At 42.9% G+C, this 133526-nt stretch overlaps 2 protein-coding genes and 1 long non-coding RNA gene across 9 annotated transcripts; all 3 read left to right on the top strand.

Annotated features, from left to right (window-relative positions):
• Nucleotides 1–3875: 3875 nt before the first annotated feature.
• On the top strand, nt 3876–34026 carry LOC148003919 (uncharacterized). Of its 6 annotated transcripts, XR_015629920.1 has the most exons (5): nt 3876–4095; nt 7937–8231; nt 18855–19032; nt 31491–31551; nt 32807–34026. It is a non-coding gene; the product is annotated as an uncharacterized LOC148003919 (long non-coding RNA). The 6 variants fall into 6 exon arrangements; XR_015629916.1 differs by lacking the exon at nt 18855–19032; XR_015629919.1 differs by lacking the exons at nt 18855–19032; nt 31491–31551; nt 32807–34026 and adding exons at nt 13120–14169; nt 15702–15951.
• Nucleotides 34027–36698: 2672 nt separating this feature from the next.
• LOC120094817 (zinc finger protein 431-like) lies at nt 36699–78093 on the top strand. 2 transcript variants are annotated; one of them, XM_087569076.1, is made up of 4 exons: nt 36699–36847; nt 75195–75321; nt 75513–75573; nt 76702–78093. In XM_087569076.1, the coding sequence occupies exons 1-4, from the start codon at nt 36788–36790 to the stop codon at nt 77621–77623; spliced, it is 1170 nt and encodes a 389-aa protein (XP_087425202.1). In that variant the 5' UTR covers nt 36699–36787; the 3' UTR covers nt 77624–78093. The 2 variants fall into 2 exon arrangements, with proteins under 2 accessions (XP_087425202.1, XP_087425203.1); XM_087569077.1 differs by having other exon boundaries at nt 36699–36818.
• A 15927-nt stretch (nt 78094–94020) lies between these two features.
• On the top strand, nt 94021–112945 carry Zfp709l2 (zinc finger protein 709 like 2). The gene is made up of 4 exons (XM_087569075.1): nt 94021–94323; nt 109452–109578; nt 109770–109830; nt 110966–112945. Exons 1-4 carry the CDS (start codon nt 94321–94323, stop codon nt 112437–112439), a joined length of 1665 nt encoding a protein of 554 aa, XP_087425201.1. The 5' UTR covers nt 94021–94320; the 3' UTR covers nt 112440–112945.
• Nucleotides 112946–133526: the final 20581 nt, after the last annotated feature.

Here is a 133526-nt window from a genome sequence, read left to right on the forward strand (position 1 = left end):
CCATGATGATAATGGACTAAACCTGTGAACTGTAAGCCAGCCCTAACTAAATGTATTCTTTTATAAGAGTTGCTATGGCCATGGTGTCTCTTCACAACAGAAGAAACCCCAACTAAGACACTACCCATTTGATTTGGGGGACCTTCTTAGTTAGGTTTTCCTGGGATCCCAACTGAGGGCTTAGGAAAATTCTCAGGGCAGGTGGGCCTCTTACCTTTTCCTTTATTTTATTTTTTGCGACAGAGTATCACTATGTACCTCAGGCTAGCCTCAAGCTTGCAGTCCTCCTGCCTCAGCCTCTTGATTGCTGTTATTGTAGGTATGTTGCATCGAACCAGAATAGACTCACAGACTCCACTCTGGAAACTTCAGTGTTTCTGAACAATCAGGAAATAGGTTCAGGTAGGTTAGATAGACCAGTCCTTGTTTGTATGGATTTACAATATTTAATGTCTCAGCTTAATGTCTCAGCTCAAAGATGTTTAGTGGTAGGAAACTTTGAGAAATAGTCAGTGCGGGCACTCTGACAGCCATGAGAACTGACAGCTTGATAGAGTTAGTGGTAGCTGGCTGACTGCCAGTCCCACCATTAGCCAGACCTCACATTGGAGCTGTGCAGGAACCAACAACCCCAGAATTCCTGGTAACTTCCAAGCTGTCCTTGTGCTCGTAGCCTCATTAAGTATTTAATATTTATTAGGATGCCCTTGGGCCATCAAGAGGAGTAAGTATACTCTGTTCATTCTGAATCCTAAGGCAAGCACTTACATAATACACTTAATTAACATTAAAAATTACTAACACTTACTGAACGCTGTGTGCCAGGACTCATGTTCCTTGCTTTATTGGGATTATCTCATTGTAGAAATATTCCCATATAAAACAACTTTAACCAAAAATATTTAGGTACTTAAACTTTAGTTGGCTGAAAATTGTACATATGTGGAAAACACATTTACTAAGAAGGCTTTGGTTAAATGATGGCTTCCATAGTCTCCTTTTGGACTGTGTGTTTGCATTAATCCTGGAAAGTGCATTCAGTATGTATTTATGTACTGTTCTCTGTCCTTCAGTAGTAGTAGTAGTCCCTTAACCATGGCAAATGCATGGCAAGACTCCAGTGGAATAAGATCGAGCCTTATGCATGCTGTTTTTCTGTACATGAATGTTGTTGATAAACTTTATCCTATAAATTAAACACAATAACAGGTTAGCAGCCATGTTTAACTGTATGCTACAGTAAAAGTAACACAAACCAGCTGTTTTGCCCTTAAAATATTTTGTGTACTGTTCTTCCTGTGATGATGAGAGATGGCAATGCCACTCTATAGTAAGATAAAGGTAGTGAGAAAACAAAAGCACTGTGGTAGCAATGGGCTTCTATGGAAGGGTTATCTGAACCCAGAGCTGCAGTGACAGTAGATTTGAGACAGAGATGGTGGTGGAGCAACACATGAGTGGGTGATATATACAGACTGTATACAGACAAAGAAATGGTTTACATTGTAGGTGTGAAACCAAGAACGACAGAACAAAACTGTGCTGAGGGCTTTTCTGTTCCTAACCTAGTCATGGCACAGAACTCATACAGCTTTTCAGGGGACACCTGCACTGATCATGTTGCCTTCCACCTCCACCTTGGTCCCTCCTCTCTGAGCTTCTGCAGCCCTCACTTCCAGTGCATTGGGTGCCAACTAACTCTTCTACTCATCTCTCATGTTGATAACCCCCTCTTCTCTGGACCACAAGGAGGTGGAACTCAGGCTCTTCTGTCGGCTCCTCGGATGCTGGCATGTCACTCCTCCATTGTCTTCTGAGAGCATCACTTTTCTCATACGAACAACAGGGATTATATTACTCACATCATTTTGGCCAATATGTACATTACTCTAAAGAACATGCAAAGCAATTGCCACACTAATATTTGTTATCTGTAGTGCAATTTGTATAAGATCCCATGTACTAAAATATGGTATTCATATCACATTTATTTTTAATGTTTTTGACAAAATTATGAATTTGTATTGTGTGTATAGTGTATGATGAATGTGTGTGCACATACATATTATGGCATATGTTTGAAGATCAAGAAAATTTTGTGGAATTGGATCTTTTTACCTTTGTATGAGCTCAGGGACTTGGACTCAGGTCTTTAGGTTTATGTGCTAAGTGCTTTTGTGTGTGTGTGTGTGTGTGTGTCTGAGCCATGTTGCCAGCCCTCACATAGCTTTCTAGAAGTATAGTTTTAGGAATAAACATGGAACAATCTGCCCAGCCTAAGGCTTGACCAGGGACCCATCTGCTGCTTCTACATTGTCATCATTAGCCCCTAAGCCAACCTTCTCCAAAGACCTAGACACTCAGATTTCTTTCACAATGATTGAGCCACTGAAATACTAGATAAGCTGTGCTGTAGAGTGAATGTTTACGTCCTCCTGAAATATGTGTGTGGTAACGGGGACCACATGGTGATGTGATTATGAGCCTTTGGCAGATAACCAAGTCACAGGTATGCTTCCCTCATGGAGTGTTCATGAGTGCGGCTCTGTCCTCAGAAAAGAGACCAGAGAGCTCCGCTGTTCCTTCTGCCATGGGAACACAGCAAGAAGATTGTAGTCTGGGAATGGACATCTGTGGACCTCAGCAAACACCTAACCTGGCACCCTGACTTAGTATTTCCAGTGTTTCTGTGCTGGAAATTTATGTGACTTTTTTTTATAATGACAGACAATCTATGTTGGGTTCCTGAGGTGGAAACATGCATGTGCCATGCACCATCTGCACAACAGTGTATAATGATGTGTAGACGGCAGCTTTATGAGAGCAAAGAACAATGCCCACATGGTCTTGTAGAAGTGGGGCAATACCCTTTGTATCCAATTTCTTATTTCTAGTTCTATTCCTTCTCGTAGCTTTCCTGATAAAGTGGAAGACGCTATGTCTCTGTAATTATATTTTTCTTACTACTATCTTCTGTCAGCTATCTTCTATTTAAATTAAAAGAGCATTCTATCTTCAACCATATATTCTGAACTCAAAAAGAAAAATAAATTTAAGATACTAGCATGAGACAAATACATTTTCATTACAAAGAACACCTTCCCCAATAAGGAACTAATAGAACACTCAAATTATGTGTTCCCTTGAATTATGTTATGAGTCGGAAGCATTAAAGAGCAGCATTTTGTTTTCCAAAGCATATTCTGTATTTTACAAGCACTAGTTAGTGGCACTTATAAAATACAACACAGCCAGCCTGTTACAAGAAGTTCATGATGTCAAAGAGAAGTCAAATCACTTTTTTTTAATGTTCAAATCCACAGTCTTTATTTAGCATTCATGTTCTTTCCCTTTCTGTAGACTTTGGCACTGTTTACAATTAATTTCAATCATTAATTTATAAGTGCTACTGAGAGATAGGGTTTTAAACTAGCTCAAAACTCAGCAATAGGATCTGACTCAGGAAGACAGATGGCTAAAATTGCAGGAGGGCTGGTGCAGACTCACTGACCCTCCGGATGTCACTGGAAGTGAGTAAATGAGTAATGAGTTCTGTTCTGCCCCTGTGATGTTTGTTCAAGCCCCCATTGTGTCCTGCAGATAGTATTCCAGGAAACCGGGGCTGAAGCCTAGCCAGATGTGTATCAGATGCAGATGCTTTCTCAACTCTGACAAACATTTACCCTAAAGGACAGGAATCAAGATCTGTTCTCAGGAGAATGAGGGCTTGATATTTCCCCTGATTTAAACCCTAGAGTCTTAAGAACAATCCTGTGACTTTGAGAGTTCCCCTTGTGACATTTTTGGTATTTCCTTTTGATGTCCCCTCATCTCCTGGGGCTTGTGACTTCTTCCTTTAAATAGCCCTTCTCCCAGCCACTCAGGGTCAACGCCTCTGTCTCCTGCGTGGCATACATGTAGACTGGGAGCTCCATATTAAACCTTGCCTCTGCTTATTGCATCAAGATTGGTCTCTCATGTGTCTGGGTTCTGCGACTTCCGGAGACTTGAGTGGGTGTATCCTTTCCAGGATGTTTCATTTGGGGGTTCGTCCGGGATTTCTCGACCACCCCAGACCCCAAAGACCCCTTGGAGGTGAATTGGATGTTTTTCTGAGTGTTTCTGAGTGAGTGGCGCCGCATCTGTCAGTCTGTCTGTTCCTTACTTTCGTTTTCAGTCGTCTCCTGGCAGGAGGGTTGCGGATCTGCTTTTAGGGCAGCTGTCCAGGAGGGCCATGAGGACCCTGCAGCTGCAGGGTACAGACATGTCCGGCACTGCAGGCTGCAAACCTGGGGGAAGCCTCGAGGGTGGAGGGGGCCCAGAAGGAACTGGTTGCCTGGTTTTAGGTTCACAATGAGGAGTTTAGATTCCTGGAGGTAGAGTCACGGAGGACTTTGCCTAGTGATCTGGCTTTTAGTTTCTTCTGAAAGAGTCGCACGGGGCAAGTAGTTTTAGACATCCTTGTCTCTCTTGTCATTTTGTTAGACTTATATTTGGGTATTTGTGCTACTTTGTAGACAGAATGGGACAGACTGTGACGAGCCCCTTTTCCCTAACTCTCGGCCACTGGACTGTTGAAGGAAGAAAAAAGAAATTGCAGACTTTCTGTTCCGCTGAGTGGCCGATGTTGGATGGCCGCCAATAGGGACTTTTAATTTAGATGTTATTTGTGCCATTAAAGACATTATTTTTTCCGAGAGAACCAGAGTCCCATCCAGTCCAGCAGGTGTACATCACTGACTGGCAAGATGTGGCTCAGGAACACTGTCGTTGGGTCCAAACCTGGATTCCACTGAAGTCAGGCCCCAGAGCCCTGACTCTGCAATAATCTAAAACAGAGCAAAAGCTGGGGAAGGCGCAGCCCGAATTGCCTTCCTAGAAACTGCCCTCCCCTCAGATCTATCCCAAGATTGAGGAACCCCCAGAGTGGCAAGCTCCCCTCAGGAGCCAGTTCCTACCCCTGTGCTCTAAATGCCCCTGGTTGGGGGGCAGGGAAGTTCCTAAAATAGTTCAAAAAGAATCAACAACAATCTGTGAAGAACTTTTTTTTGCCACTCAAAATTTAGAATTCAGGCTGTGGCTGTGGACAAGGTCAGGATTAATGTTTTCTTTTCCATGGGCCTTTAACCCATTGATACAGCTTGGTTAAGGGCTGCTACTGAGGTCCTGAAAGTCCCAGGTGAAATGGTTACAATTCTTACCTCAGCCACTTGTTTTCTAGCACCCAGGTCCTAACCATCTCTTCATCCTTTTGTTATTAATTCTTACTAGAATCCTAGTGTCATTTAGAGGTTGGTTCTCTTGAGAGGTAAAGCCACCAAGCTGACACAAAAAGAGATATTCATTAAGAAAAAAAAATCTAAGTCCAGAGAGAGAGTCGTTATCAGATCAGCTGACTCTCTGCTCACCTTTCTGTTTCACAGGCACTTTGTGCTTGGGCTTATTTTTACAATGGCCTCTTTGTCCCAAAAAGGCCTCCTGGTTTAGCTGTGTGACTAAATGCTATTTGTCCTCTTCAGTGGATCTCTATTTTCTGGACTCTCTTCTTGTTTTCTCACCATCCCACTTGGGAGGCTTGTTAGTAGCTGTTACCGGTCCTCTTTACTAATGAGGAAATACAGAATCCTACTAGAGGCCAGAAAAAATGTTCCACACATGGAAGGAAGGCCCTCACTTCTGCCTGTTGACTTCAATATGCCTGAAGGTAGGGAGTGCCATGTCTACCGCCAGACACCAATGGTGGGTCTCTGAGGGGCTGGAAAAGGCCACACCATCTGGCGAAGGTAAGAAAAATTTACAGAAAGTTGAGGTGTTAAGATAAGTTGCTGAGAGAGTTAGTGTAAGTTGCAGAAAAAGTAAGGTTATATAACTGAGAGCCTGAGGAAGAGAAAGGAAAAAGAAGATAAAAAGAGCAGGAAGCTAGGGAAGAAAAGAAACAAAAAGAAGAGGAAGCTAGAGAGCTAAAGAGAGATAAAAGACAAGAGAGAAACATATACTAGCCACAGTAGTTAGGGAACCTAGGAAGAAGTATATGGCAACAGAAGATAATTCCTGGCTAAAGGTCAGAGTGCCTATTGTAAGAAAAATGACACTGGGTCAAGGACTGCCCCAGGATAGGGGTAAGCCCATCCAGTTGTTTTGTGAATACGGGGGGGGGGGGGGAGTGGCAACACTCTGTGCTCCTACGCCCAAATGGGCTAGTGTCCAGCAAAAGACCTTGAATACAGGGGGTTACTGGCAACAAACAACACTTGTGGACTGCCTGAAGAACAGTGGACCTTGGCGTGGGCCGGGTAACCCACCAGTTCATGGTCATCCCTGACTGCCCCTATTCCTTGCTCATGAGAAATTTGCTCTCCAAAATGGCTACCGTGGGCTGAAATGGTGGGTGAGGCGATGTGTATACATATCTATAGACTATGTATGTGGAGCTTAAGACCTGTCTAAGTGCACCAGTACCTGATGCTGGGAGATGTGTGGCTTACTGCCGTTCTGCCTGGAACATACCATTCCTGCCAGCTGGGCAATAACAATTATCACCCAATCCAGGACATAAAACTGTGGTAGAGTGGCTGATGTTTTTACCTTTGAATGGAATATCCCAGAGGATGGGACCACTGGTCAGCTGACATGGACTAGATTCTCCACTGGTTGGGGGCAATGTGGTCACCTTGCTGCCCAATCCTGACCTGGAGCCACCACAGCACATGTGTCAAGCGCTGGCAGAAGACCATGAGTGGAGGAAAGACCTCTGCGACAGACTGATTGACCCCTGCTGAAAGCCGAGGCTACCTTCTCTACAGACAGGAGCAGTTCTCTTCATGAAGGTCAGAGATGAGTGGGTGCTGCCATGGTAGACAAACAAATGTCATCTGGGATGGACAAACCTCTACCCCCCCCCAGCACATCAGCACCACAGATGCCTTTGCCATCTCTTGGATGCCCTGATGAAGCCAGCAACTGTGAGTATTATTCATTGCCCAGGACATCAGGAGTGAAGCGATTCAGTGGCATGGGGCAATAACAAAGTAGATTGAGTGGCTCGAAAAATGGCTATGCAAGAGCCTATCCTGGTTACAGGCCTGCAAGAGACAGTCGCTGGGAACTGGGATCGGACTAAAGGATGGCCTCACTTAGAATGTACAACAGAAGAAAATCCCAAATTGCTTAAAAGAAAAAGCACAATGGCACACTTGCGGGGAAAGCTATACTCCCCAGAGAACAAACAAAAGACTCACTTTGCCAAATACACAAATGGACTCATTTAGGAGATAAGAAGCTTGTCCAAGTAGTTAAGGCATATGTAATAGACTTTAAGATTTGAGCCAGAGAGGCAGTAAAAAAGTATAAGGTATGCCAGTAAGTAAATGCTTAACAAGCAAACAGGGCAAAGAGACCTAGAGAGTTTACTGAAAAGTCAAAGTGAACCTCACTGAGATAAAACCAGAAAAATATGGTTACAAGTATCTCCTAGTGCTTGCAGATACCTTTTTAGGAATAAATAGAAGCTTTCCTCACCAAACAAGAGACAGCCTCGGTAGTCATCAAGGAGATATTGGAAGAAATCTTCCCCTGATCTGGAGTGCCCAAGTTAATCTGGTCAGACAATGACCCTACTTTCATTGCCAAGGTAAGCCAGGGTGTGGCCAAGTATTTAGAGGTCGATTGGAAATTACATTGTATCTACAGACCTCAAAGTTCAAGACAGGTAGAGAAAACAAATAAAACTCTAAACAGACCCTGACCAAATTGACCATGGAGGCTGGCGCAGACTGGGTGGCACTCCTTCCCTCTTGCACTCTTCAGAGCAAGAAATATCCCTTCCCGATTCAGCCTTACCCCCTTTTGAGATCTTATATGTGGCCTTGGCTCCTCTGACTGTATTAGATGATGTTACTGAACCAACATATCATAGTAATAATGATTTGTATGCCAGGCTAAAAAACCTACAAGTGATACAGAAAAAAAATCTGGTCACAACGGGCAGCAGCCTATGCCCCAGAGACCCCTGAGACATCTCATCAGTTCCAGGTCGGAAACTCAGCTACATATGATGACACTGAGCCCAGACACTTGAGCATCGCTGGAAAGGACCATACTTGGTGCTGCTGACCACCCTGACAGCTGCCAATTCTCAGCCCTCACCAGCAGCATACTAGCTGTTGGGGCTGAGAGCTGGGACCTAGAGGGACACTCAGATCTTCAAAAAGCTCCCTAGACTTGCACATCAGGTAAGTAGATACATCCGAGATGTATCTGAGAGGTTGCTCTAAGTGTGTTTTAGAAACAAGAAATTCATGTTTGCCCTGGGTTCCATCAAAATAGGTCCCCCAATCGTAGGTGTGGGGGTAGGACATATGTTAGTACTCCTAACACTTCTTGGGACTGTGCCGCAGGGATCACAATCTGTATAAGTTTAAAAGTTCTAAAAGACAGTCATGACCTTGGTGTGTAGGTCCAGATAGTGTCCTGATTGACAGGTACAAGGACATCTATCGGGACTCTGTTTGGAAATACCACCAGCCTCCCATAAGCATTTGTGTAACCAAACAGTAATTAGTTCTAGGACAGCTGCCACTCATTACTCTCTGCTCTAGCTGGGCTGTTACTGATAATTTGCTTGGTTTTAGTTTTTGGCCCATGCATGGCAAATAGGCTAATTGTTTTGTTAAACTTCAGGTGAATTATGTTCAGTTGATGGTTCTGAGACAACAGTACCAAACAGGACTACTGGTGAAGCCGAATATGAGACTTGATACCAATATTCTAAGATTAGAATTACTTAGTAGAAGAAGAGGGGAATGAGAGAGTTTTAAACTAGCTCAAAACTCAGAACAGGATCTGACTCAGGAAGACGGATGGTTGAAAATGCAGGAGGACTGGTGCAGACTCACATACCCTCTGGATGTCACCAGACATGAGTAAATGAGTAACGGGTTCTGTTCTGCCCCTGTGATGCTTATTCAAGCCCCCATTTGCCCTACAGATAATGTTCCAGCCATAGTGTCCTGCAGATAGTATTCCAGGAAACCAGGGCCGAAGCCTAACCAGATGTGTATCAGATGCAGATGCTTCGTCAACTCTGACAAACATTTACACTAAAAGACAGGAATCAAGATCTGTTTTCAGGAGAATGAGGGCTTGACCTTTCCCCTGATTTAAACCCTAGAGTCTTAAGAACAATCCTATGACTTTGAGAGTTTCCCCTTGTGACATATTTGGTATTTCATTTTGATGTCCTCTCATCTCCTGGGGCTTGTGATTTCTTCCTTTAAAGAGCCCTTCTCCCAGCCACTGAGGTTCAACTCCTCTGTCTCCTGCATGGGATACGTGTCGACCGGGAGCTCCGAACGGAATAAACTTCGCCTCTGCTAATTGGATCAAGATTGGTCTCTCGTGTGTCGGGGTCCTAGACTTCCCGAGACTTGAGTGAGAGTCTCCCTTCGGGGATCTTTCAACATACATGAATGACAGAAAAAGCCACTCTTAAAAAGACTTTAGGAAATAACCTGTGGTGGTTTGTTACCACCCCATAGGTGTTGAAAGACCATAAAGGCACAGAATTAAGATTTGGGGAAAAAAGAGCTCTTTTTCTCCTCTGCTCTCTCAGTGCCCCTTCCTCTCTCCTACTGACCCCCTTTTCCCATGGCAATTTCCCTGGCCTTGGTCCTTGGGGCCAGTAAACTTGCCCACAAGAAAGCATCTTCCCAATAACCTGTCTTTGATATAAAAAAAGAAGTATTTGAAGAAGCAATTGCTAATAAATTTTAGAAATTGATTGATACCAGCAACATAACTGAAAAATTCATAAAATATTAAAAATATAAATAGGTCTGGAAATTAAAAATATAAAGCCTTACACATCATATCTCCAACCAGCTACATCTATACCCAAAACAATAAGCCTGTCAAAAATCTATACACATTATTGTGTCACACTTGAATTTCTGAGAAGAAAAGATTTTGAAGGCAACCAGAGAAACAATAGCAACATTAATGCATCAAGTGTAGATAAAAATTATAGTCATTGTCATACCAGAACTTGTAGTAGCTTGAAGGTATCTTTACCATGGCCTATGGGAAGAAAGAAACTACTAATCCATAATTGGACATAAACAGTAAACTAAACAGAATAAAGACTTGTGCAGGCAAACAAATGTTGAGTACACATCTTCTGTGTACTCAATTCAATCAGTGGATCAATTTCATGATAAAATGTTTTTCAGGCAGGAAAGACTATGACACCAGAGAGGAACCGGGACCTATACTGTACAGAAAACATACTAAGAATCAAATAAATAACTTCTATTTTAACATTCTCTAAAAGAATATTGGCAGTGGTAAAAATAGTATCAGTAGTCTATTTGTTTACAGAACACACAGAGGTAAAATATGTGGTAATGCTGATAACAACACCACAAAGTTAGGAAGGAAAATTGAGAGTTTAGTATGATAAGTTCTTCATAGTGCAGATAATTTGAATCTAGGCTCTGATTCATTAAAAGCGTACCCTGTAAACACTGGGATAACTACAATATTGCACATAATTGTGATGCTCTTTTATGTGAATACAACATGCCCTCCAGATCAAGGAAGACCTGAGATTTTAGAACCATGAGGTCCTTTACTGCAGGGACAGCACTGGAGCCTCCTGGGAAGTCAGAGTAGAGCTGCCTTGGGATGAAGGTCTGGACTTGTTGGAGGACGTGAATCACTGTAGAGCTGAGCTGTGACGTCTTATGCTTAAGCTCCACCCAGGGTGGAAGACGTCCCTTCCTGGCTGCCTTCGGATCAAGGACTCTCAGCTCTTTCTCCAGCACCGTGTCTGCCTGCGGCTGCCATGTTTTCTGCTAATATGATGATGGACTTAACATTAACTGAGACTGAAGGCAGCCCCAGTTAAATGTTCACCTTTGTAAGAATTTCCTTGGTCATGGATCGCTTCACAGCAATGAAACCCTAAGACAATGGTTCTTGGATGCTTGAAGTCTAATGCAGGGAAATTCATTAAATGTTACCAAAATGCTTTTCAAAGAGAATAATGAGGAATGAGTAATAATTCAACCATAACGATGAAGTGAATAATAAAAATGTGCAATTTATAACTAGAAATGCCACAGATTTTAACATTCAACACATAAAAATACATTAATCATGAATTGTTTAAACACACCAATTAAAAGACAGTGAGTATTCAACTGGTTAAAAAGCAATATTAAACTCTGTACTGTCTACAAGAATGTTTATGGTGGATACCTTAACTAATAGAATTCTGAAGTCGCTATACTAATGTCGGACCAAGTCGAACTCAGAAGATAAAATTATGAAGAATGGTGTTGCTTGGGAGGAAAAGGCTAATTACTGAGAGTATATAGCAATGCAAAAAGTATGTGCATGGAATGTGAGAGTTTCTAAGGAGGTGGAGTAAAGCCTCGAAAAGAGTCGAGGTGGTAGTGGCTTATGCCTTTAATCCTAGCACTTGGGAGGCAGCGGGAAGAGGATCTCTGTGAATTCTAGGCAAGCCTGGTCTACAGAGAGAGTTCCAGGACAGCAAGGACTACACAGAGAAACCATGTCTCAACAAACAAACAACAAACAAACAAACAAGCTTAAAACAAAAAACAGAAGAAAACATGGAAAGGCACAAATGTAAATTCAGGAATCCAGTTTTGAGCTGTGCATGGTGGTTTTTCATGTCTGTAATCCCAGAATTCATGAGTCAGAGGCAAGATGATTAGATGTTTGACCCCAGGCTACCCTCATTCCCAACTGTATAGCCCTAGGCTTATATGCAGCTGAGCCTTCGGGTTCCAGCTAAGACTAGAAAATGGACACTTTTGGGTCTAAACCTCGATTGCCAGGTTACATTTATCCAATTGGGTTTGTCTCAGACTTTGCATGGACAGCTACGTCCAGGCTGGTAGGAGGAATGGTTTAAACAACACATGGCTGGTTGCCATCTTGACTATGGGGTAAAGAAGGAGGAGTCATAGCTTCACCACTGACTTAAGGCAGCCACATGGCTGGCAGCCATCCCTGTTCTGGGTCGGAAAAAAAGAAAGGAACGCTTGGTGGCCCTGACAGCCAAACCTTGTCCTGTAATAGTTACCCACTTGGTATTGTGAAGGAGTTACATAGTTTTCTCTTGTTAAAACTTAGTTTTTGTCTTCCTAAAATTATGGTTATGCTCTGTCTGTACTCTTTAAAAGGTATTTATTTTTAACATACAGGGACAATTTAGAGCAGGTAACTAAAAACAGACAAAGTTTGTTTAGCTCAGACATGCGTGGTAGGTAGCAGACCTCAAAGCTGTCGGAGAACCTGCTGAGAATTGCATTTGAAATGCTTTAACTCACCATGACAGAGGCTCCCTAATCCTAGCAGTGACCCCTTCAAGGCCTCCAAGAGGATGTGGGCATCGTGACCAAGGACTCCACCTGGACTGGGGTGCACTGATGACTGGGCATTACTGCCCCAATGCCTCATACACTGCCAGGACCTTGCCCAAACCGTGGACAAATGGGGCAGAGGACAGGCCTTCTGTTGCTTATGATAGAGTCAGGTCGTTCTCCCGAGTTTCTCCAGGAAGAGCAGGGTTGCCAGGCCTGGCAGTCAACGCTGACCTTGTGGTGGGACCTTGGTCTCCAGTGAAGCCATCGACACCACAGCATCCCAGTCGGGCAGGCATCAGGGTAACCGGTCACTCTCTTCCATTAATTGATACGTAGGCCTGTGAATTATCCTCTTGCTCAGTCAGGTAAAATCCACTCTTCTCAGGTCTGAAGGGTTTAAGGACAGATGAGTGAAAGAAACAACTTTCTTCTATTCCTTTACCTAAAGACACTCACTTTCCCATAACGGACCCCGGTTATCCACCATCCGCGTCTCACGGTGAACAGCCAGATAGGAGGAAAGGGTACAGTTTAAATTTCATCCAAGGTCTGAGGATACGAAAGCTCTGAGGAAGTGTTTTTGGCTCTAAGGTGTTTTAAGGTTGGTAAACGCACGTTACAAGTGTTAGAGGATGGAATAAAAAGTGTGGAAAAGACTGAAAAACCCTACCTGTTCCTTCCCCGCACTGTGGTCCGGGTGCAGTGAAGCTCTCTGTGTTCGCTCCAGTGCAGCCCTTCAGACTCCAGTACACCTGCTCAGTCTCCAGTGCGTCCCCTCAGTTTCCAGTGCAGCGGCTCAGGCTCCACTACAGCTCCTCTTCCCCATCAGGCCTGGAACTTTCCTCATTGAGGTTAAGTAGGAGGATTGCAGATGGAGGAAGGCACTGTCTCTGGCGGATCCGGTCCTGCTTTTCTCTGTTTCTAAGGACATTTCACAGACTTTCATACACTGCCTTCGAGGGCACTGCATTCAGTTTGTCAAAAACCTAAAACCCTGACAGCCCGACCTCTCCTACTAACAAAGGGTTGACTACAAATCACTGAATGTAAATTATTGGGCCTCATGGACATCAGCATGGGACCCACACAAAGAAACGACCACGTAACTGTACCGTGGCTACACCACCCCTGAGTCTATTATAGACCCAAAGGCTAAGTCGGGGCACCACAGAGACGTTTGCACATCTGTGTTTATTTCCACAATAGTCAGAAAGTGGAATCAGCCCAGATGCTCGACAGATGCACAGATAAAGAAACTATGCTTCATATGTAATGGAAGTTTATTCAGCCATAAAAAGAGCGAAATTGTGAAAGATCTATGCAGGAAAATGGTGCCAAATTGAGATCATGTTAAATGAAATTAAGTCAGACTCAGAAATACAAATATTGCATTTTTCTTTTCTATGCATAATCTACATTTCAACCGAAAGACATGGAAGAGGTGGGCAATTACTGTTAGTGTATGTAATGGCTATTCCTGGATGTCAACTTGACTATATCTGAATTAACGACAATCTAGACTTGCAGGGCTCACCTGTGATCCAGACCTTGCGGCTTGAAAACACACCTTTAATCAGGTTATACCTTCTCCTGGAGAGAGACACAGGATATTGGGAGAAGAAAGATTCCCTTTTCACCTGCTTGAACATTATAACAGCACATCCGCTCCTTCTACTGAATACCCCGGAAACAACGAGCCTCCTGGGACTGAGACAAGTACAAGATTCTTGGATTTCCAACTCACAGCTGACCAACATTTAGAGCTGGGCAACAGACTGTAAGTCATCATGTCAAATTCCTTAGGGTCAGGGTCGGGGTGGGGGTTGGGGGTGACGGTTGGGGGTTAAAGGGTGAGGGTTAGGGTTTGGGGGGTCATGGTTTGGGGGTCAGGGTTTAGGGTTAGGGGGTCAGGGGTAGAGGGTTAGGGTCAGGTTCAGGCTCAGGGTGAAGTATATGGTTAGAAGGGGTCAGGGTCAGTGTCAGGGTCATGGTTAGGGTTAGGGGGATTTACGGATAGGGTCAAGGTTATGGTTATGGTCAGGGTCGTGGTCGGGGTCAGGGACGGAGTCAGGGTTTAGCGATAGGGGTTATGGATTAGGGTTAGGGTTAAGGGTTAGGGTTAGGGGTTAGGGTTAAGCTTAAAGGTTAGGGTTAGGGTAGGGTCAGGATCAGGGTCAGGTTCAGAGTCAGTGTCAGTTTCTGTTTCTGATGACTTCATAGAAGCCTCCCATTTCTTTCCATTTTCTCCTTGTAACTAATATTCTTTTTTTTCTTTCTTTTTCTTTTTTTCTTTTTTTTTAATTTAGAGAATACTTTATTAGTTTTTGTAATCAAACCCACGTAGATAAGACCTTACATATTTAATACAGTGTGTTACCCCTGTACAAATGGAAAAAACTTAAGTTCAACATTTCTAGACCAATATGGCTGTTAGTTTCTGTACAGTGCCAACTCAACACAGTAAACGGGGATACTTTTTTCCAAAGTTGACAGCACAGCTAAAGTTTCAAAAAATTCAAATTATATATCTGTATATATATATTTATATTTATATAAAAAGACCAATAATAGCAGTGTGTTATGCATCAACAGCAGCAACAGCTTTTACAGGTTCTGCAGTCATCTGAACAAAACTGTAGAGACATCCAGCACACTCCATTAAAAAAAAAAGTAAAAAAACAAAACCCGGGGTTGGGGATTTAGCTCAGTGGTAGAGCGCTTGCCTAGGAAGCGCAAGGCCCTGGGTTCGGTCCCCAGCTCCGAAAAAAAGAACCAAAAAAAAAAAAAAAAAACCCGAGAAAACAGCACAGTTCTGTTACTCTTGTGGTACCTGGCACCATTTTTTTTTAAATTAGCTTCTCAATCATCATCTGGAAAAAAAACAATCTGAGCAACATCATTAAAAACAGCTCCGATAAAGCACGGTCACTACTACGTATCATGAAGCAGGTACAAGCTATTTTACATCCACAGAGGTATGATACAGTACTGTCCTACATCTATAATACTAGAGGATACAATTTAAAAGGCATTATTTGAGACTTGATTCTACTTTTCCAGCAGAGGGCCCAAAGGATGGTGTGACACAGCTTTGTAAAGAAACATACTCTAGACAGGATTTCCTTTCACTAGTGGCACAGTTCTAAGGATTCATTCTCTCCATGAATGTCAGCTAAAACCGTTATTAAAAAAATGAAATATCCCTAAAACAAAACCGTATAACCACCGGATTCACATGAAGATGACCTAGTGGAGACAAGCTGGACCTCACCTTACCAACAAGCTATCAAATCTGTTATGTTTAAACAGTGAGACCTCCAAGGAAGGAGATGCCAAGTAGTGCTTCAAAGCTTCGGACCACAATCAAACACAGCATCCTTTTCAACAGAAGCAGAAGCTCATCTGAATATGCTCAAGGATGCTGACATCAACATTTAATCATCTCCTCACTCATCCAGGAAGAAGCGGAGATCAGTTACTACTGTACTTTATTGTGTTCAACCAAATCACCATGTTACAAAAATAGCAAGCTGCCATAATAAAAAATAAGGCTCCTCTATCCAGCACCAGATAGCATCATTTTACTTTCAAGCCTAGAAATTGCATACTTGTATATAAACCAACCGAAGATGAGGATTGAGAGTTCATCTTGGTGGATTTTTCCTTTGATGAATATGAAGTGTCCTTCCTTATCTTTTTTGATGACTTTTAATTGAAAATTGATTTTATTTGATATTAGAATGGCTACTCCAGCTTGCTTCTTCTGACCATTTGCTTGGAAAGTTGTTTTCCAGCCTTTCACTCTGAGGTAGTGTCTGTCTTTGTCTCTGAGGTGTGTTTCCTGTAGGCAGCAGAATGCAGGGTCCTCATTGCGTATCCAGTTTGTTAATCTATGTCTTTTTATTGGGGAGTTGAGACCATTGATGTTGAGAGATATTAAGGAATAGTGATTATTGCTTCCCGTTATATTCATATTTGGATGTGAGGTTATGTTTGTGTGCTTTTCTTCTCTTTGTTTTGTTGCCAAGATGATTAGTTTCTTGCTTCTTCTAGGGTATAGCTTGCCTCCTTATGTTGGGCTTTACCCTTTATTATCCTTTGTAGCGCTGGATTTGTAGAAAGATATTGTGTAAATTTGGTTTTGTCATGGAATATCTTGGTTTCTCCATCTATGTTAATTGAGAGTTTTGCAGGATACAATAACCTGGGCTGGCATTTGTGTTCTCTTAGGGTCTGTATGACATCTGTCCAGGATCTTCTGGCCTTCATAGTTTCTGGCGAAAAGTCTGGTGTGATTCTGATAGGTCTCCCTTTATATGTTACTTGACATTTTTCCCTTACTGCTTTTAATATTCTTTCTTTATTTTGTGCGTTTGGTGTTTTGACTATTATGTGACGGGAGGTGTTTCTTTTCTGGTCCAATCTATTTGGAATTCTGTAGGCTTCTTGTATGCCTATGGGTATCTCTTTTTTTAGGTTAGGGAAGTTTTCTTCTATGATTTTGTTGAAGATTTACTGGTCCTTTGAGCTGGGAGTCTTCACTCTCTTCTATACCTATTATCCTTAGGTTTGATCTTCTCATTGAGTCCTGGATTTCCTGTATGTTTTGGACCAGTAGCTTTTTCTGCTTTACATTATCTTTGACAGTTGAGTCAATGATTTCTATGGAATCTTCTGCTCCCGAGATTCTCTCTTCCATCTCTTGTATTCTGTTGGTGAAGCTTGTATCTATAGCTCCTTGTTTTTCTTTTGATTTTTCTATGTCCAGGGTTGTTTCCATGTGTTCTTTATGATTGCTTCTATTTCCATTTTTAATTCCTTCAACTGTTTGATTGTGTTTTCCTGGAATTCTTTCAGGGATTTTTGTGTCTCCTCTCTATGGGTTTCTACTTGTCTATTTATGTTTTCCTGGAATTCTTTCAGGCATTTTTGCAATTCCTCTCTGTAGGCTTCTACTTGTTCTCTAAGGGAGTTCTCCACGTCTTTCTTGAAGTCCTCCAGCATCATGGTCAAATACGATTTTGAAACTAGATCTTCCTTTTCTGGTGTGTTTGGATATTCCATGTTTATTTTGGTGGGAGAATTGGGCTCCGATGATGCCATGTAGTCTTGGTTTCTGTTGCTTGGGTTCCTGCGCTTGCCTCTCGCCATCAGATTATCTCTAGTGTTACTTTGTTCTGCTATTTCTGACCGTGGCTAGACTGTCCTATAAGCCTGTGTGTCAGGAGTGCTGTAGACCTGTTTTCCTGTTTTCTTTCAGCCAGTTATGGGGACATAGTGTTCTGTGTTCGGGAGTGTAGTTTTTCTTCTCTACAGGTCTTCAGCTGTTCCTGTGGGCCTGTGTCTTGAGTTCACCAGGCAGGTTTCTTGCAGGGGAAAAGTTGGTCCTACCTGTGGTTCCAAGGCTCAAGTTTGCTCGTGGGGTACTGCCTAAGTCCTCTCCGCTGTGGCAGCAACCGGGAAGATCTGTGCCACTCTTTCCGGGAGCCTCGGTGCACCAGGGTTCCAGATGACGTTTGGTGTTTTCCTCTGGCATCTGGATGTGCACAGAGTGCAGTCTCTTCTGGTTTCGCAGGCGTGTCCGCCTCTCTGAAGGTTTAGCTCTCCCTCCCACGGGATTTGGGTGCAGAGAACTGTTTATCCGGTCTGTTTCCTTCAGGTTCCGGCAGTGTCTAAGGCGCAGGGGTCCTGCCGCTCCTGGGCCCTCCCCTACGGGAACCCAGAGGCCTTATACAGTTGCCTCTTGGGCCAGGGATGTGGGCGGGGTGGGCAGTGTTGGTGGTCTCCTCCGCTCTGCAGCCTCAGGAGTGCCCACCTGACCAGGCGGTGAGGTCTCAGTAACTAATATTCTGAAGAGGTTTACTTAGCATAAGACACAGCTTCTGCAAGGCCTCCTCACTCCAACATTTATACTTTCTACCTTTTACTTTTCCTGTCTTTTTCATTCTCTGGGACCTTCTACTTAGTAACCTGTCACTGATGTTTCAAGGCACTGGTGTACTTAAGAAATAATTCTGGGAATATCTTTGCTGTATAAATGTCTAAGTGGATAGACTTGCACTATACTTGCAGTCCATATTTAAATTGTTTAAAACTTAACCTGGGACTTAAGGGTGACAGCATAGGTGGAAAATAAAATCTATTCTCAGCCAGCTCTTCTTTGAGCATTAGCCAGAGTTGAATGTATGCTGTCATTAAAGAGATTTTCTCAAGTAGTCTTTTGTGTGTGCAGTGCTTTCTCCCTGGGAAGGCATATTCATTCTAGGAGAGCTGCATCTTTGGCCTTTTATAAAAATGTTTCTGAGAAAAGCTGTTTACTCAGGCACCTTGACCCCAGTCTGTTGTTCCCCAGGGCAGTGACCTTGCTTTCTTCCTGATTAAACATCTTAAATTCTTTAGTTAAAGACTGTATCACAACAGACTTTTAAAATTACTCATTTGTGTGTGAACTGTTCATTGCAGTAACAGAAAAAAGATTTGCACGTGAAGCATGGTTTCTGCCTTCAGACTAGAACGGGAGGAACAGTTTACTGTGTAGCCTGCACAGTGAAACAGGATAGGCAATAACTAGACCACAGACTAAATGTAAGGGAGTCAGCTGCAGAACCACCACTATGAAGAAAGACTTGATTCAAGCAGGGTAAGTAATTTTGTAATTTCCCAGCATGTATTAATTCATGTATGTGAAGGAAAACAGACTAGACTCAGGGATGGGTGTATAATTTGGGTAGATTAGGTAAGTCAGTGACTATTGACTTACCAATGAGGAGACTGTCCTATGAAGAGATATGCAATCTTTGTTGACATAGTTAAGTCAGCTCAGAAATGTGAGACACAAACCATTGACTATAGCTGTGTTTGTCAGATTACAGATCTTTGAAGCTAGCATTGCATACAGGGACAAGGTCGAACACTATCTTATTAATACCATCCCCTCTACCAGGGAGTGGTGTACTCTTTTTCAAAGTCAGTATACCTATGTGTTTTTCAATTTTGTTTATCTTTCTAAAAAGTCAGTTGATGGTATTACTTTTTTTAAAAAGATGTATTTATTTATTTATTTATTATACATATATATATATACATACACACACACACACACACACACACACACACACACTGTGGCTGTCTTCAGACACATGAAAAGAGGGCATCAGGTCTTATTACTGATGGTTGCAAGCCACAAAGTGGTTGCTGATTTGAACTCAGGACCTCTTGGAGAGCAGTCAATGCTCTTAACCACTGAGCCATCTCTCCAGGCCCCTGGTATTACTTTATTTATTTATGGTTTTTTTTATTAACTTGAGTATTTCTTATTTACATTTCAAATGTTTTTCCCTTTCCCGGATTCCGGGCCAACATCCCCCTAACCCCTCCTCCTCCACTTCTATATGGGTGTTCCCCTCCCCATCCTCCCCCCATTACTGCCCTCCCCCAACAATTACGTTCACTCGGGGTTCAGTCTTGGCAGGACCAAAGGCTTCCCCCTCCACTGGTGATCTTAGTAGGTCATTCATTGCTACCTATGAGGTTGGAGCCCAGGGTCAGTCCATGTAGTCTTTGGGTAGTGGCTTAGTCCCTGGAAGCTCTGGTTGCTTGGCATTGTTGTTCATATGGGGTCTTGAACCCCTTCACACTCTTTCAGTCCCTTCTCTGATTCCTTCAACGGTGGTCCTGTTCTCAGTTCAGTGGTTTACTGCTGGCATTCACCTCTGTATTTGCTGTATTCTTGCTGTGTCTCTCAGGAGAGATCTACATCCAGTTCCTGTTGGCCTGCACTTCTTTGCTTCATCCATCTTGTCTAATTGGGTGTCTGTATATGTATGGGCCACATGTGGGACAGGTCCTGAATGGGTGTTCCTTCTGCCACTGTTTTAATCTTTGCCTCCCTATTCTCTGCCAAGGGTATTCTTGTTCCCCTTCTAAAGAAGGAGTGAAGCATTCGCATTTTGATCATCCGTCTTGAGTTTCATGTGTTCTGTGCATCTAGTGCAATTCAAGCATTTGGGCTAATAGCCACTTATCAATGAGTGCATGCCATGTGTGTTTTTCTGTGATTGGGTTACGTCACTCAGGATGATATTTTCCAGATCCATCCATTCGCCTATGAATTTCATAAAGTCATTGTTTTTGATAGCTGAGTAATATTCCATTGTGTAGATGTACCACATTTTCTGTATCCATTCCTCTGTTAAAGGGCATCTGGGTTCTTTCCAGCTTCGGGCTATTATAAATAAGGCTGCAATGAACATAGTGGAGCACGTGTCTTTTTTATATGTTGGGGCATCTTTTGGGTATATGCCAAAGAGAGGTATAGCTGGATCCTCAGACAGTTCAATGTCCAATTTTCTGAGGAACCTCCAGACTGATTTCCAGAATGGTTGTACCAGTCTGCAACCCCACCAACAATGGAGGAGTGTTCCTCTTTCTCCACATCCTCGCCAGCATTTGCTGTCACCTGAGGTTTTGATATTAGCCATTCTCACTGGTGTGAGGTGAAATCTCAGGGTTGTTCTGATTTGCATTTCCCTTATGACTAAAGATGTTGAACATTTCTTTAGGTGTTTCTCAGCCATTCGACATTCCTCAGCTGTGAATTCTTTGTTTAGCTCTGAACCCCATTTTTTAATAGAGATATTTGATTCCCTGTGGTCTAACTTCTTGAGTTCTTTGAAAATTTTGGATATGAGCCCTCTATCTGTTGTAGGATTGATAAAGATCTTTTCCCAATCTGTTGGTTGCCGTTTTGTCCTAACCACAGTGTCCTTTGCCTTACAGAAGCTTTGCAGTTTTATGAGATCCCATTTGTCGATTCTTGATCTTAGAGCATAAACCAATTGTGTTTTGTTCAGGAAATTTTCTCCAGTGCCCATGTGTTCGAGGTGCTTCCCCACTTTTTCTTCTATTAGTTTGATTGTATCTAGTTTGATGTGGAGGTCCCTGATCCACTTGGACTTAAGCTTTGTACAGGGTGATAAGCATGGATCGATCTGCATTCTTCTACATGTTGACCTCCAGTTGAACCAGCACAATTTGCTGAAAATGTTATCTTTTTTCCATTGGATGGTTTTGGCTCCTTTGTCAAAAAACAAGTGACCATAGGTGTGTGGGTTCATTTCTGGGTGTTCAGTTCTTTTCCATTGGTCTATCTGTCTGCCTCTGTACCAATACCAGGCAGTTTTTATCACTATTGCTGTGTAATACCGCTTGAGTTCAGGGATAGTGATTCCCCCTGAATTCTTTTTATTGTTGAGGATAGTTTTAGCTATCCTGGGTTTTTTGTTATTCCAGATGAATTTGTAAATTGTTCTGTCTAACTCTTTGAAGAATTGGATTGGTATTTTGATGGAGATTGCATTGAATCTGTAGATCGCTTTTGGTAAACTGGACATTTTTACTGTATTAATCCTGCCAATCCATGAGCATGGGAGATCTTTCCATCTTCTGAGGTCTTCTTCAATTTCTTTCTTCAGAGGCTTGAAGTTCTTATTGTAGAGATCTTTTACTTGCTTGGTTAAAGTCACTCTGAGGTACTTTATATTATTTGGGACTATTATGAAGGGTGTCGTTTCCCTAATTTCTTTCTCGGCTTGTTTCTCTTTTGTGTAAAGGAAGGCTACTGATTTATATGAGTTAATTTTATACCCAGCCACTTTGCTGAAGTTGTTTATCAGCTTTAGTAGTTCTCTGGTGGAACTTTTGGGATCACTTAAATATACTATCATATCATCTGCAAATAGTGATATTTTGACTTCTTCTTTTCTAATCTGTATCCCCTTGACCTCCTTTTGTTGTCTGATTGCTCTGGCTAGAACTTCAAGAACTATATTGAATAAGTAGGGGGAGAGTGGGCAGCCTTGTCTAGTCCCTGATTTTAGTGGGATTGCTTCAAGTTTTTCTCCATTTAGTTTAATGTTAGCGACTGGTTTGCTATATATGGCTTTTGCTATGTTTAGGTATGGGCCTTGAATTCCTATTCTTTCCAGGACTTTTATCATGAAGGGGTGTTGAATTTTGTCAAATGCTTTCTCAGCATCTAATGAAATGATCATGTGGTTTTGTTCTTTCAGTTTGTTTATATAATGGATCACGTTGATGGTTTTTCTTTTATTAAACCATCCCTGCATGCCTGGGATGAATTCTACTTGATCATGGTGGATGATTGTTTTCATGTGTTCTTGGATTCAGTTTGCCAGAATTTTATTGAGTATTTTTGCGTCAATATTCATAAGGGAAATTGGTCTGAAGTTCTCTTTCTTTGTTGGGTCTTTGTGTGGTTTAGGTATAAGAGTAATTGTGGCTTCATAGAAGGTATTCGGTAGTGATCCATCTGTTTCAATTTTGTGGAATAGTTTGCATAGTATTGGTATGAGGTCTTCTATGAAGGTCTGATAGAATTCTGCACTAAACCCGTCTGGACCTGGGCTCTTTTTGGTTGGGAGACCTTTAATGACTGCTTCTATTTCGTTAGGAGTTATGGGGTTGTTTAAATGGTGTATCTGTTCCTGATTTAGCTTCGGTACCTGGTATCTGTCCAGGAAATTGTCCATTTCCTGCAGATTTTCCAGTTTTATTGAATATACGTTTTTGTAATAGGATCTGATGATTTTTTGAATTTCCTCTGAATCTGTAGTTATGTATCCCTTTTCATTTCTGATTTTGTTAATTTGGACACACTCTCTGTGTCCTCTCATTAGTCTGGCTAAGGGTTTGTCTATCTTGTTGATTTTCACAAAGAACCGACTTTCGGTTCTGTTGATTCATTCTATAGTCCTTTTTGTTTCTACTTGGTTGATTTCAGCTCTGAGTTTGATTATTTCTTGCCTTCTACTCCTCCTGGGTGTATTTGCTTCTTTTTGTTCTAGAGCTTTTAGGTGTGCTGTCAAGCTGTTGACATATGCTCTCTCCTGTTTCTTTCTGCAGGTACTCAGAGCTATGAGTTTTCCTCTTAGCACAGCTTTCATTGTGTGCCATATGTTTGGGTATGTTGTACCTTCATTTTCATTAAATTCTAAGAAGTCTTTAATTTCTTTCTTTATTTCTTCCTTGACCAGGTTATCGTTGATTAGAGCATTGTTCAGCTTCCACGTATAAGTGGGCGTTCTTCCCTTATTGTTATTGAAGACCAGTTTTAGGCCGTGGTGGTGTGATAGGACGCATTGGATTATTTCTATCTTTCTATATCTGTTGAGGCCTTTTTTTGACCAATTATATAGTCAATTTTGGAGAAAGTACCATGAGGTGGTGAGAAGAATGTGTATCGTTTTGCTTTAGGATAGAATGTTCTATAAGTATCTGTTAAGTCCATTTGGTTTATGACTTCTCTTAGTCTGTCTACGTCTCTGTTTAATTTCTGTTTCCATGACCTGTCCATTGATGAGAGTGGGGTGTTGAAATCTCCTACTATTATTGTGTGAGGAGCAGTGTGTGCTTTGAGCTTTAGTAAGGTTTCTTTTACGTATGTAGGTGCCCTTGTATTTGGAGCATAGATATTTAGGAGTGAGAGTTCATCTTAGTAGATTTTTCCTTTGATGAATATGAAGTGTCCTTCCTTATCTTTTTTCATGACTTTTAGTTGAAAATTGATTTTATTTGATATTAGAATGGCTACTGCAGCTTGCTTCTTCCGACCATTTGCTTGGAGAGTTGTATTCCAACCTTTCACTCTGAGGTAGTGTCTGTCTTTGTCTCTGAGGTGTGTTTCCTGTAGGCAGCAGGGTCCTCATTGCGTATTCAGTTTGTTAATCTATGTCTTTTTATTGGGGAGTTGAGACCATTGATGTTGAGAGATATTAAGGAATAGTGTTTATTGCTTCCTGTTACATTCATATTTGGATGTGAGGCTGTTTGTGTGCTTTTCTTCTCCTTGTTTTGTTGCCAAGACAATTAGTTTCTTGCTTTTTCTAGGGTGTAGCTTGCCTCATTATGTTGGGCTTTACCATTTATTATCCTTTGTAGCGCTGGATTTGTAGAAAGATATTGTGTAAATTTGGTTTTGTCATGGAATATCTTGGTTTCTCCATCTATGGTAATTGAGAGTTTTGCAGGATACAATAACCTGGGCTGGCATTTGTGTTCTCTTAGGGTCTGTATGACATCTGTCCAGGATCTTCTGGCTTTCATAGTCTCTGGAGAGAAGCCTGGTGTGGTTCTGATAGGTCTGCCTTTATATGTTACTTGACCTTTTTCCCTTACTGCTTTTAATATTCTTTCTTTATTTTGTGCATTTGGTGTTTTGACTATTATGTGATGGGAGGAGTTTCTTTTCTGGTCCAATCTATTCGGAGTTCTGTAGGCTTCTTGTATGCTTATGGGCATCTCTTCCTTTAGGTTAGAGAAGTTTTCTTCTATGATTTTGTTGAAGATATTTACTGATCCTTTGAGCTGGGGGTCTTCACTCTCTTCTATACCTATTATCCTTAGGTTTGATCTTCTCATTGAGTCCTGGATTTCGTATATGTTTTGATATATACCAGTAGCCTTTTCTGTTTTAAATTATCTTTGACAGTTGTGTTGATGATTTCTATGGAACCTTCTGCTCCTGAGATTCTCTCTTCTATCTCTTGTATTCTGTTGGTGATGCTTGTATCTAAGGCTCCTTGTCTCTTCCTTTGGTTTTCTATATCCAGGGTTGTTTCTCTGTGTTCTTTCTTGATTGCTTCTATTTCCATTTTTAATTCCTTCAATTGTTTGATTGTGTTTTCCTGGAATTCTTTCAGGGATTTTTGTGATTCCTCTCTATAGGCTTCTACTTGTTTCTTTATGTTTTCCTGGAATTCTTTCAGGGATTTTTTTGATTCTTCTCTATAGGCTTCTACTTGTTTATTTATGTTTTCCTGCATTTCTCTAAGGGAGTTCTTCATGTCTTTCTTGAAGTCCTCCAGCATCATGATCAAATATGATTTTAAATCTAGATCTTGCTTTTCTGGTGTGTTTGGATATTCAGTGTTTGCTTTGGTGGGAGAATTGGACTCCGATGATGCCGTGTAGTCTTGGATTCTGTTGCTTGGGTTCCTGCACTTGCCCCTCGCCATCAGATTATCTGTGGTGTTACTTTGTTCTGCTATTTCTGATAGTGGCTAGACTGTCCTATAAGCCTGTGTGACAGGAGTGTTGTAGACCTGTTTTCCTGTTTTCTTTCAGCCAGTTATGGGAACAGAGTGTTCTGCTTTCGGGTGTGTAGTTTTTCCTGTCTACAGGTCTTCAGCTGTTCCTGTGGGCCTGAAGAGTTCCTGTGTGTTCCTGTGAGTCAGGAATGTGGGCCGAGTATAATCTCTTCTGGCTTCTCAGGCTTGTCTGCCTCTCTGAAGGTTTAGCTCTCCCTACTACGGGATTTGGGTGCAGAGAGCTGTTAATCTAGTCCTTTTAAGTTCCAGCAGTGTCCCGGGTACAAGGGGTCTGCAGCTCCAGTGCACCTCTCTACCGTTTCCCAGAGGGTGTATACAGTTTCCTCTTGGGCCAGGAATGTGAGCACGGGTGGGCAGTATTGGTGGTCTCTCCCGCTCTGCAGTCTCAGGAGTGCCCACCTGTCTGGGCGATGAGCTCTGTCTCCCCCGGGGTTCGGGAGCAGTGAACTGCGGGCAGGGCTCAGCGAAATTTTGAATCCAGCTAAAAACTGAAAGTGTCTGGGCCTAGTGGAATTTTGCCTTTGTGTGTCCTGACACAACCAGTCAGGTCGTTTGGAGCAGAAAAGTTGGTCTTACCTGGGGTCCCAAGGCTCAAGTTTGCTCGTGGGGTGTTGCTTGTGAGCTCTCTGTGAGGGCAGCAACCAGGAGGGCCTGCACCGCCCTTTCCGGGAGCCCCCGTGCACTGAGGTCCCAGATGGCGTTTGGTGTTTTCCTCTGGCATCAGAAATGTGGGCAGAGTGTAGTCTCTTCTGGCTTCCAGGCTTGTCTGCCTTTTTGAAGGTTTACCTCTCCCTCCCACGGGATTTGGGTGCAGAGAGCTGTTAATCCAGTCCCTTTAGGTTCCAGCGGTGTCTCGGGCACAGGGGGTCTGCAGCTCCAGTGCAACTCTCTACCGTTTCGCAGAGGCCGTATACAGTTTCTTCTTGGGCCAGGGATGTGGGCAGGGGTGGGCAGTATTGGTGGTCTCTCCCGCTCTGCAGTCTCAGGAGTGCCTACCTGTCAGCGCAGTGAGCTCTCTCTCCCCCGTGGTTCTGGAGCAGTGAGCTGCAGGCAGGGCTCAGCAAAGTTTGGAATCCAGCTGGTATTACTTTTTTAACTTCAAATTTCTTTATTTATCACTGCTCTAATCTCTTTTTTCTACTCTCCAGTGTTTCCCAGTCATTAAGAATTCCATTCCTTTTGCTCAAGTGCTTTCATATTTGTTTCTGATTAGAGCAACATCTCCTATAGCTTAGCTTTTCTGGGAAGGGAAAGATGGGGGAACGAAGAGCCTGTACAAAGCTCCTCCTTGGCAGTGGAAAGCTGTGTTGCTTATCACTCTCCAGTGTGCACACACAGGTATTGGCTTTGGAGTACAGTAGGAAGACAGATTGGAAAACTAAAACTTTGGTTCTAGAAATTCTGAACCTTACATTCCATATTCAGGGTTTTTTTATGACAAATTTTATAAATAGTTTTGGAAGTGGAAGAAAGGAGGTGATGGGATCATCCTTCAGCTGTGCTTGATTAGAATCTTTTTACCTTTCTACTACCACCATCCACCCTGGCATGATTCAGGGAAATTCAGTTTCAGAGCACAAAAGGAGTTTGTGAGATGCAGACTTTTCCTAGGTAGGGATGGGATGCATAGAACAGCGTCCCCTTCTTGTGCCTTAATCCATGTGGCTGGAAGCAGACATTAAATTATTCTCCAACACTGTTTTGTATGTATGCTTCAGTGGGGATGGGTTTGCCTGAAACCACACGGGAGCAGTGGGAACTGCAGAGCCATAACCTACCTTTCTAATCATTCTCTAAAGCATGGGGTCTCTCGGTTTGGAAGAGAGATCAGTACGAGCTGGTAGGGGGGGTCAGAAATATAACAGTTTAGGGGTCCCTTTGAGTTGTTTCTGCAGGGGTTGTGAAATCTGTGTATTAAATTTGTATACTTTACAAGAAAGTTGTATCTGCTAGTACTAGCCAGGGTGTCCTTGTTCTTGCTCCCTGACTTCAAAAAATCCCTGGCTCAACTATCAAGAGTGTACTTTTCTGATAAATTATTCCTGAATATTTTCTACATCAAAGTGGCAAGCAAAAACATCTTAACCTAACTTTACTTACAATCTGCATTTGCAAACACTCCATAAATATAGTGATTATTAGTAACAATCTACACCCCTAAGTTCTTTCTGAGGGTGGTAGTTGAATCATTAATTTATTCTCATAGCAATACTTGAAAAAGATCAATGACTATTAATGCGAATGTCAAGGACATTGCCCACTGAGGGGTTGGAAACCCCTTAGAGTTGTCATATAACTCATAGATTAGGAGGGACGTGATGACCACCAAGACAACAAGCAGAACAAAACTTCATAACAGCATGAAATCCTTCAGACGCAATCCTATGCATCATGTGTCTAAGGCACACCCATCATGGTTGTGCTAACCAATGGGCCATACTCCGTGAGTTCTAAACCTGTTTGCTATTCCTCTCACATGGGCCTTGACAGGAGATAGCCTCAGAACTCCTGAACTTGGAATGATGGGTAGTCGTGAGCCCCATGTAAGTAACTGCAAGACCAGCAAGTGCTCTTCACTGCTGAGTCATCTTTCCTGCCCTGTGTTCCCTATTCACGCTCAACATTCACATTGCTAATATCTTCATCTGTCCATTTGTAACTGTTTAGACATGCATTCCCTTTTAGTAAGATCTTATTACTATTATAGTTTAAACTGGGGTACTTCAGGTTTCTGCAAGATGACACAGAACTAAAGTGAATGTATAATTCTTTGTATAACTGAGATCTTTTCCCTACCTTCCCTTCTCTGAGAGGGTAGGACCTACCAGAGTATCTCCCTACCCTGGCTAATCAAATCAACACCAGAATAGGCACATCCTCTCCCACAAAACAGCCTGTTGCAGAACCGAGAGCCCCTGTTTCAGTTGTTGGGGTGCCACATGGAGACTGAGATTCACCTGTGCTATATATGTGCCGGGGGCCTTATTCCAGCCCATGTGGGTCTTTGGTTGGTGGCTCAGTCTCTGTGAGTTCCCAGAGGTCCAAGTTAGGTGACTCTGTTGGTCCTCCTGTGGGGTTCCGATCTGCATCCAGGCCCTTCAATTCTAACCCCCAACTCTTTCTTAAGACTCCCCTACCTCCACCCAATGTTTAGCTGTGGATATCCGCATCTGTTTCAGTCAGCTGCTGAGTTTAGCAATTATCTTAAGGTTCTGCCCCAAGCATAGCAGAATATCATTAATAAGGTCAGGGATCGGTGTTTGCCCATGGGATAGGTTTCAACTTAGCCTGGTTATTGGTGGGTTATTCCTTCAGTCTCTGCTCCTTTTTTGTCCCTACATTTCTTTTAGAAAGGACACATTTTGGGGTTAAACGTTTTGTAGGTGGGTTGGTGTCCTTATCCTTCAGGCATCCTTCCTGGCTATAGGAGGTGGCCTCTTCATATTCCTTGTCCCCACTATTAAGGCATTTCAGCCACCTGCATTGGCTCCTGGGATTCTCCCCATTTTTAGGTCTCTGGGACTTCCTAAAGATTCCCCCAACTCTCCCACTCCCTGCAGCTGCAGATTTCTATTCATTCTCCTGGCCCTCTGTGCCCCTTTCCACCTATAAACACACCTGATCCTGCCCCCATTCCCCTCCTCCTCCTTTCTTCCACCCACTTCCCTCTCTTTCTCTGCCTCCTATGACGATTTCATTCTCCCTTCTAAGTGAGAATCAAGCATCCTCACTTTGACCCTCCTTCTTGTTTAACTTCTTTGTGTCAGAGGGTATATCTTGTGTATCCTGTACTTTATAGCTAGTATCTACCTATCAGTCAGTACATTTTTGGATCTAGGTTACCTCATTCAGGATGATATTTTCTAGTTTCATCCATTTGCCTGCAAATTTCATGATGTCCTCTTTTTTTTAAAAGATGAGTAGTATTCTATTGTGTAAATGAACCACATTTTCTGTATCCATTCTTTGGCCAAGGGGCATCTAGGTTGCTTTCAGGTTTGGGCAATTACAAATAAAACTGCTATGAACATAGTTGAGCAAGTGTCCTTGTGGTATGGTACAGCATCTTTTGGGAGTGGTATAGCTGGGTCTTCAGGTAGAACCATTTCCAATTTTTCCAACCTGCCAGATTGATTTCCCACCAGCAATGGAGGGTTGTTCCCCTTGCTCTATATCCTTGCAGCATGTGCTGTCGCTTGAGTTTTTGATCTTAGCCATTCTGAGGGGTGTGAGGTGGAATGTAAGGTTTGTTTTGATTTGCCTTTCCCTGATGACTGTGGATGTTGAGCATTTCTTTAAGTGCTTCTTGGCCATTTGAGATTCCTTTGTTGAGAATTCTGTTTAACTCTGTACCCAATTTTTTAATTGTGTTATTTGGTTTGTTGATGTTTTTAGTTCTTTCTATATTTTGGATATATTTTTTATATTTTTGACCCTCTGTCAAATGTACAGTTAGTGAAGATCTTTTCCAAATCTGTAGGCCATTTTGTCTTACTGATAGTGTCTTCTGCTTTGCAGAAACTTTCAGTTTCATTAAGTCCTCTGATCTTAGAGCCTGAGCCTCTGGTGTTCTCTTTAAGAATTTGTCTCCTGTACCAAGGCATTCAATTGTATTTCCCATTTTTCTTTTTCTGGGATTTGGTGTATCTACTTTTATGTTGAGATCCTTGATCCACTTGGACTTGAGTTTTATGCAGGGTGATAATTATGGATCTATTTGCATTCTTCTACCTGCAGATATCCAGTTAGACCAGCACCATTTGTTGAAGATGTTCTCCCTTTACCATTATATGGTTTGGCTTTCTTGTCAAAGTGTCCATAGGTGTAGGGGTTTATTTCTTGGTCTTCAATTTGACTCCACTGATCAATCTGTTTGTTTCTGTACCAATATCATGCAGTTTTTATGACTGTTGCTCTATAGTACAGCTTGAAGTCAAGGATGATGATTCCCTCTTTTTTGTTTAGGATTTAGAAGGAGGATGGAGCTCCCATAGGGCAGGGCAGAGCCCATGACTAGTGGGCTTGCTAGGGTTCCAGCAGGTGGAGGTTGGGGGATGTCCTATGTGTGTGTCTCAGGTTAGAGAAGACCTCTTAGGAGACAGGTGGTATTGTGTGATGGGTCACAGTGCACCAATCCACAACTGCTGAGTCATTGCACAGACCATGCTGGCATCCAAATCAATGAGGTACACCTGCTTCTGCCTCCTGAATGTTGGAATTAAAGTCATGAGCCAATACACCCAGATTACCCATCATTTTTTGCAATTAGTATTTGTTCATACAATTTCCCTAATGTGTACGTAGTACTGTTGATCTGTTTGCCTTTCTCTCTCTCTCTCTCTCTCTCTCTCTCTCTCTCTCTCTCTCTCTCTGTGTGTGTGTGTGTGTGTGTGTGTGTGTGTGTGTGTGTGTGTGCATGTATTAATTGGCATTTCTTTTGCAAGGATATATCTTACTCAAAGAGCAAGGAAATGACAGAGATGAACCTCATTTAGTTTTCTTCTAAAATGACCTGGCAATTTCATAAGACTTCTGCTTAGGAAATAAGTGGGGGATACATCAGAAGTAAATTGACTATATTGTTATTGAAGTATACATTTATTGTGTTGTCAGTATCATGCTTTTTCTTGTACACTTGGATGGGATATTTTAGAATGCAATGACCTATGAGGATGTGCATATGAACTTCACTTAGGAAGAGTAGGCTTTGCTGGATCCTTTTCAGAAGAGTCTCTACAAAGATGTAATGTTAGGAACCTCACTGCTATAGGTAAGACAGTGAATTTTCTTTCACTCTTTAAAATGAGGGCACTACTGTTTCTTTGTTATTGATGTTTTTCTGTAATATCAATTGAGAATGAAGAATAATGTGAGTAAGTTAGACATTGATCTAAGGTTCACTGAAGATAGTAACTTAAATTTTGCCTAATTTCCAATAATATATCGTACATTTTCTGGCACTATATTTTAGGTTACATTTGGGAAGACTATACTATTGAAGAACATTGTCAATGTTCCAGAAGACGTGGAAGGTAATTTTCATGTGCAAGTTGATATGAATATGCCTCTGAAGAAATTTTAATGTGTTCTGGAAGATTAAAAAGAAAAGCAACAGTGTAAAAAAGTACTGTTTTAAGTATATCAGTGATTATTAAGTTCTCACAAAACCATGTACCTCAATGTCAGGTATCTGACTTTCTTTTGCAAGGCATTCTTTTAAGAAAGAAACAGTGTCTTAACAGATATCCCCTTTTGTTTTTTTTTTTTTTTTTTTCTTTTTTTCGGAGCTGGGGACCGAACCCAGGGCCTTGCGCTTGCTAGGCAAGCGCTCTACCACTGAGCTAAATCCCCAACCCCCCCCTTTTGTATCATAGTCCCATTAGAGCTATGCTGAAGAACTGCCAATTTGTTTAGTCTCTTACCACTCAGATCGCAAAAGGTTAGTCACACTGAGTAGATGATAAATATATGTCCAAATCTTATACTATCTGAATAGTATGGTAAAGTCCATGGTAAAGCTAGGGTTCCTCATATACTTGTAGTAACATTGCTAAGTTTAGTGAGAGGGGCAGTTTATGAGAATCAAGAATGTTGATGTCGAGAAACCTTAATCCCTATACCACATGTCTATGAGGAACATAGTCTGAACGCAATATGTTTTCCCATTTGTTATTTTATTTGTTACTCTTTTTTTTAGACAGATATATCTTATGTCACAATGGATTCAAGCCATATGAGTATAGGGATATTGAAAGAAACAAAGTACTTCTCTTTCTCTCCCAGAACAATTAGAAGATATATAGTAGCCCCCACTTTTAGTAGATTTTCTGAGTATGATACAAGTTTACAATTGGTTAGTTTTCAACTTAATTGGGAATTCACCCATAAATTCACAGTGCAGAAAATCCCTTTGGGTACTAGGAATTTGGAAATTCTTCTATTTGTCCTGGTCCACTTTCTGAATGCAGTATGGTTCATACTAAAGGAAAATTTATGAATGTAATTAGTGTGGCAAAACTCTGAGTTATTCCTGTTTGCAAATATGTGATGAACTTTATAGAAAAAGGATGCTATCAATGTAAGCTATGTAATAAATGCTTTTACCTTCACAGGGATCTTCAAAGACACAAAACCACCCGAAATGTGGGAACCATGAATGTAAATAAAGTGATAAACATTAAGATATGATTCCTCTTCACCAAATTGTAAAATTAATTCATACAGATAAAACGATTCATCAGTGTAATGATGTGGTAAAGCTTTTACATGTTCCAATTATCTTTGCAGGCATAAAAGAAGTCATACTGGAGAGAAAAACCTCTGAATATACTCCATGTCATAAAGCCTTTGCATATCAGAGTCACCCTCAAAGGAATCAAAAAGTTCATACTGGAGAGAAACCCTCTCAATGTAATCAATGTGACGAAGCCTTTTCACATTACAGTCATCTCTGAATACATGAAAGAACACATACCGGAGAGAAACCCTTTGAATGTAACCAGTGTGATAAAGCCTTTGCACGTCATAGTCATCTCCAAATACATAAAAGAACACACACTGGAGAGAAACCTATGAATGTAACCAATGTGGTAAAGCCTTTGTACGTCAAAGTCATCTTCAAAGGCATGAAAGAATTCATACTGCAGAGAAACCTCATGAATGTATTTAATATGGTGAAGACTTTGCACATTTATATAGTCTTCATCATCATAAAAATATTCATACTGGAGAGATTCTACGCATGTAAGCAATGTGGTACAGCCTGTGTCTTATGAGTCCACTTAGAACCAATACAACTCCAATACCAAGTCAATGCAGATGACAAGAATTTATTGTAATCAATCTGATCAATCAGGACTGTGGAATATACTCAGGAGCTCAACTGCAACCCATGTCATGAAGCTCTTAATTTTGAAAACCACAAACATCTGTGACAAGTGACAGATACATTTTTCCACCACTCTGCATTTAGGGATAGGGGCTTTCTTTATGTGACTGTACAGTGTCAATGGATATAGAATATAGGTGTTACCATCTAACCAATCATATCCATTTGTTCTTTTGCCATTGAGAATAGTCATGTTTTATGAAAGAAAAGATGAATAACAGAAGCTGTTCAGCTATTGGTAATTCTCCAGCTCCCCTAGAACCTAGGAACTTTAACATAGTTTCATTCCATGATTAAATAGAGTCCAGCAACAAAAAGGCTGTACTTAAAACACGTTTCTTTCGCTTGTTCCCAAAATTTGTATATCATAGTTCTCTACAAATACATGAAAGAACACATCCTGGAGAGAAACCCTATGAATATAGCAGTGTGATAAAGCCTTTTCTGGCAGGGGCCATGCAGGGACCAGAGTATGAGTGTTTCAGTGATAGGATTCTCCTGTGTCAAAGCCCATGGTAATCTCTTCCCACTTAACAAAGACCTGGGGTGAATTCAGTAGCCTCTTTGCTTTTCAAATGTGTGGTGTGTTGTTGTAAAATTATAAACATAATGGAGTATAGTTGTCTTTTTACCCACTACGTCCGCACCTCGGTGCCCCAAGACATCTGCTAGATATCTTGGCAGAGACACAAATCAGCCACATGCTTTCCTACACTCAAACCCTCACATAAAAGAACACACAACACAATAATCTTTTGACTCAAATGGTAAGATATAATTGCCCAGTTAAACATACAAAGCCTGGTACCATCCATCCCTTAGGAACATTGATAACAACCTGTAAATACACAGAGCAGAATCTTAACATCACCTGCCATGGCTTCTCCCCTCTCTCAGTCTCCTCTCTCTCTTAGTCTCCTCCTCCTCCTTCAAGCTTCTCTCCTGCCCATCCTTCCTTCTCCTCCAATGACAGGCCTCCTTATATTGTTTACCTGCCCCTCACCAGTGACATCATCCTACAGTGGTGCCCCTCTCACCAGATTGCGTCTTATAGGATTCGTGAAGGGCATATCTTCTGGGCCTTCCCATTGTGGAGGATTAGGTTTTACACAACCTATCTACTCTGGCATTGCAATTTCCCTGAGCCTTGTGACTTCATTCTGGGTTCAGGTAAATTGCAGCTACTTCACACCTGGTAGGTCTGAGACAAGCCTGTGAGAAAAGCAGGAAACAGAGGACAAACACTGTGGAGCACAGTTGTTAGCTGGCACATCTTCCTCAGTGGAACGGTGGAAAAACAAAACAAAAACCACGCATGTACACACGGCTATATTACTAAAGATTCTATTAATGAACAGAACTGATAGAATGAATCTCTGTATGCATGTTGAAAGCGGATTTACTAGAATGTCTCACTAACAGTGGCTGTCTACCAACGGAAAGTTGAAGAATCCAATGTGGTTCAGTCTATGTGGCTGGATGTCTGTCTGTCTTCAGTATATACCAGAGTTTCAAAGAAGTAGGCTTTTTAATGCCAGAAAAGAAAAGAAAAGAGAGAAAGAAAGAAAGAAGAAAAGGCAAGAAAGAACTTGCTAGCCAGAGGTAAGGTAAGTAGACAAAGAGAATGAGCTAACATCTTCAGTGTTCTTTATATATGTGGGCTGTCACCAAAAGCTGTGGCCTAGAGTAAAGGTGGATCTTAACAACTCAAAAAATCTAGATTGAAGAAGGGTTTTCACATTTCAAAAGCTATAATTAAGAGAAATCCCCACACTGTACCCAATCTCTTTCAGTTTTAGTTAATTCCACATGTAGTCAGTTTGAATACAAGGTATAGCCAATGTTTAAGACAAGACAGAAGAACTGAGAAAGACATCCCCCGCCCCCTCCATTGCAGTCAAGGAGAGAACAGGAGTCATTTCCAAAGGAATGATATCCTTCAAGAAAATAAGCCCTGGGATTTTACTGAAGGAGTCTGGCTATGTTCACATATAGGTTTCCCTACCCCTATACATGCCACGTTAGCCATCGTTGGACTAACGATGTGAAAATTCTAATAAATCTGCTTTCAACATGCAGAGATTCATCCTATCAGGTCTGTTCATCTAGAGAACCTTTACTAAAACAGTTCTGTGTGTGAATGTGTGCTTATCTTCCCACTGAAGAGGATGTGCTGGCTAACACTAGTGTTCCTCAAGGTTTGTCTCCCAGGGTTCTAGTACCTACCAGTGAAAAGTAGCTGCAGTTTACCTAAGCCCAGCGCGAAGGATTCAACCCATGCCAAATTAGAGTGTTTATTGGGGGCAATTCTCTAGTGGGCTCACTGATCCCAAGGATAAGAGTTCACTAGTCCCAAAGCGGTCAGAAAAGTCGATATGGGGAGTAAGGATAACGAAGGGTGGGGAGAAAGAGAGAAAGAGTGAGCAAGGCAAGCAGGGAGAGAAAAATGCAGTAGGCAGGGAGGGGGGGGTGAGAGGGAAGGTGGAGGGAAGAGAGGGAAGGATGGAAAGGGGAGGGGGAGGGAGAGAGAGGCAGAGAAACAGAAAGACAAAGAGTACAAAATTTCTGGATTTTATAAGAAGAGCTTCTGGGGAAGGGAAAACTCGGTCCCTGCACTGGAAAGTTCAAGGTACAAGGTGGGGTATGCCAGACAGGCCCTGTTACAGGTGGGGACTGAGGAGTGCTGGGAGAACCTGGAGGCCCAGACAGCTTTGGTGTGTTAAATATATGAAGGTCAGCTGATTGTAGGGACTGAATCCCAACAGCCACAAAACAAAACTCTTGTTTCCTCAAATCTCCCTTTAATTGTTAATATCTTGGGCACCCTTCCACTTGTGGGACAGATTAATAACCCCACTGCAAGTTGAGTATGGGGGTTATGCAAGCTGTATACCTTGATGCCAGGAGGAGGAAAGGAAAGAGACTATTGAATGTTGTGAGCTGAGTTCAGGTTGAAGTGAGGACCTGGTGAGCACAGGGTCACTGCCCGCAAAAGGGAGGAGTAATAGGCTGAGCCGTGGTAGGTGGCCTGGTGGGTACTTCCTGGGAATGGGCGGGGAGACAGATGAGAACGCTATTGGAGGACAGGCACAAGTGCTACTGAAATGCAAATCTGTAGATCTGGAAATGGTCTGGCCCTGGGCTTGAAGCTTAGGCCGAGAACTGTGTATCCTTAGTGTATCTTCAGCTCACTCTAACCCTTATGGAGGTTCTCAAGTCACTCAAGACGACTGGCCAATCAGATCCTTCAATGGACCTGCCAATCAGAAGAGAAGGCGGGCTTTTCCGGGTGTCTTGTTGCAGGATTCGCTTTGCCGCTAAGCCTTCTTAAATGGTCCTGGCTGCTGTGCTTTGTGTCCTGCGGTTGGATTCTGTGCGGCATGCTCAGGCAAGCTCCACAGTTGCGACATGGTGAGCACATTGTCACGGCAAACAAAGGGGTAAGAGACCGGGCGGGCCCGGTCAGCGGGCGGCGCGGCGGGCGGGGGGCGGGGACTGAGCTGTGGAAGCTGGCCTGGTGGGTCTTACCCCAGGCTGAGTGGGAATTGGCCACTACCTGTGAGGTCTTAGCCACTCACTGGACCCAGAGGCAGTTTCTGAATAACTTCCCTGTAGGGGTGCAACTGTGCAGAGCATTTGGCTTGTGTATGGAAAGATCCTTGGCGTGATCCCAAACTCAGAAGCCTAGTTTCTACAAGTTCTGTTCTTAGCATTTAACATTAAGGTGTAAGATCAATTTGGAGTTATTTTGTGGAGGTTGTGGAAGGCATCTCATGTGCTGGGTAGCAATCCAATATCAAGCTGTAATGAAAGAGTAGAATTGATGATGTAAAGGATTTGCTAAAGGTTAGGAGATAGCAAGGCACACTAAGTAGAATTTAGCTGAGAGAGGACTGCCTGCAAAACACCCCACGTGTAAGTAGTAAGCTAACCAGGCCTGTTAGAGATTAGGATGCTAGGATACACAAGTTTGTTCACCAGGATTGTCCAGAAATATGGCACCAGACCCTGATTTGCCACCAGCCACTAGGCCCATCTCCATATTAAAGAGCAGGCCTCTAACAAGCTGATCAATGGGGCATTACAGGATCACAATCAACAGTAAGGCCTGGTGTGCCAGAAAGGTTTAGTTTTCTTCTTGAGAAAAGTATAGTTCTGCCACATGGTCAAGATGACACCCAGTGACAACCATTAGAAAAGTTAAAACAACAACAAACACTGTTTATTGAGTGCTGGCCTGATCAAGCTATGCTTTCCCTCCTTTTCCTGAGGTCCCCTTGTTTGAGCTCCTTCTGAGACTCAGGGACATGCTTGGCAGAGCCAGTAACCATCTAGGGCCTAGTCCTTGGGAGCTTTCCCTGGGGCCCTGGTTATAGAGATCGAACAGCTCCCCTAAAATTAGGAATATGCTTGGGGCCAGGGCATTTGGGAGGGGTTGCTTAAGATTCTGAGAAAACAACTCTTGCCTGTTGTGGTTTGCCCTGAAGTTTTGTGTATTTTGATGCAAATTCCACTGCCCCAAGGACAGCTGCCTAGGCACACACTCAGAACTCAGGTGACTTCACCTGAACCACCTCCCCATTGAATCTGTAAAGTACAGGTGAGGGGCAAGTACAGGATAGAAGGAGGCCTGTCATTGGAGGAGAAGGAAGGATGGGCAGGAGAGAAGTTTGAAGGAAGAGGAGGAGACCAGGACAGAAAGGAAGAGAGAGGAGAGAGGAGAGGGGGAGAAGCCATGGCAGGTGATGTTAAGAGTCTGCTCTGTGTATTTACAGGTTTTTATCAATGTTCCTAAGGGATGGATGGTACCGGGTTGTGTATGTTTAAGTCGGCATTTATATCTTACCAATTGGATCTAAGATTATTGTGTTGTGTGTTCTGTATATGGGGTTTTGAGTGTAGGAACGTGTGTGGCTGGGATGTGTTTCTGCCAAGATACCTAGCGGGATAAAAGACCAACAATACCCTCTTTTATTTTTACATTTTTACAACAACACTTCCCACCATGTGGGACTATGGGTGCCAAGGCCACTACAGACTTGGTAAGGAATATTTTTGAAATACACTGAGTTCCTTGTGCAGCACTGTTTGATTAGACTTTTCCTGAGTGTGTCCCATTATATGATGTTTCTGCTAACTTTGTAATTTAATCTTTCTGCTGACTTCATAGATGTCTCCCGTTTCTTTCCATTTCCCTCATGTAAACCATATACAAGGTGACATTCTTCTTAATGTCTTAGCTTAAGACACCCCCACCCCCACCCCAGATTTTATACTTTCTAGCTTCTCCTTTTCCTATGTTTTTCTTCATCTGAGACCTTCCACTTAGGACACTGTCACTAACCTACTGTTTTAGGGCACTGGTGTACTTAAGAAATATCCCGGAAATGTTTGCTGTGTAAATGGCCTATCTAAGTGGCCAGCCTTGTAGCCTCCAGTTTATATTTAAATTGTTCAAAACTTAACCTGGAGAAAAAATGGGCTGGGGAGATGGCTCAGCTGTTGAGAGCACTGACTGCTCTTCCACAGATCCTATTCTCAGCAACCACTTGGTGGCTCACAACCATCTTTAATGGGATGCTCTCTTCTGAAGTGTCTGAAGGGAACCACGGTGTACTAACATATAAATAAAATAAATAAATCTTAAGAAAAAAAAAACTTGGGGGTTGGGGATTTAGCTCAGTGGTAGAGCGCTTGCCTAGGAAGCACAAGGCCCTGGGTTCGGTCCCCAGCTCCGGAAAAAAGAAAAAGAAAAAAAAAATTAACCTGGAAACTAAACCTAAAACAAACTTAAGGGTGACAGCATACATGGACTGTAAAATCTACCTAGGCTAGATCCTCTTTTAGCATTTTAGACCCAACTAACTGGATCTTTGCTGGTCTTTGCTACTTTGTGGTTTCTTTTTCCCCACTCTTAATCCCCTCCTCAGCCCCCCTCCCCCCAACCTCGTTTCACCCCCTAACACCAGATAGGAGAGAAACAAGGATGGAGGAGAAAAAGATCCTTGAATCTAGTTCCTTGTACTCGACCCAGCATCGTGAGTTGAACAGTCTCTGCTGGGGGTAGTGAAGATGCAAAGCCAAGAGTTAGATTTGGGGGGACTGCTGGTTAATACAGCTGCCTCGAGTTTGTTTTTCAAAATTTTTATGCCCCACAGTGCCAGAGAAAGCAAAGCCACAAGTTAACAAACAATTCTCCAAAATATACACAGAATATAGGGATGAGGTTATGAGAATCATCCTTTGGCAATACTTGGTTAAAATCCTTTTACCTTTCCACTATCAGCAGTCACAGTGAATGGAGTGATTCAGGGAAATTCAGTTCCAGAGTCCAAAAGGAGTTTCTGAGATGCAGAGGTTTCTCAGGTGTGCAGGGTGGGGTGTAGGTGGGCAGGGCAGATTCTACATCATTACTAAAATACATATGGCATCATGTGGAAGCAGACATTAAGTTATTCTTCAACCTTCGTTTGTGTGTGGGTTCAGGGGGGCTGGGTTTGTGTGAGATCACACGGGGGCATTGGGAGCCGCAGAGCCATAACCCTCCTTTCTTACCACCTCCACACAGAGAGCTCTAGAGTGTGGGGCCAGTAGTGGCCCGAGGGTCAGAAATATAGCAGTTTAGTGGTCAGTTTGAGTTATTCTTGTGGGAGTTGGGACGTCTATGTTTTTTCCATTTGAATACACATGCAATCATAGGTAATATTGGTCAAATTCACATTTTTCCTGACTGAGTTTCCTTAGGTCTTTTGATTAAAACTTGACTATAATTTGGGGCTTATGTTCTTGCCTTTTTTTCTCTACATCTCCTTTTTTCACAAATGTGCTAAAACTTTTGATCCTTGTAGCTCTTTGGTAAGTATAGATGGAATCTATACTGTGCCAAAATGTGTACTATTTCTTCATAATCCTGTTGATGATTCTGACGTTTTTTTCACATGGCAAATAGCTTTGAAATCAGCTGTCCTGTTACATATTATTATACGTTTTCTTTAAATTTTGAATTTTGCTGCAAATTGAACATACCCAACATTCCTTTTTTAACATCACTATAATGGTGTTGTTTACAGTTATATAACTTGGTAAAAGATATTCTACATAATAATTCATTTAGCAAGCTATATAGTATGTGTGCGAAACTGAAACTGATGTGAAATAATGTCCAAAGCCATAGAAAGAGGACTTTAGTGTAGACTTTAGTGACACAGAATTCATCCTTAGGCTCACGTAGACAAGATCTTTATAAGTATGACTTAATTGAGAAAGAAAAAAGAGTGAAAATAAAGCATGGTCCAGAATTGGACAATAAATCTGGATGTGACACAGGATTGTGTCTTAGCACTAAAGTCTGATAGCAGTACGTTGGGATTTTCCATAGATACCTACTAAAACTAGTTAAGACTGTGTTTCTATAGTTGATATAAAATTGTGCATGTTTAACATGTGTATTCTGATACATGTGTACGTAATACCTACACCCAAGCAATCCCCATCCTATGGAGTGTTGTATGGGAATCGAGGCTCGTGCCCAGACAGACCACACCTGGCCAGTACAGTTCCATGTGAGAGACTTTCATTGGTGCTGGGGATGGGGGATGCACAAAGGAGGGGAGGAGACAAAGGAGGAAAAGAGAAAGAAGGGGTGAAGGTCAGGAAGGGTTGGCTTTTTATTTGGGTAGGGACATAACTTCTTGCAGACGAGGGTGGGAGATGGAGGACACTGGAAATATATGACAACAGATGCACAGGTCCCTTTCACCTCTGGGTGACGTCACTGCTATCGCTGGGTTTGGAGACAACCTGCAACCATAAAGCCGGTTCCTCATACCAACACTAACTTCTCATGAGAATGACAGAATTGCCATGGATCCCAGCAGTCTTCTCAGTATAGTTTCCATGCACTTGAAATTAGTTTTAAAAAGTACCAGAATGCTCATGTTTCTTGCAGTTGTATTCATACTTGCCTAAATATGAAAATAACATCAATGCTCATTTGTTGAGGACAAGCTAGGTACCTCTAGGCGACCTAGGATGCCTTGGGTTAAAGGAGTGGATAAAGGATTATGCACTTGTAAAGACTCTCACAGTCAGTGCTTTATTGGTCATAAAACAGCATGTAATTATAGCTTAAGCATTATCAACCCATTTCTTTGTCCCATATAATTTTAACCTTTAATGCACTCTTATTATCAGATGGATATGGGAGCTTGAACCATGTTGTCAACATTGTAGGTAGCACTTGAAAATGAAGGGTGACCAAGTCAACTCAGTCAGTCAACAGGGTCTCAAGGGAGGGAGTGAGGATTGAAAGGAAAAAGAAAATTGGACAATATATAGCATGATTCTAGCCAGTGCTGAGGCTGAAGCGGGTTTATTTTTCCCAGTCTGCTTTTCTACCATTTTTAGTACAAGCAAATAATAAGGTCAATTCTAGGTCAAGGAACAAACAAGGCAGAAAGTCCTGTGATCATTGTTTCTAGGGGCTCATCAGTTTGATAAGAGAAAAGGAAGGTTACTAGCCCAAATGAAAATATTCTTACCTGAACCTATTTCCTAAGTACTAGTCCATGGTCAAATTCCCCCCAAATTCGTATAGAAGGGGAAAAAGCAGAGAATCCAGCTGAAACAATCTCCTTCAAAGGTTTTTTTTTTCCTAATGTTTATTTAGAACATTATGTGGAGAAGAGAAATGAAATATCAAGCTTTCTGTAGCAAGAGTTGTTATAGATGAGAAGCAAATGTGCTATTGTAGTATGCTATAAAAATGCAGAAAGTGGCTTTATTTGGATGTCATGAGAGCCCTCTGCCAATGAGTCATACTGCATGAAGAAGTAAAAACGAGGTTAAGAAACAGATTGAAGGGGTTGGGGATTTAGCTCAGTGGTAGAGTGCTTGCCTAGCAAGCGCAAGGCCCTGGGTTTGGTCCCCAGCTCCGAAAAAATGAAAAGAAAAAAAGAACCACATTGACTGTTTTGTTTGAGTTTAAATACTAACGATAAATTAGAGTTGAACAAACATGTAAAAGTCTTAGATAACTGACTCGGCTCTTTGTTTTCTCTGCCTTCAGTAACTTAGATGGTAACACTTTCATTTTTGCTTTGGAGAAAGCGTTTAAACATTTAATATTTTTATACATTGGTTTATTTAGGCTTAATGCATAATATAGTTCATGTAGCGATTTTGTGCAACATCTCATTTATTTCTGTTTGAATAGTTATTGAAACATTATTTTTTCTTAAGAACAATTATGAGTATTCCTTTGGAATGAAATGAAAAGCATTGTAATTCCACACTCCAAACTAGTGAAAGTGAAATACCCCCAGATTCTGGGGAGACTCTCGCTCCAGTCACGGGTTGGGGTACCCCCAGGAAACACGAGAAGCCAGTCTTGATGTAATCAGCAAGAGGCAGTTTTATTTACGAGATCTCGGGCTGACACATATCTCACACAGGAGATTGAGTCCAGCCCCGAGCCTCTCTAGGCCGGAGCTTATATAGGGAAAACAGATTGGTTAGTACAAAGGGTGTACAGTTATTTTTTTTTTTTCTGTGCGGAATTGTATTAACAAAGCATTCTAGCATCTTGGCAGTATGGGCAAGGTGTCTTATCTCGCTCAGCTAAGGGATGACTCGTATCAGGGAGTGAAGGAAGGGAAGGGAGGTAGCTCCAGGGGTAGCTCCAGATGGCCAGTGTCCTTGGAGCCCTATCTCAAATTCTTTTAGGCATAGTCAGACTTTGTTCAGGACTAACTTTTAGAAATTTTAACCCTTCATTCCCCTCTGCTCTTAGTAAGTAGTCCTAATCCTAGGACTCTATGATGAATCTAGCGTCTAGTGGCTCTTCACTCCATATAGCCCGATACTGTTGTCTCAACATAAGGACTTGTATAGCACTAATCCGTTCTCTAATAAAAGCAAAAAGGCGGTTAATGATGTAGGGCCCAACAGTGAGCAAAAGGAGGAGGATAATCAAGGGACCAGCTAAAGCTGACAACAGGGTGGTAAGCCATGGGGAACTATTGTACCAGCTTTGAAACCAGTTATCAGTGGTTTCTCGTTCTCGTCGTCTCTTATCTAACCTTTCTCTAAGTTTAGCCATAGAATCTTTAATGGTCCCGGAGTGGTCAAGATAAAAACAGCACTCTTCTCTTAAAGCAGCACACAGCCCTCCTTCTTTAAGGAATAGTAAATCTAACCCTCTTCTATTTTGAAGCACCACCTCTGACAAGGAAGTCAGGGATTCTTCTAGATGACTGATGGATTTTTCTAACGCCTCTATATCTTCAGAAATGGCAGTGTTTAAAGCTGTTAGCCCCTGATGTAATTGTTGTGGTCCTGTAATTAAAGCGGCTGATCCGGTACCTACCCCAGCGGCTACTCCCAAGGCCAGGAGTATGGCTACCGTTAGGGAGATGGGCTCTCTTTTGGTCCTGGGGTTCTGACCATATAGAGACAAGAGTTCTTCAGAATGAAGGTAATAGATTCTTGGGACCAACTGTACCATTACACAGTAATCTGAAAGCCTATTGACCACCGAGTCAGCCAAGCAGGGGGTGAGGCCAGAGGCACAGGCCCACCAAAACCCAGAAGGAGGAATTAAGTAAGAAGCAATATCGGAGGGGGTGGTGTCAACCGGGACAACATAGCGACATAAGTGTCTGTGAGACTGGGGAACCTTTCCCACACATGTTCCTTCTCCCGATACCTCAGTTAAAGTTAGCCGGGGCTTGTTGGTGTAAAGGCAAACTTCAGGGTTAGAGTCTATGGTGAAGTTGGCCGAGATTGCTATCCCCTCGTAATAAGGGGGGCTCGAGGAAAGACAAAACCAACATTCTGATGTCAGATCGGGATTGGAGTAATTAAGGGCCTGGAAAGCACCTTGGACCAGCCTAAACATGCGTTCCTGGGCACCGGGCAAGTGAGGGGCCAGGTAATTTCCCGTGGTCATGTCCCCGGCAAGTGTAGAAACCTCAGGTTTTAAAGTAGTAGTAGTCGTAGTAGTAGTAGTTTTGGGCCTAGGTTTGGTGAGGGGTCGTCTATTCCTAAGAACAGCGCTTGGGTCTATAATTTTGGGGCTAATAGATTCTACCTTAAGTCTAATATCTAGGAGAATTCCAGGATCTGTTCCAGGTACGTAGAGGCACAGTCCCCATCGTCGGGTCTGGAACCAGTCTTTGGTGTATTTTTTTCCCATTTGAGTAAAGGTGATGTTGAGGGTGGCAACTCTACCCTTGGCCCATTTGACGTCTATAGAACCCCAAGTGGACGAGGGATTCCAGCTTGTCTGCCCTGTAGTCTCACAGCCCCAATAATAACAGAAAAAGTGTGATTCTCCTCCACATTTCCACATATCAGACCTGAGGGGCCTGTTCTTCGGGCAGACATAGAAGGGGGTCTTAGTGAGTTCTGTCCTAGCCCCAGGAGTCCGGCAGCCGGCATCGGGTTTCGGGGGTGGAGCACGTACAGCTCCAGGTCCTCCGAACCGGGGGGAAGTGTATAAGTGTGGTGAGAAATCTAGCATGTCATTCACCTCGTCAGGGGCCATATGTTCTAAGCCCCACCCTGGTGCTCCCGCAGCCAGCTTACACCAGGACGGGTACAGCGGTGGCCACCAGGTCCAGAGGGGATGTTTACCAGTGACGGACCACACTAGGTCTCCTGTTGAAGAGAAAACCTGCCAAGTTAGTTGTTGGGGGGAATGTGGATCCTTATTCGATGTCATCTCCCGGGGTGAGGCGGCGGCGGAGGCGAAGCTTAAGAGGGTGAGGAGTCCTTTCCACCGTCCATTCATCTTCAGGGGTCTTGGGAGCCTTCTTAGCGTGTGAAGCGTGGATCCAGGCAGCTATTCCGTCGACCTTTATAGCTGTCGGGGTGGTGAGTAGGACTGAATAAGGTCCTTTCCAGCGAGGTTCAAGGTTACTGGCTCGGTGTCGTCTGACCAGAACCAGATCTCCGACCTGAAATCCGTGTGGGATGTTGGGGCTTTCTGTCCGGTAGGTCTCCTTCAGCAAGTCCCACACCTGGCGTCTGACAATCTCAAGAGCCCTAAGGCGGGTGAGGAGGGGTTGAGAAAGAGGAGGGTCAGGATCATGTATTCCCCCGGCTTCACCTATAGGTGGCGGACTGCCCCGTAGAATCTCATACGGTGTCAGCTTAAACCTTCCCGGAGTGTTCCGAGCACGGAACAGAGCGAAGGGAAGGAGGGCTGTCCAATCTTTCCCGCCGGTCTCTAAGGCCAATTTAGTCAAGGTCTCTTTAAGGGTTCTATTCATTCTTTCTACCTGTCCTGAGCTCTGGGGTCTGTAAGCACAATGTAATTTCCAATTAATCCCCAGCTGACTGGCCAGCCCCTGACTTACCTGGGCAACTTACCTTAGCAGGTCCATTGTCAGACCCGATTACCTTGGGGAGTCCAAACCGTGGAAAGATCTCTTCCAGTATCTTCTTAGCCACCACTTGAGCTGTTTCTGAGTGGGTAGGAAATGCTTCTACCCAACCTGAGAAGGTGTCTACGAACACTAGTAGATATTCATTACCATACCTGGCTGGAGTTATTTCTGTAAAGTCAATTTCCCAATGAGCCCACGGCCTATCTCCCCTAAGTCTCTTGCCATGGAGAGACGGGGGTCTATTAGAGTTGACGAGAGCACAGGCTTGACAACTCTGTACAACCTCTTGGGCTAAGTCTGGTAATCTCTGAACATAGTATCCAGAGGATTTCACAAGTTCTGTTAACTTCCGTGTACCCAGGTGGGTCAGACGATGGAGGTTGGTAATGAAGTCGCGTCCTTCCTTGTTTGGGAGGACTTGTTTGCCATCTGCTGTCTCAGCCGCACCGCAGGGAGAAAACCCTTGTACCCAATCAGACCGATGAAATTCCTCTAGCTCTTCTTGGGTGTATTGGAAGCTGGAGTCTTTTAGGTTTGGGGGAAGCTCTTTATTTACCACTGTCAGAATTACAGCCCCGAGTGTGGCCTGTTTGGCAGTGGCATCTGCCATACGGTTGCCTTTTGCCACAGCATCCTGTCCCCCCTGATGTCCGGGGCAGTGGATGACGGCTACCTTTCTTGGGAGGTGTATAGCTTCTAGGAGGCTGAGAATCTCATCTTTATTTTTAATTTCTTTTCCCATGGACGTCAAGAGTCCTCTCTGCCTGTAGATGGCCCCAAGGACATGTGCAGTGGCAAAAGCATAGCGACTGTCAGTGTAAATGTTAATGTTTTTTCCTTCAGCCAGCCTCAAAGCCTGAGTGAGGGCTATTAATTCAGCCTTCTGGGCTGAGGTACCCTCTGGCAGTCCACTGGACCAAATGGTCCTTCTCCCATCCACCACTGCCGCTCCCGCCTTCCTCTTTCCTTCTACCAGGAAACTGCTGCCGTGTGTAAACCAGGAGGGGCAGCCAGGTAGGGGGACATCTGTCAGCTCTTCTCTGGTACTAGAGGCCTCGGCCAAGATGTCTGTACACACATGTATTGGGTTCTGACCTGTTGTCTCTGGGAGCAGCGTGGCTGGATTTAGAATGACAGGAGCGCCAAAAGAAACTCTATCATTCAGTAGCAGGCTCTGGTAGTGAGTCAGGCGGGCATTAGTTATCCACCTGTCTGGGGGCTGCCGGATAACACTTTCTAGAGCGTGTGGGGCTATAATCGTTACTGGCTGACCTAGGGTTAGTTTATCAGAGTCTTTTATCAGAGTAGCTACTGCTGCAATGATCTTGAGGCAGGACGGCCAACCGCTAGCCACTGGGTCTAGCTTCTTGGAGAGGTACGCTACAGGCCGCTTCCAGGGACCCAGGGTCTGTGTCAGCACTCCCTTTGCTACCCCCGCTCTCTCATCTACAAACAGCGTAAAAGGTTTGGTTAGGTCAGGCAGGACTAGAGCAGGTGCAGTCAATAAGGCCCGTTTGATGGCATCAAAGGCCATTTGATGTTCAGGCTTCCACTGGAACTCAGTCTCTAACCTGGTCAAGGTGTGGAGGGGGGCAGCCAGTGCAGCGAACCCAGGAATCCACAGCCGGCAGAACCCGGCGGAGCCTAGGAATTCTCTCACCTGTCGAGGCGTCTGAGGTACAGGTATCTGAAGCACAGTCTTTTTCCGGGCTTCTGTGAGCCATTGCTTACCATCCCTAAGGATGTAGCCCAGGTAAGTCACCTCTGTGTGGCATAACTGCGCTTTCTTCGCTGATGCCCGGTATCCTAGGCGACCTAATTCAGATAGTAATTGTTCAGTCCCTTTTTGGCACTCATCCTGGGTTTCAGCACCTAAAAGTAAATCATCAACATATTGAAGAAGAGTCAGCTGTGGGTTATTGGTTCTGAAAATCGTCAGGTCCCGATGTAGAGCCTCATCAAAGAGGGTGGGTGAATTCTTGAACCCCTGTGGTAGTCTGGTCCAAGTCAATTGTCCAGAATGTCCGGTTTCCGGGTCCTTCCACTCAAAGGCAAACAGATGTTGGCTGGTGGGGTGTAATCTCAGGCTAAAGAAAGCATCTTTGAGGTCTAAGACAGTGTACCATATCCTCTCTGGCGGCAGAGTGCTGAGGAGGGTGTAGGGATTAGGTACTATGGGATGTACATCTTCTACCCTTTTGTTGACCTTTCTCAAGTCCTGAACGGGTCGATAGTCTCGTGTCCCAGGCTTCTTTACTGGTAATAGTGGGGTGTTCCAGGAGGACCGGCATGGGGTTAGGATGCCCAGTTGTAAAAATTTGTTTATATGAGGCCGAATGCCTTCTTTCGCTTCCTTGCCCATAGGGTACTGGCGCACACTGATGGGAGTAGCACCTGACTTGACTGCAATCACTATAGGGGGAACTTGGGAGGCCATTCCAACTCCCCCAGTCTCCGCCCAGGCTTCGGGGAACCTGGAAAGCCACCACTGCGGGTTGTCCATCTTCTTACCTTTTTCATGTATGCGATACTCGTCAGCCAAATTGAAAGTCAAAGTCCATACTGGCCTGGGGGGGTGCCACTTTATTCGGGGTCCTTCCGGTGAAAACTGTATTTCGGCATTCATTTTAGTCAGCAGGTCTCGACCGAGCAAGGGAGTGGGACACTCAGGCACTACTAAGAAAGAATGGGATACCCGGCCAGCCCCTAAATTGACACGGTGAGCTGTTGTCCACTTGTGTATTTTCATGCCGGTTGCCCCCACCACCAAACTGGTCTTGTCAGTAAGCTTCCCCAGAGGGTGTTGTAAAACTGAAAACTCTGCCCCCGTATCTACTAGGAAGTCCACGGGGGTTCCCTCCACATCTAAAATTACCCTAGGCTCGGGGAGGGAGTACGAGCCCTGACTGTCCTAATCATCTTCGTTCCTCAGGACAAGGGTCCTGGGACTCCGCATCTTTTCCCTCTTGTTCGGACAATCCCTGGCCCAATGTCCTTTATTCATGCAATAACGGCACTGGTCTTTATCTACCTGTGAACGTCCTTTATCCATCTGTGAAAGTCTCCGATCTTGTGAAGCCCAGTTGTTCCGGTGGCGTGGGTTGCCCAGATTCTCTATCTTTCTCCCTACATTCCTGTTTCCTTCAGGTACTACTGCGGCCAGTATTCGTGTTAAATTCTGGTCCCTACGTCTATCTCTCTCATCTTCTCTTTCTTCTCTTTCCTTTTTCTCCCTCTCCTTCTCTTCTTCTGTCTCTCTCTTATGTATACTTTCTCTGCTTCCTTAACTAAGTCTTTTTTTTTCTCTTTTTTTTGGGGGGCTGGGGATCGAACCCAGGACCTTGCGCTTCCTTAACTAAGTCTTTTACTGTAAGATCTTGTAGGCCTTCTAGTCTTTGTAACTTGCGCTTGATGTCCGGGTAGGACTGACCTATAAAGGACATGGCTACTGCTGCCTGCTGTCCCTCAGACAAAGGGTCAAAGGGAGTGTACCTTCGATACGCCTCCAGAAGCCTCTCTAAGAACACGGAGGGGACCTCCGTGGGTCCCTGAAGTACCTCTCTTACCTTGGCCAAATTAGTGGGGCGACGAGGTGCCCCCTTGAGACCTGCCACGAGAGCCCGGCGGTAAGTGGTCAACCTCTCCCTACCTTCAGTCGTGTTATAATCCCAGGGGGGGCGATCAAGGGGGAAGGCAGCGTCAATGAGGTTGGGCATCCTGGTCGGAGTTCCGTCTGGTCCTGGAACATGCTTCCGAGCCTCTAGGAGAATCGGCTCCTTCTCCTCAGTGGTAAAAAGAACCTGTAAAAGCTGCTGACAATCATCCCAAGTGGGCTGATGGGAGAACATCAGGGACTCTATGAGATTAGTTAAACTGGAAGGATTTTCAGAGAAAGAATCATGGTTAGTTTTCCAGTTATAAAGGTCAGCTGAGGAGAAAGGCCAATACTGTAAGGGTTGGAGTTCAGGAGGATCTACAGGGGGGCCATAGGCCCTAAGTGGGAAGGTGGGAGCTGAAGGAGGACCCTCTGGACCGGTCCCGCGCCGGCTTCTGGTACCGGCTGCAGGACCCTCAGGTTTGCCATGCTGATAAGGGGGAGGAGGAGGACTGGGTGCCGACGGTGTGGGCTCATTTTCATCTGGAGGCCCCTCGATGTCAGGATAAATCCGGGGGGTTGTCTTCTTCTCCGTCTGTAGCTCCTGTGCTACCAATACGTGTGAAGCCGGGGATGGGGATGGTCGGGACCAGGCCTTCAGCCACGGGGGGGGGGGGGGGTCAGAGGCGAGGTTTTCCCATACTACGATGTAAGGGACCTGATCCGGGTGAGATCCAGGCCCAGGCTGAAAGACAATCTTTTTGACTGATGAAATAATAGCTTGGTCTAGAGTGCCCTCTTGTGGCCAACCTACTCCAAATGTTGGCCATTCAGAAGTGCAGTAAGTTTGCCAACGTCCCTTTCTTACTTCCACGAGCAAATTTGGGGCTCTAGTTTTAACCTCTGACCAATGATTCAAAGTTTGACTCAACGGGGTGGACACAGACTGTCCCATGGTGAAGAAAAAAAGGACTAGACAAAAAAATGAAACCCCAAAAAGAAAAAGCAGTGCGTCTACACACACTCGTCCGCGCCTGGACTGATATATCCAGCCAAACGCAACCTCGGACGGCGTTGGGTCTCGAATCCACCGCCCAGGTAGGAGAAGTTCTCCGTCTCCTTGGTTACGAAAAGTCACAGTCTGATCTCTTTGACTGTCACCTGCCGGGTCTTCCCGACAAAAGTCGGCTCGTGGGACGTCTCCCAGAGCTGGGGCGTCCTCACTTCCGCTATCTAAAAAAAGAACAAAAAGAAAACAGCTATTCGAAGTAGAAACCCAGTACCTACTCACAGGCGTCTGTCCGGGGTGGGAAGCCCTTCCATCCAAGCACACTTAAATACGGGGTAGGAAGCCCATCTACCCAAGTGTACTCAAAAACAACAGGGTGGGAAGCCCATCCACCCGAGTGCGCTCAAAAACAACGGGGTGGGAAGCCCATCCACCCGAGTGTACTCAAAAACAACAGGGTGGGAAGCCCATCCACCCGAGTGCGCTCAAAAACAACACAGAGTGGGAAGCCCATCCACTCGAGTGCACTCAAAAACAACACAGAGTGGGAAGCCCATCCACTCGAGTGCACTCAAAAACAACGGGGTGGGAAGCCCATCCACCTGAGTGCACTCAACAACAACAGGGTGGGAAGCCCATCCACCCGAGTACACTCAAAAACAACAGAGTGGGAAGCCCATCCACTCGAGTGCACTCAAAAACAACACAGAGTGGGAAGCCCATCCACTCGAGTGCACTCAAAAACAACGGGGTGGGAAGCCCATCCACCTGAGTGCACTCAACAACAACAGGGTGGGAAGCCCATCCACCCGAGTACACTCAAAAACAACAGAGTGGGAAGCCCATCCACTCGAGTGCACTCAAAAACAATGGAGTGGGGAATCTTCTTCTGCCCAGACAGTGCACCAAGACCTTAAACCGGTACTGAAAAACACAGACTACAGGACTTAATTCACACACACACTAGTCTCACACTCACACAGCGGCCGCTTTCCAGCACTCACACTAACGTACCTCCAAGAGGCATTCGGATCTCCGGGGGTTACGCTCCTATCCCAGACGAGCCCCCAATGAAAGATTCCCAGATTCTGGGGAGACTCTCGCTCCAGTCACGGGTTGGGGTACCCCCAGGAAACACGAGAAGCCAGTCTTGATGTAATCAGCAAGAGGCAGTTTTATTTACGAGATCTCAGGCTGACACATATCTCACACAGGAGATTGAGTCCAGCCCAGAGCCTCTCTAGGCCGGAGCTTATATAGGGAAAACAGATTGGTTAGTACAAAGGGTGTACAGTTATTTTTTTTTTTTCTGTGCGGAATTGTATTAACAAAGCATTCTAGCATCTTGGCAGTATGGGCAAGGTGTCTTATCTCGCTCAGCTAAGGGATGACTCGTATCAGGGAGTGAAGGAAGGGAAGGGAGGTAGCTCCAGGGGTAGCTCCAGATGGCCAGTGTCCTTGGAGCCCTATCTCAAATTCTTTTAGGCATAGTCAGACTTTGTTCAGGACTAACTTTTAGAAATTTTAACCCTTCATTCCCCTCTGCTCTTAGTAAGTAGTCCTAATCCTAGGACTCTATGATGAATCTAGCGTCTAGTGGCTCTTCACTCCATATAGCCCGATACTGTTGTCTCAACATAAGGACTTGTATAGCACTAATCCGTTCTCTAATAAAAGCAAAAAGGCGGTTAATGATGTAGGGCCCAACAGTGAGCAAAAGGAGGAGGATAATCAAGGGACCAGCTAAAGCTGACAACAGGGTGGTAAGCCATGGGGAACTATTGTACCAGCTTTGAAACCAGTTATCAGTGGTTTCTCGTTCTCGTCGTCTCTTATCTAACCTTTCTCTAAGTTTAGCCATAGAATCTTTAATGGTCCCGGAGTGGTCAAGATAAAAACAGCACTCTTCTCTTAAAGCAGCACACAGCCCTCCTTCTTTAAGGAATAGTAAATCTAACCCTCTTCTATTTTGAAGCACCACCTCTGACAAGGAAGTCAGGGATTCTTCTAGATGACTGATGGATTTTTCTAACGCCTCTATATCTTCAGAAATGGCAGTGTTTAAAGCTGTTAGCCCCTGATGTAATTGTTGTGGTCCTGTAATTAAAGCGGCTGATCCGGTACCTACCCCAGCGGCTACTCCCAAGGCCAGGAGTATGGCTACCGTTAGGGAGATGGGCTCTCTTTTGGTCCTGGGGTTCTGACCATATAGAGACAAGAGTTCTTCAGAATGAAGGTAATAGATTCTTGGGACCAACTGTACCATTACACAGTAATCTGAAAGCCTATTGACCACCGAGTCAGCCAAGCAGGGGGTGAGGCCAGAGGCACAGGCCCACCAAAACCCAGAAGGAGGAATTAAGTAAGAAGCAATATCGGAGGGGGTGGTGTCAACCGGGACAACATAGCGACATAAGTGTCTGTGAGACTGGGGAACCTTTCCCACACATGTTCCTTCTCCCGATACCTCAGTTAAAGTTAGCCGGGGCTTGTTGGTGTAAAGGCAAACTTCAGGGTTAGAGTCTATGGTGAAGTTGGCCGAGATTGCTATCCCCTCGTAATAAGGGGGGCTCGAGGAAAGACAAAACCAACATTCTGATGTCAGATCGGGATTGGAGTAATTAAGGGCCTGGAAAGCACCTTGGACCAGCCTAAACATGCGTTCCTGGGCACCGGGCAAGTGAGGGGCCAGGTAATTTCCCGTGGTCATGTCCCCGGCAAGTGTAGAAACCTCAGGTTTTAAAGTAGTAGTAGTCGTAGTAGTAGTAGTTTTGGGCCTAGGTTTGGTGAGGGGTCGTCTATTCCTAAGAACAGCGCTTGGGTCTATAATTTTGGGGCTAATAGATTCTACCTTAAGTCTAATATCTAGGAGAATTCCAGGATCTGTTCCAGGTACGTAGAGGCACAGTCCCCATCGTCGGGTCTGGAACCAGTCTTTGGTGTATTTTTTTCCCATTTGAGTAAAGGTGATGTTGAGGGTGGCAACTCTACCCTTGGCCCATTTGACGTCTATAGAACCCCAAGTGGACGAGGGATTCCAGCTTGTCTGCCCTGTAGTCTCACAGCCCCAATAATAACAGAAAAAGTGTGATTCTCCTCCACATTTCCACATATCAGACCTGAGGGGCCTGTTCTTCGGGCAGACATAGAAGGGGGTCTTAGTGAGTTCTGTCCTAGCCCCAGGAGTCCGGCAGCCGGCATCGGGTTTCGGGGGTGGAGCACGTACAGCTCCAGGTCCTCCGAACCGGGGGGAAGTGTATAAGTGTGGTGAGAAATCTAGCATGTCATTCACCTCGTCAGGGGCCATATGTTCTAAGCCCCACCCTGGTGCTCCCGCAGCCAGCTTACACCAGGACGGGTACAGCGGTGGCCACCAGGTCCAGAGGGGATGTTTACCAGTGACGGACCACACTAGGTCTCCTGTTGAAGAGAAAACCTGCCAAGTTAGTTGTTGGGGGGAATGTGGATCCTTATTCGATGTCATCTCCCGGGGTGAGGCGGCGGCGGAGGCGAAGCTTAAGAGGGTGAGGAGTCCTTTCCACCGTCCATTCATCTTCAGGGGTCTTGGGAGCCTTCTTAGCGTGTGAAGCGTGGATCCAGGCAGCTATTCCGTCGACCTTTATAGCTGTCGGGGTGGTGAGTAGGACTGAATAAGGTCCTTTCCAGCGAGGTTCAAGGTTACTGGCTCGGTGTCGTCTGACCAGAACCAGATCTCCGACCTGAAATCCGTGTGGGATGTTGGGGCTTTCTGTCCGGTAGGTCTCCTTCAGCAAGTCCCACACCTGGCGTCTGACAATCTCAAGAGCCCTAAGGCGGGTGAGGAGGGGTTGAGAAAGAGGAGGGTCAGGATCATGTATTCCCCCGGCTTCACCTATAGGTGGCGGACTGCCCCGTAGAATCTCATACGGTGTCAGCTTAAACCTTCCCGGAGTGTTCCGAGCACGGAACAGAGCGAAGGGAAGGAGGGCTGTCCAATCTTTCCCGCCGGTCTCTAAGGCCAATTTAGTCAAGGTCTCTTTAAGGGTTCTATTCATTCTTTCTACCTGTCCTGAGCTCTGGGGTCTGTAAGCACAATGTAATTTCCAATTAATCCCCAGCTGACTGGCCAGCCCCTGACTTACCTGGGCAACTTACCTTAGCAGGTCCATTGTCAGACCCGATTACCTTGGGGAGTCCAAACCGTGGAAAGATCTCTTCCAGTATCTTCTTAGCCACCACTTGAGCTGTTTCTGAGTGGGTAGGAAATGCTTCTACCCAACCTGAGAAGGTGTCTACGAACACTAGTAGATATTCATTACCATACCTGGCTGGAGTTATTTCTGTAAAGTCAATTTCCCAATGAGCCCACGGCCTATCTCCCCTAAGTCTCTTGCCATGGAGAGACGGGGGTCTATTAGAGTTGACGAGAGCACAGGCTTGACAACTCTGTACAACCTCTTGGGCTAAGTCTGGTAATCTCTGAACATAGTATCCAGAGGATTTCACAAGTTCTGTTAACTTCCGTGTACCCAGGTGGGTCAGACGATGGAGGTTGGTAATGAAGTCGCGTCCTTCCTTGTTTGGGAGGACTTGTTTGCCATCTGCTGTCTCAGCCGCACCGCAGGGAGAAAACCCTTGTACCCAATCAGACCGATGAAATTCCTCTAGCTCTTCTTGGGTGTATTGGAAGCTGGAGTCTTTTAGGTTTGGGGGAAGCTCTTTATTTACCACTGTCAGAATTACAGCCCCGAGTGTGGCCTGTTTGGCAGTGGCATCTGCCATACGGTTGCCTTTTGCCACAGCATCCTGTCCCCCCTGATGTCCGGGGCAGTGGATGACGGCTACCTTTCTTGGGAGGTGTATAGCTTCTAGGAGGCTGAGAATCTCATCTTTATTTTTAATTTCTTTTCCCATGGACGTCAAGAGTCCTCTCTGCCTGTAGATGGCCCCAAGGACATGTGCAGTGGCAAAAGCATAGCGACTGTCAGTGTAAATGTTAATGTTTTTTCCTTCAGCCAGCCTCAAAGCCTGAGTGAGGGCTATTAATTCAGCCTTCTGGGCTGAGGTACCCTCTGGCAGTCCACTGGACCAAATGGTCCTTCTCCCATCCACCACTGCCGCTCCCGCCTTCCTCTTTCCTTCTACCAGGAAACTGCTGCCGTGTGTAAACCAGGAGGGGCAGCCAGGTAGGGGGACATCTGTCAGCTCTTCTCTGGTACTAGAGGCCTCGGCCAAGATGTCTGTACACACATGTATTGGGTTCTGACCTGTTGTCTCTGGGAGCAGCGTGGCTGGATTTAGAATGACAGGAGCGCCAAAAGAAACTCTATCATTCAGTAGCAGGCTCTGGTAGTGAGTCAGGCGGGCATTAGTTATCCACCTGTCTGGGGGCTGCCGGATAACACTTTCTAGAGCGTGTGGGGCTATAATCGTTACTGGCTGACCTAGGGTTAGTTTATCAGAGTCTTTTATCAGAGTAGCTACTGCTGCAATGATCTTGAGGCAGGACGGCCAACCGCTAGCCACTGGGTCTAGCTTCTTGGAGAGGTACGCTACAGGCCGCTTCCAGGGACCCAGGGTCTGTGTCAGCACTCCCTTTGCTACCCCCGCTCTCTCATCTACAAACAGCGTAAAAGGTTTGGTTAGGTCAGGCAGGACTAGAGCAGGTGCAGTCAATAAGGCCCGTTTGATGGCATCAAAGGCCATTTGATGTTCAGGCTTCCACTGGAACTCAGTCTCTAACCTGGTCAAGGTGTGGAGGGGGGCAGCCAGTGCAGCGAACCCAGGAATCCACAGCCGGCAGAACCCGGCGGAGCCTAGGAATTCTCTCACCTGTCGAGGCGTCTGAGGTACAGGTATCTGAAGCACAGTCTTTTTCCGGGCTTCTGTGAGCCATTGCTTACCATCCCTAAGGATGTAGCCCAGGTAAGTCACCTCTGTGTGGCATAACTGCGCTTTCTTCGCTGATGCCCGGTATCCTAGGCGACCTAATTCAGATAGTAATTGTTCAGTCCCTTTTTGGCACTCATCCTGGGTTTCAGCACCTAAAAGTAAATCATCAACATATTGAAGAAGAGTCAGCTGTGGGTTATTGGTTCTGAAAATCGTCAGGTCCCGATGTAGAGCCTCATCAAAGAGGGTGGGTGAATTCTTGAACCCCTGTGGTAGTCTGGTCCAAGTCAATTGTCCAGAATGTCCGGTTTCCGGGTCCTTCCACTCAAAGGCAAACAGATGTTGGCTGGTGGGGTGTAATCTCAGGCTAAAGAAAGCATCTTTGAGGTCTAAGACAGTGTACCATATCCTCTCTGGCGGCAGAGTGCTGAGGAGGGTGTAGGGATTAGGTACTATGGGATGTACATCTTCTACCCTTTTGTTGACCTTTCTCAAGTCCTGAACGGGTCGATAGTCTCGTGTCCCAGGCTTCTTTACTGGTAATAGTGGGGTGTTCCAGGAGGACCGGCATGGGGTTAGGATGCCCAGTTGTAAAAATTTGTTTATATGAGGCCGAATGCCTTCTTTCGCTTCCTTGCCCATAGGGTACTGGCGCACACTGATGGGAGTAGCACCTGACTTGACTGCAATCACTATAGGGGGAACTTGGGAGGCCATTCCAACTCCCCCAGTCTCCGCCCAGGCTTCGGGGAACCTGGAAAGCCACCACTGCGGGTTGTCCATCTTCTTACCTTTTTCATGTATGCGATACTCGTCAGCCAAATTGAAAGTCAAAGTCCATACTGGCCTGGGGGGGTGCCACTTTATTCGGGGTCCTTCCGGTGAAAACTGTATTTCGGCATTCATTTTAGTCAGCAGGTCTCGACCGAGCAAGGGAGTGGGACACTCAGGCACTACTAAGAAAGAATGGGATACCCGGCCAGCCCCTAAATTGACACGGTGAGCTGTTGTCCACTTGTGTATTTTCATGCCGGTTGCCCCCACCACCAAACTGGTCTTGTCAGTAAGCTTCCCCAGAGGGTGTTGTAAAACTGAAAACTCTGCCCCCGTATCTACTAGGAAGTCCACGGGGGTTCCCTCCACATCTAAAATTACCCTAGGCTCGGGGAGGGAGTACGAGCCCTGACTGTCCTAATCATCTTCGTTCCTCAGGACAAGGGTCCTGGGACTCCGCATCTTTTCCCTCTTGTTCGGACAATCCCTGGCCCAATGTCCTTTATTCATGCAATAACGGCACTGGTCTTTATCTACCTGTGAACGTCCTTTATCCATCTGTGAAAGTCTCCGATCTTGTGAAGCCCAGTTGTTCCGGTGGCGTGGGTTGCCCAGATTCTCTATCTTTCTCCCTACATTCCTGTTTCCTTCAGGTACTACTGCGGCCAGTATTCGTGTTAAATTCTGGTCCCTACGTCTATCTCTCTCATCTTCTCTTTCTTCTCTTTCCTTTTTCTCCCTCTCCTTCTCTTCTTCTGTCTCTCTCTTATGTATACTTTCTCTGCTTCCTTAACTAAGTCTTTTTTTTTTCTCTTTTTTTTGGGGGGCTGGGGATCGAACCCAGGACCTTGCGCTTCCTTAACTAAGTCTTTTACTGTAAGATCTTGTAGGCCTTCTAGTCTTTGTAACTTGCGCTTGATGTCCGGGTAGGACTGACCTATAAAGGACATGGCTACTGCTGCCTGCTGTCCCTCAGACAAAGGGTCAAAGGGAGTGTACCTTCGATACGCCTCCAGAAGCCTCTCTAAGAACACGGAGGGGACCTCCGTGGGTCCCTGAAGTACCTCTCTTACCTTGGCCAAATTAGTGGGGCGACGAGGTGCCCCCTTGAGACCTGCCACGAGAGCCCGGCGGTAAGTGGTCAACCTCTCCCTACCTTCAGTCGTGTTATAATCCCAGGGGGGGCGATCAAGGGGGAAGGCAGCGTCAATGAGGTTGGGCATCCTGGTCGGAGTTCCGTCTGGTCCTGGAACATGCTTCCGAGCCTCTAGGAGAATCGGCTCCTTCTCCTCAGTGGTAAAAAGAACCTGTAAAAGCTGCTGACAATCATCCCAAGTGGGCTGATGGGAGAACATCAGGGACTCTATGAGATTAGTTAAACTGGAAGGATTTTCAGAGAAAGAATCATGGTTAGTTTTCCAGTTATAAAGGTCAGCTGAGGAGAAAGGCCAATACTGTAAGGGTTGGAGTTCAGGAGGATCTACAGGGGGGCCATAGGCCCTAAGTGGGAAGGTGGGAGCTGAAGGAGGACCCTCTGGACCGGTCCCGCGCCGGCTTCTGGTACCGGCTGCAGGACCCTCAGGTTTGCCATGCTGATAAGGGGGAGGAGGAGGACTGGGTGCCGACGGTGTGGGCTCATTTTCATCTGGAGGCCCCTCGATGTCAGGATAAATCCGGGGGGTTGTCTTCTTCTCCGTCTGTAGCTCCTGTGCTACCAATACGTGTGAAGCCGGGGATGGGGATGGTCGGGACCAGGCCTTCAGCCACGGGGGGGGGGGGGGGGGGGGTCAGAGGCGAGGTTTTCCCATACTACGATGTAAGGGACCTGATCCGGGTGAGATCCAGGCCCAGGCTGAAAGACAATCTTTTTGACTGATGAAATAATAGCTTGGTCTAGAGTGCCCTCTTGTGGCCAACCTACTCCAAATGTTGGCCATTCAGAAGTGCAGTAAGTTTGCCAACGTCCCTTTCTTACTTCCACGAGCAAATTTGGGGCTCTAGTTTTAACCTCTGACCAATGATTCAAAGTTTGACTCAACGGGGTGGACACAGACTGTCCCATGGTGAAGAAAAAAAGGACTAGACAAAAAAATGAAACCCCAAAAAGAAAAAGCAGTGCGTCTACACACACTCGTCCGCGCCTGGACTGATATATCCAGCCAAACGCAACCTCGGACGGCGTTGGGTCTCGAATCCACCGCCCAGGTAGGAGAAGTTCTCCGTCTCCTTGGTTACGAAAAGTCACAGTCTGATCTCTTTGACTGTCACCTGCCGGGTCTTCCCGACAAAAGTCGGCTCGTGGGACGTCTCCCAGAGCTGGGGCGTCCTCACTTCCGCTATCTAAAAAAAGAACAAAAAGAAAACAGCTATTCGAAGTAGAAACCCAGTACCTACTCACAGGCGTCTGTCCGGGGTGGGAAGCCCTTCCATCCAAGCACACTTAAATACGGGGTAGGAAGCCCATCTACCCAAGTGTACTCAAAAACAACAGGGTGGGAAGCCCATCCACCCGAGTGCGCTCAAAAACAACGGGGTGGGAAGCCCATCCACCCGAGTGTACTCAAAAACAACAGGGTGGGAAGCCCATCCACCCGAGTGCGCTCAAAAACAACACAGAGTGGGAAGCCCATCCACTCGAGTGCACTCAAAAACAACACAGAGTGGGAAGCCCATCCACTCGAGTGCACTCAAAAACAACGGGGTGGGAAGCCCATCCACCTGAGTGCACTCAACAACAACAGGGTGGGAAGCCCATCCACCCGAGTACACTCAAAAACAACAGAGTGGGAAGCCCATCCACTCGAGTGCACTCAAAAACAACACAGAGTGGGAAGCCCATCCACTCGAGTGCACTCAAAAACAACGGGGTGGGAAGCCCATCCACCTGAGTGCACTCAACAACAACAGGGTGGGAAGCCCATCCACCCGAGTACACTCAAAAACAACAGAGTGGGAAGCCCATCCACTCGAGTGCACTCAAAAACAATGGAGTGGGGAATCTTCTTCTGCCCAGACAGTGCACCAAGACCTTAAACCGGTACTGAAAAACACAGACTACAGGACTTAATTCACACACACACTAGTCTCACACTCACACAGCGGCCGCTTTCCAGCACTCACACTAACGTACCTCCAAGAGGCATTCGGATCTCCGGGGGTTACGCTCCTATCCCAGACGAGCCCCCAATGAAAGATTCCCAGATTCTGGGGAGACTCTCGCTCCAGTCACGGGTTGGGGTACCCCCAGGAAACACGAGAAGCCAGTCTTGATGTAATCAGCAAGAGGCAGTTTTATTTACGAGATCTCAGGCTGACACATATCTCACACAGGAGATTGAGTCCAGCCCAGAGCCTCTCTAGGCCGGAGCTTATATAGGGAAAACAGATTGGTTAGTACAAAGGGTGTACAGTTATTTTTTTTTTCTGTGCGGAATTGTATTAACAAAGCATTCTAGCATCTTGGCAGTATGGGCAAGGTGTCTTATCTCGCTCAGCTAAGGGATGACTCGTATCAGGGAGTGAAGGAAGGGAAGGGAGGTAGCTCCAGGGGTAGCTCCAGATGGCCAGTGTCCTTGGAGCCCTATCTCAAATTCTTTTAGGCATAGTCAGACTTTGTTCAGGACTAACTTTTAGAAATTTTAACCCTTCAAAAGCTAACACAAGAAAGTGATTGCTTTTGTTTCCTGCGTGATATATATTTCACATTGCTGAGAACAAAACTTCTGATTTCACAGATACAGACTGGGCCCAAGATGAGCTTGTCATGAACTCCTGTATTGCAGAGTATTTGATCGCATTGTGAACCCAGAGACTGTCCAATTTGCTGGAGACAGGGTTGGGAGGGGAGCTGTTTCTAACTGGTATGGCTCAGCCCTTAGTACACACCTTTGCTCTCAAACGATGAAGGTAAACATCGTTTTTGAAGGAAGCGCTATAATTGAGTGGGTGAAAAAATGATGAATCAGGGAAAGATCTGACAGAATAGGATATGCACAACTCTAAAGAGAAGAAGTAAAAGAGGCAATATAAGAGGAAGCAGCACAGAGGGTAAGAGGAGGAGGCAGTTTTACCTGGAGAATTTTACAGAGACAGGCAGGCTAAAGACAGAAAAAGAGAAAATGAGCGAGAGAATGAGAAGAGAGCAGTTTTATAGAGTTCGTTTGAGGCCAAGCACAGCAATTCAGTCAGAAGTGAAAGAAGCAATTTGAATTGGTTAGAGTGAAGAGTAAGAGCTAGAAGAGCAGAGTTGACCAGCCAGAGTTCAAAAAGAAGAAGAAAGGGTGATTATTTAACAGTTAAGTCTCTGATGCCCAAAACACTCAAGTGCCCAACTCTACTGAGCCCCCTAAGTGTTTGCCCGGTGCTGAGCCTTGCTGATGCATGTGGAAGCTTTAGTTCCTAAAAAAAGGAACATCTTGATCTTTCTGTTTGGCACCTGGGCAGTAACACCCCGTTCCTGATTTTTGTTCCTGTTTTTGTCCTGAGGGCATAACATATTTTTCCACTCTGCTTCCTGGAATTCTCCACCCAGTGAACTTGGGGTGTATATTATGTGAACCTCAGTAAAGCTTTGGCATTTTCTTAGCACAAATGACCCTAGTCTGTGTCTTTTGTTAAATCCCCCAGGCCATTCTAGACCTAGATAAGATTGTACAGAAGCTATAAGCTTCCATGACTAGGCCTAGATTATCAGAAGGAGGAAGTAAGCCTTCCAGGTATTTTTACATTCCTATGTGATAGTCACTGTCTACAAAAATAGAGCAAGTACTGTATGTATCACAATCTTGCTGTCCCTATCTTTACGAATTTGCTTTTCTTTGTTCACTATAGCTTCCCTTCTTTGCCTTTCATTTAAACAATATTGAATTAAGTTTTTATATGAGGGTAGATTCTCATATAATATATCCTGACCACCGTTTCCCCAACCTGCACTCCCAACTACCCCTCACTTCTATCCTTTCCCCAAGGTCCACCCCCCCACCCATGTCCTCTTCAAAAAGGAGCAGACCTAACAGACAAAACAAGAGAGAAAAAGACAAGGTGAAAGCCTTCATGTTGGACAAGGCAACCTGATAGGAAAAATCTCAAGATCAAGCCAAAGAATCAGAGTTACACCTGCTTCCACAGTTCGGAGTCCCTCAAAGACACCAAGCTAACAGCCATAACATATCAGCAGAGGACCTGGCATAGACACATGCTGTCTCTATGCTTGCCATTTAAGTTTCTGTAAGATTCCTAGAAATCCAATCAGTGTTAGTCATGGGTTCCCTCTCATGTCAAGGGCCTCAAGTTAAACCAAACATTGGTTGGCCACTCAAACCAATTTGTTACCATCATGCCCCAGCACATCTTAGGAAGGACCAATTGTAGGTGTGTGTGGGTGTTGGGGGTGGAGGGGGGTTTCCAGGTTTCTCTTTCTTCTTTTTAGCCTGTAGCGTACCTTCTCTCCTCAAAGAGACTAGAACACAGGGGTGAAGGCTCCAAGCTTGTACTAGCTTGACCTCTGCATTCAGTGAACTGTGTGGAATTTGTCCTTAATGATCAGTCCCTGCTGTCAGTTATCTGAGAGCAAAGTTTGTCCTAACATCAGCATGGATTGTTTAAGGATCTCAAGGGACCTCCTTGGCCAACAGCTCAACCAAATGTACCTTATTACCAACATCCAAGTCCTGCCTGGTGTCAAAGGATGGTCAGTTCAGACTCCATATCCTCCATTACTAGGAGTTTCATTAGGGTCACCCTGGTCATCCAGGAAGTTGTCATTCTACTGGATTTCTACACTAACTCCCAAATAACCCCTAATTCCAGCTGTTTCTTCCTGCACTGTACTTTCCCCTGCATCCCCCTCAACTGATCCTCCCTAATCCTGTTCCCATCAAACTCTGGTCTACTCACAGAAATTATTCTATTTCCCCTGTAGAAAGAGATCTGTGCTTCCTCCCTAGAGCCCACCTCTTTAACTACCCCTCTGGGTTTGATTACTATTTACCTAATAGGTAATATCCACTTGTAAGTAAATGCATGCCATGTTTGTCATTCTGGGTGTGATTTCTTTAGTTCCATTTTCTTCCCTGTAAATTCATGATGGGATCTTTATAAACAGCTGAGTGATAAATGTACCACATTTTTTGTTTACCCCGTAAGGCTCAAAGTGAGTCTTAACTACAAGGAGATCCCCCAAGTGAGGCATGAGAATGGAGTTCGATGCAAAGGCAAGAGTTTATTTTCCGGTGTGTCGGGGTCAACCTTCAGTCAGCCCCTCGTAGTGAGGGACTAGAAGGTGACCCCAATGGCTGTGACAAGCAGTTTTTATACTTTCAGAGGTACAGGTTACATTAGCAGGTTTACAGTTCAAACTTATATGGCATGCGTTTGAGCTCTTATCTGGGACCAGAGGGTCAGGCTACTCTCAGTACATTCTGCAGGATTTTCAAGAATGTCCCTGCTTCTCCCAAGAACTCAGGGTGGAGAGTGGAACTTGTCCTAGCCTTGGCCCGAGGCGTGAAGCTGGTACGTGCCCTAATCTTCACCAGAGGCAGTTGATGTAAAGCTGGCACAAGCCCTTAGGGTCCCCATAACCTACCTACTTTCCACCAGGCCATGCCTCCTGATAGTTCTTAGGCTTCAATAAGAACTAGGGTCCTTCAACCCATTCTTTGTTGAGGTACTCTTAGGTTGTTTCTATGTTCTGGCAAGTATGAATAAATATGCTATGAACGTAGTTGAGCAAATGGCCTTGTGGTAGGGTGGAGCACCTTTTAGATAGATGCCAAGAGCTTTATAGCTGTGATTTGAGATAGATGGATTCTCAGGGTTCTGAGGCACCAGGACTCTGAGGAAATGCTCATTTCCATAGTGGCAGTATTAGTTTGCACCCTACAAGCATGGAGAGTTGTTACCCATTCTCCACATCCTTACCAGCATGACTTGTCACTTGTATTGATCTTAGCCCTTCTGACATGTGCAAGATAGATTCTCAAAGTAGTTTTGATTTGCATTTCCTTGATGGCTGAGATGATAATGATTTCTTTAAGTATTTCTCAGGTTTTTGAGATTCCTCTTTTCAGAATTCTCTGTATAGATTTATACCCCCCCCCCCTTTTCTTTTAAAGATTTATTTATTTAATGTGAGTGAGTACACTGTAGCTGTCTTCAAACAAGCCAAAAGAGGGCATCAGATCCAATTACAGATGGTTGTGAGCCACCCTGTGGTTGCTGGGAATTGAACTCAGGACCTCTGGAAGAGCAGTCAGTCCTATTAACCGCTGAGCCATCTCTCCAGCCCATTTACTCCATTTTTTAATTGAAGTTTTTACTTTGAAAGTTTAATTTCTTGAGGTCTTTATGTATTTTATATATTAGGCCTCTATAAGATATGGATTTCTTTAAAAAAATTTTCCCATTCCTTAGGCTGCCACTATGTCCAATTCACTGGGATTTTGCCACAGCTAATCCCATTTATATATATATATTTATTTATTGACAAAGATGAGAAACAGAATACACAGGATGAATATTGGCCTGTAATTTCATAAATTTGTTATTACACTCTTGTAGTTCATGTTTAAAACACTTTCTGTCTGTCTTTCTGTCTCCTTTATCTTCTGAAAATTTACTATGTTATGAGTTTCTTGAAGTTTTGATAGTTTGGGAAACAGTTTTAGTGTCCTCTTCTAAAGGCTTGCCTCTCCTCATTTCTTGGCAAATCTATGTATTCTAGTTTTCGTAATCATTAATTTTGATTGTGTGTGTGTGTGTGTGTGTGTGTGTGTGTGTGTGTGTGTGTGTGTGTGTGTGTGTGTATGTGTGTGTGGTTTGTTGGTTTTTGCTACTGAAATGATATTGTTAACACATTTGATTTGGGTTTTTTAAACTTTCTGATATATTATTGCCTTTTTGTCCTAGTTAGCTTCAGTTGTGAACATTTTAGAGCCTACAATCATCTGAGGGGCTCTCAGATGAGGGCATGCCCTAATCAAAATGTCTGGATGCTGTATCAGTGAGAGATTGTGTTGTGATGATTGATGTAGGAAGGCTCTACACTGAGGGTGGCAGGATCCCTAAGCAAGTGGGCCTGGGCTGGGTAAGAGAGCTGGGTAAGTATGAGACAGTGACCAAGCAGAAAACAATAATTGTTCATGGTTTTTGCCTTTTCTTGAAGCTTGAGTTTCTATCCTAAGCTCCAGGATTTATGGCTGTCATGTGACTGGACCAAACAAGTGAACCTGTTTATTTCCTGAGATGCTTTTGGTTAGAGAATTGAATCAAAGTAGGAAAGTAGCAAGTTAGAACAAAACAAAACAAAACCAAAAAAAAGGTTATTTTGTTTCTGGACAGAAACTAGAGAAACTAGAAATGTTCTCCTTTCGAGGAAAGTAGTTAATATCAGGGCTTGAGATGGCAAACAGCATAGAAAACTGTATTCAGAGCTTAATCGGCTGTTGTTGTAGCACCTGGAAGACTGGAGTCATGCAAGTAATGCAGTCAGAAGTTGAGGTCATACGATTTCAGTGGAAAATAGACTCCGTGACAAATTTAGCTAGAGGTCATTTATGTGGTATTTTGACCCCAAGTCTTTCTTATTCCACCCATGCTCTGAGAAATTGAGCAAGGCAGAATTAAAAAACAATTAGCTATATTTCTCAGGTGAAATATTGAAATCTGTTAGATGATTATTACTAGTAACTCATTCTGGACTACAAGAAAAAAACAACAAGTTGAGCAGAAATAAATGCAAAGTCTGTGGTTTGTAGAGAAAAGCAGCCCTGGGAAGTTACACATGGCAGCCAAATGCTGAGACAGAGGCATGAATTTTCAAAAAGATTATCACCATTAAAGAGAAGGACTTTGCTCAGGATTGGAAGCCTAAGAAGGTGAATTAAGGGAAACAGTCCCTCCTGCTAAGCCTTCAGTTAATGGAAGGGGGAGTTGGCAAAGTCATTCCTAGACCCAGGAAGGAACGTCATATAAAACCTGCTACTACTGGTCCAAGCGTGGCACCCAAGATCTGGAAATAAGAAAGATGGAAAATGTAAAGTTATGGCTTCTTCCCCGGTGGTTTCAGTTCAGTACTGTTCCAGCCATTTGTGTTTGGCAGAGTGAGATCCCTAGTGAGGGAAGACACTGTGAGAGTGCATGGGATGAATCTGAGGATGAAGTCTGAGTTGCATTTGAGACCACAAGATATAGAGATACCCAAGTTATGAGACACCTGTCATGGAGAGCTGCATATAGGGAGTTCAAGGATCTAAACTGAGAGATGTATGAGAAGTTGCAGGGATATGGCCATCTAAGCCTTTTGAAACTGAGGCTCCTTGTGTCTGAGACAGCTGCAGGATTTGGTGTTCGTCCTGCTAGGTTTCTTACTTTGGTCCAATCTTCCCTCACTATGTACACATTCCTCTCTACTGGAATGGGAAGGGGTATTCTGTGCCTTTATATGTTGGAAAGATATAACTTGCTTTCTGATTTTACAAGATGTGACAATCAAGAGTGTTAGAAGTGATTTGGGGCATTTGAAGAATGTATGGGCTGCTGCAGGCTATTAGGGTCATTGGAAGCTCCTGATTAGCTGCCTGTGAGGGATGGTTTTCCTAGAATTGACTTGTTTGGACTTTTCCAGTTCTGGGAAACAGAAACTTAGGCCTAGTTTCCCAGTCTGTCAGTTTACAACCTGTCATGGAGGAGTCAGCCTTGCTCTGGCCAACTCAGTTCTCTAAATAGAACTGCTTTTGTAGGAGGAACCTTTCTAGATGATTAGTTATTGGGGATGACATTTGGGTGTCTATAGAGTCAACCCATTTGCTGCGTGGTGTGTGTGTGTGTGTGTGTGTGTGTGTGTGTGTGTGTGTGTGTGTGTGTGTATTGTGTAGTGGTTGTACCTGATTAGTCAGCTTCCTTCTTATGTTGTCTTGCCTTCAGCATTATAGACTCTAACCCTAAATCACATAAGATGCAGTTGAAGCAATTGCTATTCAGTGCTAAGGTATTTTGCAACACTGTTTTTTTTTATAATTTTAATTTTGTTTTTGTTTTTCAGGACAAAGTTTCCCTATGTAGCCCTGGGTGTCCTGAACGTAGCTGTTTAGAACATGTGGCCTCAAACGTATATGGTCCACCTGCCTCTGGCTCCAGAGTCCCAGGATTAAATGTGGGCCAACATGCCCAGGTTTTTCTTTGTTTGTTTGTTTGTTTGTTTGTTTGTTCGTTTTTATATTATTGGCTGATGGGTTGGACTGTGGGTTTTGGCACATGTCAAGCATATGCTGTTGTGTTGATCTTCATCCACGTTATGAATTTTGAAATTTGATAGAGAGCATATTCTGTTTCTCAGGTGGCATGTATTCGTGATATTCATACTGCCTGGCTATGTTGCCTGAGCTTTCTGAGTCATTGGATTGCAGGTATATGACATTTTTCCTACCTGTTGCGTTTGTGATGATTTATTTTAATGAATATGTATATTTTGCCTGTATGAATGAATATGCACATCATGTATGCCTAATCCCCATAGTAGTCAGAAAATGGCTTCAGAATTCCTGAACTTGGAGTAATCAATAGTTGTGAAGCTCCATTCTAACTACTGGCAATTGAGGCCAATTATTTTTAAGACCAGCAAGAGTTCTTCACTGATGAGCCAGCTCCTGTCCTATGTTGCTTATTTAGGATCAACATTTACATTGCCAATATTTTGAGCTATCTGTTTGTATCTGTTTAAACATTAATTCCCTTTTGGTAAGATCTCATTATTGTTACAGTTTATTTTATTTTTTTTTTTATTAACTTGAGTGTTTCTTATTTACATTTCGAGTGTTATTCCCTTTCCCAGTTTCCAGGGAAACATCTCCCTAATCGCTCCCCCTCCCCTTCTTTATGGGTGTTCCCCTCGCCACCCTCCCCCCATTACTGCCCTCCCCCCAACAATCACGTTCACTGGGGGTTCAGTCTTAGCAGGACCAAGGGCTTCCCCTTCCACTGGTGATCTTACTAGAATATTCATTGCTACCTATGAGGTCAGAGTCCAGGGTCAGTCCATGTATAGTCTTTAGGTAGTGGCTTAGTCCCTGGAAGGTCTGGTTGGTTGGCATTGTTGTTCATAAGGGGTATCGAGCTCCTTCAAGCTCTTCGAGTTCTTTCTCTGATTCCTTCAACAGGGGTCCCGTTCTCAGTTCAGTGGTTTGCTGCTGGCATTCGCCTCTGTATTTGCTGTATTCTGGCTGTGTCTCTCAGGAGCGATATACATCCGGCTCCTGTCGGCCTGCACTTCTTTGCTGCATTCATCTTGTCTAATTGGATGGCTGTATATGTCTGGGCCACATGTGGGGCAGGCTCTGAATGGTGTTCCTTCTGTCTCTGTTTTAATCTTTGCCTCTCTATTCCCTGCCAAGGGTATTCTTGTTCCCCTTTTAAAGAAGGAGTGAAGCATTCACATTTTGATCATCTGTCTTGAGTTTCATTTATTCTAGGCATCTAGGGTAATTCAAGCATTTGGGCTAATAGCCACTTATCAGTGAGTGCATACCATGTATGTCTTTCTGTGTTTGGGTTAGCTCACTCAGGATGATATTTTCCAGTTCCAACCATTTGCCTACGAATTTCATAAAGTCGTTGTTTTTGATAGCTGAGTAATATTCCATTGTGTAGATGTACCACATTTTCTGTATCCATTCCTCTGTTGAAGGGCATCTGGGTTCTTTCCAGCTTCTGGCTATTATAAATAAGGCTGCAATGAACATAGTGGAGCACGTGTCTTTTTTATATGTTGGGGCATCTTTTGGGTATATGCCCAAGAGAGGTATAGCTGGATCCTCAGGCAGTTCAATGTCCAATTTTCTGAGGATCCTCCAGACTGATTTCCAGAATGGTTGTACCAGTTTGCAATCCCACCAACAATGGAGGAGTGTTCCTCTTTCTCCACATCCCCGCCAGCATCTGTTGTCCCCTGAGTTTTTGATCTTAGCCATTCTCACTGGTGTGAGGTGAAATCTCAGGGTTGTTTTGATTTGCATTTCCCTTATGACTAAAGATGTTGAACATTTCTTTAGGTGTTTCTCCGCCATTCGGCATTCCTCAGCTGTGAATTCTTTGTTTAGCTCTGAGCCCCATTTTTTAATAGGGTTATTTGTTTCCCTGCTGTCTAACTTCTTGAGTTCTTTGTATATTTTGGATATAAGGCCTCTATCTGTTGTAGGATTGGTAAAGATCTTTTCCCAATGTGTTGGTTGCCGTTTTGTCCTAACCACAGTGTCCTTTGCCTTACAGAAGCTTTGCAGTTTTATGAGATCCCATTTGTCGATTCTTGATCTTAGAGCGTAAGCCATTGGTGTTTTGTTCAGGAAATTTTTTCCAGTGCCCATGTATTCCAGATGCTTCCCTAGTTTTTCTTCTATTAGTTTGAATGTGTCTGCTTTGATGTGGAGGTCCTTGATCCACTTGGATTTAAGCTTTGTACAGGGTGATAAGAATGGATCGATCTGCATTCTTCTACATGTTGACCTCCAGTTGAACCAGCACCATTTGCTGAAAATGCTATCTTTTTTCCATTGGATGGTTTTGGCTCCTTTGTCAAAAATCAAGTGACCATAGGTGTGTGGCTTCATTTCTGGGTCTTCAATTCTATTCCATTGGTCTATCTGTCTGTCTCTGTACCAATACCATGCAGTTTTTATCACTATTGCTCTGTAATACTGCTTGAGTTCAGGGATAGTGATTCCCCCTGAAGTCCTTTTATTGTTGAGGATAGCTTTAGCTATCCTGGGTTTTTTGTTATTCCAGATGAATTTACAAATTGTTCTGTCTAACTCTTTGAAGAATTGGATTGGTATTTTGATGGGGATTGCATTGAATCTGTAGATCGCTTTTGGTAAAATGGCCATTTTTACTATATTAATCCTGCCAATCCACGAGCATGGGATATCTTTCCATCTTCTGAGGTCTTCTTCAATTTCCTTCTTCAGTGTCTTGAAGTTCTTATTGTACAGATCTTTTACGTGCTTTGTTAAAGTCACACCGAGGTACTTTATATTATTTGGGTCTATTATGAAGGGTGTCGTTTCCCTAATTTCTTTCTCGGCTTGTTTCTCTTTTGTATAGAGGAAGGCAACTGATTTATTTGAGTTAATTTTATACCCAGCCACTTTGCTGAAGTTGTTTATCAGCTTTAGTAGTTCTCTGGTGGAACTTTTGGGATCACTTAAATATAATATCATATCATCTGCAAATAGTGATATTTTGACTTCTTCTTTTCCGATCTGTATCCACTTGACCTCCTTTTGTTGTCTGATTGCTCTGGCTAGAACTTCAAGAACTATATTGAATAAGTAGAGAGAGAGTGGGCAGCCTTGTCTAGTCCCTGATTTTAGTGGGATTGCTTCAAGTTTCTCTCCATTTAGTTTAATGTTAGCAACTGGTTTGCTGTATATGGCTTTTACTATGTTCAGGTATGGGCCTTGAATTCCTATTCTTTCCAGGACTTTTATCATGAAGGGGTGTTGAATTTTGTCAAATGCTTTCTCAGCGTCTAATGAAATGATCATGTGGTTTTGTTCTTTCAGTTTGTTTATATAATGGATCACGTTGATGGTTTTCCGTATATTAAACCATCCCTACATGCCTGGGATGAAGCCTACTTGGTCATGGTGATTGATTGTTTTGATGTGCTCTTGGATTCGGTTTGCCACAATTTTGTTGAGTATTTTTGCGTCGATATTCATAAGGGAAATTGGTCTGAAGTTCTCTTTCTTTGTTGTGTCTTTGTGTGGTTTAGGTATAAGAGTAATTGTGGCTTCATAGAAGGTATTCGGTAGTGATCCATCTGTTTCAATTTTGTGGAATAGTTTGGATAATATTGGTATGAGGTCTTCTATGAAGGTCTGATAGAATTCTGCACTAAACCCGTCTGGACCTGGGCTCTTTTTGGTTGGGAGACCTTTAATGACTGCTTCTATTTCCTTAGGAGTTATGGGGTTGTTTAACTGGTTTATCTGTTCCTGATTTAACTTCGGTACCTGGTATCTAGGAAATTGTCCATTTCCTGAAGATTTTCAAGTTTTGTTGAATATAGGTTTTTATAGTAAGATCTGATGATTTTTTGAATTTCCTCTGAATCTGTTGTTATGTCTCCCTTTTCATTTCTGATTTTGTTAATTTGGACAAACTCTCTGTGTCCTCTCGTTAGTCTGGTTAAGGGTTTATCTATCCTGTTAATTTTCTTAAAGAACCAACTTTTGGTTCTGTTGATTCTTTCTATGGTCCTTTCTGTTTCTAATTGGTCGATTTCAGCTCTGAGTTTGATTATTTCCTGCCTTCTACTCCTCCTGGGTGTATTTGCTTCTTTTTGTTCTAGAGCTTTTAGGTGTGCTGTCAAGCTGCTGACATATGCTCTTTCCTGTTTCTTTCTGCAGGCACTCAGCGCTATGAGTTTTCCTCTTAGCACAGCTTTCATTGTGTCCCATTAGTTTGGGTATGTTGTACCTTCATTTTCATTAAATTCTAAAAAGTTTTTAATTTCTTTCTTTATTTCTTCCTTGACCAGGTTATCATTGAGTAGAGAGCATTGTTCCATTTCCAAGTATATGTGGACATTCTTCCTTGATTGTTATTGAAGACCAGTTTTAGGCCGTGGTGGTCCGATAGCACGCATGGGATTATTTCTATCTTTCTGTACCTGTTGACGCCTGTTTTTTGACCAATTATATGGTCAGTTTTGGAGAAAGTACCATGAGGAGCTGAGAAGAAGGTATATCCTTTTGCTTTAGGATAGAATGTTCTATAAATATCCGTTAGGTCCATTTGGCTCATGACTTCTCTTAGTCTGTCTACATCTCTGTTTAATTTCTGTTTCCATGATCTGTCCATTGATGAGAGTGGGGTGTTGAAATCTCCCACTATTATTGTGTGAGGTCCAATGTGGGTTTTGAGCTTTAGTAAGGTTTCTTTTACATATGTAGGTGCCCTTGTATTTGGGGCATAGATATTTAGGATTGAGAGTTCATGTTGGTGGATTTTTCCTTTGATGAATATGAAGTGTCCTTCCTTATCTTTTTTGATGACTTTTAGTTGAAAATTGATTTTATTTGATATTAGAATGGCTACTCCAGCTTGCTTCTTCTGACCATTTGCTTGGAAAATTGTTTTCCAGCCTTTCACTGTGAGGTAGTGTCTGTCTTTGTCTCTGAGGTGTGTTTCCTGTAGGCAGCAGAATGCAGGGTCCTCGTTGCCTATCCAGTTTGTTAATCTATGTCTTTTTATTGGGGAGTTGAGGCCATTGATGTTGAGAGATATTAAGGAATAGTGATTATTGCTTCCTGTTATATTCATATTTGGATGTGAGGTTATGTTTGTGTGTTTTCATTCTCTTTGTTTTGTTGCCAAGATGATTAGTTTCTTGCTTCTTCTAGGGTATAGCTTGCCTCCTTATGTTGGGCTTTACCATTTATTATCCTTTGTAGTGCTGGATTTGTAGAAAGATATTGTGTAAATTTGGTTTTGTCATGGAATATCTTGGTTTCTCCATCAATGTTAATTGAGAGTTTTGCAGGATACAGTAACCTGGGCTGGCATTTGTGTTCTCTTAGGGTCTGTATGACATCAGTCCACTATCTTCTGGCCTTCATAGTTTCTGGCGAGAAGTCTGGTGTGATTCTGATAGGCCTGCCTTTATATGTTACTTGACCTTTTTCCCTTAGTGCTTTTAATATTCTTTCTTTATTTTGTGCATTTGGTGTTTTGACTATTATGTGACGGGAGGTGTTTCTTTTCTGGTCCAATCTATTTGGAGTTCTGTAGGCATCTTGTATGCCTATGGGTATCTCTTTTTTTAGGTTAGGGAAGTTTTCTGCTATGATTTTGTTGAAGATATTTACTGGTCCTTTGAGCTGGGAGTCTTTACTCTCTTGTATACCTATTTTCCTTAGGTTTGATCTTCTCATTGAGTCCTGGATTTCCTGTATGTTTTGGACCAGTAGCTTTTTCCGCTTTACATTATCTTTGACAGTTGAGTCAATGATTTCTATGGAATCTTCTGCTCCTGAGATTCTCTCTTCCATCTCTTGTATTCTGTTGGTGAGGCTTGTATCTACAGCTCCTTGTCTCTTCTTTTGGTTTTCTATATCCAGGGTTGTTTCCATGTGTTCTTTTTTGATTGCTTCTATTTCCATTTTTAATTCCTTCAACTGTTTGATTGTGTTTTCCTGGAATTCTTTCAGGGATTTTTGCGATTCCTCTCTGTAGGCTTCTACTTGTTTATTAATGTTTTCCTGTGTTTCCCTAAGGGAGTTCTTCATGTCTTTCTTGAAGTCCTCCAGCATCATGATCAAATATGATTTTGAAACTAGATCTTGCTTTTCTGGTGTGTTTGGATATTCCATGTTTGTTTTGGTGGGAGAATTGGGCTCCGATGATGCCATGTAGTCTTGGTTTCTGTTGATTGGGTTCCTGCGCTTGCCTCTCGCCGTCAGATTACCTCTAGTGTTACTTTGTTCTGCTATTTCTGACAGTGGCTAGACTGTCCTATAAGCCTGTGTGTCAGGAGTGCTGTAGACCTGTTTTCCTTTCTTTCAGTCAGTTATGGGGACAGAGTGTTCTGCTTTCGGGCATGTAGTTTTTCCTCTCTACAGGTCTTCAGCTATTCCTGTGGGCCTGTGTCTTGAGTTCACCAGGCAGGTTTCTTGCAGCAGAAAAGTTGGTCTTACCTGTGGTCCCGAGGCTCAAGTTCGCTCGTGGGGTGCTGCCCAGGGGCTCTCTGCAGCGGCAGAAACCAGGAAGACCTGTGCCGCCCCTTCCGGGAGCTTCAGTGCACCAGGGTTCCAGATGGCCTTTGGTGTTTTCCTCTGGCGTCCGAGATGTATGTACAGAGAGCAGTCTCTTCTGGTTTCCCAGGCTTGTCTGCCTCTCTGAAGGTTCAGTTCTCCCTCCCACGGGATTTGGGTGCAGAGAACTGTTTATCCGGTCTGTTTCCCTCAGGTTCTGGCGGTGTCTCAGGCAGGGGTCCTGCCGCTCCTGGGCCCTCCCCCACGGGAGCCCAGAGGCCTTATGCAGTTTCCTCTTGGGCCAGGGATGTGGGCAGGGGTGGGCAGTGTTGGTGGTCTCTTCCGCTCTGCAGCCTCAGGAGTGCCCACCTGATCAGGCGGTGAGGTCTCTTTCCCACAAGGTCTGGGAGCAGAGAGCTGCTGTGGGCCGGGATCCGCGGGCGTGGGACCTCCGGCAAACACAGGACGTGCCCGGTCCTAGATGAACTCTGCCTCTGTGTGTCCCGATCTCACCAGGCAGCTCTCTTGCAGCAGACAAGTTGGTCTTACCTGTGGTCCCGAGGCTCAGGTTCGCTTGTGGGGTGCTGCCCAAGGGCTCTCTGCGGCGGCAGCAACCAGGAAGACCTGTGCCGCCCCTTCTGGGAGCTTCAGTGCACCAGGGTTCCAGATGGCCTTTGGTGTTTTCCTCTGGCGTCCGAGATGTATCTACAGAGAGCAGTCTCTTCTGGTTTCCCAGGCTTGTCTGCCTCTCTGAAGGTTCAGCTCTCCCTCCCACGGGATTTGGGTGCAGAGAACTGTTTATCCCTATTGTTACAGTTTAAACTGGGCCACCTCAAGATTCTGGAATATGAATACAGAACTGCAGTGAATGTAATTCTTTTTAGGAACTCTAGTAAAAACCTCTGAGTCCTTTCTATCTTTCTTGTTTGTTGGATTAAGTTTTCATAGGGGAGACAGGGTCTTAATATGTACCTCTGTCTGTCCTGGATAGACCTCAGATATACCTGCCTCTGCCTCCTCAGTGCTTTGATTAAAGACATGAGCCTATATGCTCACTTGATATTTTTTTCAGTTAGAAATTGTTCATACAATTTCTCTGTGTGCTTAGTACTGCGCGCCTCTCTCTCTGTCTCTCTCTCTGTCTCTCTGTCTCTCTCTGTCTCTCTCTCTCTGTCTCTCCCTCTCTCTCCATTAATTAGCATTTCTTTTGCAAGGCTATGTCCTACTCAATGAGCAAAGAAATGACAGAGGTGAACCTTATTACTCAGTTTTCTTCTAAGATGATTTGGTAATTACATTAGAACATCTGCGTCAAGAAATAAGTGGGGGAAGCACCAGAAGCATACATTTACAGTGACATCTGTATCATGGTTTCTGTTGTTAATGTATGGGATATTTCAGGATGCATTGACCTATGATGATGTACATGTGAACTTCACCCAAGAAGAATGGGCTTTGCTGGATCCTTCACAGAAGAGTCTCTACAAAGATGTGATGCAGGAGACCTACAGGAACCTCACCGCTATAGGTAAGACAGTGAATTTTCTTTCAGTTTTTAAAATAAGAAAACAAATGTTCCTTTGTTACGGTTGCTTTTCTGTAACTTCAATTGACAATAAAGAAGAATGAGGTGAAAAGGTCAGGTTCACTGAAGATAGTAACTTAAATGTTGCCTAATTTCCAATAATATATCATACATATTCTGGTACTGTATTTTAGGTTACAATTGGGAAGACCATACTATTGAAGAACATTGTCAAAGTTTCAGAAGACATGGAAGGTAATTTTCATGTGCAAGTTGGTATGAATATGCCTCTGAAGAAATGTTAGTATGTCCTCGAACTTTTAAAGAAACGCAACAGTATAAAAAGAAAAGCACTTCTTTAAGTGTATTGATTATTAAATTCTCACAAATCCATGTACCTCAATATCATGTGTCTCACTTGAAAGAAGAGAAGGAAACAATGCCTTAACAAATATTACCATTTGAATCATAGCCACATTAGAGCTACTCTGTATACCTGCCAATCTGTTTAGTCTCATAACACATAGACACACACACACACAGAGAGAGAGAGAGAGAGAGAGAGAGAGAGAGAGAGAGAGAGAGTAGGTGATAAGTTTATGTTTCTAATAGGCAAATATATCATAGTAATTACTCATATAGTTACATTGTTAAGTTTAAGTGAGAGGGACAGTTTATGAGAGTCAAGAATGTTTTTGAAGAGAAAACTTAATTCTTATACCATATGTCTATCATGAACAAAAAATCAAACTGTATGAATGATGCAATGTGGAAATATTTCATTTGTTATTTTAACAGGTATATTCTGTGTCACAATGGATACAAGCCATGTGAGCACAAGGATATTGAAAGGAGCAATGCCCTCTACCCCCAGAACAATTAAGATATATGTAGCAGTCCACATTTGAGCAGACTTTCTCAGTGTGATACAAGTTTATAATTAGTTGGTTTCCCAACTTCATTGGGAATATATCCATAAACTCACATAGCAGAAAATCCCTAGGAATACTAGGATTGTGGAAATCGCTTTCTGTTTGTCCTGGTTCACTTGGCCGATATGCTATGCAAATGTAGTGTATTTCACAATAAAGGAAAACATATGAATGTACTCAGTGTGGTAAAGCTCTGAGCTCTTCCATTTCTCTTCAAATATATGAGAAATCTCATAGAGCAAAAGGATGGTACAAATGTGAGCCATGTAATAACACTTTTACCAACCCATAGTCTATGGGAAACCATGAGTGTAAACAAAGTGATACAACCTTAAGATGTGATTCTTCTTTACAATTAGACCAAATTATAAAATTAATTTCCATTTATTAGATTCATTAGTTTAGTGAATGTGGTAAAGCTTTCCCATGTGCCATCTATCTATCTTTGCAGGCATGAAAGATGTCATACAGGAGAGAAGCCCTCCGAATATACTCAGTGTGGTATAGCCTTTGCACAACATAGTCATCTCCAAAGACATAATAGCACACATACTGGAGAGAAACTCTGTGAATGTAAGCCACGTGATAAAGCCTTTACATACGATTCTCAGCTTCAAACTCTTGAAAGGATTCATACTGAAGAAAAATCCTACAAATGTAATAAATGTGGTAAAGCCTTTGAACGTCGTTGTAATCTTGGAAGGCATAAACTAATACATACTGGAAGAAAATCCTACAAATGCAATCTGTGTGGTAAAGCATTTGCACGACACAGTCATCTCAAAAGGCATGGAAGAACACATACTGGAGAGAAACCTTACGAATGTGATCAATGTGGTAAAGCCTTTGCATCTCATAGTTATCTCCAAGTACATAAAAGAATACATACTGGAGAGAAGCCCTATGAATGTGATTGGTGTGGTAAAGCCTTTATACGTTGTAGTCATCTCCAAGTACATAAGAGAATACATACTGGAGAGAAGCCCTATGCATGTAATCAATGTGGTAAAGCCTTTGCATCTCATAGTTATCTCCAAGTACATAAAAGAATACATACTGGAGAGAAGCCCTATGAGTGTGGTTGGTGTGGTAAAGCCTTTATACGTTGTAGTCATCTCCAAGTACATAAGAGAATACATACCGGAGAGAAGCCCTATGTATGTGATCGGTGTGGTAAAGACTTTGTAGTTCAGAATGATCTTAGAAAACATAAAAGAACACATACTGGAGAGAAACCTTACAAATGTAATGAATGTGGTAAAGCCTTTGTATTTGATGCTAGTCTCCGAAACCATAAAGCAACACATACTAGAGTGAAACCTTATGAATATAAGAAATTTAGTAAGTTCTTTGCCTCTCATGATCAACTTTGACAACATGAAAGAATTGATACTGTAGAGAAACCTCACAAATGTAGTCAATGTTGTAAAGCCTTTTCACGATCAAGCCATCTCCAACTACATAAAAGAACACATACATACTGAAGAGTAACCCTATGAATTCAACCAATGTAGTAAAGCCTTTACTGTGATCTTCAAAGGTATGGTGGTTTAAATATACTTGGCCCATGGCAAGTGGCAGTGTTAGGAGGTATGGCCTTTTTGGAGTAGATGTGGCCTTTGAGGAAGTATGTCACTGTGGAGGGGGGATGGGCTTTGAGACCCCATGCTTAAACTCTGCCCAGGGCAGAAGAGTCTTCTGGCTGCCTTCTGATCAAGATGTAGAACTGTCCTCCAGCACCATGTCTGCTTGGTGACAGACATTCCTTCCACCTTGATAATAGACTGAACCTCTGAATCTGTATACCTCCCCTCCCCCCAATTAAATATCCTTTCTAAGTGTTGCCTTGGTCATGGTATCTTTTCACAGCATTAAAACCCAAATTAACACAAACAGCATAAAAGATACCACACTAGAGAGAAACTATGAATGTACTAAATATGGTGAAGCCTTTGCACATTTCTATATCTCCTTATAACAAAAGTATTCCTGAAACCCTGTGAATGCAGAAAATAACATTCTTGAGAAAAGCCTTATAAATGGGCTCAGTGCGGTAAAGTCTTTGTGAAATCTGCATAAATACCTAACAATTCAAAAACATGGTCAAAGTAAATGCCAGGAGTCTATTGGAAACGAGCTGAGTTAGAAGGGTAGGGATTATGAATAGTGTGGTTGGGTGTGCAGTTAGTGCTAGAAAGTTAGGGCTTAGGGTTAAAGTGTTGGGGAGCGGTGTGGGTTAAGGTTAGGGACTGGACGGGTAGGGTTAGGTTGTCGTTTAGTTTTAGGGGGTTAGGAAAAAGTGTGAATTTGGGGAAGGAAATGGGAGGAGGTTGGCTGTGGTACAGGGAGGGATGAAAATGATATATAGTATTCATAAAATCCTCAATTACAAAAACAATCAAGTTGAAAAGCTTCAACTTAAATAGATTGAGGGGTAAGGACACTTGTTACTACATTAATGAAATTCAGAAAAATCATTAGGTCTTATCTTAGAAATCATTTATTCCAATAAATAGAAAACTCTAAAATAAAGCACATAGATTTCTGGATGTATATAACCTAACAAAAGTAAATTGTGAAGATCTAAAAAAAAAAAAATTGAGCAGCTTTGTAGAAAGCAGTACAAGTCAAGTTGTGGTCAAATATTTACCAAATAAAATTACCAGACCTTCAGTGAAATACACAAATGCTTCTCAAACTATGCTGTTAAATAGCAAAGGAAGGTTACATTACCAAACTCCTTATGAAGTTAGTATTAGCCTAATACTGAAACCAGATAAACACAGACCAATCTCTAACATAAATATATGCAAAATTTTTTTAAAAATACCTGCAGAGGTTGGGGATTTAGCTCAGTGGTGGAGCGCTTGCCTAGGAAGCGCAAGGCCCCGGGTTCGGTCCCCAGCTCCGAAAAAAAAAACCAAAAAAAAAAAAAAATCCTGCAAACTATTCAAAAATAAATCAAAAAATTACCATGATCAAACTGGTTTATTCCAGACATGTAGTGCTGGCTCAATAGGTCAATAAACTTTATAAATTTCTCTAATCTCTTGTTTTTTGATAGAATAGAAATCATAACATTTCAATCATGTCAAATATCCCATAGAAACTCAGAATATAAGAAACACATCTCACCATAATAATATATATGTCAAGCAGTAGCCTTATCAACCAGTAAAAATATATTGAGAAAGAAATCTGGGAAATAATCCCATTCAAAACAACGTAAAACTCCGAGCTCCCCAACCCCGAAATCTCTTGAATTAAACCTGACCAAGGATGTGAAAGACCTCTATAATGAAAACTTTATAGATACTGAATAAAATTAAAAGAGGACACTAGAAGATGGAAAGACCTTGCATGCTCATGGGATGGCCATACTTCCAAAATCAATCTGCAGATTCAATGCAATCCCAAGAGAAATTAAGGGGGAATATTGTCAAAATATATTACATAATGCATGAAAACCCTATAATCCCATTATTCTGTATAATAAGTATGAAGGAATTTTTGAAAGCTTTAGATCCAAGCTGGTTTTAGGAACACACACAGTCACACATATGCACATGACAAAACTGCAAAATACCAGTCAGGCATAATGATGTTCTGCCAGTAAACCCAGCTCTGGTGAGGTGGTGCCTGGGATTCATTGTCAAGACAGCTTAGCCTAAATTATTGATCTCAAGTGAGAGACCCATCTTCAAAAACAAGGGAGATATTACGTGAGGTCAACAATTGTTCAAGAAATACATGCAAACATATATGAACACACTATATACAAATGGAACATAATTCAGACTAAAAGCTGTGGCACATGCCAGAACATAGATGCCCCAAGGAATTTACACAAAAAGAAATAACCCAGTTGCCAAGAGACAAATACTATATGATGTTATTTGTGCAAGGAGCCTAGAGACAACAAATTGGAAGCAATGGAAAGCAGCATGGTGGTTGCCAAGGGCTTTGAGAGGGAGAAGTGAAGAGCTGGTATTTACTGAATATAGAATTTCAGTTTGAAATGGTAAAAGAATTGTGATGCATGGGAATCATAATCCCACAATCCAGTGAATGTACTTCATGCCACTCAACTATCAACTTAGATAAAAATGATAGCTTTCATATTATGTATATTTTACAAGAATAATAAAAGTCCTCCATCGCCATAAAGTGCTAAGGAGGTTGGGCCTTGTATAGCTGCAACTCAGTAACAGGAATGTTAATCTACGTTGGTAAGTTTCTTAATGGTCTCAGTGCATTTAGATACCTGTATCTTGAAAATAAAGTAACGTTAAAATGTCTACCAAGGTCTTTTCTGAGGTATCTTGAAATCTCAAAGGAAACTCCTTTTAATGACTTGGTGTAATGGAGGCAGCTGTTGGCTGTGAGGTGCTGAGAAGAAGGCAGAATCAGAGAAGCCTGAGTGCTCTGCACAGCACTAACTCCCAGGCAGTACTTAGTTTACTTTCCTTTATAAAACTTTACAGAATGAAATTTTAAGCCTATCTGGTTGATTAACCACATGTACTTTCACAAGAAGTCAGCATTAGATGCTTCCTTTGTCCTCAAATGTCTTTTTTTTTAAAGGTATGTCACTGAGGCTAGGGTACATGTTACATGAACACCCCAACCCACCCCATACCCCCGGCTGCAGTGGTGGCGGACTGCAACATGCAAGGATTTTTTTTTTTTCTTCACTAAATATTTGTGTCAATTTTGGCTGTCGAGAGATGTTTAAATTCATGCTGGCATAAGCTCAATGCCTCTTTAGATATTTAGACTAAAGTTTTGTGTAACAAATATCAGTTTATTACTCCTAGGATGGCGAGCCTCCTCGAGACAGAATAAGCAGTAAACAACACAACACTTAGCATTTAATACTGAGCGACACAGATTCCAGCTCTGAGTCCCACACCAATGGAGTGCTAGACAGCATCTTAGAACCTTCAACTCTAAACCTGACTAAATAGCACATACCATTCAGGATTACTGTAAAACTAGGGGTGAAATGTGTAAGACTGTGCAGGCCCTGTCACCTAATGGACACCAAATAAACATTAGTTAGTATTTCTGTCACTGGTGTTTGTGTTATTAGAGAACCTATGCAGGATAGGGGACAAAGGTAAGTGTGCACTGGTAAACACGATCCCTACCCCCCCACACACACACACACTGTTTTTATCTGTTTTTAAAAACAAAAATATATAAAATGGACTTTTAAGGCAAGCTGACAACTGCTTTTTCTTTTCTTTTTGTTTTTAAATTTTTTTTAAAGATTTATTCATTTTATTATATATAAGTACACTGTAGCTGTCTTCAGATAAACCAGAAGAGGGCATCAGAACTCTTTACAGATGGTTGTGAGCCACCATGTGGTTGCTGGGAATTGGACTCAGGATCTCTGGAAGAGTAGTCCGGTGCTCTTAGCCGCTGAGCCATCTCACCATCCCGCTTTTTCTTTTTTTTTAATATTTATTTTTAGTATGTGTGGGAGTGTGAGGCACCCTCAGAGACTAGAAGCGTCTGGTCCCCTGGAGCTGGAGTTAGAAGCAGCTGTGAACCTTCCAATCTGGATGCTGGAAACCAGGCCTTGGTCCTCTTCAATGGTAGTCTGTGCTCTTAACCACTGAGCCTTCTCTCCAGCCCCAAAACTGCTTCTCTTGAAGAAAGGAACACATGTTTTAAAATTGTATCACATTACCTGGTAAGGACTATCACAAACAACAGATGCTGTTAAAAAAAAATACAGGTCGTGATTTAGCAATTAAGAGCTAGAAGACAGGCACAGTGCAACCAGTGTCCCTCTAACTGACCTCAGCCTCTGTCAGATTTGCATCAGATGTAGTAATGGAGCCTCGGGTGAGTGGTTCTCCAACATTGGACACAATATTTCCTACCATGTTTGCAGAGTAAATACATGTTATCCCAAACTATTGTATAGCCTTCAAACTTCCAACTTGCCATAAATCATTTTTACTATTTGTTCTAAAAAACAAAAAAGCTCAACAACAACAAGAAAAGCCCCAGCATGCTGTTTCCTGACATTTTCTGTATTTCATTTCCCCTAGAAAGACCGGGGCCCAATGCTTCTGAACCATGTTGGGCTGTACTTAAGGACAGTAATGCATTAACACACTTTTCTCCCATGTAATTTATTTTAATCATTTTATTCCAGAAAATCTTCAGAGGGCAGAGGGGAAATTCCATTCACCCCTATCATATTCTGCCCTGCACTGCTGCACATCAGCTCAGTGGCTTACCAATGGCTAAGTATTAATGCAGGTTTGTTTTTGTTTTGTTTTGTTTTGTTTTTCTTTAAGATCAGGTGTAGAGTGTTTCTAAACAGAAAGAACTGCACTAAGTCCATTAGTAGACACCAAATAGCTTTCAGAATAGGTCTTTCTGGAAACACCTTCAATAATGTCAGTTTAGGGTGCTAACAGAAGCAGGCCACTTCAGAAATCATTTTAAACCAAAACAAGGAAATCCACTTAAGAAAGGGTTAATAAGTAGGTATAAGGAACATACGTTGGAACTGTTGAAAGTCACTGTACACCAACTTTAAACATCAATTAAGAAAGTGGTAATTGTTCAAATTCTGAAGGTTATGATAGGATCAATGAAGAAATGTATTTCTTACTCAATCATAAGGGAGAAGTTTATGATTTGACTCATTTCCCAGTCAATGGAAGCCTGTGGTTTGAACTTGTTTTCTAGTTGGTATGGTCACAGCCTTCAATAGGTCAGAACCAAAAGCCATGTACTTTAGAATGCTTGTAAGGGGCTCAACATTAACAGTAGAAATTATAAAAATACGTATAGCCAATAGTCAGATGAAAAGTTAATACAAAACTGGAAACTGAAGTAGAATAATTAAATCTTACTGAATGAATACAGTATTACATGTGTTTTTGATACAGTGTAGAAATCAATAAATATATTTATTAATATTTTTGAGTTAAATATTGCAAAATAAAATAACTTTAAAATATTTATTGACTCGTGTGGGAGCATGTACCTACTTGCACACATGTGAGTGCCACAGTGCACATGTAGAGACAAGAGGACAACGTTCAGAAGTTAGTTCTCTCCTTCCTCCATATCTATTCTGGGTCTAAAACTCAGATCATCAACCCACTGAGATATCTCACTGGCCCTAAATAAACCCTTTAAATCTCTATTTACATCCCTCAAAGTTTCTATACTCAAGTTGACAAGAAAACAAAACAAAAGATACTACTATCTTAGTTCACTTTCTGGCCAAAGCCTGGTCAATTTTTTTTTTTTAAAGAAAATAGGTTTGTTGGGCTCTTGACTGTGGAGACAGGGGTTTAAAGAACACAGCAACAGTGTCTGATTAGGGCCTTCTTGCTACATCATAACATGATGAGGGCATCACTAGTGAGACAGGGCAGATGTGATAATGAGGTTTCTCTACTTGTCCTTATACAGCCACTGTGCCATCATGGGGATTCTATTCGTGGTCGTATCTAAACTCAAGTTAATGAAGACACTGAGGAAAAGTTCTGCTTCTTAGCACACAGCAAAAAATGTTTTATTGTTTTGAAAAGAAGAAATCTTGCTTCATCAAACCACAAATAGGCTGGCCCATGACAAAATGAGAAGTGGATCCCACCTTGCCCCCTATGTCTTCCTTTGAAAAGTACTATTGTGCCTGTGAGTAATGGGTACTTGCTGTGCATAGAAGGGGGGGAGATCAGTCAGGTTTATGGTAGATGGTGTTTAATGTACTTCCTGTAGGTGGCCTCCCAACAGATATCTTCAGAGAGAAATTAAAAAGCAAATAGCGGGGTTGGGGATTTAGCTCAGTTGTAGAGCGCTTGCCTAGCAAAGGAAAGGCCCTGGGTTCAGTTCCCAGCTCTGAAAAAAAAAAAAAAGCAGAGAGCAATCAAGGTTATTATTCTGGATTCTGCCTCCTTTTTCTCTCTGGACAACTCTTGTCATTGAGCAGGCTACTGAAGAGACAAGATGGGAAGGCTCTTGATGATCACTGTTTGACTCCGTGCCATCTCCCTCACACTGACCCTGTCTAACCATACATGGGCCAGACTCGTTTGTATTAATGACTCTCCCCTTAGAGTTTGATTATCACCTCAACAATTTCCATAAGGTGTCGTTACAGTCAGGATACAGTCAGTTCTCTGTATACTTGGGATTTGTATTCAAGGTCACCTCATCAATATTACATCTAGGAAGGGCCAGGTCTCCTATGTAAAATTGTGTAGTAATAGCATAAGACCCAGACACCCCCTCCTTACACCATAAATCAATTTAGATATTTTACAATATTCAATACAATGTTGCTTCTAAGAAAACATCTTGAATTATTAGAAAATTGTGACAGGCAGATAGACTCTGCGTGTTTGGTACAGAAATAACATCTTTTAAATAGTCTCTTCTTCCTTCTCCTCTCTCCTTTCATTTTGTCTCATTTATATCCTTCTATATCTACCTTTCCTTTCCATTTCTTTATTCCCCATGAGGACATTGATGTATTAAGATAGAATCTCATATGTAGCTCAGGGTAGTCTTGAATTGAAAATCCTCTTACATCTACTTCTTGAAGGCTGAGTTATAGGTGTGTATGTCGTGCCTAAGATTTTCAAGCAGAAATCCATGGATGTGGAACCCTGAGCTACATATTAACTGTCTAATCTTTGGGAAATTGGTAAGGTGATGACAATATTGAGGAGTATACTCAGAGGGTACAGCCGTGCCTCCACTTCTGTTAACTCCTGGAAGCACATTAATGTAGGGTTATAGAATAATCCTAGGAATTAGTTCTAAAGCAGTCTATTTCACTTGAGACAATAAGAAGCACCAAAATGACCAAGAGAGACTAGAGCTTAAAGCACCATAAAGGCCCTCTCAAGCCAGACAAGGACACCAGGAGATAGTCTAACAGATTCAATGATTCTTGGCCAGAGAGAAAAGCTGTAAGAGAGGGTTCCAAGGTGCTTCCTTCTGTCTTCTCACAGTGTTTATTTTATTTAAACACTAGTATTTATTTACACACAGACACGTATTGGACAGGGTAGAGATGAGTATCTTTATGATTCACATGGCAGTCTTTCCAGACCAACCTCCATGTCCACCTCCTTGCCATTCAACAGAGCATCAGAACATGGGATCTGCTGCTGACACTTTGAAGCAGTTCCAGAGAGATCCCTTTTATGTGACTATTAGATTTCAAAATGTTTAATTCCAAGGTATTCAGAATTTGAAAGGTTCATAGGAAGAATACACAAGTGCATATGGCTATGTTAGTGATGGGCAGGGAAAGAAAAGTCCTACGGGTTTCCCTTAAAGCTTTCCCTCCTGTGTTCTTTTACATCATGCGAAGCATGAACTGTGCTTGGTCTCTGACGTCTCACGCCGCTTCTCTCTGGTAATGTTGTATGATGAACAGGTAATAAATTCTGGTTCTTGATGTGCATGCAGAGATCATTTCCTAGTAATTCAATGTGTTCTCATCAATCAACATTTTATCGAGTATTGTAAAACATCTAAGCTGATTTACAGTGTAAGAAAGATGTGTCTGGGTTCTATGCTGTTTCTAAACAATTTTATATGCATTGAGCATAGATTAAGTCAACTGTGTTGTTGTTACTGCTCCGTATTGCTTCTTGACCATCTACCTCACAGGAAGCACATTATACTGTCATTTCATGAAATTTGCACTAGCAAACATTACATTAAAAACTGTCATTTCTCAGGTCTGGAGAGATGGCTCAGTGGTTAAGAGCACTGACTGCTCTTCCTGAGTTTCTGAGTTCAAATTCCAGCAACCACATGGTGGTTCACAACCATGTGTAGTGAGATCTGATGCCCTCTTCTGGTGTGTCTGAAGATAGCTATTGTGTACTTATTGTGTACATGAAATAAAGTCTTTTTTTAAAAAAAGTGTCATATCTCTGGTGTATGCTCAGCAATTAGTTTTGTATCAGCAAAGTTGTGGTTTTCCCTGAAGTTATCTGTATTTTGATGCTAATTCCACTGCCTCAAGGACAGCTGCCTAGTCACCTACTCAGAACTCAGGTGACTTCACCAGAACCACCTCCCCATTGAATTTGTAAAGTACAGGTGAGGGGCAGGTACAGGATAGAAGGAGGCCTGTCATTGGAGGAGAAGGAAGGATGGGCAGGAGAGATGTTTGAAAGAGGAGGAGGGGGCTGGAGAGATGGGTCTGTGGTGAAGAGCACTGACTGCTCTTCCAGAGGTTCTGAGTTCAAATCCCAGCAACCACATGGTGGCTTACAACCATCTGTAATGAGACCTGAGGCCATCTTCTGAAGACAGCTGTGTCTGAAGACAGCTACAGTGTACTTGTCATATAATAAATAAATCTTTAAAAAAAAAAAAAAGAAAGAGGAGGAGGTGGAGGAGACCAGGACAGAAAGGAAGAGACAGGACAGAGGGGAGAAGCCATGGCAGGTGATGTTAAGATTCTGCTCTGTGTATTTACAGGTCGTTATCAAAGTTCCTAAGGGATGGATGGTACCGGGCTGTGTATGTTTAAGTGGGCAATTATATCTTACCAATTGGGTCAAAGATTATTGTACTGTGTGTTTTTTTATGTGAGGGTTTGAGTATCGGAAAGAGTGTGGCAGTAAGAGACACTGGGTTGTCAAGGAATGGGGATGTGTTTCTACCAAGATATCTAGCAGACATCGTGGGCACCGCTGTGTGGACCTAGCAGGATAAAAGACAACTATGCTTTTTTATTTTTATATTTTTACAACAACATCAGCGAATTAGGAGAGCAGCTTTCAGATGCACACATTCACAGTTAACAGAGTCTGCTTTTGAAAACTGTTGTGAAGTGTGAAGCATAATCTTCCATCTAGTCATCTTGATCTACTATAAATTTGTTCATTATTGGAAAATTAAATTTAAGTACATTAACTAAATTATGGATATAGTGATACTGGGAAATTGTATTAAGAATAAAAATACAAAACCCTTCCCAAAAAAAGGGAGAAGAATTTTTGTCTCCCCTCCTTAAGAAGGTAGGTGAAATTTATTTGAGATGAGAAAGGGCTCTATGGCCTATTTGAAGAAGAGGGTGTGTTAACTAGATGCTTTAATTAGCACCTAAACTACAGATCAGAATATTCCCGTTTGTGTAGGAGGACAGTCATATAAAATGCATGTAGTTGAGCAATTTTGCACATCCTGTCCTCCAGCTAGAGTCCTGATCACACTGGGAATAGGCTACTGAAGTGTGATTCAAAGATTCACTCACCTAGAATTAATTTTTCTTTTAAAACTAAAAATCATAAAAACATTTAAATTTAATTTTTACTTTAAATCTTTTATTTTTAATGTATTTATTTAGAATATACAACTAATTATTTATGAAAACTATTATAAATTTTTCTAATAAAATAAGCATCACACATGAATATTTATTTAAAGGAAATTCACTGTACACATTATAGCACCTTTCTCAGACTTTTATCAACTCATTATATGAGATTGGTTCAGTAGAAGCCACCAGGGGGCACCCTCAGCACTGTCTTCCAGTTGTGTCCTACTTATGGTGTCCTGGACACCAGGTGACGCTAGAAAATTGAAGTCTCTAGAAATGCTGCATCCTATTAGACTAGTTCAACAGGGAAAAACATAAACTTCAACAAAGGAAATGACAGTCGGATGAGTCGTTCAGTGCTGTGGAAGAAAAATAGAAATAGAGATCCTGGTGGAAACAAGAGACTGCGATTCTCATGACCACTACCTACCAACAGTCCCTACTGCACATCCACAACCTGTAACTCCCCTATACCTATGTGCAGAGTGACGCCATGACACGTCACTGATACACCGGCTGCTGGTCTATGTCTTATGTGTGAAAATCTCCTTCAGTCATGAGGAAGAGTTTCCTTTAAAATATCATCCTCAGAAGCAACAGAAATAACTAAGTCCCACAACTCCTGTCGTCAATAACATGCCTGTTCTCCACTGGCAGCCACCATGGCCCTTCCTCCTTCCTGCCTGCGCCTGTGTGATATCAGAAGAATCAAATGCATAAGTCTTTTCTCAGAAGATGCGATTAAAGGTTGTGGTTGAAAGAATAAGAGAAAAAGAATACGCTAGAGAAGCATCTACCACAAGTCCAGCACAGCAGTATGGGGGCTTTATTTTCTCTAGAATCATGATTAAATGTCAACTCTGCATTGTAAAGGATAGGGACAAAGGAATTGACTTGTGGGCATTTGAGCAAACTATTTATGTAAGAAAGTATTTCTAGTCTTGAAGTCATGCTTCCCAGAAACATTCATTCTGCATATACTCTACACCGTGCCTCCCTCCACCTCCCCTACCTAGACAGTGGCTAATGATCACATACACAGTTTGAAGCTGTGCAGTTTCTTTCTACCTGTGACAGTCTGAATGAAAATGGCCCTCATAGGCTCTTAAGGAATGGCACTATTAGGAGGTGTGGCCTTTTTGGAGGAAGTTTGTCACTGTTGGGTGGGCTTTGAGATTTCAGATGCTCAAGCCAGGCCTAGTTGCTCCCTTTCTCTTCTTGATGTCTGCAAATCCAGATGTAGAAGTCTCAGGTACCTCTCAGGCACCATGCCTGCCTGCATGCCACCGTGCTTCCCACCATGATGATAATGGACTAAACCTGTGAACTGTAAGCCAGCCCTAACAAAATGTTTTCTTTTATAAGAGTTGCTATGGCCATGGTGTCTCTTCACAACAGGAGAAACCCCAACTAAGACACTACCCATTTGATTTGGGAGACCTTCTTAGTTAGGTTTTCCTGGGATCCCAACTGAGGGCCTAGGAAAATTCTCAGGGCAGGTGGGCCTCTTACCTTTTCCTTTATTTTATTTTTTGAGACAGAGTATCACTACTTACCTCAGCCTAGCCTCAAGCTTGCAGTCCTACTTCCTCAGCCTCTTGATTGCTGTTATTGTAGGTATGCAGCATCGAACCAGAATAGAGTCACAGACTCCACTCTGGAAACTTCAGTGTTTCTGAACAATCAGGAAATGGGTTGAGGTACGGTAGATAGACCAGTCCTTGTTTGTATGAGTTTCCAATATTTAATGTCTCCACTCAATGTCTCAGCTCAAATATGTTAGTGGTAGGAAACTGAGACATAGCCAGTGCGGACACTCTGACAGCCATGAGAACTGACAGCTTGATAGAGTTAGTGGTAGCTGGCTGACTGCCAGTCCCACCATTAGCCAGACCTCACATTGGAGCTGTGCAGGAGCCAACAACCCCAGAATTCCTGGTAACTTCCAAGCTGTCCTTGTGATAACACCCAGCTCATGATGGGCAGTTCAGGTCACATGGTAACTTGGTGTCCCATTGCCAAATGTTCAGTTTCTACTAAGGCCTAATAGCAGGCCCAGAGCTGTTTTTCAAAGGGAAAACTGTTGTCTGCGGATGATGGTATAGCTTTGCTCCAAAATACCAAAGGTATCTTCTGTGATCCATCTACAGAGGCCAGCCAGAGGTTCCAAACGGCAACTCTATCTACCACAAAAACCTCGAGTACCATAGAGTTTGCTGGATCATATGGTCCAAGTAGTAGGGCAGCCTGCACAGCAGCCTGGACCTGTTGAAGAGTCTTCTGTTCCAGGCCCCACAAAAGGCCAGTGGCTTTCCTAGTCACTTGGTAAATGTGCCTGAGTAACACACCCAAGTAAGGAATGTGCTGTGTCCAGAATCTAAATAGACCCACTAAATGTGCTTCTCCTCCTACTGATGCCAGACAATGCAGTCCTCTGCTACATATGTGGCTGGAGGCATGGGTCCCTCTTTGCGTACTCTTTGGTTGGTGGTTTAGTGCCTGAGAACTCTGAGGTCTGGTTTGTCAATATTGTTGTCCTTCCTATGGGGTTACAAACCCCTTCAGCTCCTTCAGTCTTTTCTCTCACTCCTGTGTTGGGGTCCCCATGCTCAGTCCAATGGTTAGCTGCAGGCATCCTCATATGTATCAGTAGGGCTTTAGCAGAGCCTCTTAGAGACATCATATCAGGCTCTTGTCAGCAAGCACTTCTTGGCAACAACAATAGTGACTGGGTTTGACGTCTTCATATGGGATGGATCCCCAGGTGGGGCAGTCTCTGGATGACCTTTCCTTCAGTCCCTGCTCCACTCTTTGTCCCTGTATTTCCTCTTGTGAGTATTTTGTTCCCCTTTTTAAGAAGGACTGAAGCATCCACATTTTGGTCTTCCTTCTTCTTGAACTTCATATGGTCTGTGACTGTGAATGCCAATCTCTAAGTATATCTATCCCAATTATACATTCTGGAACTGGGGATATGACCACAGGATGTGTTCAGGCACCTACTGGACCTACTGTGAGTCAGGCATCAGTCAAAACTCCATTCAACCCCTGTCCTCCATAAGCCCCTACTTTAACTGGAGGGCCATAGCATTTCTTGGGATCTCCTGGGATCAGAACCAGTATCCGATAGACCTTGGAAAGCCTGATTATTTCCTTTCCCCAGTGTACAGTTACCCTTGTAAAAGGCTACAGGTCTCTCTGGGGAAGAACTGGAAAGAGGCTAATAGCAAATATTTTAGGTGTCTTATCAAGATCCTTCCTCTGGGGAACCTGGTCACCCCTTCATTCAAGTGGTTCTGGGTCTGCAAACTGACTCAAGTCTGGAAATTGATTCACTGGCCAAGATTGCCTTTTGCCAGGATCCAATGTAGCCTCTCTTTCATTTGTTCGAGAATTTGTCTGCTTATAGAGATAAAACAGATATGTAGTAGGCTTTTTTTATCTATTTTGGGCCTGACAACACCAGCCAGTACCAAAGGTCCGAACAAGTCATGCCATTATAAATTTCACCTCTCCTGTGCTGATCACTACAGGCTATGTCATTATAAACGTTGTTTGTCTACTCTGTCTATTATAATAAGTACGATCTCCTTGTCTCTGTTGATTCAATGCTGCCACCTCTCACTTGGTACCTTAGGGCCAGGTGGCAGCATTGAATTTTTTTTTTCGGAGCTGGGGACCGAACCCAGGACTTTGCTCTTGCTAGGCAAGCGCTCTACCAGTAAGCCAAATCCCCAACCCCAGCAGCATTGAATTTAATTCATCTAATTGAGCAACATCTCCAACCCTAAGGTCTGGCACACAGAAAAGGGCAAGAACAACACTTTTCAAATGTGTGCTGCCCCTCTCACCAGTTTGCGTCTTATAGGAGTGGTGAAGGGCATATATTCTGGGCCTTCCCATTGTGGAGTATTAGGTTTTACACAACCTATCTACTCTAGCATTGCAATTGCCTTGTGACTTCATCTGGGTTCAGGTAAACTGCAGCTACTTCTCACCTGGTAGGTCTGAGACAAGCCTGGGGAAAAGCAGGAAACAGAGGACAAACACTGTGGAGCACAGTTGTTAGCTGGGACATCTTCCTCAGTGGAATGGTGGAAAAACAAAACAAAAACCTTGTATGCACACGCGGCTATATTACTAAGTGTTATGGTTTGCCCTGAAGTTACGTATTTTGATGCTAATTCCACTGCCCCAAGGACAGCTGCCTAGTCAAGGACTCAGAACTCAGGTGACTTCACCAGAACCACCTCTCCATTGAATCTGTAAAGTACAGGTGAGGAGCAGGTACAGGATAGAAGGAGGCCTGTCATTGGAGGAGAAGGAAGGATGGGCTGGAGAGAAGTTTGAAGGAAAAGGAGGAGAGGAGGAGAGAAAGGAGGAGAGAGAAGGCGCAAGGGGAGAAGCCATGGCAGGTGATGTTAAGATCCTGCTCTGTGTATTTACAGGTTGTTATCAATGTTCTTAAGGGATGGATGGTACCGGGCTTTGTATGTTTAAGAGGGCAATTATATCTTACCAATTGAGTCAAAGATTATTGTGTTGTGTCTTCTTTTATGTGAGGGTTTGAGTGTAGGAAAGCGTGCGGCTGGTATGTGTTTCCACCAAGATATCTAGCAGATATCTTGGGGCACTGAGGTGCCGGACCCAGCAGGGTAAGAGACACCAATACCTTTCTTGTTATCATATTTTTACAACAACAACTAAATATTCTATTAATAAACAAAACTGATAGAATGAATCTCTGTATGTACGTTGAAAGCGGATTTATTAGAATGTCTCACTAACAGTGGCTGTCTACCAATGGAAAGTTGAAGAATCCAGTGTGGTTCAGTCCATGTGGCTGGATGTCTGTCTGTCTTCAGTATATACCAGAGTTTCAAAGAAGTAGGCTTTTTAATGCCAGAAAAGCAAAGAAAGAAAGGAGAAAAGGCAAGAAAGAACTTGCTAGCCAGAGGTAAGGTAAGTAGACACAGAGAATGAGTTACCATCTTCAGTGTTCTTTATATATGTAGGCTGCCACCAAAAGCTGTGGCCTAGAGTAAAGGTGGATCTTAACAACTCAAAAAAATCTAGATTAAAGAAGGGTTTTCACGTTTCAAAAGCTATAATTAAGAGAAATCCCCCCACAGTACCTAAACTTTCAGTTTTAGTTAATTCCACATGTAGTCAGTTTGAATACAAGGAATAGCCATCATGTAAGACAAGACAGAAGAAATGAGAAAGATTTCCCCCCTGTGGCAGGAAAGGAGAGGATAGGAGTCATTTCCAAAGCAATGATTTCCTTCAAGAAAAGAAGCCCTGGGATTTTACTGAAGGAGTCTGGCTATGTTCACATATAGGTTTCCCCACCCCTATACATGCCACGTTAGCCATCATTGGACTAAACGATGTGAAAATTCAATCTGCAGAGATTCATCCTATCAGGTCTGTTCATCTAGAGAACCTTTACTAAAACAGTTCTGTGTGTGAATGTGTGCTTATCTTCCCACTGAAGAGGATGTGCTGGCTAACACTAGTGTTCCACAAGGTTTGTCTCCCAGGGTTCCAGTACCTACCAGTGAAAACTAGCTGCAGTTTACCTAAGCCCAGCACGAAGGATTCCACCCAAGCCAAATGACAGTGTTTATTGGGGGCAATTCTCTAGTGGGCTCACTGATCCCAAGGATAGAGTTCACTAGTCCCAGAGAGGTCAAAAAGTCCCCCAGATATGGGGGAGTGAGGATAATGAGCAGGGGTGGGGACAAAGAGAGAAAAAGCAAGCAAGGCAAGTAGGGAGAGAAAAATGCAGTAGGCAGGGAGGGGGGGTGAGAGGGAAGGTGGAGGGAAGAGAGGGAAGGATGGAAAGGGGAGGGGGAGGGAGAGAGAGGCAGAGAAACAGAAAGACAAAGAGTACAAAATTTCTGGATGATATAGGAAGAGCTTCTGGGGAAGGGAAACCTCGGCCCCTGCAGTGTAAAGTTCAAGGTACAAGGTGGGGTATGCCAGACAGGCCCTGTTACAGGTGGGGACTGAGGAGTGCTGGGAGAACCTGGAGGCCCAGACAGCTTTGGTGTGTTAAATATATGAAGGTCAGCTGATTGTTGGGTCTGAATCCCAAGAGCCACAAAGCAAAACTCTTGTTTCATCAAATCTCTCTTTAATTGCTAATATCTTGGGCACCCTTCCCCTTGTGGGACAGATTAACCCCAGTGCAAGTTGAGTACCAGGGGTTATGCAAGTTGTATACCTTGATTCCTGGAGGCTGAAGGGAAAGAGACTACTGAGTGTTGTGAGCTGAGTGCAGGTTGAAGTGAGGACCTGGTGAGCACAGGGTCACCGCCCACGAAAGGGAGGAGCAAGGGGCTGGGCAGTGGTAGGTGGTGTGGTGGGTCCTTCCTGGGGCTGGGCGGGGAGACAGATGAGTAGCTATTGGAGGACAGGCACAAGTGCTACTGAAATGCAAATCCCTGTAGATCTGGAAAAGGTCTGGCTTCAGGCTTGATGCTTGGGCCGGCAACTGTGTACCTACACTGTACGTTCAGCCCCCCCACACTTACGGAGGTGCTCATCACTCAAGACTAGTGGCCATTCAGAGTCTTAAATGGACCTGCCAATCACAAGGGAAGGCGGGCTTTTTCGGGTGCCTCGTTGTAGGATTCGCTTAGTAGTTAAACAGTCTTAACTGGTTCTGGCTGCTGAGCTCTCTGTCCTGCCGTTGGATTCTCTGAGGCGTGTTCAGGCAAGCTCCCAAGTTGCGACATGGTGAGCACAGGGGCAGGGGGGGCGGGCGGACGGGCAGGGGACTGAGCAGTAGGAGCTGGTGTGGTGGGTCTTTCCTGGGGCTGAGTTGGAATCCGCGGCTACCCGTGAGGTCTTAGCCACTCCCTAGAGGCAGTTTCTGAATAACTTCCTTGTAGGGGCTGCAACTCTGCAGAGCATTTGGCTTGTGTATGGAAAGATCCTTGGCGTGATCCAAAACTCAGAAGCCTAGTTTCTACAGTTCTGTTCTTAGCATTTAACATGAAGGTGTAAGATCCATTTGGAGTTATTTTGTGGAGGTTGTGGAAGGCATCTCATGTGCTGGGTAGCAATCCAATATCAAGCTGTAATGTAAGAGTAGAATTGATGATGTAAAGGATTTGCTAAAGGTTAGGAGATAGCAAGGCACACTAAGTAGAATTTAGCTGAGAGAGGACTGCCTGCAAAACACCCCACACGTATAAGTAGTAAGCTAACCAGGCCTGTTAGAGATTAGGATGCTAGGATACACAAGTTTGTTCACCAGGATTGTCCAGAAATATGGCACCAGACCCCGATTAGCAACCAGCCACTAGGCCCATCTCCATATCAAAGAGCAGGCCTCTAACAAGCTGATCAGTGGGGCATTACAGGATCACAGTCAACAGTAAGGCCTGGTGTGCCATAAAGGTTTAGTTTTCTTCTTGAAAAAAAGCATTGTTCGCCACATGGGCAAGATGACCCCTGGTGACTGTAAGACCCTCGCTCTAGTTTCAGGATGGCGCACCCCAGGTAACACGAGAGACCGGTCTTGATGTAAAAGCAAGAGGTCGTTTAATAATAACTAAGCTCCAGGCCAACACGTGTCTCACGCAAGAGACAGAGGAGTTGAACTCGAAACTCAAAAGTCAGAGGGTTATATAGAGAAAGCTAGGGGGTTTTGGCGTGGTTACATACAATTGGCTCATTCAAACATAGAAGTGAGAACAAAGCAGAAAGAGTACGTGCTATAAGTCAGGGGCTTATCAGGGGCTGGAGGACACCTAGTTGAGATATGGCCCGGAGTGAGCTGGGGGGAGATGTCTTCCTGCTAGACGTCCCATGAATCAGTCTCCCAGGAATCAGGCTGGTTCCTGCATTCCTTTTCCTTATTTTTATGGCTTGCCAGTCCTGCCTGGACAGTGTTTCCTGTGCTCCTTTATCTTTATGGCCTGCTAGTCCTGGCTACAGGGCTTAGCCCTGGGTCTGTGGCCTTTTGGGGTTTATTCTTTTAATTTTGTATCTCCAAACCTAGAATTCTTATAATTCTCCTTTCAGTGACAACCATTAGAAAAGGTAAAACAACAACAAACACTGTTGTATTGAGTGCTGGCCTAATCAAGCTATGCTTTCCCTCCTTTTACTGATGTCCCTGTGTTTGAGCTCCTTCTGAGACTCAGGGACATGCTTGGCAGAGCCAGTAACCATCTAGGGCCTAGTCCTTGGGAGCTTTCCCTGGAGCCCTGAGTATAGAGATCAAACACCTCCACTAAAACCAGGAATATGCCTGGGGCCAGCGCATTTGGGAGGGGTTGCTTAAGATTCTGAGAATACAAGTCTTGCCACAATATGGGCTATGGGTCCCTAGGCCACTATGTGCTTGGTAAGGAATATTTTTGAAATACACTGAGTTCCTTGTGCATCACTGTTTGATTAGAGTTTTCCTGAGTGTGTCCTATTATATGATGTTTCTGCTAACTTCGTAGTTTAACCTTTCTGCTGACTTCATAGATGTCTCCCGTTTCTTTCCATTTCCCTCATGTAAACTGTATACAAGGTGACATTCTTCTTAAGCTTACTTAGTTTAAGACCCTCGCCCCCCACCCCCCAGCTTTTATACTTTCTACCTTCTCCTTTTCCTATGTTTTTCTTCCTCTGAGACCTTCCATTTAGGACACTGTCACTAACCTACTGTTTTAAGGCACTGGTGTGCTTAAGAAACATCCTGGAAATGTTTGCTGTGTAAATGGCCTATCTAAGTGGCCAGACTTGTAGCCTCCAGTTTATATTTGAATTGTTCAAAACTTAACCTGGAACCTGAACCTAAGACAAACCTAAGGGTGACAGCATACATGGAATGTAAAATCTACCTAGGCTAGATTCTCTTTTAGCATTTTAGACCCAGCTAACTAGATCTTTGCTGGTCTTTGCTACTTTGTGGTTTCTTTTTCCCCACTTTTAATACCCCTCCTCAGCCCCCCTCCCCCCACCCTCATTTCACCCCCTAACACCAGATAGGAGAGAAACAAGGATGGAGGAGAAAAAGATCCTTGAATCTAGTTCCTTGTACTCGACCCAGCAGCGTGAGTCGAACAGTCTCTGCTGGGGGGAGTGAAGATGCAAAGCCAAGAGTTAGATTTGAGTGCACTGCTGGTTAATACAGCTGCCTCGAGTTTGTTTTTCATAATTTTTATGCCCCACAGTGCCACAGAAAGCAAAGCCACAAGTTAACAAACAATTCTCCAAAATATGCACAGAATATCGGTTCTTATCCAGAGGCACCTCCCTGTTCCTTCCACCAAGGTTGATAGAACTTTCAGCCCCTCCAATCGTTCCATGCCTCAGCAGGCTGATAAATTTGCCTACAGCGCCTGACCCACTTTGACTGCCTGGGTACATACAAAGAATAGGGTCAGTTGTAAGGCACAAACAAAGTATCCAAGTGTGGGGAGCCGACTTGCCTGAGACCCCAACATTGAGCTAATTAGGACAGACAAAGAACATAGGAAAGCTCACCTAAAGGACAAGCTCTGTGGAAAAACCTAAGGTTCTAGCTAAAGTGCGGATACCAATCTGGGGGTCAGCATTGCTCAGTAACAAGGCTTGCCAGGAGCACTGACACAAATCTGGTGTTCCAACAGGTTTGCCAAGTGGAGGCTCCTGACCTTTTGTTGGGAGCTAGCTCCATACAGCTAGCTTTGCAAAAGAACCAGCTTCCTATAGACTCCTACAGACCCAGGGCTGTGACATTTTGCTGAGAGCCAATTTCCTCCAGACCCATAGATTGTGACCTTCTGCTAGGGCCCAACTTCCTACAGACCTAGGCCAACATCCTGCAGGAATGAGCCAACTATCCTGTTGCAGGATGGGACAGCCAAGGAAGAAAAAAGGTGTAAACAAAGTTCCCGAGGTCACTGTATTGGGTTTATCAAGATGACCAAGATACCAGGAACACATTACTCTGTCCCATCCAACAGAACAGTCAATGAGGGTCCAGGGTACCGAGAAGAGAATGGGGGACAAGAGACTTGAAGGACGCTAATACTAGGGTCTGATCAAGGTGACAATTTTATTATTGCAAGCTCTGGTTATATAGTATAGCAAGGCTGGGGGAGGAGGAAATCTTCAGGGGGCTGGGAGACCTCGATGTATTAGGCTATGAAGAAGTTGGCTCACACCTGCGGGATGTTGGCCTAGGTCTGTAGGAAGCTGACTTCCCCTCAAAGGTCAGGAGCCTCCACTTGGCAAGGCGGTTTCTAAGCAAAGCTGACCACCAGATTTGTATCAGCCTTTCTGTAAGCTTTCCTAGAACACTGTTTTTTTTTTTTTTTCCACTGAGCTTGTCCATTAGATGAACTTTCATGTGTCCTTTGTCTGTCCTAATTAGCTCAATATTGGGGTCTCAGGCAATTTGGCTCCCTCATTCCTCAGCTGTGTTTTTTTTTGAACATACTTTCTTGTCGTAGCCCAGTGGCAAATATACTTGCCATTTTCCTAGAAGTGGTACCAAGAGCTCTCCACACCTGGGAGAGTTGAAGATTCTAATAAAATACAAATTTACCATACTAGGCCTCTGTGTGCCCCTAGGGTGGGGTGGAAGGGCAGAGCTGGGAAGGCCTGTGCTGAGTCATGCAATCTCTAATCCTCCAATAGAGGGGCTGCTATCATTCTCTGGGGAGCCTAGCAATCAGGAGGAGCACCAGTGGGAGGTAGCTTGACGGTTCTTTCCATATTCTCTGATGTAGTTCATCACAGAGCTGTGAGGGAGATTTTGCAGCCACCAGGAACAACAGGTTGGCTAAGCTATCAGAGTCCAATCTGACTGGACTGATGTGGACTGTGAACCAGACTGTGGTGCTGTTGGTACATGTGGTGTCCTGGGCAGAGGGCCGTGTCCTCTGAGCTTCTCTGAGTGTGGGTTCCCTGGGGAGGGGGCTCTGCATCTGGTTATAAGGTGTGTTGATTATAATATCACTGCCCAGTGTGCACACAAGCATTGCTCTTGGTGTGCAGAAGACAGATTTCAAAACTGAAAATCCGGTTTCTAGAAGTTCTGAAGATTGTATTGCAAATTTATTTTGTGTGATAAATTTTACAAATAGTTTTGAAACTGGGAGGGATGAGGTTATGAGAATCATCCTTTGCCAATACTTGGTTAAAATCCTTTTACCTTTCCACTATCAGCAGTCACAGTGAATGGAGTGATTCAGGGAAATTCAGTTCCAGAGTCCAAAAGGAGTTTCTGAGAAGCAGGGGTTTCTTAGGTGTGCAGGGTGGGGTGTAGGTGGGTGGGGCAGATTCTACATCATTACTAAAATCCACATGGCATCATGTGCAAGCAGACATTAAATTATTCTTCAACCTTCGTTTGTGTGTGGGTTCGGGGGGCTGGGTTTGTGTGAAATCACACGGGGGCATTGGGAGCTGCAGAGCCATAACCCTCCTTTCTTACCACCTCCACACAGAGCTCTAGCTCGTGGGGTCAGTAGTGGCCAGAGGGTCAGAAATATAGCAGTTTAGGGTCAGTTCGAGTCATTTTTGTGGGAGTTCGGAAATCTGTTTTTTCCATTTGAAAACACATGCAATCATAGGTAATATTGGTCAAGTTCACATTTTTCCTGACTGAGTTTCCTTAGGTCTTTTGATTAAAACTTGAGTATAATTTGGGGCTTATGTTCTTGCCTTTTTTTCTCTACATCTCCTTTTTTCACAAATGTGCTAAAACTTTTGATCGCTGTAGCACTTTGTTAAGTACAGATGGAATCTACACTGTGCCAAAATGTGTACTATTTCTTCATAATCCTGTTGATGATTCTGAGATTTTTTTCACATGGCAAATAGCTTTGAAATCAGCTGTCCTGTTATGTATTATTAGACGTTTTCTTTAGATTGTATTGAATTTTTGTTGCAAATTTAACATACCGAACATTGCTTTTTTAACATCACTATAATGGTGTTGTTTACAGTTATATAAATTGGTAAAAGATATTCTACATAATAATTCATTTAGTAAGCTATATAGTCCATGTGTGAAACTGAAATTGATGTGAAATAATGTACAAAGCCATAGAAAGAGGACTTTAGTGTAGACTTTAGTGACAGAGAATACATCCTTAGGGTCACGTAGACCAGATGTTTATCAGTATGACTTAATTGAGAAAACAAAAGAGTGAAAATAAAGCATGGTACAGAATTGAACAATGAATCTGGATGTGACACAGGATTGTGTCTTAGCACTAAACTCTGCCAGCAGTAGGTTGGGATTTTCCATAGATACCTACGAAAACTAGTTAAGACTATGTCTCTATATTTGATATAAAATTGTGCATATTTAATATATGTATTCTGATACATGTGGACATAATACCTACACCCAAGAAACCCCATTCTACGCAGTGTTGTATTGGAATCGAGGCTCGTGCCCAGACAGACCACACCTGGCCAGTAGGGTTCCACTTGAGAGACTTTCATTGGTGTGGGGGTGGGGGGGTTGCACAAAGGAAGGGAAGAGACAAAGGAGGAAAAGAGAAGAAGGGGGGAAGGTCAGGAAGGGTTGGCTTTTTATTTGGGCAGGGACATAACCTCTTGCAGGTGAGGGTGGGAGATGGACTAGGAGGACACTGGAAATATATGACAACAGATGCACAGGTCCCTTTCACCTCTGGGTGACGTCACTGCTATCACTGGGTTTGGAGACAACCTGCAACCATAAAGCCGGTTCCTGATGCCAAGACTAAGTTGTCATAAAAATGACAGAATTGCCATGGATCCCAGCAGTCTTCTCAGTATAGTTTCCATGCACTTGAAATTAGTTTTAAGAAGCACCAGAATTCTCATGTTTATTGCAGTTGTATTCATGTTAGCCTAAACATGAAAATAACATCAATGCTCATTTGTTGAGGACAAGCTATGTGCCTCTAGGGGACCTTAGGTTAAAGGAATGAATAAAGGATCATGCACTTGTAAAGACTCTCACAGTCATTGTTTTATTGGTCATAAAACAGCATGTAATTATAGCTTAAGCATCATCAACCCATTTCTTTCTCCCGTATAATTTTAACCTTTAATGCACTCTTATTATCAGATGGATATAGGAGCTTGAACCATGTTGTCAACATTGCAGGTAGCACTCGAAAATTAAGGGTGACCAAGCCAACTCAGTCAACAAGGTCTCAAGGGCGAGAGTGAGGAGTGAAAAGAAAAAGACAATTAGACAATATATAACATGATTCTAGCCAGTGCTGAGGCTGAAGCAGGTTTATTTTTCCCAGTCTGCTTTTCTACCATTTTTAGTACAAGCAAATAATAATGTTAATTCTAGGTCAAGGAACAAACAAGGCATAAAGTCCTGTGATCATTGTTTCTAGGGGCTCATCAGTTTGACCAGAGAAAAGGAATGTTACTAGCTCAAATGTAAATATTCTTACCTGAACCTACTGCCTTAGTCCTAGTCCAAGGTCAAATTCCTGCCAAATTCTTGTAGAAGGGCAGAAAACAGAGAATCCAGGTGAAACAATCTCCTTCAAAGGGATTTTTTCGGGGGTTGGGGATTTAGCTCAGTGGTAGAGCGCTTGCCTAGGAAGCACAAGGCCCTGGGTTCGGTCCCCAGCTCCGGAAAAAAAAAAAAAAAAAAGAACCAAAAAAAAAAAAATCCAAAGGGATTTTTTCCTAATGTTTATTTAGAACATTATGTGGAGAAGAGAAATGAAAAATCAAGCTTTCTGTAGCAAGAGTTCTTATAGATGTGAAACAAATGTGCTGTTATAGGATGTGGTAAAACTGCAGAAAGTGGCTTTACTTGAATGGCATGAGAGCCCTCTGCCAATGAATCATACTGCATGAAGAAGTAAAAACGAGGTTAAGAAACAGATTGAAGGGATTGGAGATTTAGCTCAGTGGTAGAGTGCTTGCCTAGGAAGCGCAAGGCCCTGGGTTCGGTCCCCAGCTCCGAAAAAATGAAAAGAAAAAAAAAAAAAAAGAAACAGATTGACTGTTTTGTTGGAGTTTAAATACTAACGATAAGTACAGTTGAACAAACATGTAAAAGTCTTAGATAACTGACTCGGCTCTTTGTTTTTTTCTCTGCCTTAAGTAACTTATCTTAGATGGTATCACTTTCATTTTTGCTTTGGAGAAAGCGTTTAAACATTTAATATTTTTATACATTGGTTTATTTAGGCTTAATGCATAATATAGTTAATGTAGCGATTTTGTGCAACATCTCATTTATTTCTATATTAATAGTTATTGAAACATTAGTTTTTCTTAAGAACAATTATGAGTATTCCATTGGAATGAAATGAAAAGCATTGTAATTCCACATTCCAAACTAGTGAAAGCTAACACAAGAAAGTAACTGCTTTTGTTTCCTGCGTGATATATATTTCACATTGCTGAGAACAAAACTTCTGATTTCACAGATGTAGACTGGGCCCAAGATGAGCTTGTTTGAACTCCTGTGTTGCAGAGTATTTGATCGCATTGTGAACCCAGAGACTGTCCAATTTACTGGCGGGGGCGGGGGCGGGGGGCAGGGGAGCTGTTTCTAACTGGTAGGGCTCAGCCATTACTACACAACTTTGCTATCAAACGATGAAGGTAAACATCGTTTTTGAAGGAAGCACTCATGTTCGTAAGTAATGTATAATTGAGTGGGCGAAAAAAAGATGGATCAGGGAAAGATCTGACAGAATAGGATATGCTCAACTCTCAAGAGAAGAGGGAAAAGAGGCAATATAAGAGGGAGCAGCAGGGTTGGGGATTTAGCTCAGTGGTAGATCACTTGCCTAGCAATCAAAAGGCCCTCGGTTTGGTCCCCAGCTCGGGGAAGGGGAGAGAAAAAAGAAGGAAAAGTAAAGAGGAAGCAGCACAGAGGGTAAGAGGAGGAGGCAGTTTTACCTGGAGAATTTTACAGAGACAGGCAGGCTAAAGACAGAAAAAGAGAAAATGAGCAAGAGAATGAGAAGAGAGCAGTTTACTAGAGTTCGTTTGAGGCCAAGCACAGCAATTCAGATAGAAGTGAAAGAAAGTGAAAGCAATTTGAATTGGTTAGCATGAAGAGTTTGAGCTAGAAGAGCAGAGTTGACCAGCCAGAGTTCAAAAAGAAGAAGAAAGGGTGATTTTATTCAACAGTTAAGTCTCAGATGCCCAAAACACTCAAGTGCCCAACCCTCCTGAGCCCCCTCAGTGTTTGCCCAGTGCTGAGCCTTGCTGATGCATGGAAGCTTTTGTTCCTAACAAAGGAATATTTTTATCTTTCTGTTTTGCACCTGGTTGTAACACCCAGTTCCTGATTTTTGTTTCTGTTTTTGTCCTGAGGGCATAACCTATTTTTCCACTGTGCTTCCAGGAATTCTCCACCCAGTGAACTTGGGGTGTATATTCTGTGAACCTCAGTAAAGCTTTGGCATTTTCTTAGCACAAATGACCCTAGTCTGTGTCTTTTGTTAAATCCCCCAGGTCTACGCCCAGTCATTCTAGACCTAGATAAGATTGTACAGAAGCTATAAGCTTCCAAGACTAGGCCTAGATTATCAAAAGGAAGAAGTAAGCCTTCCAGGTACTTTTACATTCCTATGTAGTAGTCATTGTCTACAAAAATAGAGCAAGTACTATGTGTATCACAATCTTGCTGCCCCTATCTTTACGAATTTGCTTTTCTTTGTTCACTATAGCTTCCCTTCTTTGCATTTTCATTTAAGCAATATTGAATTAAGTTTTTATATGAGGGTAGATTCTCATATAATATATCCTGACCACTGTTTCCCCAACCAGCACTCCCAACTACCCCTCATTTCTATCCTTTCCCCAATGTCCACCCCCCCCACCCATTTCCTCTTCAAAAAGGAGCAGACCTAACAGACAAAACAAGATGGAAAAAGACAAGGTGAAAGCCTTCATGTTGGACAAGGCAACCTGATAGGAAAAATCTCAAGATCAAGCCAAAGAATCAGAGTTACACCTGCTTCCACTGTTAGGAGTCCCGCAAAGACACCAAGCTAACAACCATAACATATCAGCAGAGGACCTGGCATAGACCCATGCTGTCTCTATGCTTGCCATTTAAGTTTCTGTAAGATTCCTAGAAATCCAGTCAGTGTTAGTCATGGGTTCCCTCTCATATCAAGGGCCTCAAGTTAAACCAAACATTGGTTGACCACTCAAACACGTTTGTTACCATCATTCCCCAGCACATCTTAGGAAGGACCTAAGGACCAATTGTAGGTGTGTGTGGGTGTTGGGGGCAGAGGGGGAGTTTCCAGGTGTCTCTTCCTTTTAGCCTTCTCAAAGAGACTACAACACAGGGGTGAAGGCTCCAAGCTTGTACTCCCTTGACCTCTGCCTTCAGTGAACTGTGTGGAATTCGTCCTTAATGATCAGTCCCTGCTGTCAGTTATCTGAGAGCAAAGTTTGTCCTTGCATCAGCAAGGATTGTTGAAGGAGCTCAAGGGACCTCCTTCGCCAACAGCTCAACCAAATGTAACTTATTACGAACATTGAAGCCCTGCCTGGTGTCAAAGGATGGTCCCTTCAGACTCCATATCCTTCATAACTAGGAGTTTTCAGTAGGGTCACCCTGGTCATCCAGGAAGTTGTCATTGTACTGGATTTCTACACTAACTCCCAAATAACCCCTAATTCCAGCTGTTTCTTCCTGCATTGTACTTTCCCCTGCATCCCCCTCAACTGATCCTCCCTACTCCTGTTCCCATCAAACTCTGGTCTACTCACAGAAATTATTCTATTTCCCCTCTAGAAAGAGATCTGTGCTTCCTCCCTAGAGCTAACCCTAACCCTCTTTAACTAGCCTGTCTGGGTTTATTTTATTTACCTAATAGGTAATATCCACTTGTAAGTAAATGCATGCCATGTTTGTCATTCTGGGTGTGATTTCTTTAGTTGCATTTACTTGCCTGTAAATTCATGATGTCATCATTTAAACAGATGAGTGATAAATGCACCACGTTTTTTTGTTTACCCCATAGGGCTCAAAGTGAGTCTTAACTACAAGGAGATCCCCCAAGTGAGGCATGAGAATGGAGTTCGATGCAAAGGCAAGAGTTTCTTTTTGGGTGTGTCAGGGTCAAGCTTCAATCAGCCCCTCGTAGGAAGTGACTGGAAGGTGACCCCAATGGCTGTGACAAGCAGTTTTTATACTTTCAGAGGTACAGGTTACATTAGCAGGTTTACAGTTCAAACTTATATGGCATGCGTTTGAGCTCTTCATCTGGGACCAGAGGGTCAGGCTACTCTCAGTACATTCTGCAGGATTTTCAAGAATGTCCCTGCTTCTCCCAAGAACTGTGGGTTGAGAGTGGAACTTGTCCTAGCCTTGACCAGAGGCAGTTGATGTAAAGCTGGCAAAAGCCCTTAGGGTCCCCATAACCTACCTACTTTCCACCAGGCCAAGCCTCCTGACAGCGCTTAGGCTTCAGTAAGAACCAGGGTCCTTCAACCCATTCTTCAGTTGAGGTACTTTTAGGTTGTTTCTAGGTTCTGGCAAGTATGAATAAATGTGCTATGAACATAGTTGAGCAAATGGCCTTGTGGTAGGGTGGAGCACCTTTTAGATAGATGCCCAAGAGCTTTATACCTGAGATTTGAGATAGATGGATTCTCAGGGTTCTGAGGCACCAGGACTCTGAGGAAATGCTCATTTCCATAGTGGCAGTATTAGTTTGTACCCTACTAGCAATGGAGAGTTGTTACCCATTCTCCACATCCTTACCAGCATGACTTGTCACTTTTTGTCGGCGCCAGCACTGACACGGTACCGAGAATCGGACGAAAGCCTGCGGGATGAAACACACACACACACTCACACACACACACACACACACACACACACACACACACACACACACACACACATACAGGTTATCGTGTCAAGCCAGGAGAGGAAGAGAGGAAGAGAGAGAGAGAGAGAGAGAGAGAGAAAGAGAGAGAGAGAGAGAGGAAGAAAGAGCGGAAGAGACTCCTGTAGCTTTATTCACCACTTATAGTGTGTGTGTGTGTGTGTGTGGTTTGTTTGTTGGTTTTTGCTACTTAAATGATATTGTTAACACATTTGATTTGGGTTTTTTAAACTTTCTGATATATTATTGCCTATATTTGTCCTAGTTAGCTTCAGTTGTGAACATTTTAGAGCCTACAATCATCTGACGGGCTCTCACTTGAGGGCATGCCCTCATCAAAATGTCTGGATGCTGTATCAGTGAGAGATTGTGTTGTGATGATTGATGTGGGAAGGCTCTACACTGAGGATCCCTTAGGCAGGATCCCTAAGCAAGTGGGCCTGGGCTGGATAAGAGAGCTGGGTAAGTCTGAGACAGTGACCAAGCAGGAAACAAGATTTGTTCATGGTTTTTGCCTTTTCTTGAAGTTTGAGTTTCTATCCTAAGCTCCCAATCTGATGGCTGTCATGTTATTGGACCAAACAAGTGAACCGGTTTATTTGCTGAGATGCTTTTGGTTAGAGAATTGAATCAAAGTAGGAGAGTAGCAAGTTAGAAGAAAAAAAAAAGGTTATTTTGTTGCTGGACAGAAATTAGAGAAACTAGAAATGTTCTCCCTTGGAGGAACCTAGTAAATATCAAGGCTTGAGATGGCAATCAGCATAGAAAGCTGTATTCAGAGCTTAGTCGGCTGTTGGTGTACACCTGGAAGACTGGAGTCATGCAAGTAATGCAGTCAGAAGTTGAGGTCATCGGATTTCAGTGGAAAATAGACTCCGTGACAAATTTAGATAGAGGTCATTTATGCTGTATTTTGACCCCAAATCTTTCTTATTCCGCCCATGCTCTGAAAAATTGAGTAAGGCAGAATTTAAAAACCATTAGCTATATTTCTCAGGTGAAATATTGAATCTGTTAGATGATTATTACTAGTAACTCATTCTGGACTACAGGAAAAAAACAACAAGTTGAGCAGAAATAAAGGCAAAATCTGTGGTTTGTAGAGAAAAGCAGCCCTGGGAAGTTACACATGGCAGCCAAATGCTGAGACAGAGGCATGAATTTTCAAAGAGATTATCACCATTAAAGAGAAGGGCTTTGCTCAGGATTGGAAGCCTGTACCCACCAGCAGGGACCCAGTTATTCAGGGTCCAGAAGAGGCTTTCTACCTGTGGGCCAAATGAGGGTGAGGAGAAGAAGGAGACCAATCAAGATTCTATTGTCAAGGTCTTGTTTATTGGGATGAATGTTACAGCTTTTAAGGCTTTCAGGTAGGGGGAGTGACCTTTGTGAAACATGAAGGAGGGGGAGATGAGGGTATAGGCAGTGATAGCTGGAGGCAAAGAGGTCAGGCGATGAGGTCAGGTGGGTGTTGACTGAGGAGATAACTGATTTTTGCTTAGGCTGAAGCATCCCATGAATGTTATCTTCCTGTGCTGTAAATTCATGGGAGAGGCTGTTAGAGGAGTATGTGTGGCCAAGACTCACATAGCCACTTTGAGCTATACAAATGGCCAGGCCCAAATCCAATATGGCTCACTACAGAAGCCTAAGAAGGTGAATTAACAGAAAAAGTCCCTCCTGATAAGCCTTCAGTTAATGGAAGGGGGAGTTGGCAAAGTCATTCCTAGACCCAGGAAGGAACTTCATATAAAACCTGCTACTACTGGTCCAAGCGTGGCACCCAAGTTCTGGAAATAAGAAATATGGAAAAATAAGGTTATGGCTTCTTCCCCCGTGGTTTCAGTTCAGCAGTGTTCCAGCCATCTATGTTTGGCAGAGTCAGAGCCCCAGTGAGGGAGGACACTGTGAGAGTGCATGGGAAGAATCTGAGGATGAAGCCTGAGTTGCATTTGAGACCACAAGATATAGAGATACCCAAGTTATGAGACACCTGTCATGGAGAGCTGCATATAGGGAGTTCAAGGATCTAAACTGAGAGATGTATGAGAAGTTGCAGGGATAGGGCAATCTAAGCCTTTTGAAACGGAGGCTCCTTGTGTCTGAGACAGAGCTGCAGGGTTTGGTGTTTGTCCTACTGGGTTTCTTGCTTTGGTCCAATCTTCCCTCACTATGTACACATTCCTCTCTACTGGAATGGGAAGGGGTATTCTGTGCCTTTGTATGTTGGAAAGATATAACTTGCTTTCTGATTTTACAAGATGTGGCAATCAAGAGTGTCAGAAGTGATTTGGGGCATTTGAAGAGTGTATGGGCTGCTGCAGGCTATTAGGGTCATGGGAAGCTCCTGATTAGCTGCCTGTGAGGGATGGTTTTCCTAGAATTGACTTGTTTGGACTTTTCCAGTTCTGGGAAACAGAAACTTAGGCCTAGTTTCCCAACCTGTCAGTTTACAAGCTGTCATGGAGGAGTCAGCCTTGCTCTGGTGAACTCAGTTCTCTAAATAGAACTGCTTTTGTAGGAGGAAACTTTCTACATGATTAGTTACTGGGGATGGCATTTGAGTGTCTATAGACTCAACCCATTTCCTGTGTGGTGTGTGTGTGTTTGTGTGTGTGTGTGTGTGTGTTTGTGTGTGTGTGTATTGTGTATTGGTTGTACCTGATTAGTCAGCTTCCTTCACGTGTTGTCTTCCCTTCAGCATTATAGACTCTAACCCTAAATCACATAAGATGCAGTTGAAGCAATTGCTATTCAGTGCTAAGGTATTTTGCAAGCTTGGTGTTTTTTATAATTTTAATTTTTTTGTTTTTTTGTTTTTTTGAGGAGAAAGTTTCTCTATGTAGCCCTGGGTGTCCTGAAAGTAGGTATGTAGAACGTGCGGCCTCAAACGTAAATGGTCCACCACCTCTGGCTCCAGATGCCAGGATTCAATGTGGGCCAACATACCCAGCTTTCTCTTTGTTTGTTTGTTTGTTTGTTTGTTTTTATATTATTGGCTGATGGGTTGGACTGTGGGTTTTGGCACATGTCAAGCATATGCTGCTGTGTTGATCTTCATCCACGTTATGAATTTTGAAATTTGACAGAGAGCATATTCTGTTTCTCAGGTGGCATGTATTCATGACATTCATACTGCCTGGCTATATTGCCTGAGCTTTCTGAGTCATTGGATTGCAGATATATGACATTTTTCCTACCTGTTGTGTTTGTGTTGATTTATTTTAATGAATATGTATATTTTGCCTGTATGAATGAATATGCACATCATGTATGCCTAATCCCCACAGTAGTCAGAAAATGGCTTCAGAATTCCTGAACTTGGAGTAATCAGTAGTTGTAAAGCTCACTTCTAACTACTGGCAATTGAGGCCAATTATTTTTAAGACCAGCAAAAACTTTTCAGTGATGAGCCAGCTCCTGTCCTATGTTGCTTATTTACATTGCCAATATTTTTATCTGTTTAAACATTCATTCCCTTTTAGTAAGATCTCATTATTGTTACAGTTTAAACTGGGCCACCTAAAGATTCTGGAAGAAGAATACAGAACTTCAGTGAATGTAATTCTTTGTAGGAACTCTAGTAAAAACCTCTGAGTCCTTTCTATCTTTCTTGTTTGTTTGATTGATTTTTCATAGGGGAGACAGGGTCTTAATATGTACCTCTGGCTGTCCTGGATAGACCTCAGATATACCTGCCTCTGCCTCCTGAGTGCTTGGATTAAATACATAAGCCTATTGCTCACTTGATATTTTTTGCAGTTAGTAATTGTTCATACAATTTCTCTATATGCTCAGTACTGCCCGCCTGCCCCCCCCCCTCCATTAATTAGCATTTCTCTTGCAAGGCTATATCCTACTCAAAGAGCAAAGAAATGACAGAAGTGAACCTTATTACTCAGTTTTCTTCTAAGATGATTTGGTAATTAACATTAGAACATCTGGGTCAAGAAATAAGTGGAGGAAGCACCAGAAGCATACATTTACAGTGATATCGGTATCATGGTTACTGTTTTACAAATGTATGGGATATTTCAGGATGTATTGACCTATGATGATGTACATGTGAACTTCACTCGAGAAGAATGGGCTTTGCTGGATCCTTCACAGAAGAGTCTCTACAAAGATGTGATGCAGGAGACCTACAGGAACCTCACTGCCATAGGTACGACAGTGAATTTTCTTTCAGTTTTTAAAATAAGGAAACAAATGTTCCTTTGTTACTGTTGCTTTTCTGTAACTTCAGTTGAGAATAAAGAAGAATGAGGTGAAAAAATCAGGTTCACTGAGGATAGTAACTTAAATGTTGCCTAATTTCCAATAATATATCATACATTTTCTGGTATTGTATTTTAGGTTACAATTGGGAAGACCATACTATTGAAGAACATTGTCAAAGCTTCAGAAGACATGGAAGGTAATTTTCATGTGCAAGTTGGTATGAATATGCCTCTGAAGAAATGTTAGTATGTCCTGGAACTTTTAAAGAATAGCAACAGTGTAAAAAAAAGCACTTCTTTAAGTGTATTGATTATTAAATTCTCACAAATCCATGTACCTCAATGTCAGGTGTCTGACTTGTTTTTTGCAAGGCATTCCTCTAAGAAAGAAGACAAAGAAACAATGCCTTAGCCTTACCATTTGAATCATAGCCACATTACAGCTACTGTATATACCTGCCAATCTGTTTAGTCTCATAACACACACACACACACACACATACACACACCCACCCACACACACACACAGAGTAGGTGATAAGTTTATGTTTCTAATAGGCAACTATTTCATAGTAAAGCTGATTACTCATATACTAACATTGTTAAGTTTAAGTGAGATGGATAGTTTATGAGAGTCTAGAATGTTGTTGAAGAGCAACCTTAATTCTTATACCATATGTCTATGATGAACAGAAAGTCAAACTGTGTGAATTCAATGTGGAAATCTTTCTTTTGTTATTTTAACAGCTATATCCTGTGTCACAATGGATACAAGCCATGTGAGCACAAGAATATTGAAAGAAGCTATGCCCCCCACCCCCAGAACAATTAAGATATATGTAGCAGTCCACATTTGAGCAGACTTTCTCAGTGTGATACAAGTTTATAATTAGTTGGTTTCCCAACTTCATTGGGAATATATCCATAAAGTCACATAGCAGAAAATCCCTAGGAATACTAGGATTGTGGAAATCCCTTTCTGTTTGTCCTGGTTCACTTGGCCGATGTGGTATGCAAATGTAGTGTATTTCACAATAAAGGAAAGTATATGAATGTACTCAATGTGGTAAAGCTCTGAGCTCTTCCATTTCTCTTCAAATATATGAGAAATCTCGTAGAGATAGAGGATGGTACAAATGTGAGCCATGTAATAACACTTTTACCAACCCATAATGAATGGGAAACCATGCGTGTAAACAAAGTGATACAACCTTAAGATGTGATTCTTCTTTACAATTAGACCAAATTATAAAATTAATTTCCATTTATTAGATTCATTAGTTTAGTGAATGTGGTAAAGCTTTCCCATGTGCCAACTATCTATCTTTGCAGGCATGAAAGATGTCATACTGGAGAGAAACCCTCTGAAAATACTCAGTGTGTTAAAACCTTTGCACAACATAGTCATCTCCAAAGACATAATAGCACACATACTGGAGAGAAACTCTGTGAATGTAAGCCACGTGATAAAGCCTTTACATACGATTCTCAGCTTCAAAATCTTGAAAGAATTCATACTGGAGAAAAACCCTACAAATGCAATCAATGTGGTAAAGCCTTTGAACGTCGTTGTAATCTTGGAAGGCATAAACTAATACATACTGGAAGAAAATCCTACAAATGCAATCAGTGTGGTAAAACCTTTGCTCGACTCAGTCATCTCAAAACGCATGGAATAACACATACTGGAGAGAAACCTTACAAATGCGATCAGTGTGGTAAAGCCTTTGCATATCATAGTTATCTCCAAGTACATAAAAGAAAACATACTGGAGAGAAGCCCTATGAATGTGATTGGTGTGGTAAAGCCTTTATACATTGTAGTCATCTCCAAGTACATAAGAGAATACATACTGGAGAGAAGCCCTATGAATGTAATCGATGTGGTAAAGCCTTTGTATGTCAGAATGATCTTAAAAGGCATGAAAGAATTCATACTGGAGAGAAACCCTACAAATGTAATGAATATGATAAAGCCTTTGCACATCACCGTAATTTTCGAACGCATAAAATGATGCATGCTGGAGAAAAACCCTACGTATGCAATCAATGTGGTAAAGCCTTTTCACAAAACAGTCATCTCCAAACACATAAAAGCACACATACTAGAGAGGAACTCTATAAATGTAAGCAATGTGGTAAAGCCTTTACATGCCATAATGAACTTCAAAGTCATAAAAGGATTCATACTGGAGAGAAATCCTATGAATGCAATCAGTGTGGTAAAGCCTTTAAATCTCACCGTTATCTCCAAGTACATAAAACAATACATACTGGAGAGAAGCCCTATGTGTGTGATCAATGTGGCAAAGCCTTTGCACATCGTCGTACTCTTAGAAGGCATGAAATAATACATACTAGGAAAAAAACCTACAAATGCAATCAGTGTGGTAAAGCCTTTGCCCGACAGAGTCATCTCAAAATGCATGGAATAACACATACTGGAGAGAAACCTTATGAATGTCATCAATGTGGTAAAGCCTTTGCATATCACAGTTATCTCCAAATACATAAAAGAATACATACTGGAGAGAAGCCCTATATATGTGATCAATGTGGTAAAGCCTTTGCACAAGGTTGTCATCTCCAAGTACATAAAAGAATACATACTGGAGAGAAGCCCTATGAATGTGATCAATGTGGTAAAGCCTTTGTATGTCAGAATGATCTTAAAAAACATAAAAGAACACATACTGGAGAGAAACCTTACAAATGTAATGAATGTGGTAAAGCCTTTGTATGTAACGCTAGTCTCCGAACACATAAAGCAACACATACTACAGTGAAAGCTTATGAATGTAAGTAATTTAGTAAGTTCTTTGCCTCTCGTGATCAACTTTGACAACATGAAAGAATTGATACTGGAGAGAAACCTCACAAATGTAGTCAATGTTGTAAAGCCTTTTCACGATCAAGCCACCTCCAACTACATAAAAGAACACATACATACTAAAGAGTAACCCTATGAATGTAACCAATGTAGTAAAGCCTTTACTGTGATCTTCAAAGGTATGGTGGTTTAAATATACTTGGCCCATGGCAAGTGGCAGTGTTAGGAGGTATGGCCTTTTTGGAGTAGATGTGGCCTTTGAGGAAGTATGTCACTGTGGAGGGGGGATGGGCTTTGAGACCCCATGCTTAAACTCTGCCCAGGGCAGAAGAGTCTTCTGGCTGCCTTCTGATCAAGATGTAGAACTGTCCTCCAGCACCATGTCTGCTTGGTGACAGACATTCCTTCCACCTTGATAATAGACTGAACCTCTGAATCTGTATACCTCCCCTCCCCCCAATTAAATGTCCTTTCTAAGTGTTGCCTTGGTCATGGTATCTTTTCACAGCATTAAAACCCAAATTAACACAAACAGCATAAAAGATACCACACTAGAGAGAAACTATGAATGTACTAAATATGGTGAAGCCTTTGCACATTTCTATATCTCCTTATAACAAAAGTATTCCTGAAACCCTGTGAATGCAGAAAATAACATTCTTGAGAAAAGCCTTATAAATGGGCTCAGTGCGGTAAAGTCTTTGTGAAATCTGCATAAATACCTAACAATTCAAAAACATGGTCAAAGTAAATGCCAGGAGTCTATTGGAAACGAGCTGAGTTAGAAGGGTAGGGATTATGAATAGTGTGGTTGGGTGTGCAGTTAGTGCTAGAAAGTTAGGGCTTAGGGTTAAAGTGTTGAGGGGGCGGTGTGGGTTAAGGTTAGGGACTGGACGGGTAGGGTTAGGTTGTCGTTTAGTTTTAGGGGGTTAGGAAAAAGTGAATTTGGGGAAGGAAATGGGAGGAGGTTAGCTGTGGTACAGGGAGGGATGAAAATGATATATAGTATTCATAAAATCCTCAAATACAAAAACAAGTTGAAAAGCTTCAACTTAAATAGATTGAGGGGTAAGGACACTTGTTACTACATTAATGAAATTCAGAAAAATCATTAGGTCTTATCTTAGAAATCATTTATTCCAATAAATAGAAAACTCTAAAATAAAGTACATAGATTTCTGGATGTATATAACCTACCAAAAGTAAATCGTGAAGATCTTAAAAGAAAAAAAAAATTGAGCAGCTTTGTAGAAAGCAGTACAAGTGAAGTTGTGGTCAAATATTTACCAAATAAAATTACCAGAACTTCAATGAAATACTACCACAAATCCTTCTCAAACTATGCTATTAAATAGCAAAGGAAGGTTACATTACCAAACTATGAAGTTAGTATTAGCCTAATACTGAAACCAGATAAACACAGACCAATCTCCAACATAAAATATGCAAAATTTTTTAAAAAATACCTGCAGGGGTTGGGGATTTAGCTCAGTGGTAGAATGCTTGCCTAGGAAGCGCAAGGCCCCGGGTTCGGTCCCCAGCTCCAAAAAAAAAGAACCAAAAAAAAAAAAAAATCCTGCAAACTATTCAAAAATAAATCAAAAAATTACCATGGTCAAACTGGTTTATTCCAGACATGTAGTGCTGGCTCAATATGTCAATAAACTTTATAAATTTCTCTAATCTCTTGTTTTTTGATAGAATAGAAATCATAACATTTCAATCATGTCAAATATCCCATAGAAAATCATAATATAAGAAACACATCTCACCATAATAATATATATGTCAAGCAGTAGCCTTTTTTTTTTTTTTTTGGTTCTTTTTTCGGAGCTGGGGATCGAACCCAGGGCCTTGCGCTTCCTAGGCAAGTGCTCTGCCACTGAGCCAAATCCCCAACCCCAAGCAGTAGCCTTATCAACCAGTAAAAATATATTGAGAAAGAAATCTGGGAAATAATCCCATTCAAAACAACGTAAAACTCCGAGCTCCCCACCCCCAAAATCTCTTAAATTAAACCTGACCAAGGATGTGAAAGACCTCTATAATGAAAACTTTATAGATACTGAATAAAATTAAAAGAGGACACTAGAAGATGGAAAGACCTTGCATGTTCATGGGATGGCCATACTTCCAAAATCAATCTACTGATTCAATGCAATCCCAAGAGAAATTAAGGGGGAATATTGTCAAAATATATTACATAATGCATGAAAACCCTATAATCCCATTATTCTGTATAATAAGTATTAAGACATTTTTGAAAGCTTTAGATCCAAGCTGGTTTTAGGAACACACACAGTCGCACATATGCACATGACAAAACTGCAAAATACCAGTCAGGCATATGATGTTCTGCCAGTAAACCCAGCTCTGGCGAGGTGGTGCCTGGGATTCATTGTCAAGACAGCTTAGCCTAAATTATTGATCTCAAACGAGAGACCCATCTTCAAAAACAAGGGAGATATTACCTGAGGTCAACAATTGTTCAAGAAATGCATGCAAACATATATGAACACACTATATACAAATGGAACATAATTCAGACTAAAAGCTGTGGCACATGCCAGAACATAGATGCCCCAAGGAATTTACACAAAAAGAAATAACCCAGTTGCCAAGAGACAAATACTATATGATGTTATTTGTACAAGGAGCCTAGAGACAACAAATTGGAAGCAATGGAAAGCAGCATGGTGGTTGCCAAGGGCTTTGAGAGGGAGAAATGAAGAGTTGGTATTTATTGAATATAGAATTTCAGTTTGAAATGGTAAAAGAATTGTGATGCATGGGAATCATAATCCCACAATCCAGTGAATGTACTTCATGCCACTCAACTATCAACTTAGATAAAAATGATAGCTTTCATATTATGTATATTTTACAAGAATAATAAAAGTCCTCCATCACCATAAAGTACTAAGGAGGTTGGGCCTTGTATAGCTGCAACTCAGTAACAGCAATGTTAATCTACATTTTTGAGTTTCTTAATCGTCTCAGTGCATTTAGATACCTGTATCTTGAAAATAAAGTAACGTTAAAATGTCTACCAAGGTCTTTTCTGAGGTATCTTGAAATCTCAAAGGAAACTCCTTTGAGTGACTTGGTGTAATGGAGGCAGCTGTTGGCTGTGAGGTGCTGAGAAGAAGGCAGAATCAGAGAAGCCTGAGTGCTCTGCACAGCACTAACTCCCAGGCAGTACTTAGTTTATTTTCCTTTATAAAACTTTACAAAATGAAATTGTATGCCTATCTTCTTGATTAACCACATGTACTTTCACAAGAAGTCAGCATTATATGCTTCCTTTGTCCTCAAATGTCTTTTTTTTTAGGTATGTCACTAAGGCTAGGGTACATGTTACATGAACACCCCAAGCTACCCCATACCCCCGGCTGCAGTGGTGGCGGCCTGCAACATGCAAGGATTTTTTTTTTCTTCACTAAATATTTGTGTCAATTTTGGCTGTCGAGAGATGTTTAAATTCATGCTGGCATAAGCTCAATGCCTCTTTAGATATTTAGACTAAAGTTTTGTGTAACAAATATCAGTTTATTACTCCTAGGATGGCGAGCCTCCTCGACACAGAATAAGCAGTAAACAACACAACACTTATCATTCAATATTGAGCGACAAAGATTCCAGCTCTGAGTCACAATGGAGTGCTAGACAGCATCTTAGAACCTTCAACTGTAAAACTGACTAAATAGCACATACCATTCGGGATTACTGTAAAACTAGGGGTGAAATGTATAAGACTGTGCAGGCCCTGTCACCTAATGGACACCAAATAAACATTAGTTACTATTTCTGTCACTGGTGTTAGTGTTATTAGAGAGCCTATGCAGGATAGGGGACAACAGTAAGTGTGCACTGGTAAACACGATCCCCCTCCTCCACACACACACATCATTAGGAATGATGAGAGATTGAGACTAAGACAACTCTTCTAGCAGTCAACATTTTGGGTTGTTTCAATGACACCCTTTTTACTTGGTCTTGATAACTCTGAACATTGCTAATATCCAACCCACCTTTTTATCTGTTTTTAAAAACAATACATAAAATGGACTATGAAGGCAAGCTGACAACAGCTCTTTCTTTTTTTTAATATTTATTTTTAGTATGTGTGGGAGTGTGAGGTACCCTCAGAGACTAGAAGCGTCTGGTCCCCTAGAGCTGGAGTTAGAAGGAGCTGTGAACCTTCCAATCTGGATGCTGGGAACCAGGCCTTGGTCCTCTTCAATGGTAGTCTGTGCTCTTAGCCACTGAGCCATCTCTCCAGCCCCAAAAATGCTTCTCTTGAAGAAAGGAACACATGTTTTAAAATTGTATCACATTACCTGGTAAGGACTATCACAAACAACAGATGCTGTTAAAAAAAAAATACAGGTTGTGATTTAGCAATTAAGAGTTAGAAGACAGGCACAGTGCAACCAGTGTCCCTCTAACTGACCTCAGCCTCTGTCAGATTTGCATCAGATGTAGTAATGGAGCCTCGGGTGAGTGGTTCTCCAACATTGGACACAATATTTCCCACCAAGTTTGCACAGTAAATACATGTTAACCCAAACTATTGTATAGCCTTCAAACTTCCAACTTTCCCTAAATGATTTTTACTATTTGTTCTAAAAAACAAAAAAGCTCAACAACAACAAGAAAAGCCCCAGCATGCTGTTTCCTGACATTTTCTGTATTTCATTTCCCCTAGAAAGACCGGGGCCCAATGCTTCTGAACCATGTTGGGCTGTACTTAAGGACAGTAATGCATTAACACAATTTTCTCCCATGTAATTTATTTTAATCATTTTATTCCAGAAAATCTTCAGAGGGCAGAGGGGAAATTCCATTCACCCCTATCATATTCTGCCCTGCCCTGCTGCACATCAGCTCAGTGGCTTACCAATGGCCAAGTATTAATGCAGGTTTGTTTTTGTTTTGTTTTGTTTTCTTTAAGATCAGGGGTAGAGTGTTTCTAAACAGAAAGAACTGCACTAAGTCCATTAGTAGACACCAAATAGCTTTCAGAATAGGTCTTTCTGGAAACACCTTCAATAATGTCAGTTTAGGGTGCTAACAGAAGCAGGCCACTTCAGAAATCATTTTAAACCAAAACAAGGAAATCCACTTAAGAAAGGGTTAATAAGTAGGTAGAAGGAACATACGTTGGAACTGTTGAAAGTCACTGTACACCAACTTTAAACATCAATTAAGAAAGTGGTAATTGTTCAAATTCTGAAGGTTATGATAGGATCAATGAAGAAATGTATTTCTTAGTCAATCATAAGGGAGAAGTTTATGATTTGACTCATTTCCCAGTCAATGGAAGCCTGTGGTTTGAACTTGTTTTCTAGTTGGTATGGTCACAGCCTTCAATAGGTCAGAACCAAAAGCCATGTACTTTAGAATGCTTGTAAGGGGCTCAACATTGACAGTTGAAACTAAAAAAAATTTATAGCCAATAGTCAGATGAAAAGTTAATACAAAACTGGAAACTGAAGTAGAATAATTAAATCTTACTGAATGAATACAGTATTACATGTGTTTTTGATACAGTGTAGAAATCAATAAATATATTTATTAATATTTTTGAGTTAAATATTGCAAAATAAAATAACTTTAAAATATTTATTGACTCGTGTGGGAGCATGTACCTACTTGCACACATGTGAGTGCCACAGTGCACATGTAGAGACAAGAGGACAACGTTCAGAAGTTAGTTCTCTCCTTCCTCCATATCTATTCTGGGTCTAAAACTCAGATCATCAACCCACTGAGATATCTCACTGGCCCTAAATAAACCCTTTAAATCTCTATTTACATCCCTTAAAGTTTCTATACTCAAGTTGACAAGAAAACAAAACAAAAGATACTACTATCTTAGTTCACTTTCTGGCCAAAGCCTGGTCAATTTTTTTTAAAGAAAATAGATTTGTTGGGCGCTTGACTGTGGAGACTGGGGGTTTAAAAAACACAGCAACAGTGTCTGATTAGGGCCTTCTTGCTACATCATAACATGATGAGGGCATCACTAGTGAGACAGGGCAGATGTGATAATGAGGTTTCTCTACTTGTCCTTATACAGCCACTGTGCCATCATGGGGATTCTATTCGTGGTCGTATCTAAACTCAAGTTAATGAAGACACTGTGCAAAAGTTCTGCTTCTTAGCACACAGCAAAAAATGTTTTATTGCTTTGAAAAGAAGAAATCTTTCCTCATCAAACCACAAATAGGCTGGCCCATGACAAAATGAGAAGTGGATCCCACCTTGCCCCCTGTGTCTTCCTTTGAAAAGTACTATTGTGCCTGTGAGTAATGGGCACTTGCTGTGCATAGAAGCGGGGAGATCAGTCAAGTTTATGGTAGATGGTGTTTAATGTACTTCCTGTAGGTGGCCTCCCAACAGATATCTTCAGAGAGAAGTTAAAAAGCAGAGAGTGGGGTTGGGGATTTAGCTCAGTGGTAGAGCGCTTGCCTAGCAAACGAAAGGCCCTGGGTTCAGTTCCCAGCTCTGAAAAAAAAAAAGCAGAGAGCAATGAAGGTTATTATTCTGGATTCTGCCTCCTTTTTCTCTCTGGACAACTCTTGTCATAGAGCAGTCTACTGAAGAGACAAGACGGGAAGGCTCTTGGTGATCACTGTTTGACTCCATGACATCTCCCTCACACTGAACCTGTCTAACCATGCATGGGCCAGATTCGTCTGTATTGATGACTCTCCCCTTAGATTCTGATTATGACCTCAACAATTTCCATAAGGTGTCGTTACAGTCAGGATACAGTCAGTTCTCTGTATACTTGGGATTTGTATTCAAGGTCACCTCATCAATATTACATCTAGGAAGGGCCAGGTCTCCCATGTAAAATTGTGTAGTAATAGCATAAGACCCAGACACCCCCTCCTTACACCATAAATCAATTTAGATATTTTACAATATTCAATACAATGTTGCTTCTAAGAAAACATCTTGAATTATTAGAAAATTGTGACAGGCAGATAGACTCTGCGTGTTTGGTACAGAAATAACATCTTTTAAATAGTCTCTTCTTCCTTCTCCTCTCTCCTTTCATTTTGTCTCATTTATATCCTTCTATATCTACTTTTCCTTTCCATTTCTTTATTCCCCATGAGGACAGTGATGTATTAAGACAGAACCTCATATGTAGCTCAGGGTAGTCTTGAATTGAAAATCCTCTTACATCTACTTCTTGAAGGCTGAGTTATACGTGTGTATGTCGTGCCTTAGATTTTCAAGCAGAAATCCATGTATGTGGAACCCTGAGCTACATATTAACTGTCTAATCTTTGGGAAATTGCTAAGGAGATGACAATATTGAGGAATATACTAAGAGAATACAGCCGTGCCTCCACTTCTGTTAGCTCCTGGAGGCACATTACTGTAGGGATATAGAATAATCCTAGGCATTGGTTTTAAAGCAGTCTATTTCACTTGAGACAATAAGCACCACCAAAATGACCAAGAGGGACTAGTGCTTAAAGCACCATAAAGGCCCTGTCAAACCAGACAAGGACTCCAGGAGATGCTCTAACAGATTCAATGATTCTTAGCCAGAGAGAAAAGCTGTAAGAGAGGGTTCCAAGGTGCTTCCTTCTGTCTTCTCACAGTGTTTATTTTATTTAAACACTAGTATTTATTTAAACGCAGACATGTATTGGACAGGGTAGAGATGAGTATCTTTATGGTTCACATGGCAGTCTTTCCAGACCAACCTCCATGTCCACCTCCTTGCCATTCAACAGAACATCAGAACATGGGATCTGCTGCTGACACATTGAAGCAGTTCCAGAGAGATCCCTGTTATGTGACTATTAGTTTTCAAAATGTTTAATTCCAAGGTATTCAGAATTTGAAAGGTTCGTAGGAAGAATACACAAGTGCCTTTGGCTCTGTTAGTGATGGGCAGGGAAAGAAAAGTCCTACGGGTTTCCCTTAAAGCTTTCCCTCCTGTGTTCTTTTACATCATGCGAAGCATGAACTGTGCTTGGTCTCTGACGTCTCATGCCGCTTCTCTCTGGTAATGTTATATGATGAACAGGTAATAAATTCTGGTTCTTGATGTGCATGCAGAGATCATTTCCTAGTAATTCAATGTGTTCTCATCAATCAACATTTTATCGAGTATTGTAAAACATCTAAGCTGATTTACAGTGTAAGAAAGATGTGTCTGGGTTCTATGCTGTTTCTAAACAATTTTATATGGATTGAGCATAGATTAAGTCAACTGTGTTGTTGTGACTGCTCAGTATTGCTTCTTGACCATCTAACTCACAGGAAGCACATTATACTGTCATTTCATGAAGTTTGCACTAGCAAACATTACATTAAAAACTGTCATTTCTCAGGGCTGGAGAGATGGCTCAGTGGTTAAGAGCACTGACTGCTCTTCCTGAGGTTCTGAGTTCAAATCCCAGCAACCACATGGTGGTTCACAACCATGTGTAGTGAGATCTGATGCCCTCTTCTGGTGTGTCTGAAGATAGCTATTGTGTACATGAATAAAGTCTTTTTTTAAAAAAAAGTGTCATATCTCTGGTGTATGCTCAGCAAGTAGTTTTGAATCAGGAAAGTTGTGGTTTTCCCTGAAGTTATCTGTATTTTGATGCTAATTCCACTGCCTCAAGGACTGCTGCCTAGTCACCTACTCAGAACTCAGGTGACTTCACCAGAACCACCTCCCCATTGAATTTGTAAAGTACAGGTGAGGGGCAGGTACAGGATAGAAGGAGGCCTGTCATTGGAGGAGAAGGAAGGATGGGCGGGAGAGATGTTTGAAAGAGGAGGAGGAGACCAGGACAGAGAGGAAGAGACAGGACAGAGGGGAGAAGCCATGGCAGGTGATGTTAAGATTCTGCTCTGTGTATTTACAGGTTGTTATCAAAGTTCCTAAGGGATGGATGGTACCGGGCTGTGTATTTTAAGTGGGCAATTATATCTTACCAATTGGGTCAAAGATTATTGTATTGTGTGTTTTTTTATGTGAGGTTTTGAGTATCGGAAAGAGTGTGGCGGTAAGAGACACTGGGTCGCCAAGGAGTGGGGATGTGTTTCTACCAAGGTATCTAGCAGACATCGTGGGCACCGCTGTGTGGACCTAGCAGGATAAAAGACAACTATGCTTTTTTATTTTTATATTTTTACAACAACATCAGCAAATTAGGAGAGCAGCTTTCAGATGCACACATTCACAGTTAACAGAGTCTGCTTTTGAAAACTGCTGTGAAGTATGATGCATATTCTTCCATCTAGTCATCTTGATGTACTATAAATTTGTTCATTCTTGGAAAATTAAATTTAAGTACATTAACTAAATTATGGATACAGTGATACTGGGAAATTGTATTAAGAATAAAAATACAAAACCCTTGCCAAAAAAGGGAGAAGAATTTTTGTCTCCCCTCCTTAAGAAGGTAGGTGCAATTTATTTGAGATGAGAAAGGGCTCTATGGCCTATTTGAAGAAGAGGGTGTGTTAACTAGATGCTTTAATTAGCACCTAAACTACAGATCAGAATATTCCCTTTTGTGTAGGAGGACAGTCATGTAAAATGCATGTAGTTGAGCAATTTTGCACATCCTGTCCTCAAGCTAGAGTTCGGATCACATTGGGAATAGGCTACTGAAGTGTACTTCAAAGATTCACTCACCTAGAATTAATTTTTCTTTTAAAACTAAAAATCATGAAAACATTTAAATTTAATTTTTACTTTAAATCTTTTATTTTTAATGTATTTATTTAGAATATACAACTAATTATTTATGAAAACTATTATAAATTTTTCTAATAAAATAAGCATCACACATGAACATTTATTTAAAGGAAATTCACTGTACACAGTAAAGCACCTTTCTCAGACTTTTATCAACTCATTATATGAGATTGGTTCAGTAGAAGCCACCAGGGGGCACCCTCAGCACTGTCTTCCAGTTGTGTCCTACTTATGGTGTCATGGACACTAGGTGACGCTAGAAAATTGAAGTCTCTAGGAATGCTGCACCCTATTAGACTAGTTCAACAGGAAAAACATAAACTTCAACAAAGGAAATGACAGTGCAGATGAGTCGTTCAGTGCTGTGGAAGAAAAATAGAAATAGAGATCCTGGTGGAAACAAGAGACTGTGATTCATGACCACTACCTACCAACAGTCCCTTCTCCACATCCACAATCTGTAACTCCCCTATACCTATGTGCAGAGTGACACCATGACACGTCACTGATACACCGGCTGCTGGTCTATGTCTTATGTGTGAAAATCTCCTTCAGTCATGAGGAAGAGTTTCCTTTAAAATATCATCCTCAGAAGCAACAGAAATAACCAAGTACCACAACTCCTGTAGTCAATAACATGCCTGTTCTCCACAGGCAGCCACCATGGCCCTTCCTCCTTCCTGCCTGTTCCTTTGTGATATCAGATAATCAAATGCATAAGTCTTTTCTCAGAAGATGCGATTAAAGGTTGTGGTTGAAAGAATAAGAGAAAAAGAATACGCTAGAGAAGCATCTACCACAAGTCCAGCACAGCAGTATGGGGGCTTTAATTTCTCTAGAAGCTTGAGTAAATGTCAACTCAGCATTCTAAAAGGTAGGGACAAAGGAATAGACGTGTGGACATTTGAGCAATCTATTTACTTAAGAAAGTATTTCTAGTCTTGAAGTCATGCTTCCCAGAAACATTCATTCTGCACATTCTCCACACCGTGCCTCCCTCCACCGCCCCTAACTAGACAGTGGCTAATGATCACATACACATTTTAAAGCTGTGCAGTTTCTTTCTACCTGTTACTGTCCGAATGAAAATGGCCGGCATAGGCTCATAAGGAGTGGAACTATTAGGAGGTGTGGCCTTCTTGGAGGAAGTTTGTCACTGTGGGATGGGCTTTGAGATTTCAGATGCTCAAGCCAGGCCTAGTTGATCCCTTTCTCGATTTCTGCAAATCCAGATGTAGAAGTCTCAGGTACCTCTCCAGCACCATGCCTGCCTGCATGCCACTGTGCTTCTCACCATGATGATAATGGACTAAACCTGTGAAGTGTAAGCCAGCCCTAACTAAATGTTTTCTTTTATAAGAGTTGCTATGGCCACGGTGTCTCTTCACAACAGGAGAAACCCCAACTAAGACACTACCCATTTGATTTGGGGGACCTTCTTAGTTAGGTTTTCCTGGGATCGCAACTGAGGGCCTAGGAAAATTCTCAGGGCAGGTGGGCCTCTTACCTTTTCCTTTATTTTATTTTTTGAGACAGAGTATCACTATGTACCTCAGGTTAGCCTCAAGCTTGCAGTCCTCCTGCCTCAGCCTCTTGATTGCTGTGACTGTAGGTATGTTGCATCGAACCAAAATAGACTCACAGACTCCACTCTGGAAACTTCAGTGTTTCTGAACAATCAGGAAATGGGTTCAGGTAGGTTAGATAGACCAGTCCTTGTTTGTATGGGTTTCCAATATTTAATGTCTCAGCTCAGTGTCTCAGCTCAAAGATGTTTAGTGGTAGGAAACTGAGAAATAGCTAGTGCAGGCACTCTGACAGCCATGAGAACTGACAGCTTGATAGAGTTAGTGGTAGCTGGCTGACTGCCAGTCCCACCATTAGCCAGACCTCACATTGGAGCTGTGCAGGAACCAACAACCCCAGAATTCCTGGTAACTTCCCAGGTGTCCTTGTGCTCGTAGCCTCATTAAGTATTTAATATTTATTAGGATGCCCTTGGGCCATCAAGAGGAGTAATTATACTCTGTTCATTCTGAATCCTAAGGCAAGCACTTACATAATACACTTAATTAACATTAAAAATTACCAACACTTACTGAACTCTGTGTGCCAGGACTCATGTTCCATGCTTTATTGGAATTATCTCATTGTAGAAATATTCCCATATAATACAACTTTAACCGAAAATATTTAGGTACTTAATCTTTAGTTGGCTGAAAATTGTACATATGTGGAAAACACATTTACTAAGAAGGCTTTGGTTAAATGATGGCTTCCATAGTCTCCTTTTGGACTGTGTGTTTGCATTAATCCTGGCAAGTGCATTCAGTATGTATTTATGTACTGTTCTCTGTCCTTCAGTAGTAGTAGTAGTCCCTTAACCATGGCAAATGCATGGCAAGACTCCAGTGGAATAAGATCGAGCCTTATGCATGCTGTTTTTCTGTACATGAATGTTGTTGATAAACTTTAGCCTATAAATTAAACACAAAACAGGTTAACAGCCATGTTTAACTGTATGCTACAGTAAAAGTAACACAAACTGGCTGTTTTGCCCTTAAAATATTTTGTGTACTGTTCTTCCTGTGATGATGAGAGATGGCAATGCCACTCTATAGTAAGATAAAGGTAGTGAGAAAACACAAGCACTGTGGTAGCAATGGGCTTCTATGGAAGGGTTATCTGAACCCAGAGCTGAAGTGACAGTAGTTTTGAGACAGAGATGGTGATGGGCAACACATGAGTGGGTGATATATACAGACTGTATACAGACAAAGAAATGGTTTACATCTTAGCTGTGAAACCGAGAACGACAGAACAAAACTCTGCTGAGGGCTTTTCTATTCCTAAGCTAGTCATGGCACAGAACTCATACAGCTTTTCAGGGGACACGTGCACTGATCATGTTGCCTTCCACCTCCACCTTGGTCCCACCTCTCTGAACTTCTGCAGCCCTCACTTCCTGTGCATTGGGTGCCAACTAACTCTTCTACTCATCTCTCATGTTGATAACCCCTTCTTCTCTGGACCACAAGCAGGTGGAACTCAGGCTCTTCTGTAGGCTCCTCTGAGGCTGGCATGTCACTCCTCCATTGTCTTCTGAGAGCGTCACTTTTCTCATATGAACAACAGGGATTATATTACTCACATCATTTTGGCCAATATGCACATTACTCTAAATAACATGCAAAGAGATTGCCACACTAATATTTGTTATCTGTAGTGCAATTTGTGTAAGATCCAATGTACTAAAATATGGTATTGATATCACATTTATTTTTAATGTTTTTGACAAAATTATTAATTTGTGTTGTGTGTATAGTGTATGATGAGTGTGTGGGCACATACATATTATGGCACATGTGTGAGATCAGACAGTTTTGTGGAATTGGATCTTTTTACCTTTGCATGAGCTCAGGGACTTGGACTCAGGTCTTTAGGTTTATGTGCTAAGTGCTTTTTGTGTGTGTGTGTCTGGCTGAGCCATGTTGCCAGCCCTCACATAGCTTTCTAGAAGTATATTTTTAGGAATAAACATGAACAATCTGCCCAGCCTAAGGCTTGATCAGGGACCCATCTGCTGCTTCTACATTGTCATCATTAGCCCCTAAGCCAACCTTCTCCAAAGACCTAGACACTCAGATTTCTTTCTCAATGATTGAGCCACTGAAATACTACATAATCTGTGCTGTAGAGTGAATGTTTACGTCCTCCTGAAATATGTGTGTGGTAACGGGGGCCACATGGTGATCTGATTATGAACCTTTGGCAGATAACCAAGTCACAGGTATGTTTCCCTCATGGAGCACTCATGAGTGCGGTTCTGCCCTCAGAAAAGAGACCAGAGAGCTCCGCTGTTCCTTCTGCCATGGGAACACAGCAAGAAGATTGTAGTCTGGGAGTGGACATCTGTGGACCTCAGCAAACACCTAACCTGGCACCCTGACTTAGTATTTCCAGTGTTTCTGTGCTGGAAATTTATGTGACTTTTTTTTATAATGACAGACAATCTCTGTTGGGTTCCTGAGGTGGAAACATGCATGTGCCATGCACCATCTGCACAGCAGTCTATAATGATGTGTAGACGGCAGCTTTATGAGAGCCAAGACCAATGCCCACATGGTTTTGTAGAAGTGGGGCAATACCCTTTGTCTCCAATTTCTTATTTCTAGCTCTATTCCTTCTAGTAGCTTTCCTGATAAAGTGGAAGACGCTTTCTCTGTAATTATATTTTTCTTACTGCTATCTTCTGTCAGCTATTTTTCATTTAAATTAAAGAGCATTCTATCTTCAACCATATATTCTGAACTTAAAAGAAAAATAAATTTAAAAAACTAGCATGAGTCAAATACCTTTTCATTACAAAGAACACCTTCCCCAGTAAGGAACTAATAGAACAGTCAAATTATGTGTTCCCTATAATTATGTTATGAGTCGGAAGCATTAAAGAGAAGCATTTTGTTGTCCAAAGCATATTCTGCATTTTACAAGCACTAGTTAGTGGTATTTATAAAATACAACTGAGCCAGCCTGTTACAAGAAGTTCATGATGTCAAAGAGAAGCCAAATCACTTTTTTTAAATGTTCAAATCCACAGTCTTTATTTAGCATTCATGTTCTTTCCATTTCTGTAGACTTCGGCACTGCTTACAAATAATTTCAATCATTAATTTATAAGTGCTACTGAGAGATAGAGTTTTAAACTAGCTCAAAACTCAGCAACAGGATCTGACTCAGGAAGACAGATGGTTCAAAGTGCAGGAGGGCTGGTGCAGACTCACTGACCCTCCGGATGTCACTGGAAGTGAATAAATGAGTAATGGGTTCTGTTCTGCCCCTGTGATGTTTGTTGAAGCCCCCATTGTGTCCTGCAGATAGTATTCCAGGAAACCGGGGCCGAAGTCTAGCCAGATGTGTATCAGATGCAGATGCTTCGTCAACTCTGACAAACATTTACCCTAAAGGACAGGAATCAAGATCTGTTCTCAGGAGAATGAGGGCTTGACCTTTCCCCTGATTTAAACCCTAGAGACTTAAGAACAATCCTGTAACTTTAAAAGTTTCCCCTTGTGACATTTTTGGTATTTCCTTTACACGTCCCCTCATCTCCTGGGGCTTGTGACTTCTTCCTTTAAATAGCCCTTCTCCCAGCCACTCAGGGTCAACGCCTCTGTCTCCTACGTGGGATAAATGTAGACTGGGAGCTCCGTATTAAACCTCGCCTCTGCTTATTGCATCAAGATTGGTCTCTCCTGTGTGTGGGTTCTGCGACTTCCGGAGACTTGAGTGGGGGTCTCCTTTCCAGGATGTTTCATTTGGGGGTTCATCCGGTATCTTCTCGACCACCCTAGACCCCAAAGACCCCTTGGAGGTGAGTTGGATGTTTTTCTGAGTGTTTCTGAGTGAGCAGCGCCTCATCTGTCAGTCTGTCTGTTCCTTACTTTCGTTTTCAGTCGTCTCCTGGCAGGAGGGATGCGGATCTGCTTTTAGGGCAGCCGTCCAGGAGGGCCATGAGGACCCTGCAACTGCAGGGTACAGACGTGTCCGGCACTGCAGGCTGCAAACCTGGGGGATGCCTCAAGGGTGGAGGGGGCCCAAAAGGAATTGGTTGCCTGGTTTCAGGTTCACAGTGAGGAGTTTAGACTCCTGGAGGTAGAGTCACAGAGGACTTTGCCTAGTGATCTGGCTTTTAGTTTCTTGTGAAAGAGTTGCACAGGGCAAGTAGTTTTAGACATCCTTGTCTCTCTTGTCATTTTGTTAGTCTTCTATTTTGTTATTTGTCCTACTTTGTAGACAGAATGGGACAGACTGTCACCAGCCTCTTTTCCCTAACTCTCGATCACTGGACTGTTGAAGTGAAGTAAAAAGAAATTGCAGACTTTCTGTTCCTCTGAGTGGCCGACGTTGGATGGCCGCCAATAGGGACTTTTAATTTAGATGTTATTTGTGCCCTTAAAGACATTATTTTTTCTGAGAGAACCAGCGTCCCATCCAGACCAGCAGCTGTACATCACTGTCTGGCAAGACGTGGCTCAGGAAACCCCTCCTTGGGTCCAACCCTGGATTCCACCGAAGTCAGGCCCCAGAGCCCTTACTCTGCAAAAATCTAAAACAGAGTAAAAGCTGGTGAAGTCGCAGCCTGAAGCACATTCCTTGAAACTGCCCTCCCGTCCTCAGATCTATCCCAAGATTGACGAACCCCCAGAGTGGCAAGCTCCCGTCTGGAGCCAGTTCCTGCCCCTGTGCTCTAAATGCCCCCGGTTGGGGGGCAGGGAAGTCCCTAAAATAGTTCAAAAAGAATCAACAACAAACTGTGAAGAACTTTGTTTTGCCACTCAAAATTTAGAATTCAGGCTGTGGCTGTGGACAAGGTCAGTATTAATGTTTTCTTTTCCATGGCCCTTTAACGCATTGAGACAGCTTGGTGAAGGGCTGCTACTGAGGTCCTGAAAGTCCCAGGTGAACCGGTTACAATTCTTACCTCAGCCACTTGGTTTCTAGCACCCAGGTCCTAACCATCTCTTCATCCTTTTGTTATTAGTTCTTACTAGAAGCCTAGTGTCATTTACAGGTTGGTTTTCTTGAGAGTGAAAGCCAACAAGCTGACACTAAAGAGAGATACTCATTAAGAAAAAAAATCTAAGTCCAGAGAGACAGTCGTTAACAGATCAGCTGACTCTCTGCTCACCTTTCTGTTTCACAGGCACAAAGCTTGGGCTTACTTTTACAATGGCCTCTTTGTCCCAAAAAGGCCTCCTGGTTTAGTTGTGTGACTAAATGCTATTTGTCCTGTTCAGTGGACCTCTATTTTCTGGACTCTCTTCTTGTTTTCTCACCATCCCACTTGAGAGGATTGTTAGTAGCTGTTACCGGTCCTCTTTACTACTGAGGAAATACAGAATCCTACTAGAGGCCAGAAAATATGTTCCACACATGGATGGAAGGCCCTCACTTCTGCCTGTTGACTTCAATATGCCTGAAGGTAGGGAGTGCCAGGTCTACCGCCAGACTCCAATGGTGGGTCTCTGAGGGGCTGGAAAAGGCCACACCAATTTGGCTAAGGTAAGAAAAAGTTACAGAAACTTGAGGTGTTAAGATAAGTTGCTGAGAGAGTTAGTGTAAGTTGCAGAAAAAGTAAGGTTATATAACAGAGAGCCTGAGGAAGAGAAAGGAAAAAGAAGATAAAAAAGAGCAGGAAGCTAGGAAAGAAAAGAGACAAAAAGAAGAGGAAGCTAGAGAGCTAAAGAGAGATAAAAGAGAAGAGAGAAACATACTGGCCACAGTAGTTAGGGAACCTAGGAAGATAGTATCTGGCAACAGAAGAGAATTCCTGGCTAAAGGTCAGAGTGCCTATTGTAAGAAAAATGACACTGGGTCAGGGACTGCCCCAGGATAGGGGGGAAGCCTGCCCAGTTGTTTTGTGAATACGGGGGGCCCAAAACTCTGTGCTCCTACGCCCAAATGGGCTAGTGTCCAGCAAACACCTTGAGTACAGGGGGCTACTGGCAACAAACAACACTTATGGACTGCCTGAGGAATAGTGGACCTTGGCGTGGGCCGGGTAACCCGCCAGTTCATGGTCATCCCTGACTGCCCCTATTCCTTGCTCATGAGAAATTTGCTCTCCAAAATGGCTTGCGTGGGCTGAAATGGCTGGGTAAGGCCATGTTTATACATATCTATAGACTGTGTATGTGGAGCTTAAGACCTGTCTCAGTGCACCAGTACCTGATGCTGGTAGATGTGTGGCTTAGTGCTGTTCTGCCTGGAACATACCATTCCTGCCAGCCGCGCACTAACAATTATCACCCAATCCAGGACATAAAACTGTGGTAGAGTGGCTGATGTTTTTACCTTTGAATGGAATATCCCAGAGGATGGGACCACTGGTCAGCTGACATGGACTAGATTCTCCACCTGTTGGGGGCAATGTGGTCACCTTGCTGCCCAATCCTGACCTGGAGCCACCACAGAGTGTCAAGCACTGGCAGAAGCCCATGGGTGGAGGAAAGACCTCTGTGACTGACTGATTGACCCCTGCTGAAAGCCGAGGCTACCTTCTCTACAGACAGGAGCAATTCTCTTCATGAACGTCAGAGATGAGTGGGTGCTGCCATGGTGGACAAAAAATGTCATCTGGGATGGACAAACCTATACCCCCCAGCACATCAGTTCCGCAGATGCCTTTGCCATCTCTTAAATGCCCTGATGAAGCAAGCAACTCTGAGTATTATTCATTGCCCAGGACATCAGGAGGGAAGAGATTCAGTGGCATGGGGCAATAACAAAGTAGATTGAGTGGCTCAAAAAATGGCTATGCAGGAGCCTTTCCTGGTTACAGGCCTGCAAGAGACATCTGCTGGGAACTGGGATCGGACTAAAGGATGGCCTCACTTAGAATGTACAACAGAAGAAAAGTCCCAAATTGCTTAAAAGAAAAAGCACAATGGCACACTTGAGAGGAAAGCTATACTCCCCAGAGAACAAACAAAAGACTCACTTTGCCAAATACACAAATGGACTCATTTAGGAGATAAGAAGCTTGTCCAAGTAGTTAAGGCATATGTAATAGACTTTAAGATTTTAACCAGAGAGGCAGTAAAAAAGTGTAAGGTATGCCAGTAAGTAAATGCTTAACAAGCAAACAGGGCAAAGAGACCTAGAGAGTTTAGTGAAAAGTTAAAGTGAACATCACTGAGATAAAACCAGAAAAATATGGTTACAAGTATCTCCTAGTGCTTGCAGATACCTTTTTAGGAATAGATAGAAGCTTTCCTCACCAAGCAAGAGACGGCCTCGGTAGTCATCAAGGAGATACTGGAAGAAATCTTCCCCCGATCTGGAGTGCCCAAGGTAATCTGGTCAGACAACGACTCTACTTTCGTTACCAAGGTAAGCCAGGGTGTGGCCAAATATTTAGAGGTCGATTGGAAATTACATTGTATCTACAGACCTCAAAGTTCAAGACAGGTAGAGAAAACACATAAAACTCTAAAGAGACCCTGACCAAATTGACCATGGAGACTGGCGCAGACTGGGTGGCACTCCTTCCCTCTTGCACTCTTCAGAGCAAGAAATATCCCTTCCAGATTCAGCCTTACCCCCTTTTGTGATCTTATATGGGGTCTTGGCTCCTCTGACCGTATTAGATGATGTTACTGAACCAACATATCATAGTAATAATGATTTGTATGCCAGGCTAAAAACCTACAGGTGATACAGAAAAACATCTGGTCACAACTGGCAACAGCCTATGCCCCAGAGACCCCTGAGACATCTCATCAGTTCCAGGTCGGAAACTCAGCTACATATGATGACACTGAGCCCAGACACTTGAGCATCGCTGGAAAGGACCATACTTGGTGCTGCTGACCACCCTGACAGCCGTCAATTCTCAGCCCTCACCAGCCGAGTACTAGCTGTTGGGGCTGAGAGCTGGGACCTAGAGGGACACTCAGATCTTCAAAAAGCTCCCTAGACTTGCACATCGGATAAGTAGATACATCAGAGACGTGACTGAGAGGTTGCTATAATGCACACTTAAAGAGTGTGCTTTAGAAACAAGAAATTCATGTTTGCCCTGGGTTCCATCAAAATAGGTCCCCCAATCGTAGGTGTGGGGGTAGGACATATGTTAGTACCCCTAACACTTCTTGGGACTGTGCCTCAGGGATCAAAATCTGTATAAGTTTAAAAGTTCTAAAAGATAGTCATGACCTTGGTGTCTAGGCCTAGATAGTGTCCAGATTGACAGGTACAAGGACATCTATCGGGACTCTGTTTGGAAACACCACCAGCCTCCCATAAGCATTTGTGTAACCAAACAGCAATTAGTTCTAGGACAGCTGCTACTCATTACTCTCTGCTCTAGCAATTTGCTTGGTTTTAGTTTTGGCCCATGCGTGGCAAATAGGCTAATTGTTTTGTTAAACTTCAGGTGAGTGCTGTTCAGTTGATGGTTCTGAGACAACAGTACCAATCAGTTAGGACAACTGGTGAATCCGAATATGAGACTTGATACCAAAATTCTAAGATTAGAATTACTTAGTAGAAGAAGAGGGGAATGAGAGAGTTTTAAACTAGCTCAAAACTCAGCAACAGGATCTGACTCAGGAAGACAGATGGTTAAAAGTGCAGGAGGGCTGGTGCAGACTCAATGACCCTCCAGATGTCACTGGAAGTGAATAAATGAGTAACGGGTTCTGTTCTGCCCCTGTGATGTTTGTTCAAGCCCCCATTTGCCCTACAGATAATGTTCCAGCCATAGTGTCCTGCAGATAGTATTCCAGGAAACCAGGGCCGAAGCCTAACCAGATGTGTATCAGATACAGATGCTTCATCAACTCTGACAAACATTTACCCTAAAGGACAGGAATCAAGATCTGTTCTCAGTGGAATGAGGGCTGTAGTGGCTTATGCCTTTAATCCCAGCACTTGGGAGGCAGCGGGAAGAGGATCTCTGTGAATTCCAGGCAAGCCTGGTCTACAGAGAGAGGTCCGGGACGGCTAGGACTACACAGAGAAACCCTGTCTCAACAAACAACAAACAAACAAACAAGTTAAAAAAAAAACAGAAGAAAACATGTGTAGTGAGATTTGGGCCTGGCCACTTTGTAACTGCATGGCCACAGTTAAGAAGTCATGGGATTGTTGGACAGAGGCCTCTCCCATGTATTTACAGCACAGGAAGAAAAGACCAAGTAGTAAACACCCGGTGTCTCCACTGCATGACCTCTGCTGAGCCCGGCTGATGCATGTGGAACTGACACACCCGGACCACACCTGGGTGGTGGTCAATTTACTTCTGCCTTTTACTTCCTCAGCCTTTATCCTTGAGATTTAGGCTGGTCTTCTGGGATTTCTCCCTAATTAATTCAGGTCTCCTAGTTGGTCTTTTGTTTCTGAATTCAGCAGCCAGGTAGTCACGAGCCAGGGTTTCCCACTGTGCTTCCCAGTTATTTTCTACCTGGAGACTTGGGTATATAAGTGGTGAATAAAGCTACAGGAGTCTCTCACTATTCCTCCTCACTCTCACTCTTCTTCCTCACTCTCACTCTTCCTTCTTCTCTCTCTCTCTCTCTCTTTCTGGCTCTCCTGGCTTGACACGAATAACCTGTGTGTGTGTGCTTCTTTCATCCCGTAGGCTTTCGCCCGATTCTCGATACCAGGTCGGTGCTGGCCCCAACAAATGGAGGTCCCACCGAGATCGGAGTAGAAAGGGGGTACCACCTACGGGACGTCCCTGGAGCCCGGCCGGCATAGGAGAAGGGACAGATTGGAGGTAAGATGGGCCAGAAAAGGCCTGGATGATTTGGGCTAGCCTGAGTAAAACT

The sequence above is a fragment of the Rattus norvegicus genome, chromosome 9 (genome assembly GCF_021556685.1).
Source record: "Rattus norvegicus strain SHRSP/BbbUtx chromosome 9, alternate assembly SHRSP_T2T, whole genome shotgun sequence".
Taxonomy (NCBI): domain Eukaryota; kingdom Metazoa; phylum Chordata; class Mammalia; order Rodentia; family Muridae; genus Rattus; species Rattus norvegicus.

Excerpts from the sequence above, each read along its gene's own strand:
- LOC120094817 (XM_087569076.1), top strand. The coding sequence starts at position 36,788 with ATGCTCAGGCAAGCTCCACAGTTGCGACATGGTGAGCACATTGTCACG. Across the intron at positions 75,322-75,512 it reads CAGGAACCTCACCGCTATAG|GTTACAATTGGGAAGACCAT; the intron begins GTAAGACAGTGA and ends ACTGTATTTTAG. Across the intron at positions 75,574-76,701 it reads AGTTTCAGAAGACATGGAAG|GCATGAAAGATGTCATACAG; the intron begins GTAATTTTCATG and ends CTATCTTTGCAG.
- Zfp709l2 (XM_087569075.1), top strand. Across the intron at positions 109,579-109,769 it reads CAGGAACCTCACTGCCATAG|GTTACAATTGGGAAGACCAT; the intron begins GTACGACAGTGA and ends ATTGTATTTTAG. Across the intron at positions 109,831-110,965 it reads AGCTTCAGAAGACATGGAAG|GCATGAAAGATGTCATACTG; the intron begins GTAATTTTCATG and ends CTATCTTTGCAG.